We start from the raw sequence: 122,427 nt of genomic DNA on the forward strand, positions 1-122,427 counted from the left end.
TAGTTTTCATGATTTTCTCTTTGCCTTTTAGTGTAATTACGGTATTTTTGAACAGGGAGATTTTCAAGAACTTTGTTGTAACAGCCACACATGAGCAGATGAACACTCTGTTTCCATCCTGCGCATCGTCTCAATAGTCAGAGCAAATGAAATCTGATTATGAGCTTTGGGGTCCTAACACCCCATAGCTGTCCTTATCTTGTAGAATTTTTATTTACTTGTGTTTTTAATTGAGTCCTTGGATGCTCTGATCTGTATCTCTACAAACAGTGAAGAATAATAAACGAAACACATGAGGGAAAAAAAAACAAGTTTTAGTATTATTAAAGGAAAAAAGAGAACACCAGTTTAAGGAGACAGGAGAATGGATGTCCCTAAACAATGGCAAATGCGCTGAAATACAGATCATATTAAATTTCTCCAGGTCAATCTCGAAGGTTTTTTTTTCCCCTCACTCCTTAGCCTCTAGCATTCAAGTGTACTTGTTTTTCAGCTTCAAGGCACAAATTTCAAAGGCTTCTATTTGCTCACTCTGGATGACATCCGAGTATAAGTCCATTTCACTCTTTGTTGAGAAAGCAACTTTGTTATCCTCTGGTAATGCAAAAAAACAAGTTTGAAACTAAGACTTCTTTATCAAGATAGTTGTTAAACATGGAGATATTGTGGGATTTAAAGAGACTTGGGGTTTTTTTCATTTTTTACTTGATGTACTTTTATACCACTTGAATTTTTTTGTAAGTGTTTGTTGTTTTTACCAGAAATATTAGTTTGTGATGGGTACATAAATGAACTTAGGAAATATTGTTTTAATTGAAAATTTGATATTCTTAACTATTTTGTGTAAGGCAAAGCAATTTCTAGAGATAAATAAAAATGGCTTTAAAGGTATGATGGTGGTCTGGAGCAAAGTGGGGAAGATATTTTTATGTTACTCTAATTGATACAGTTAAAGAGGTATCAAAGTAAATAAAATCTTGATTTGAACATAATTCATACGACTTCTTTGAATTGCATGAGTTAGCATTACTTTGTTCTTGCTTTTTTCCCCTAGAAAACAAAACACTTGATTGATCCAGAAGATCTATTCAAGAGTTGCATTGTAGAATGTGATTTAAAAATTAATTTGATTTAGTGGCACCTGGGTGGCTCCGTCGGTTGAGCATCCGACTTCCGCTCAGGTTATGATCTCACGGTTTGTGGGTTCAAGCCCCACATCAGGCTCTGTGCTGACAGCTCACAGCCTGGAGCCTGCTTCAGATTCTGTGTTTCCCTCTCCTCTCTCTCTCCTCCCCTGCTCATGCTCTCTCTCTCTCTCCCTCTCTCTCTCTCAAAAATATTAAAAAACATGGGGCGCCTGGGTGGCGCAGTCGGTTAAGCGTCCGACTTCAGCCAGGTCACGATCTCGCGGTCCGTGAGTTCGAGCCCCGCGTCAGGCTCTGGGCTGATGGCTCGGAGCCTGGAGCCTGTTTCCGATTCTGTGTCTCCCTCTCTCTCTGCCCCTCCCCCGTTCATGCTCTGTCTCTCTCTGTCCCAAAAATAAATAAAAAACGTTGAAAAAAAAATTTAAAAAAAAAAAAAAATTAAAAAACAAAATTTTTTAAAAAAGTAAATTCAATTTAAAAGAAAAATTTCTCAGATGACTTAAGGAATAAAATAAAACCATTTGTTTCCTGTGGTTTGTACTATAGATATATTATTACCAAAGAAATTAGTTAGAAATTATACTCTGATAGAAAAAAAAAAGCCTCTAATTGGAAAAGCAAAAACACATTATGTGTTCGTCGCAAGATACAGGAGAGAAATATTCTATAGATGTCTTGGATGTTGTCCAACAGAAAACTTTCAGAATCATCCCATGATTAAGAAAGATCTATAAAAAAAAAGATATTGGGATAAAATAAGTCATCTCCTGAGAACTATTTCATTACAACATTCAACTTCTCCTGACCTTATGCTGATTATATGATAAAGTTTTATGAGGAGGTATAAAAATGTAGCTGCTGCCTCAGGTGGGGGTGTGACAGGCCAATAGCAAGTTGACTGCTTAAACTACTTTAGTTTAAATAGCAGCACAAAATTATGGCAAAAGATTTCCAAAGGATAAAAATCATAAATATTTTAGGACTCTGATTGATGGGCATTTTGCAGTGTTTTGAGATACTTTAAACTGGGTAGTTTACTTTTCTGTAGGTGAGAGCTATAACTTGAAGTTCAAATAACTGTAGTCTCGTCTCTGAACTAAGGTGCAGTAGTATTAGTCAAGGCATCTTGAGAAACTATTTCATGCTTGTGTGCTACCCCTAAAGAAAATGTAGTGTACCCATTCTTTTAATAAAGGCCCACTTTTTAAAATTTCTTTTAAAACTCACATTTTTACTTCAAAGTGATTTTTTTAGAGAGAGAGAGAGAGAGTGAGCAGGGGAGAGGTGCAGAGGGGTAGTGAGAGAATCTTAGGCAGGCTCCCTGCCCAGCACAGAGCCAACGCAGGGCTTGAACCATAAGAACATGACCTGAGCCATGATCAAGTGTTGGATGCTTAACCGACTGGGCCACCCAGGCGCCCTGAGACCCAGTTTTTTTTTACCTAGTTTAGCTTCACCTATCCTCATGAAGCCACTTGAGACAGAACTGACCTTGTATAATAGCAATACAGCAACTCACTGACACAGAAGCCATTTCTCTACTAACTTCAATTATCTAGGAAACAGTAAATATCGAAAAGTAACGAAGAGCTCAGGTCATGATCTCACGGTGCGTGAGTTCGAGTCCTGCATTGGGCTTTCTGCTGTCAGAGTCCCTGTCACCCTCTGTCCCCCTCTCTCTCTGCCCCTCCCCCCTCAAAAATGAATAAACATTTAAAAAAAAAAGCAATGAAGATAAGTGAATAGCCAAAACAGATAACATAGATGCCAAAATTTATGAGCTGCATGTTCATTGAAGAAATCTTTAGGCCTCTATTCTGTGCCTAGCGCTAACTTCAGACATAATCTCAATGTCTACGTTTATTTGCTTTCCCCGTCTATGGCAAATTGACAAAGGAAGAACTGATCACGTGTGGCCTGAGTGTGAGAAGTGAGGCAGAGCATAAATAGAGCATAAACTCCAGAAGTCACCCATGACAACGATAATAGTAACCGTAGTAACAGTGATCTGTTGTCATTTGGTATGCCTTGATTGGCTCCTTTGTCTACCAGGGTAGAGTTGAGAGAAAGGCTGAGTCTGGGGTGGGCACATATTCCTGTATGAGAGATATATAGCATCCTCTGTGGAGAAAGTCGATCTGTAAACTTTCACCACAAGATATAGCTGAAGGTTTGCACTAATCTGCGCTCACCAAGAAGATTTCTACTTAGCTTCCAAAGAATGGTGACATTGGGAGAAAGGATCACACATACACACACACACACACGCACACACACACACATATATATATACATGCATACATCCCTAGTAACCGTAACTCCCACATTAAATTAATAAATTGACTTTCTGATTTATATGTGTTGTATAATGTAAGTCCATTATGAATCATATCATCTTTATTTTACTAATAAAATCCAGTTGCTAGACCTGCAAGTGTAAAGAAACGAACCCTAGCTCCTAGTAAAATTACTAAGCCATGCCGTTGCCTGAGTTCTTCCCCCGTATCCTCCTACATATTGATAATTTTTCTTCAAGCAAAGTTTCAGCAGGAAGAAATCTGACATAAAAGCTTTTGCTATTATTTCCTTGAGGAACGGTTCATTTTCTTAAGGAAATCCTAAGAGTACTTCCCATTTGCATAAGGCAAAAACATTCTTTAGCAAGTCACAGGCTGTGATATTTTTACAAATGACCCAATTACTCCTCTTTTAGAGTCTTTAAACATTCACCATTAAAGAATGTCTGGTCACACATACAGACATTTTTTACAATTATGGGGAGAACTCAAAAAATGCTGCCAGAAGCAAAAATAAGACTTTTGGCTTGCAACCCCCCCCAAAAAAAGTTGTTTGGGATTTACACATATTTTTTGTGATTATAAATCAGCTTTTGGACAGGTAAAATTCTGAGGTAGCATTGCAAGCACTCAGACTGTAAGTCTAAAACCTGTATCTGTAAACAGATGCCACCCGAGGTGGCTGTTCTTGGAATCTGCTAGCATCATAAATATTAGTGGACTGCCTTCATGATTTCTCATTCAGAGGGCAGTGCTAGGCACCGTGCAAAGTATATTAATAGTCATGGTTCCTCCTTATACCTTAGACATGGTTTACAAACACAGTCATATATAAAAGCCACACCTGTAGGGGCGCCTGGGTGGCTCAGTCGGTTAAGCAACCGACTTTGCGTCAGGTCATGATCTCACAGTGAGTGAGTTTGAGCCCCACATTGGGTTCTGTGCTGACAGCTCAGATCCTGGAGCCTATTTTGGATTCTGTGTCTCCCTCTCTCTCTGCTCCTCCCCCGCTCACACTCTGTCTCTCTCTCAAAAATAAATAAACATTAAAAAAAATTTTTAAACCACACCTGTAGAGAAGCCAAGTGTGGACGCACTTGCTTTGTTTATCTCTAAGTACTTATGAGAACTGCATTTTTAGACAGGGTCAGGGCAGTGGGAGGTGGTCTTGTCTTTTCCAGTTTATCAGGGAAGACTTCACGGTGAAGTGAAAAGGAGAGGGGAGTAACTGTTGAGCAAATTGCTTGCCACTTGTTTATGTTTGAGTCTGTAAGTCATTCAGTAAACATGTGGTTGCACAGAGCCACAAGTGATCAGAAGCAAGGAGTGTTGGGGTGCCTGGGTGGCTCACTCGGTTGAGCGTCCAGCTTCAGCTCAGGTTGTGATCTCCCAGTTCATGAGTTCAAGCCCTGCATGGGGCCCGCTGATGTCCTCGCAGTGTCCGCTTCAGATCCTGTCCCCGTCTCTCTGCCTCTCCCCCACTCACACTCTCTGTCTTTCTCAAAAATAAACAAACATTAAAAAAAAGAAGAAGAAACAGGGACTTGGTACCCTTCCACAAAAGCAGGTGTGTACATTCACACCCGCAATATCAGAAAGCATGCCTATGTAGACAACCACATGAGATCAGGGCCCTGCACTCAAGATGAAGTAAAAATTAATGAGAGAGGACCAAGTATGTTTAACTGCGTCTTCCAACAAACCCTCCCCGCCAAAAAAGTTTTCCGTCATCAGAAGACATGTTTAGAAAATGATCTCACGCATAACAATCTAAATGGGTCTTGTAGACAGAGTGCTGAACTGCAGATCTAAAAACAGAAAGCCAATGGCCACCTTACAGAGAGCGTGGCAAAACGATGAAACCCCACGTGACTTTTCCTTTGGGTTCGTAGTAGTTTTGTTCTTTGTCAAGCCTCTGATTGTTAGTGTGAGAGTACAGTATGATTTGCGTGGATCATTTTTATAATGCATCTTTTGGCTTTTGGCTCTGTCCTCCACAGCTGGACACTTAACCTTCTCATATACACCACTTTTCTCTGTTAAGTGGGTGAAATAATGCATCTCTTCCCAGATTGCAGGGAGTCCTAGAGATAATGCACATAATACAGCCAGCATAGTGCCTGTCATAGTACGTGCTCAATAAATGGAAGCCTTTGCTAAGAGCATTTTAGTAAGACTTCATCCCCTGCCTGTTTCTGTTCTCTAAATATTATATTCTGATTTACCAGACACATAAAATGTTACTAACTTTTCTTTTTGATGCTGTATCCACTTGTAAAATGAGGCTAGCAGGCCAAAAAGCATATTTAATCAGAGATAAAAATTACATTTGTAAACTGGATCCACTTGAGAGAAAGACAGCATGAGCTGCATCCTTGGTACTTTAGTAGAAATAAAGTGTTGCCTTGGGAATAAAGTTTCTCCTCATTTATATAATATAAAATATTCTTCTCTAAGACTTAGTGTATTCACAAAGCCTTTCTTTATTACTAAGTGATTGTTAAAATAATAAAAACCTGTGGCAGAGAAATAAACCATGAGACTATGCATTTGTGGCTTCATAGAAAGATCCCCCGAAGAAAACCCAAAAGTCCAGAAATCAAAGAGCAAAAGAAATAAATAGCTCAAAAATAGATTTTTATGTATATTTCCTCTTCATTTGCTTCACTGTTCCTTAGGTAAGGACTCATTGATTAGAGAAATTTATTCAGAAATACCTTTTTTTTTTTTTTTTGGTAACTATGTGTTGCCAGATTGGTATCTGCATAAATATCCTTATGTGAGTAGTTTGTAGAAACTGATGGTTATAATAATGGAAAGAAACTCAGAACGAAATTATTTTGTAGTCAGGATTCTCATGATGTCAAAAAGATTCTCTTCTATATTTATGATTCATAAAAGCATTTGAACCCTTCAAAATACACCCAGTATTTTAATTTCATAAAAACCATTTCCAATACATTCAGAACTCTTTCTAAAAAAATAATTTTAAAATATGAAGAAATAAAATTGATATATTAAAAGATTGGGGGACTTGAAAATCAGAAGACAGAGTCTGTGTTTCATACTGTTTAAATGAAATTTACAGACAACTAAAGGGAATTTTCCACCTTATCTAGCTTAAATAAGAGGACAAAAGGGTGGATAGTCCAGACTACAAGCAGTGACCTATAAGATTAAAAAGAAGTCTCTTTGTCGCAATTTTATCATCACTTGTAAGTGATAAAGTGCCAAACGACAGGCTTGTGGCAGTTGCAATGCATTTTCTTCGAGGCAGTAAAATCATCAACAAGGTGTCTGTATATGTGCAGCCCTGCTTGAATATGAAAGCAATTTTCCAAAGCCCTGTAGCTTAATTCTATTGTTTTCGTCAAGAACGAATATTCTAGATCACATTTTCAGTGACTGATTGTAATAGACACAGCTTGAAAAATGGATGAGAAAGCTCCCCAAATGATTCCCAGACAAGAGTCCAATACAATCAGCAGCAATATTTGCATTTATCTAAAAAGAGATTAAATGCTAGCAGAACTGCTCTGCACTTGTCTGCATATCATCCTCATGTGCTTTTTCTATTAAAGTAAGGATAGGGCAAGATTGGAGTAGAGCAAAGGATTTAAATTAAATAAATCTAAAAGTTCAAGGGGATGTTATATAGTAATAAAAAATGGATACCCACATTAAACTAAAATATTTTTGAATATTTTATTTAAAAAAATAAAATATAAAAGTAAAAATGTCACTCAAAATATAAATGCCATTTAATTATATCACTTTTAACAACTTCATTTTAGGCTAACTTTTCAAGTGTAAGGCAAATCCAAAGTTGGAAAATATTAGCATGCCGTCTCTGAGCATGTAATCCAGTTATGACCAAAGGTGATTTTAATTATTTAGATTCTCAATAGCTTTTATGGATAATTTTATAGCCAATAATTACTTGTGTGGCAATGTTGCTTTTACGTGTGAAGAAATAAGCAGGTTGTCATGGGTCAAAAATGAATTGCTCTCTCTGCTCTTTGGTACCACTGAGTGTGATTGGGTAAGTTCATCCTTTGGAGGTTTTCTTATCCTTGGAAGGATCTTTCTGCTGGTTTTGCCACAGGGGGGGTGTACATAAATGATAATCTCATATCAGAACTTAATGATATTCATTTTACAACATGCATATGTGTGTATACTTAAGAAATTAGCAGGGGTACTTCAGTGGTTGTTTCTGAGACACCCAGGAGATAGCAAATGACAGGGAAATTTAAAAAGATAGTAGTACCCAGGGGGGAAAGGAATCAGAGATTGTGGATGGCCCAACAATTTGAATTCAAATACTTTGGAATAAAGTAGGAGGAAAATAGTAGTATAAAATTCTCAGAAAATAATGTTTCAGTTAATTGTGTTTTTAGACACACTGTAAGAAAGTCCTTACTTCATTCCTTAATTCTGAAGATGTTTCTAACACGAAAAGTTTTGTTTCATTAATTAGCATAGTAAGTGGGATAGTTCCATTATTCATTCGCTCTATGAAGATTTAAGGTATTGAAGAAGGCTCATTCCACACTTTAAATGGCATTGTAAAAATTCTATAAATGGAGAGGGAAAAAGGTACAGAAGATTGGGTTTAATGTGGATAGACCTAGACCACATTTAACACGTAGATTATGTCATAAATCCCCAGTGTTTTCTTATGTTTTGGAGATTTGCTTTCTAATTTTTAAAAGCAGCATTGTTCTTGTTCATTAGAAATTCCTATCTTTCAAGATTTCACTTAACTAGAAAAGCATGATATGGAGAGATAAGCATCTTAGATCTTAGGAAATGCTAGACTAATCACAGATTTGAAAATTCTGGCTCACATAAGTAATAGGAAATAATGATGAAGCTAAAACAATAGTCACGGTTTTTCAAGACACTATGTAAAAAAAAAAAAAAACATGAGATCTCTGTCTTTAAAAATTTTTATAAGCAGTTTGGGGCACCTGGGTGGCTCAGTCCATTAAGCATCTGACTTCACCTCAGGTCATGGCCTCGCAGTCTGTGAGTTCAAGCCCCGCATTGGGCTCTGTGCTGACAGCTCAGAGCCTGGAGCCTGCTTCGGATTCTGTGTCCCCTCTCTCTCTCTGCCCCTCCCTCACTTGCACTCTGTCTCTCTCTGTCTCTCAAATATAAATAAACATTAAATTTTTTTTTTAATTTTTATAAGTAATTAGGCAGTAGCCTGGCTAGAATAATTTAGCAAATTTTGGTCCTATAAAGAAAAGGTAAAGCAGAGGAACCTACTATAAGTACTTTTTACATTCAACTCTATGAGTCTATCCTTTATACAACAGAATTTAAATGCCTTTTGGGGGCAAGTTGGAAATACATCTAAATTCTCCATTATTTCCCCAATCCTATACTGATTCCTCATTCCCACTCTAATTCTGTTAAGAGAAATCCACATTAAAATGTACTGCACAAGTTGAAAAGAAGTCTGTAGGTCATTTTGTCTTTCATCTTTGTTTTACAGAAAATGAGGTGTACAGAAATCAAGTGATTTGTTCAAGACCACACAAGTAATTCCTTCTACAGCAAGTAGCAGAACCCAAATCTTTCTCTGCTTAGTGCATGAATCTTTCATATTTAACAAGGAAAGCAGTGGTGGTTCTGAGTTAGTCTGTGACCAAACTACAAATAATAGTTGAGGCAAAATCTATAAAAATATCCCTGTATTACTGTTGGTGGGAATGTAAATTGGTGCAGCCCCTCTGGAAAACAGTGTGGAGGTTCCTCAAAAAATTAAAAGTAGACCTACCCTATGACCCAGCAATAGCACTGCTAGGAATTTACCCAAGGGATACAGGAGTACTGATGCATAGGGGCACTTGTACCCCAATGTTTATAGCAGCACTCTCCACAATAGCCAAATGATGGAAAGAGCCTAAATGTCCATCAACTGATGAATGGATAAAGAAATTGTGGTTTATATACACAATGGAGTACTACGTGGCAATGAGAAAGAACAAAATATGGCCCTTTGTAGCAACATGGATGGAACTGGAGAGTGTGATGCTAAGTGAAATAAGCCATACAGAGAAAGACAGATACCATATGTTTTCACTCTTATGTGGATCCTGAGAAACTTAACAGAAACCCATGGGGGAGGGGAAGGGAAAATAAAAAAAAGGAGGTTAGAGTGGGAGAGAGCCAAAGCATAAGAGACTCTTAAAAACTGAAAACAAACTGAGGGTTGATGGGGGGATGGGAAGGTGGGGAGGGTGAGTGATGGGTATTGAGGAGGTCACCTTTTGGGATGAGCACTGGGTGTTGTATGGAAACCAATTTGACAATAAGCTTCATATATTAAAAAAAAGAACAATAATATAGTTTTAATAAGTGAAAAAAAAATCCCTGTATTATGGGATATAGACTCCCTTACATTATGACTTTTTTATCCGCCCCCCCCCATCCACATATCTCTCACCTCATGAATAAGGCCACATATCCCATTTTGTTCTAAATAGATAATTCTAGAGGATTTGTTTCTCTGAAACCATAAGTTAGACCACACCCTAGAAGATAAGTAAATGAATGTCATTCCTGGTGCGGGAAATGCATTAAAACTTTAAACTGGGGTGTGGAAGGGTTTATTTTTCTCTGGTTTAAATGTTCTAATGTAGAACTTGCTAGCCTGTATTTATTTTAGTTCATTAGAAGCCAAAAGTTATTTTAATTGATTTGATGTAATATATTAGTCCTTAGAGTTTAAGAAATAGTGTAAAAAGATAAACTAGATCAATTGTAAATTAATATGCCATGTCAACAAATATATGTGCATTTTTTTAATTTACCGGTTGGTAGACATAGGATTTCAAAAACTAAGATGTTGAGTGTAAGAGCAACTTCCCAGAATTTCACAACCTGAAATGAAATATTTCATTTAGTACTATTAATAAATCTGGAATTATAAGGAGGCAGAGACTTTCTGTATAACATTATGCCCTAGATAGGAGTTTGCATGTCTAACTGTTGAGCCATATGATAAACACACATTGTTAATCTCTATACATGAAAGGTGTTTTCAGAGAAAACATAATTTCTATGAAAAAGATCAGACTTATGGTGGGGTGAAATGAGTCAATAGAAAATAATTGTGAAGGAAAAGCATTTCTGGAATGCCAGCATAAGGACGTTAGGAAATCTACTTCTTCATTAAATTAATGAAAACCCTGAGGAAATGGTCAAAATCAACTATTTTAGGACTCTGAAAATTAACCAAAGTCTTTCAATGATCCAAGGAGTATTTATTAAAACAAACAAACAAACAAACAAACAAAAAATCTGAAGCTCGGTAAGTACAGTGAGCTTGTGGCATTTTAACTTCTTTTTTCCATATCTTCCTCCATAGTTCCAAAATCACCCTGAAGTCCAGCAGCTTTGCAACTATGCTGAGAATATAAGTAGCCCAGTGGCCACTAAAGGAAGCTAAACAAATTTGACTCTTTCCCCAAAAGCCCCATTTCCACATAATTAATACTAATCAGCAAGGACTGGAAAGTCCTTGGAAAGGGAACACGCATTTACAGAGCTCGTCTCTATTTGACCCGAATCAGGGATCACTCAGTGAGGAAAATCCCATCCCTAAATTGTTAGTCCAAAACAAAGACATTGTTTAATATACCAAGTAGCTACCTGAGGTGATGATACCTGTGGGGGTAACAGTAGTCTGGCCAAAAAACCTTAAAAGGAAAATATAGTTAATAAGATATGCATAAGGGGCAAGCTTCATTATATTTCTCAACTCAAACATTAGGATTTAGAGTGCTATAAGAATGGGCAAGGAACACATGAGAAAGCCTCGGCTTTCTCTCGGCTTTGGCTGACCTTGATGCTCTGCAAAAACAGTAGGTGAAGGCTAAGGCAGAGCTATAAAGTGCCTGCATGGTCAAGGCATGCCATGAAACAAGCACAGAGACCCTCATCAAAATATGGCAGACTTACTGGCTGAATAAATTTAAGTAAACCTCTGTCCAGCCATTACCTGACCATTCAGGCAAGAGATACTACAATAGCTGCACACCTTGCAAAATTAGTCCAGGAAAGTCACTAAACAAACAGTAGCAGCAACAGAACTCTAGAGAAAAAAAGTGAATCTGATTCCTCAGTATTTACATTATGTCCATAATTCAACAAAACTTAGGAGACGTACACAGACATACACAGACATACACATACACTTTCTTGTACCTACAAGAAAGTACAAAAGTAGATAGGAGGAAAAAAACAGTCAACAGAAACGGTGCCTGTGGGGCTCCTGGGTGGCTCAGTTGGTTAAGCGTCCAACTCTTGATTGTGACTCAGATCACGATCTCCCAGTTTGTGGGATCAAGCCCCACATCAGGTTCCATGCTGACATCATGGAGCCTGCTTGGGATTCTGTCTCTCCCTCTCTCTCCTCCCTTCCCCTGCTTGTGCTCTCTCACTCTCTGTCAAAAAATAAACTTAAAGAATAAATTAAAAAATAAATTGTGCCAGAGGAAATTCAGATATTGGGCTTATTAAGAGAAAGACACTAAATCAGCTGGTATAAACATTATCAAAGAATTAAAAGAAACAGTATCTAAATAAGTTATGAGGACAATGTTTCGCCAATAGATAAAATCAATTAAGAGAGAGAATCCAAACCAAAAAAGAAATAAATTCTAGAGTTAGAAATTATAATCACTAACCAAAAAATTTACCAGAGGGGCTCATCAGCAGATTTGAGCTGAAGGAAGAATCATCAAACCTAAAGATAAGTCAGTTCAGACTATCCAGTCTAAGGAACAGGGAAAAAAACCAAACAAACAAAAAAACAAAACCACAGCCTCAAAGACATGTGGGGATACTATCAAGTGTATCAGTGTACCCATTATGAGAGTCCCAGAAGGAGAAAAGAGAGAAAAATGAGCATAAAGGTGATTTGAAGAAATCATGGCTGAAAACTTCACAAACTCAAACATTCGCTAAAAATCTAGGAAGCTCAACAAACTGAAATAAACTCAGAGATCCATGCCTACACACATCATGGCCAATGTGTTGAGTGGCCAAGTAGAGACAGAATCTTGAGAGAATCAAGAGAAAAAAAAAGATTTACTATCAATAATATTTACAACTCAAATTTCATCAGAAACAATGGAGAGCAGAAGGCAGTGGGCTGCCAGAGAGTTCTGAAAGGCATAACTGTCAACCAGGAATCCCACATCTAGAAAACCATCCTTTAAAAAAAAAAAGTCAGAGAAAGACAAATATCCTATGACTTCACTCCTATGAGGACTTTAAGAGACAAAACAGATGCACAAAAGGGAAGGGAAACAAATTATAAAAACAGGGAGGGGGACATAAGAGACTAATAAATATGGAGAAGAAAACTGAGGGTTACTGGAGAGGTTGTGGAAGCGGGGATGGGCTAAATGGGTAAGGGGCACTAAGGAATCTACTCCTGAAATCATTGTTGCACTAGATGCTAACTAATTTGTATGTAAATTATTAAAAACAAATTTTTAAAGGCAAAATTGGAGAAATTAAGACATTTCCAAATACAAAGAAACTGGGAGAACTTGTCATTGTCGTACCTGCCCTACGACAGGTATTAAATTAAATATTAAAAGGAGTCCTTCAGAATGAAATGAAAAGATACTGAAGAGCAATGTTAATTTGTACAAAGAAATAAAAATCACTAATAAAGTAACTACATAGGTAAATATAAAAGAATGTAAATACATTTTGTTTGCAACTCTTTCCTGTATGATTTAAGAAACAGCTGTATAAAACTATTTGTAAAACTGTGTTGAGGGGCTCATAATGTATGGAGATCCAAGTTGTATAATAATAATAGCACAAAAGGTGTGGGGGAAAGCCATAGCTCTCTTAGAGCAAAGTTTTTCTACACTGAAGTTAAATTGGTATCAATATAAACTAGATTGTTTTAAATTTAAATGTTAATTTGAATCCTCAGGAAAAACACTAAGAAAATAACTCAAAAATACAGTCAAAGACATAATTAGAAAATTAAAATAGTAGTCTAGAAAATATTTAGTACAGATGAAAGAATGGGAAAACAGGAAAGAAAGACATAAGACATATAGAAAATAATTAGCAAAATAGCAGATGTAAATTCTACTTTATCAGTAATTATATTAAATTAAATGGGTTAGTTGCTCTAATTAAAAGGCAGAGGTTGGAGGGATTGATAAAGTATATATCTACAGGAAACAGTTTAGATTCAAAGACATAACTAGATTAACAGTAAAAGGCTATATATAGATATATAGATATATATATGAAGCAATAAACTAAAAAGGAATTAGAGTATATTAATATCACACAAAAAAGGCTTTCAGATAAATTATTACTAAACACAAAGTAGGCTGTTTTATAATGAAAAAAGTTCAATCTGTTAGGAAGGCATGACAATTGTAAATATATATGCACCTAACCATAGAGCCCCAGAATACACGAATCAAAAACTGATGTAATTAAAAAGGAAAATAGAAAATTTAACAACACTTGGAGGCTTCACTGCTCCACCTTCATTAACGGATAAGACAACAAAGCAGAAGATAAACAACAACAAGAAAAATTGAACAGCACCATGTGTCAGCTTGACCTCGCAGACATATGTACTCAATAACAGAATAGATATTTTTTCCAGTGTCCATAGAAGTTTCTCTCTAATTTACCATAAGTTATGCCTTAAAACTAGCCTCAATAAATTTAAAAAATTGAAATCATACAATACATGTTCTATAACAACAGTGGAATAAAATTAGAAAGCAGTAACATTTGGAAATTCACAAGTTAGTGGAACTTAATACACGCTTAAATAACCAATGAATCAAAGGAGAAATCACAATACAAATCTTAAAATACTTTTAAATAATGAACATTAATATACAACACCAGCACTTATGGATGAAGCTAAACAATTCTTAGAGAAAAACTGATAGCTGTAAATGCCATATTTTTTAAGAACTCAAATATATCTTATCTTACACCTTTAAAAACTAGAAAATCGGGGCGCCTGGGTGGCGCAGTCGGTTAAGCGTCCGACTTCAGCCAGGTCACGATCACGCGGTGCGTGAGTTCGAGCCCCGCGTCAGGCTCTGGGCTGATGGCTCGGAGCCTGGAGCCTGTTTCCGATTCTGTGTCTCCCTCTCTCTCTGCCCCTCCCCCGTTCATGCTCTGTCTCTCTCTGTCCCAAAAATAAATAAAAAACGTTGAAACAAGTAGAATAAATTAAATGATAAAAATTAGAACAGAAATAAATGAAATCAAGAAAAAAAACACAACAGAGAAAATTGATGAAACCAAAGCTGGTTCTTTGAAAAGATAAATAAAAATTACACATTTTAGTTGACCTTACAGAAATACAAAAGATTATAAACTAAAAATAATCTTAGGTAAATAAATAATCTAGATGAAATGCACAAATTTCTAGAAATAAATAAACTATTAAAACTGGCTCATGAAGAAATGGAAAAATTTTATAGACCTATAACAAGTAAAGAGACTGGATTAATAATTTTAAAACTTCCTGCAAAAAAAAAGCTCAGGCCCAGATGGCTTACTGATGAATTCTACAAAATATACGAAGAGTCAACACTAATTTTTCTTTTTTTTTAACACTAATTTTTCATAAACTCTTCAAAAATATAAAAGAATAGGGAACACTTCCCAACTAATTGTATAAAGCCAGTATTAACTAACTCTGAGACTGAACCAGAGAAAACATCACAAGAAAACTATAAACCAATGTCCCTTATGAATACAGATGAAAAACTGCTTAACAAAATATTAACAAACTGAATTCAGCATCCTATAACAAGGATTCTACACCATACCGGGTGGGATTTATCCCAGGAATGTAAGGTTGGTTTAATGTCAAAAATCCACTTAATGTACCACACTATATCAATAGCATAAAGGATTCAAAAAAATTATCTCAAAGAATACAAAAATAGAAAAATAAAACCATTTATTGAAAACTACCAACAAACTAGGAAATAGGCATTGATTAAAAAAAAAAAACACAACTAAAATCACACTTAATGGTGAAGGATTCAATGTTTACCCCCAACATCAGAAACAGGATGTCTACTCTCACTCTATCAGCTCAATGTTATAATGCAGTTTCTATCCAGGGAAATTAGGTAAGAAAAAGAAAAGATATCCATATTGGAAATGAAGAAGTAAAATTATTTCTATGCATAGAGCATATGATCTGATATATAGAAAATCCTAAGGAATCCACAGAGACACTGTTAGAAATAAAAAAAATTAACAAGTTTTCAGGATACGAGATCAATTGGCTATAATAGAAACAAATAATCCAAAAATGAATTAAGGAAACAATTCCATTTCAATAGCATCAAAAAGAATAAAATGAATAAATTTAACAAAAGAAGTGTAAGACTTGTACACTGAAAACCATAAAACAAAGAAAATTTAAAGACTTAAATAAATGCAAAGAAATCTCATGTTCACGGATAACAAGACAACATTCTTACTATGACAATATTCCCCAAACTGACCTACAGATTCAGTATATTTCATATTAAAATCCTAGCTGTCTCTTTTAAAGAAATTGACAAAGTGATCCTAAAATTCATTTGAAAATGCAAGAGATGTAGGAGTCCAAACGTTCTTGAAAAAGAACAAAGCTGGAGAAATTAAATTTCCTGATTTCAGAACTTACTACAAAACTACGGTAATCAAGACACTCTGGTACTGGCATGTAGATATTCATGTAGTTCAATGGAATGGTATTGAGAGTGTAGAGGTAAACTCTTAAATTTCTGGTCACTTGATTTTCAAAACTGGGTGTTAAGATAAATCAATAGGTAAAGAGTAATCTTCAGCAATGGTATTGGGACAACTGGCTATTCACATGCTAAAGAATGAAGCTTGATCCTACTTCACATCATACACAAAAATTAATTCAAAATTGATAAACTTAAATGTAAATTTTTAAGCACTAGGATGAGACTATGATTTCTTACATATGAAACCAAAACCATGAGGAAGAAAAGAAAAAATAGATAAATTGGACTGTGTCAAAATTTAAAGCATTTATGCTTCAAATGACGCTATCAAGAAACTAAAAAGACAACTCACAAAATGAGAAAATATCTGCAAATCATATACCCAATAAGGGATTTCTTTTCCTATTTTTAAAACTGGAAGTTTGTATCCTTTGGCCATCTTCACTCATTTTGCCCACCACTTACCCTCTGCCTCTGAAAACGACCAGTCTATTCTCTGTATCTATAAGCTCATTTTTGGTTTTGTTGTTGTTGTTGTTGTTTGTTGTTGTTGTTGTTGTTGTTGTTGTTGTTAGATTCCACATATAAGTGAGACCAAATGATATTTGTCTTTCTCTGACTTATTTCACTTAGCATAAGGCCCTCAAGGTTCATCCATGTTGTCACAAATGGCAAGATTTCCTTTTTCATAGCTGAACAATATGCCATTGTGTATCTAATACCACAATTTCTTTATTCATGCATTTATGAATGAACCCTGAAGTTGTTTCCTTCCCTATCTTGGCTGTTATAAATAATGCTGCAATAAACATGTAATGCGTATATCTCTTGGAATTACTATTTTCATTTTCTTCAGATAGATACCCAGAAATGGAATTGCTGGGTCACATTTTAATTTGTTGAAAAAATCTCTATACTGTTTTCCATAGTGGCTGCCCCAGTTTATTTACTCATCAACAGTGCACAAGTGTCCCCTTTTCTCCACATCCCCACCAACACTTGTAACTTCTCTCTTCTCTTTTTGATACTAGCCATCCTGACACGTATGAGGTGATAGTTTCCTGTGGTTTTGTTTTGCATTTCCTTGATGATAATATTGCACATCTTATCATGTGTCTGCTGGTCATCTATATGTCCTCTTTAGAAAAATGTCTATTCAAATCTTCTGCCCATCGTTTAGATTGTTTTTTTGCTGTTGAGTTCTGTGAGTTCTTTATATATTTTGGATATTAACCCCCTGTCAGATATATAATTTGCAAATATTTTCTCCCATTTAGTAGGTTGCCTTTTCATTTTGTTGATTATTTTCTTTGCTTCAAAGAGGCTTTTAATTTGATATAGTCCCACTTGTTTATTTTTGTTTGTGCTGCCTTTGCTTTTGGTGTCAAATCCAAAGAATCATCATCAAGACCAATGGAAAAGAGCATATCACCTATCTTTTCTTCTAAGAGTTTTATGGTTTTGGGTGAATGTTCAAGTCTTTAATCCATTTTGAGTTCATTTTTGATGTAGTGCAACTAAGCCAAGTTAGTGGTCCAGTTTCATTTTTTGCATGTAGCTGTCCAGTTTTCCCATTACCATTTACTGAAGAGACTGTCCTTTCCCTTTTATATATTCTTTGGTCTTTGTCATAAATTAATTGACCATATATGCATGGGTTTATTTCTGAGCTCTCTATTCTGTGCCATTGATCTATGTGTCTGCACTTCTGCCAGTGCTACCCAGTTGTGGTCACTATATCTCTGTAACATAGTTTGAAATCGGGGACCATGATGTCTCCAGCTTTGTTCTTCATGCTTAAGATTGTTTTGACTATTAAGGAATTTTGTGGTTCCATACAAATTTTAGGGCTGTTCTGTTTCTGTAAAAAAATGACATTGGAATGTCAATAGGGATTGCATTAATTCTATAGATTATTTTGGGTAGCATGGACCTTTTAGCAATATCAGTTCTTCTAACATGTGAGCATGAAATATCTTTAAATTTATTTGTGTCTTCAGTTTCTTTCATTAGTGTCATAATATTCAGTGTACAAGTCTTTCACCACCTTGACTAAATTTTGTCCTAGGTATCTTATTCTTTTTGATAAAACTGACAAATTTTACATAGCCACAATATGTAAAGAACCGCTAAAACTCAATAATAAAAAGGAGGGATAATCCAATTAAAAATTGGGCAAAGGGTTTGAGTAGGTTTTTCTCTAAAAAAGCCATACAGTGCAAAACAAACACATGAAAAGATGCTAACGATGTTAGTAATTAGGTAATAAAAATCAGAACAACAATGACATTGCTCTCCACACCTATTGGGATGGCTATAATCAAAAAGAGATAATAACAAGTGTTGGCCAGGATGTGGAGAAGTTGGAGCCCTCATAATTTGCTGGTGAAATTATAAAATTGGCCAGCCACTTTGGAAAATGGTTTGACAGTTTCTTAAAATGTTAAACATTGAGTTACTATTTGACCTAGGATTTCACGTCTAGGTGTATATCCAAGAGAAATAAAAATATAATACATCCACGCAAAAACTTGTGCCTGGGTGTTTATAGCAGCATCATTATTAGTAGCCAAAAGTGGAACAACCTAAATCAACTGATATATGTGTTATATGTGGTATAGTCATCCCATGAAATATAATACCCCATTAAAGTGGAATGAGACAGCAGGTACATGATACAACATGGATAAACTTTGAAAACAGTTTTCTAATTGATAGAGGTCTGTCACAAAAGACTGTACATTTATGATTCCATTTATTTGAAATGTCTAGAAAAAGCAAATCCATAAGTATAGAAAGTAGCTTAGTGGTGGCCAAAGGGAAGGGAGAAGGGGGAAAGGAGAGTGATTGCTAATGGTTGTGGGATTTCTTTTAGGGGTGATGTAAAGAAGTGATAGTCATACAACTATGTGAATGAACTGAAAACACTGAATTATGTACTTTAAAGTGGTTATGAATTGTATTTCAATAAAGCTGGTATTTAAAAAAAGACTTTTAAAAAATTCCACCTCATAGCTAAGACCTAAATGTAAACAAAAACAAAAAGTAAATCAGGAAGTGGGAAATTTTCAATGTCAATAAAAGACATGATCACCCCCAAAATGATAAGATATAAGAAAAATATAATACAACATAATATAGTACAATACAATATAAATAGGATATAATGATATGATATGAGAATACTAGAATGGAGTATGATGTGATGTGACATGTCTCTAGGTTAGATGTTGAAAACGTAGCTAGGAAAAGGTCACACCGACTGGCTTGGAAATTGATCTCATAACCAGTGTTCTGGGAATCAGAGAGGTGAGACAATTATCTCGTTTGTCTTCTGCCTTACTCCAATTCTTTTTCTTGGTGTTATCATGGGATGAACCTATCCAGAACTACCAATCATTCTTTGGTGAAAGCTAGGTCTTAAGAAGTGAACCATGTTGGGCTAGAAGCATAAGCCTTGGACTACCTCCATTGTAGGACATGCCTTCAAACTCAGTCAGCTAGCACTTATTTTTTTTTTCTTAAATATTCATTTATTTTTGAGAGAGAGAGAGAGAGAGACAAAGTGTGAATAGGGGAGGGACAGAGAAAGAGGGAGACACAGAATTTAAAACAGGCTCCAGGCTGTCAGCTGTCAGCATAGAGCCCGACCCGGGGCTTGAACTCACGAACCGTGAGATCATGACCTGAGCTGAAGTTGGACGCTTAACCGACTGAGCCAACCAGGTGCGCCATCTAGCACTTATTTTTTTTAATGACATGCAACAGTAATATTAGAGTCTACTTAAAATACTTCTTTTCTTTTTTTCATTTCTGTGACTTATTCATTTCATAGCTGGAACCCTGTATCTTCCAGTTCGTTCATCCATTTCACTCACCGCTCCATCCTCCTCCCCTTTGGCAACTATCCATTTGTTCTTTGTATTTATGGATCCGTTTCTGTTTGTTTGTTCATTTTAAAATGACTTTGGTATTTAATTTCTTTATACATATAAGCAAATATACATACACATAATTGAGAATACCTCATGCTCATGCATATGTTCCATATATACATAATTTTACATAAATGCACAAGCATGAGTATACACATGCCTGTTTCAAGTGTAATTCCTTGCTTGGTTCTTCCTTCCCTTATGCTTCCCTCTTCACTGACATCAAATGCCTTCCCCCACATAATCCATGTTAAAAGTCTAATATTATTCATATTTTTTCTGTTACTGTAATCCTATGTGGTTATGCTTAGTCACACACTGGGGATTATCTTGGTTTTTAAAAATGAAGTCATGGTGCACTGCTTTTCTACATCTTGATTTTCATTCTAAAATACCTTGTGAAAATTCTTCCAAGATATCTGATACAGCTTTAATTCATTCTTTCAAAGCTGCATAATAGTCGTGTCCATTCTGGGACTGGGCTGTAGCATATTCAGTCATTATCTCACTTTGGGGACGTTCATTTTGCTGCTGCTTTTTTCCTACTATGAAAAATGCTATGGTAAACAGCTCCTAGCTTTAGAAATATATGGCCTTTGTATGTTTTTGTTTCTAAAGCATAAATTCCCAGGAATAAAATGAATATATGTATCTGTATATACACATATATAATTTTATATACATGTAAAAGCCAATGGATGTTTCCAGAAAAACTAATACTTTATATCTCTATCTCAATGTATACATGTATACTTTTCCCACATCCCCACTGATAACAGGGACTGTAGTTCTTTTTTCATTTTTACTATGTCTTTGTTATCTATTAAATTAGTTAATCTTTCATCCTTTACAAATTTATAAAGAAAGTTACAGATTGCTTAACCAAAAAGGGAGAAGATTCGTTATTCAATTATACAAAATTATCAAGACATTTTTTTTCCTTTATCTCCCTCAGCATTCCCTCCTTCTTCTTAACTTTATTCTCAGGTTGGCTCTCCCCTTTCGCTCACAAGATGGGGGCCAGCAACTCCTGGAGCTACCTTCTTTCAGGTTGAGATCCCACAAGAAAGAAACAATTCAGTTTTAGCATTCCCAGCCTTGCGGTTTTATTTTTGTATTTGAGAGAGAGGGAGAACGTGAGTGGGGGAGAAACTCAGAGGGAGAGAAAGACAATCTCAAGTAGGCTCCATGCTCAGTGCAGAGGCCAACATGGGGCTGCATCCCATAACCCTGGCATCATGACCTGAGCCAAAATCAAGAGTTGGAAGCTCAACTGACCGGGCCACCCAGGTGCCCCACCCAGAATTAGTTTTGAGGTGTCCTTTCATTAAATCAACTGAAGACATCTTTGAACATAACACTGGGTGATTGGGAAAATGTGATGCTTTGATTGGCTTACATCTGGTCACATGTTCTACTTTAGGACTAGAGAGAGAGCCTCAGCCAGACTATCCGAGATGGGGGAAAGAACACTTCCTCCAAAAATATCATGGTTGTTGCCAAAAGAAGAGACAGTGGCAACACAAATATCCTCTATATCTTTCTTAATATGCAAAGTATGATTGCGTGCATCTTGCTCATATTGCAATCGCTACAAAAGGATTTGTTCATCATAAGTCAATGATGGTTCACCCCTTTACACAGCTGTAAATGTCAAAATTACAAATTAAACTTCTGTTGAAAAATTTGCTAAAGTATATTATATCTTAAATGATAATCATATCATCTTGTATGTTCTTATTACTTCAGAGAAATCATGAGGAGTGTCATTATAATATGCTATATTCCAAAATAATTAGAGTCTATGAGAAATATAGAGCTATTGGCTTTTAATGATCTTTTCTTAATTTCTTAATCTTATTTATATCTCTATTTCTTTTTCTTCATGATATTATGTACCCATTTCTAGCTTTTTCCATTTCACCTCTCCCAACGTGGAAACCTGCCATTTGTAACATGTAAGTTGTCAGAGAATAAGAGATAATATTCTCTGGATGAAAACCTAAGGTATTCCTCCATATCAAAGTCTACTAGCTTCAGAAAAAAAGGTCCTGGGTCATGCCAAGTCAGTCTATTTTTTTTTTTATGTTTATTTTATTTCTTAGAGAGAGCGTGAGTGGGAAAGGGGCAGAGAGAGCGTGAGACAGAATCTGAAGCAGACTCCAAGCTATCAGCCCAGAGCCCTATGCGAGGCTCAAACCCATAAACTATTAGATCATGACCTGAGCTGAAGTTGGACACTTAACCGACTGAGCCACCCAGGTGTCCCGCACCAAGTCAATCTGGGTCACAATTGTGTGTGAACAACTAGAGGCTCACTTGTTTATTGAATGGATAAATTTATTTAAGGTACTCAGAGGTCTTTTTTGCTTACTTTCTGGCCTTTAGCTCTATCAGAGGTAAGTGAGGTTATCAGGTAACTTAGGATAATTGAGGTGTGTGTGTGTGTGTGTGTGTGTGTGTGTGTGTGTGTGTACACATGTACATGTAATATATTGTGTATTATAAATATGCAGGTATAACAGGAGCACGGACTCTTGAATCTATGTCCAAACATGGCTTCTGTAGTTACCAGCTGTATGATCTGGAGGAATACACTAAACCTCTCTGTGTCTTAGGGCCCCTGCTAAAATGGCAATAATAATGGTATCTACTTCAGAGAGCCGTTGTGAAAATTGAGATCATCTTTGTGAAACTCAGCAGAGTGCCCCATATGTAATGTGCTCAATTAGTAATAGTTGATATTATTTGTTTACTTTTTCCTCTCCACTGGATTGTGAGCAACGATACTCCCAAACCCAGCACAGTGCCTTATTCATGCTAGGTGACACATAAATAGTGGATAAATTACTAGAAACTACAAGGTACTTCTCTTCTGTTCATAGATATTTACATGCATATTTACGCCATCTCGGACAGGAACTGCTAGTCTTAAATATTGCTGGAATAGGAATCAGTAGGAATAAAATGAAATGAAACCGTATATGCCTGGATTTATAATAAAGCCATCATAATTCCTGAAAATTGTGCCGAGAAATCCCTGAATTATGCTTTCCGGTTTCCTTTTAATAGGCTACTCATTTTCCCGGTCAAAAATTCTTCTTCTAGCAGTATTTTGCATAGAGAGACTATAATTTTCAGAAAGATAAGGCAATTAAGAGGGAAAAGAACGTTTAACAGTTTGAATGAAGAAATAGTGGAAGTTTTCTTTTTAGAGCTGTTCAGATTCTGATTTGAGAACTGTTCAGAGTTTAAATAACATTGACTCAGGTTACCTGGGGACTCCTTCCAGAGCGCACTGACCCTGTGATGTCTTTGGAATGTCTTCACTACATTTTATACTATCCTCTCTTCCCCCATAGGTATACTCCCCCGCCAGCCCTCAGAAGTATCAGGCTTTATCTTAAAAATCAAACAAAAAGAAAATCAAGATTATACAGAGATGTTAAGAACCAAAGCTTTGCCTTCAACTTTCAATCCTCTTATTAATACCCATGTCATGACTCTTGTTGAGAAAAAGGTTTAGTGTCACTGTCCTCAATCAGTGTTCTTTCATTCACTTTCATTAGGAGCCATGTTTTCCTGACAAAGGATAACAAATGGACACTGTTGGTCCCTAATGTGCTTTTGACTACAGATCCTGCACCACTTCTCTGGGAAGGAATTGCAATTATTTGTCATTTTAATATGACTTGGCAAGGAGGTCCAAAAAACATGGCTATTATTCATCAATATGTATATTTTGTACTTATATTAATATTAGAATATCATGATTACTCGTCTCACATTGTATGAGCAAGATAAAATTACACCATGTAAAAAATGCATGAAATTCTTAGGCTGCACTCGTATAGGAAAAGTAAAGGTAATTTAAGAGCTTGCACCATTTATATGCTAAAAGCTGCCATTTATTATTGTTAGTGGAGAAATACTTTTACCTTTGCACTAATGAGTAATATATCAATATGTTTCCACTGTTAATTGGAAATAATATAGCTAATACTAAAACTCCAATCTTTTAAAGTATATTTATTCATCCTTTTACATTCTGTAATGTTCTAGTGTCTGATATTTCTATCATGTTAGATAATGTAAATGTAATCTTGATACTAGAATATAACTCTTTAGTTCTGAGTTCTTTCAGAAGCTTTTGCATAGAAGATTAGTTTTGAAACCTTTCAATTCAAGAACTAGCTTTGGAAACTGTTAACTACTAATAGTTTATCTATCAGCCAACCTCTTCTCAATGAATAATAGTTCATCTTGTATCATATTTGTGATGAAACAAACCCATATCCAGTTCTGGTTAGCTTAAATTTTTCTGTAATTCTATCAGTTCTCTTTTTCTCATTGGAAGCAGGAGCTAAGTAAAATTCAAGTGCATCGCAAACTAGCACATAACCAATTTTTTTAAGTTGCTACCTGCTAACAGAATGGAAGTTAAGTTTACTAGAATTAAGGACAACACACACACACACACACACACACACACGCACGCACGCACACATTTGTACTATAATAAAAACCAGAGAAAGGCCAATCAAGTAGGCTCTCACCCTTCTTTTTTAATTTTTTTTAATGTTTGTTTATTTTTGAGAGAGACAGAGACAGAATGCAAGTGGGTTGGGGCAGAGAGAGAGGGAGGCACAGAATCTGAAGCAGGCTCCAGGCTCTGAGCTGTCAGCACACAGCCCAGCGCGGGGCTCAAACTCACAGGTCGTGAGAGCGTGACCTGAGCCCAAGTCAGATGCTCAACCCACTGAGCCACCCAGGCACCCCAAGGCTCTCACCCTTCTAACATGAATAAAACCTATATCATCATAGCTCGAAGTAAAATTAAACTTTTATTCATTCAACTATTATTTACTAAGTGTCTTGCAAAAAGACAGGTACATTCTTTTAATCATCTTCTATATACAAGAGACAATACTAAAGCCTGATTTGAGCTTATAAAGCTCAGATAGTTGAGGAGCAGACAACAGCCTCTTCCTTTAGAAAGAAAGCAATGGACAAAAATCACAGCAAATCATCTTGCTTGTTTGTGTTTGTGGGCAGGATGGGTAAGATAGAAGAAAGGAAAAGACTAGTATTTAAGAGCATTGCCAAAACCCACCTATAAGATAACTGGAATAAAATAAATTGAGAAATATGTACATTCAAGAATATTCATCCCATTATTTATAGAATAAGGAATTTGTTAAGCAAAATATAGGTTATCTATACAATGAATTACCTGAAATGATCTTTTAAAATAACTATAGTTATGAAAACACTTAAAGCCATGTCTTAAACGTGTATTTTTAAATGTGGAGATGTGAAAATACTTCGAGTGAAAATAGATTTTTTAAAAGAATGCACACACATATATAAGAACACAGATATATACACGTATAAAGCATAATGCTACAAGATATTTACCAAGTGACAAGATTATGGGTGATGTTAATTTTCTTCTTTATACTTTTTTATATTACCCAGATCTTCTGCAATGAATGTGTTACTTCATCAGAAAAAAAGTCACTTAAAAGGCATACTAAAATATTAATTAGAAGATTATTTTTTAATGTTTAGAATTTAAAACTTTTATTTTTACAACTCAATACCGGATTAAATTATAGATTTCTGTTGAATGTATTAGGAGGCTTAAAGCTGTGCTAAAAAAACTTTTGGCCCTTCTTAATGGTATTTTAAATACCGACACTTAAATTTTTAAACTATCTATATGAAAGGCTAAGCATTGTAGGAGGTATATTAAAAACCTGCTTTTATCCTGAAGAAATCACAGAACCTCTGGGAAATACAAAAACAATAGTTATTTTTTAGGGAAACATAAACAATGTAACCTAGATTTTTTTCTTTTAATTGGGACCCTCCAAGTGTCAAATCTGAAACATAGATGGAGTCAAAAAGTGTTGAAAATTAATGTTTCTACGGTTGTACTGAGTGACTCTGAAGGAGACCATGACTCATGAATTACACTACACATCACATGGCAACATTTCCTCCAACATGTTCTTTGAACATCTTTTCCTCCTCAAATTTCTACCTCCAGCTCTCTCTTCATGGCTTTCCACCTGTCTTCAAGATCTCTCTTTGCTCAAGCTTCTCCACCCTTCTCCTTCTTCTCAGATCATTCCCATCCTACCACCTCTAGAAAACTCTATTCCATTTCTCTAGGCAGATCTAGGCAGATTTTTAGTCTTTCTTGAATTCTTTTGGTTCCCTTCTCCACTATCCATCCCAGCCAGCACCTGTTTGTTCATCTGTATAAATGTGAATATTAATATCAACCTCAGAAAAGATAAGTAAACTAGCTTTTCGTGTAATCCACATTCGGTAAATATTACCTTCCCTAATGGTGACAGCTCTGTTTTAATCCTATGAGTCTCTTCTCAACCAAAATACAAGATGGTGCATTAAGAGCCTTTCTGTCCCCACCATCCTTTGTGAAATCAAGTGCAAACAAAAACCAACAAATAAAATTCTAATTTCAATAAAATAGGAAATAGTCACAACATTAAACAACAATTCTGAAGAGTAGCTACCAGACACAGTAAAATTTGTAGTCAAGTGAGCGAGATATCGGTTGGAGAAATAGATCTTCGATATCCCATGCGTCTTGTTTGACAGAATCTCCAAGTATAGGCGAAAATTTTCTGAAGGGCCCAGACAGGGCCTTTTTCGTAGAAGAGAAAGATTTCATCAATATCTATGAATTGCATTCAACACTGAAAATGGCAGAAAAGGTAAGACTAAGAGAAAAACCTCAGAGATCTTTCATATAGAAGAAAATGTGTGCAAAATCCCTTATTGTGCAAAAACCATAAGAAAATGGTTTCTTAGATATGTGACCAAAAGTACAGGCAACCAAAGGAAAATACAGATAAATAGGAGTAAATGATAATGCATGGGGCACCTGGATGGCTCAGTTGGTTAAGCATCTGACTTCGGCTCAGGTCATGATCTCAGAGTCTGGGGGTTCAAGGCCTGCATCACGCTCTGTGCTGGCAATTCAGAGCCTGGAGCCTGCTTTGGATTCTGTATCTCCCTCTCTTTCTGCCACCCATGGTTTGTCTCTCTCCCTCTCAAAAATGAATACATTAAATTTTTTTTTAATTAAAATGTAAACTTTTAGTACTTCAAAGGATACCATCAGGAACATGAAAAGACAATTCAAAGAATCAGAGGAAAGTTTTACAAATCTGATAAGGAACTTGTAAAATATTTAAACAATTTTATAGTGCAATAATAAAGAGGCAAATAACCCAATTAAGAAGTGAGCAAATGACCTGAACAGATGTTTGTTCAAAGAAAATATACAAATGGCCAACAAACACTTGAAAAGATGCTAAACATCATTATGTATCAGGGAAATTTAGGTCAAGCCGCAATGAGATCCCACTCCACAGCCACTAGGATGACCATAATCAAAACAAAGAAAAAAAGATAATAACAAGTGTATTGTCAAGGATATGGAGAAATCAGAACCCTTATGCATTATTAGTGAAAATGTGAAATGGTACAGCCACTTTGGAAAACAAGGTGGGAGTTCTTCAAGAGATTAACATAACTACCACATGATTCAGCAATTCCAGTCACGGGAATATACCCAAGAGATAGAAAAATGTGTGTCCACACAAAAACTCGTACACAAATGTTCATAGCAGCATTACTCATAGTAGCCAAAAGATTGAAATAACCCAAATGTCCATCAGCTAATGAATGGATAAATGAAATGTGGCACATCCATGCAATGGAATATTGTTAGGTAATAAAAAGAAATAAAACACTGATACCTGCTACAACATGGACAAACCCTTGAAGACATTATGCTAAGTGGAAGAAGCCAGTCACAAAGGACCACATGTATGATTCCATTTATATGAAATATCCAGAATAGGTAAATCTATAGAGACAGAAAGTATATTAGTGATTTCATAGAGCTGGGGTGATGGGAGAATTGAGGATGAAATTAAAAGTGTGGAGGACCTTTTGGGGATGACGAAAATGTTCCAAGATGGACTGTGGTCATGGTTCCACAATTCTGTGGATATATTTAAGCCCATCAATTTCACATTTTAAGTGGGTGAATTGTATGGCACTTAAATTACACCTCAGTAAGGCTATTAAGAAGAAGAAAACAGATAATTTCAGTCACTCAAGATATCTAGAATACAGTGTTTTATTAGTTATAGGTGTACACTATAATGACTCAAAAGTTCTGTACATTTTTGGGTGCTCATGAATGAAAGTATACCTTTAATCCCATTTATCTATTTCATCCATCCCTCCACCCACCTCCCCTCTGGCAGCTACCAGTTTGTCTCTGTATTTGTCTGATTTTTTCATCTCTTTTTTTGTTCTTTGTTTTTCTTAAATTCCACATAGAAGTGAAATCATCTGACTGACTCATTTCACTTAACATTATACCCTCTAAGCCTATCCATGTTGTTGCAAATGGCAAGATCTCATCCTTTTTATGGCTGAGTGATATTCCATTATGTATATATACCACGTCCTTTATATACATTCAGCTATGGATGGACACTTGGCTATTTACCCGAGGAAAACAAAGACACTAATTTGAAAAAATATATGCAGCATTATTTACAATAGTCAACATACGGAAGCAATCCAGAGGTCCATCCATAGATAAATGGATAAAGGGGTCTTCTTTTAAAGGGAGGAAAATGGACTTTGTAACAAAAATCCCCAAATCACTATTCCGTCCATGTCACTTCTATTTTGTCTGTCCATCCTCCCTACAGGACCCCTTCAGATCTAGATTTCTCTTTCAGTGCCCTCAGGCATCAGCATGTCATTTCTAAGTCAGGTTTGCGTGCAGGAAAATCCTGAAGTCACTTCCTCGAGGTCCCTCCAGCACAGAAATATCATTTTTGCGCTCTTATATTAGGCTTTTAAGTGCTTTCAAGTCTTCTGCCTAGACTAGTCATGTAAAGGCTTTCTCCTCTGAGTTATTTTGTTGTTTGTTTGGGGGTTTGTTTGTTTGTTTGTTTGCTTGTTTTACCTCCCAAGCCTCTACCCAGGAAGGAAAAGAACAAGTACTCTGTGCAATTAGATTTCCCCAAACGTCTCAAGAATATGTTACATGTACTCTCTCTCCTGGAGCCTAATCAGGTGACCCAAGAGAGACAGGGTTCAGGACCCCATCAGTCACTTAAGATGTTTTGCTTTCTCTTACACACTCCTCTTCTCATTGCCCAAGGAATCAAAATTATGTATCAGGAGAAGGAATATCTGATGTTTACATCTTTGTTTTGTTTTCCCAAACTTGGGAGCTTTCTCAAAGACTATCCTCCTTTCTCACAGGCTTATATCTCTGAAACTCAGTACCTGGGAAGATAAATTTATCTATTTATGGTCATTCTTCTGTGTCATCTCCATCATCCTTTCGACTACCATCCATTGCTTCTTGAATGAAGAAGCATCACAGTTTAAAAGAAATTTCACGGCAAGAAATAGTTGATTCATGTTTCCAAATTACATAATTCTCTAATCACATAATTCTTTATATAATCAATAGCTAATTAGAAAACACAATAAAAGAAGGATCTCGTTTATATTGGCAATGGTAGACATAAAATTTCTACTAATAAAATTAGCAAGAAATATATAGAATCTACACTAAAATTAAAAAAAAATGCTTCAGAGCTCTGCATGGGAACATAAAAGGGAGACTAGAATAAATAGCAGAATACACCTTGTTAATGAATAAGGTTCAATACTTTTAAAATGCCATTTTTCCAAAGAAAGTCTATGAAATTAACTAACCCCAAAGCAAACACCAATAGAGTTTTTCCATATGAAAAACTCATTCTAAAGTCCTGTGAAAGGACAGTTATGGGATTTAGCTAAGAAATTCTGGGGGAAGAAACAGTAATGATGGATGGATAACCCAGCTAGGTATTAAAAGTATTCATGGAACTATAATAATTAAAATAGTTCAGGACTTCCCAGTAATGACAAGAGATTAATGAGACAGAATAGTGAATTTAAAATACGTCTAAACACTCATGGTGTTTGATACATTATAAGGATGGCATTTCAAATAGGTGGAGAAGGTGGGTTTTTCAGTAAGTAGTTACGGGAAAATCCGTATCTGAAAAAGAAATTTAAACAGAATTCCTACATCTCTCTTTATTAAAAATACAAGTTGACTATATGTTCAAAGATAAAAATATGAAGCCATAATGTAGGAGGAAACTAAGATAAAATTTTTGTATACTCCTAAAGTAAGAAAAGTCTTTCTAAATAAGACACAGGACCTAAAATCCGTTTTTGAAAAGATTGAAATAATTACATAAACATTTGAAATTTAAGTATGGCAAATCTTAAAAGTCAAAGGCAAACCAAATAACAAACAAAACGCAGGTGTCCTATGTGTATAAATAGCTCTAAAACACAGGTGTCCTATGTATATAAAAATCTAATTTTAAAAACCTAATAGAAATATTGGCCAAAACAGGGAAGGACTATTTCATATAAAAAGAAATACAAAGTAAAGTTAAAAAAATAAAATAATCCTGAACAACTTGGAAGGGAACAGTGGCGGCCAAAATATCTAGTAAAAGAGTCATACAGCTGTTCATGGAGACTTAGGTTACTTCCATATCTTAGCTATTGTAAATGCTGCTATAAACACACGGTGCATATTTTTTAAATGGGTGTTTTTGTTTTCTTTGGGTAAACACCCAGTAGTAGAATTATTGGATCATATGGCATTTATATATTTAGCTTTGTGAGTCATCTCCACACTATTTTCCACAGTAACTGTACTGATTTACATTCCTCCCAACAGGGTACAGAGTTCCTTTTTTCCTCACATCAAAGTACAGCATAAGTAATATAATCAGTGATATGGTAATAGTTTTGTATGGTAACAGATGGTAGCTACTCTTGGGGTGACTAGAGCATAATGTGTAAATTTGTTGAAATACTGTGTTGTACACCTGAAACTAATATAACACCGCGCTAATGTAACTCACATAAACATTTTATTTTCTGACAAAAATTCTCAAAACATTTTTTTTAAGTCCTGCCGTATCAAACTCTGGATATAAACTGTGAATTCACCATTTCTCCATGGTTTTGCTGTAATTCCCTGAAGTACCAAAGATTTTATTGCAGTTACTACTAATTCCTGTGATCTTTCTCCTAACCAACGTGTTTAACATAGGTGTGTGTGTTTTATTATTTTTTTTTTAATTTTTTTTTCAACATTTTTAATTTATTTTTGGGACAGAGAGAGACAGAGCATGAATGGGGGAGGGGCAGAGAGAGAGGGAGACACAGAATCGGAAACAGGCTCCAGGCTCCGAGCCATCAGCCCAGAGCCTGACGCGGGGCTCGAACTCACAGACCCGCGAGATCGTGACCTGGCTGAAGTCGGACGCTTAACCGACTGCGCCACCCAGGCGCCCCAGTGTGTGTTTTAAATATCAGGGTAATATTAAGCTCATTCAACATTGGTGGCAACTGAAAATAAATCACTCAAACAAATCATCCTGTTTTTATTGAAGAATAAATGACAGACAATATCCCATTAGTTTTGGTGTGCGTCATAGTGACTTGATATCTTTGTGCCTCTGAAACGGTCCCCATGATAAATCTAGTTACCATCTGTCACCATACAAAGTTGTGACAATATTGTTGATTATATTCCCTATGCTGTACATTACATCACTGTGACTTACTTATTTTATAACTGAAGGCTTATACTGCATAATCCCATTCACCTATTTTGCCTTCCCCAAGTCCCACCCACCTCTGGTAACCAACAGCTCATTTCCTGTATCTATGAGTCTGTTTCTGTTTTGTTTCTTCCCTTGTTTTAGTTTTTTAGATTTCACATATCATGCTGTATTTGTCTTTTTTGTCTGACTTATTTCACTTAGCATAATACCCTCTAGTTCCGTTTACATTATTGCAAATGGCAAGATTTCATTTTTATGACTGAGTAATATTCCGTTACAAATATCTCCTACATCTTTTTGACCCATTCATCTTTTGATGGACACTTAGGTTGCTTCCATATCTTGGCTGTTGTAAATAAGGCTGCAATAAACATAGGAGTGCATATGTCTTTTCCTGTTGGCGTTTTTGTCTTCTGTGGATAAATAACCCAAAGTGGCATTGTTAGATCATATTTTATTTTTTATTTTTTGAGGAGCCTCCGTACTATTTTCATAGCGGCTCCACCAATTTACAGTCCCACCAGTAGTGCAGAAGGATTCCCTTTTCTCAACATGTCCACCAACACGTTATTTTTTTACTTTTGATAATAGCCCATCTGACCAGTGAGAGGTGATATCTCAATTGTGATTTGGATTTCCATTTCCCTGATTATTCGGGATATCGAGCATCTTTTCATGTGCCTGTTGGCCATCTATATGTCCTTTATTGGAAAAATGTCTATTCAAGTCTTCTGCCCATTTCCAAATTGTATTGTTTTTAGCAAATTGTGCAAGTTTTGTTATATTTTGGATATTAACACCTTATTGGATGTATGCTTTACAACTATCTTCCACCATTTAATAGATTGTCTTTTCATTTTGTTGATGATTTTCCTCACTGTGCAAAGGTTTGCGGTTTGATGTAGTTCATTGGTTCATTTTAGCTTTTGTTGCCTTTACCTAAGGAGACTGGTCCAAAAAAAATACTGCTAAGACACATGCCAAAGCTTACTCCTTTGTTTCCTTCTGATTTTTATGGTTTCAGGTTCTAAATTTAAGTCGTTAATCCATTTTGAATTGATTTTTGTATATAGTGTAAAACAGTGCTCCAGTTTTGTTCTTTTGTGAGTAGGTCTTCACTTTTCCTAGCACCATTTATTGAAAAGACTGTCTTTTCCTCATTGCATATTCTTGTTTCCTTTGTCATAGATTAATTGGCCAAATATGCATGGTTTTATTTCTGAGTTCTCTATTCTATTTCATTGATTTATGTGTCTCTCTTCATGCTAACACAATATTGTTTTGATTACTATACCTTTTTAATATAATTTGAAATCTGGGCATGTGATATCTCCAGCTTTATTCTTTCTCAAGATTGATTTGGCTCTGGGTCTTTTGTGGTTCCACACAAATTTTAGGATTTTTTATTCTAGTTCTATGAAAACGGCCATTGCAGTTTTGATGGAGGGCATTATTGAATCCGCAAAATGCTGTGTGTAGTATGGACATTTTCACAACGTTAACTCTTCCAATTCATAATCACATGATATTTTGCTATTTATTTGTGTCATCCTCACTCTCTTCCATCAGCGCCTTACAGTTTTCATAGTATAGGTCTTTCACCTCCTCAGTTAAATATATCCCTAGCTATTTTATTCTTTTGATTCAATTATAGTACATTCATTATTAGTGTACAGAAACACAACTGATATCTGTATGTTACCTTTGTATCCTGCCACTTTATTGAATTCATTAGGTTTAATAGTTCTTTGGTGGAATCTTTAGGGGTTTATATATATAAACCCATATATATACATCTGTATATATATATATATATATATATATATATATATACACATGTGTGTATATATAGATGTATATGTATATACATGTGTGTATATATACATGTATATATATATACGTATATATACATGTATATATATAAGTATATATATACTTATATATATACATATATTCACATATACATATATACATATATATACATATATATATATAGTATCATGTAATCTTCACATAGTGATAGTTTTACTTCTCCCTTAACAATTTGAATACATTTTATTTATTTTTCTTGACTAATTGCCATAGATAGGGCTTCTAATACTGTGTTGAATAGAAGTGATGAGAATGGGCATTCTTGTCTTGTTCCTTTCCTTAGACAAACTGAAGCTGAGTATGATATTAGCTTTGTATTTATCATATATGGCCTTTATTATGTTGAAGCGTGTTCCTTCTCTTCACACTTTATTGAGAGTTTTTATCATAAGTGGATGTTGAATTTTGGAAGATGCTTTTTCTGCATCATCAAGATGATCAAATGTATTTATTCTTCATTTTGTTACTGGGGTTGCATTGATTGATTTGTGGATATTGAACAATTGCAATCCTGAGTTAAATCCCACTGGATCCTGGTGTATGATCATTTTAATGTATTGTTAAGTTTGTTAATATTTTTTGAAGAATCTTGTTTCTATGTTCATCCAGGATATTGGCCTGTTATGTTACTTTTTTTGCGGTGTCTTTGGTTTTAGAATCAGAGTAATGCTGGCCTAATAAAACCAGTTTGGAATTATTCCTTCCTCTTCCGTTTTTTTGGAACAATTTGAGAAGGACGGGTACTAATTCTTTACATATTTGGTAGAATTCACCAGTGAAGCCATCTGGTTCCAGACTTGTGGTTCTGAGGAGTTTTACATTACTGATTCAATTCTATTATTTATAATCTGTCTATTCAGATTTTCTTTTTCCTCATGATTCACTCTTGGAAGGTTGTTTATTAAACAAATCATTCCTGGTATTTTGAATGAACTGGTATCATGTTTAAAGCATCCGGTTAATTGAAGGCTTTTGTTATTGTTTTTGTGCACATGGTCTAGATGAAGATGACTTTAAGATGAAAACATACACATAAAATAAAAACAGAACACATGCTGTAACCATCCCATGTCTATGAAGTTCAAGAACAGACAAAAGTTTGACTCATCATAGAAATTTTTAGATTCATGCTATTGTTGTATGTATTAGTAGTTCATTCATTTTTATTGCTACGTAGTCTTTCGTTGCGTGATTATGCCACAGTCTGTTTATCCATTCACCTGTTAGTGGACATTCGGCCCATTTTTCAGCTTTTTACAAAGCCCATTTATATTCGGCCCATTTATAGCTTTATTACAAGTAAACCTATAAACTTTTGTGTGAGTCTTCACTTGATCATATGTTTTTAATTCTCTTGCCTAAAAACCTAGCAGCAGAACGTTTGCATTCTATGATAGGTGAATGTATAAAACCTTAAGAAACTGTCAAACTGTTTTTTAAAATGATTGTACCATGCTGTATTCCCAACCATAGTAAAACAGAGTTCCATTGTTACTACACTCTCACTAACACTTGACTTCACATGGTTAGTTTTTAAAATTTTAGGCGTCCTGATGGGGTTGTATTTTATCTCACTGTGGTTTTAATTTGAATATCTTTGATACCTAGTGATGTTGAGCATGTTTTGAAATTATAGAATATCCAAAGTAATCTGTAGTGACAAAAATCAAATTATTTGTTGCCTGTGGAGTAGAGGGAAGGTTGGATTTCAAAGCGGCAGAAGTAACTTTTAGGAGTGACAGAAATGTTTATAATCATTATTGTGGCAATGATTTCACTGGTACAGTAGTTCCCCCTTATCCACAGGGACACATTCTAAGACCCCCAGTGGATGCCTGAAATGACAGACAATACTGAAACCTAGATATATTCTTTTGTTCCTAAATATACATACCTATGATAAAGTTTAATTTATAAATTAGGCACACTATAGATTAACAACTAATAAAGTAGAATTATAACAATACACTATAATAAAAGTTATGTGAATGTGGTTTCTCTCTCAAATATCTTATTGTACTGTGTTGAGCCTTCTTTTTATAATGATGATATGAGGTGATAAAAGGCTTACATGATGAGATAAAATGAGGTGAACATCTTAGATAGGCATTGTGCCCTATCATTGTGCCTTTAGACACATTGACGTTCTGATGATAGATCAGGAGAATCGTCTGCTTCCAGAACATGGTTGACCACTGGTAACTGAAACCTTGGAAAGTGAAACTACGGATAAGAGGGACTATTGTATAGACATATGGTGAAATTTCTCCAACTGAACACTTTCAATATGTGCCTATAGCGTAGTTCAGTTATATCTCAATAAACTTTTTAAAAATAAAAAAATATATAAAATAGTCTATGATGATACACACCAAAACAATAATTATCTATGAATGATAGGGATCACCTGGAATGGAACATAAGTGCTCGGGCAATAAAGTGTGCTATTTTTTGATTAGGGTGTCCATGAGGCAGCTGTGTACATTTGTCAGAACTCATTGAATTATACACTTAATATCCGTGTATTTCACTCTACATAAACTTTGCTTCAGTTTCTTTCTTTTTTTTTATTCATTATTTGAAATTTTACTTCACAATAGCCTTATATGTTTTTCCAAGGTTGAGATTTTTTTCCCTGATCAAACAGGATTAAGTTTTGGATCTCATATTTTATTTCTTACCAAAAGTAAATACCTATATCCAAGAAGATCAACAAACTGGCAAATTAGTAACAGAAAATGCAGCATGCAAGAAACATTCTAATTGTGTGACAGTCACTGTTACCACCTCACCAAAGAACTCATTCCTTGACCCTAGAAATCACTTGGAAAACATAAACATCAGTTTCACAAACATGAGCAAAGGGTAATTGAAATAATCATTGCAAATTGGTGACACTCATCATTTTCTTACATTCTTGCTTAATGCCTTTTTATTGAATGCTAAGTCTCTCCTTTGAGGAGTTCTTCCGCAAGGAAGGGAATGGTATTTGTGGCAACAGACTCAAGGATTTCTCCTCCCCCATGATCTTTGCCTCTTGGTGTTCCCACCTTTGCATAATCCTCCCTTTGACTTGTTTCTTACCAACAGAATCTAGTAAAGGTAATAGAATATCACTCTTATGGTTATATAAGCTTATAAGACTCCATATTTCTGCTAGCTCACTCTAAAAATCCTCTCTTCCTAGCTATATTTGAAAAAGTTAAGGAGCCATGTTGGAAATTCCAATCGGTTGAAGTTTTCCATTGTGGTTGGCATCTGGATAGTGAAGGCAGATTCTAGCTGTAGGCCAATAGGACCAGGAGCTTCAATCCTATATCTGTGAAAATAGAACAATCTACATCTATATATAGAAGAAAATGAATTCTTTTTTTTAATATGAAATTTATTACCAAATTAGTTTCCGTACAACACCCAGTGCTCATCCCAACAGGTGCCCTCCTCAATGTCCATCACCCACTTTCCCCTCCCTCCCACCCCCAATCAACCCTCAGTTTATTCTCAGTTTTTAAGAAAATGAATTCCGAAGAAGAAGAAAATGAATTATGCCAGTAACTTGAGTGGCCCCAAAGAAGGATTCTTCCTCATTCAAGTCTCCAGGTGAAAATGCAGTTCCTCCAAAATTTGTATTACAACCTCTGAGACCTTAGGCATTATACCCAGCTAAGCCATGCCCACACATCTCTCCCATAGAAACGGAGATGATAAACATTGTTTTAAGCTGCTAGGTTGCATTAATATGTTATGCAGCAATAAAAAGCTAGTACAGTATTTTCTCTGGCAATGTGCTATTTGAAGTTCTTCAGATACATTCTGTGTTCTCTTGACTTCCCAATTTATTGCTGAAGCTTCAGCTCAGGTCACAGTCTGGGGGCTCCAGAGTCAGTTCTTCTGCCAAGTATGTTGATGTTGGCACAGAATTCTGCTACAGCTCAAGCTACTAACGAGACCAGACACATTTCTTCAATGCCTCTGAAGAGAAAAAATTACAACTCCATTTGTTGCCAAGAAAATAATTTCCCACCTGTACATAATAAAGGCGGGGCTTGTACATTCAACTAAATGATGTTAGGAAGCAACCTCAGGCTAAATAAACTTAATAAAATAAATATATAACGTTGCAGGGAAATCAGGGAGTAATTTTAGCGGTTTGTAATTTTGAGTTAGGCATATTTGCCTTCTCCTCATTTAAGTGACTTAGAAAGCAGTTTCTTTAAAAGATCTCACTGCCAGAAATATCATCATCAAAAGAATTCTTAGCACTGTCATGTGACTTTCATTTCAGAGCTTCTCATTTTGAGAGGTCAAAGGAGAAGAGCTTCAAAAAATTTTTACTTTCAGCTTTATTTACTTTTCTCAATTTTTAAAAGTTCAATGCCATAAAAGAATTTTACCACCTGAATGTCCTTTTTTCCTCTTTAACACAATGCAAAATACCTTAGTGTTACTGAAATAACTCTCCATCCTTCTTGAAGTTCTTCAAATCCCATCTATCTTTAGTTTTTATTTTGTTTTTAAAGCACCTTATTTTATTAATTAATTAGCTAATTTTTTTTTTTTTTTTTACTTTGAGAGGGAGAGAGCGAGAGCAGGACAGGGGCAGAGAGAGAGTGAGAGAGAATCCCAGGCAGGCTCTGTACCATCAGTGCAGAGCCCATTGTGGGGTTTGAACTCATGAACCTCAAGATCATGACCTGAGCAGAAGTCAGTTGCTTACCTGACTGAACCATCTAGGCGCCCCTTTAAAGCACCTTATTTAAGACATAGCACTTTAGGGGCGCCTGGGTGGCGCAGTCGGTTAAGCGTCCGACTTCAGCCAGGTCACGATCTCGCGGTCCGTGGGTTCGAGCCCCGCGTCAGGCTCTGGGCCGATGGCTCGGAGCCTGGAGCCTGTTTCCGATTCTGTGTCTCCCTCTCTCTCTGCCCCTCCCCCGTTCATGCTCTGTCTCTCTCTGTCCCAAAAATAAATAAAAAATGTTGAAAAAAAAAAAAAAAAAAAAGACATAGCACTTTATTTTCACAAATATTTAATTTGGCTGCCTACAGCACTTCCATAATCAGTATTAAGTTTAAACTTATTAGTTAATGTATATAATAAAACAATATAGGGGCGCCTGGGTGGCTCAGTCGGTTAAGCATCCGACTTCAGCTCAGGTCACGATCTCACGGTCCGTGAGTTCGAGCCCGCGTTGGGCTCTGGGTTGATGGCTCAGAACCTGGAGCCTGTTTCCGATTCTGTGTCTCCCTCTCTCTCTGCCCCTCCCCTGTTCATGCTCTGTCTCTCTCTGTCTCAAAAATAAATAAACGTTAAAAATATATATATATACATACAAGTTACATACATGCAATATACATGCAACTCTAAAGATCACATTAGAATAACCAGAGCCAAACATTGAATTCTGCCATTTTAAGATAGTAGTGTAGTAAATCAATCAATGTATTTCAAGTTTTACGGCATACAACATTGTGGCACAAATCTATACCCATGTTTATAATTATGTGAAACAAAATTTTTAGTCTTAAATACTATATAGAGTTGACAAAGCAAACACAGGAGATTAGAGGGGATCGTGTAAATGAATAAAACAAAACAACTCATTGAGCTTATGCTTTGTTTGTATATTACATGGAGACTTTGAAAGTGAATCAAACTTTGTCATTAAATTGAATAATAATTTTAAAACAAAGGATGTTATCAGTAAGTTTAAAATGAGCTCAAGAGCTAAATGTTTTTAGGGGTGCCTGGGCAGCTCAGTCAGTTGAGCATCCGACTCTTGGTTTCAGTTAAGGTCATGCTCTCGTGGTTTGTGAGTTCAAGCCCCGCATCGGGCTCTACCCTGACAGCACAGAGCTTGCTTGGGATTCTGTCTCTTCCTCTCTCTTCCCCTCCCCTGTTCATGCTCTCTCTCTCTCTCTCTCTCTCTCCCTCAAAATAAATAAATAAATAACTTGAAAAAAATTTAAAACAGCTAAATGTTTTTCTTCATCAGTACAGATAATAGTAATCCAGAAGTCTGAATAAATTAAGTTTCCCCAAGAATTTTCCTCCTGACCAATGAGTAGTAAAGACTCTGGGGCATTTAAGTACAGAATAAACAGTGAGTCTACTGTTTCTCAAAATAGTGATCTGAAGAACACTGTTCGGGAATAATAGATTTCATGGTTAAATAAGTTAGGGATATACTTTTTGGTGATACCTCTTGGTGGTTCACAATATGTATCCATTGGCATGTTAAAGCTGTTGAGAGGTCCTATAATAGACAAACCTCCATAATTTGGCTTAACACAGTATTTTCTAAACCTAGTGAGCATAGAATACTTTCAAAGGCTCATTTACTAACATGCTTAAGAACAATTTTCTGGAGAATAGTATCCCGTGAGACATATCTGGTCAAAACTAGAGTGTAGCAAGAGCCCTGAACAAGTATCTAAAACTAGTTTCCCGTTAAATCATTAGAGGAATGGAAAAAAGAAGAGGCTTTAAAATGAAGATAAGAATTCAAACAATGAAAACAAAGGCTAAAGTCTAATTTCAGAGTCTAGGAGGGATTTGTGATGGTACAATCAAGTCAGAGCATATCCTGGCTTTGAATACTGAAAAAAAAGAACATCTTGAAAATGGTAATAATATGCTTCCTACCTTTTTGACCATAGTCGAATACAAAGGTTCAGAGACTCTTCCACAATGAAATCTAGCAGTTGTAACTTTCTCCCTGTAGGTTCTGTGCTGCATGGCAGATTCTGGGTTATTTTTGCACCCCAACCTTCACTCCCAAAGCCTCTCCATCCACTGACTTTTCCCATCCTTCAGAAAAATGTTATGGTTTAACAGGAAGCAAACGTCTTGGTAGCAAAACCCATATTCAATATGGCCAAAGCAACATTCTGGAGGCACCTGAGGGAAGAATTCTAGTATAACTTAATACTAGAAATTAGAGTCCCTATCAGAGTCCTTAAAAGCCAGGGAGCTGGATAATGCTACTTCCAGAAGAAAAAAATTGGGCTGGAAGCCAGAGAATTAGCCAGAACCTGTTAGTTTCAATGTGCTCTACAATTATAGATCTAAGGAGAAATTAAAGTCACCAAACAGTTGGGCAAAGATGGAAAGCATTTCACCTGTAACATTTTTCTGCAAATATTCACTCAGGAAAGATTCTTCAATTGAGAGTGAGTAGAAAGTGAAATCATATAGGAGAAAGTGAATACTATGAGTTAAATACTGCAGAACAAGGGGAAGGGAAGAACATCCATAAGACTTTGAGACTGACCAACTCTGTGATCCACAAGAAAATTCTGCATTTAAGTGTGAACCTGTTTGGTAGCCCCATAAAATGCAGGAAGATATATCCACCAAGAAACCAGAATAGGATACCAGTATATTTTGCAAATAAAATGCAGTAAGATGCTCCAAAAGAGACGTAAATAGAAAGAGAAATGAATGCAGGGATGCTCAAAAACAAAAACTCAAGTTTCAGAAAGTCAAAATAGTGACATAGAAAACCGTTTTTCCAAGGCATTTGGGGAATAGATGTATAATAAGGTGGAAAATGCAGTAGATTTGAAGGATAGATGTAAGCAAGCCAATAAATAAGGGCAAGAGAGAGAGCTGCTTCCCTCCTGCTATTGTCCCATGGAAAAGCATCACCCACAGAACACCCCCACCTCTTGTGCCTCACTCATTCCCTCCTTCCCAGATAAAAGGGACCCCCCTGCCCACAGAAAGTCAATGTTCTGTTGTTTGATCCAACCCTTTAGTTTGAGAGAATCGGGCTTTTCCCTTGATGGGAAAGTTTGGAAAAAGAGATGGTAAATTCATCTCCTGGTAGTATTAAAATCCAATTCCTTAAGCAAGGAACCCTTGGAAGTAAAGATTTGGATGCAGCAACTAAAATAACAATGTGGAATGGCCTCATTGGGCTAAGGAATGCAGCTTTATTTTTGGACTTTAGTTAAACACATGACATTGACAACTTGTGGAGACTTTCAGGGGCTATGTGTCTGGTATTTTACTGGAATATTTACTGGTAATATTCCAGTGTGTGTGTGTGTGTGTGTGTGTGTGTGTGTGTGTGTGTGTCTCCCATATCTTCTTTATCCATTCATCAGTCATTGGACATGGGCTGTTTCCATAGTTCGGCTATTGTAGATAATGCTGCTCTAAACATTGGGGTGCATGTATCACTTTGAATTAGTATTTTTATATTCTTTGGGTAAATACCTAGTAGTGCAATTTCTGGATCATAGGGTAGTCTATTTTTAAATTTTGAGGAAACTCCAAACTGTTTCCCATAGTGGCATTATTGATATTTTGATAGAGATTACATTGAAGCTATAAATTGTTTTGGGTATTATATGCATTTTAACAATGTCAATTCTTCCAGTCCATGAGCACACTATATCTTTTCATGTATTTGTGTCATCTTCAATTCTTGCATTCATGTCTTATAGTGTTCAGAGTACAAGTCTTTAACCTCCTTGGTTAAATATATTCCCACCTATTCTGATGCAGTTGTAACTGGGATTGTTTTCTTAATTTCTCTTTCTCCTACTTCATTATTACCGTATGGAGACACAACATATTTTTGTATGTTAATTTTGCGTTCTGCAACTTTACTGAAATTATTTATCAGTTCTAATAGTTTTTCGTGGAAGTCTTTAAGGTTTTCTATATATATTATGTCATCTGAAAATAGTGACAGTTTTACTTCTTTCTTACTAGTTGGGATGCTTTTATCTCTTTTAGCTGTCTGATTACTGTCGCCAGGACTTCTAGAACTATGTTGAATACAAGTGGTGAGCGTTAGACACCCTTGTCTTGTTCCTGATTTTAGAGAGAGAAAGCTTTACCACTGAGTACAATGTTAGCTGTGGGTTTTTTGTATGCGGGCTTTATTTTGTTGAGGTATGTTCCCTCTAAACTTATGTCGTTAAGAGCTTTTTAGTGAATGGATGTTGTATTTTGTCAAAGGCTTTTATGCATCTTTTGAGGTGATTTTATGTTTTTTATCCTTCCTCTTGTTAATGTGATGTATCACATTGATTTACAGATATGGAAGCAACACCCTTCGAATAAATCCATTTGACTGTGGTGATAATTTTTTAATGTGTTGTTGAATTCGGCTTGCTAATATTTTTTGAGGATTTTTGCATCTATGTTCATCAGAGATATTGGCCTATAATTTTCTTTTTTTGTAATGTCTTTGTCTGGTTTTGGTATCAGGGTAATGTTGGTCTCATAGAATGAATTTGGACGTTTCACTTTCTCTTCCTTTTTTTTTGGAATAGTTTGAGAAAAATAGGTATTAATTCTTCTTTAAATGTTTGGTAGAATTCACCTGTGAAGCCCTCTCATCCTAGATTATTGTTTGTTGGGAGTTTCTGGTTACTGATTCCATTTCTCTGCTGTTATCAGTCTGTTTAAATTTCCTATTTCTTCCTAATTCATTTTGGGAAAAGTATATGTTTCTAGGAATTTATCCATTTTCTCTAGTTTGTCCAATTTGTTGGCACCTAATTTTTCATAATTATCTGACAATTCTTTGTATTCTCTGGTGTTGGTTATTTCTCCTTTATTTCTCATTTGACTTGAGTCCCCTCTTTTTTTCTTGATCAGTATTATCAAAGCTTTATCAATTTTGTTTTTCTTTTCAAAGAACCAGCTTTAGTCTCTTTTTCATTTACTTCATTTATTTTCATATCTATTTTATTTATTTTTATTACTTCCTTCCTTCTACTAGCTTTGGGCTTTGTTCTTGTCTTTCAAGCTCCTTAAGGTGTAAGTTTAGGTTGTTTGTTATAGATTTTTCTTGCTTCCTGAGGTAGGTCTGTATTCCTATAAACTTTCCTCTTGGAACTGCTTTTGCTGTGTCCCAAAGATTTTGGACCATTGTGTTTTCATTTTCATTTGTTGCCATGTGTTTTTTTTTTTTAATTTTCTTTTTGATGGGTTGCCTGGGTGGCTCAGTCGGTTAAGTGTCAGACTTTGGCTCAGGTCATGATCTCGTGATTTATGGGTTCTAGCCCCACATCAAGCTCTGTGCTGACAGCTCAGAGCCTGGGCTTTTTTCAGATTCTGTGTCTCCCTCTCTCTCTTCCTCTCCCCACTTGCATTCTGTCTCTCCCTCTTTCTCAAAAATAAACCAAAAAAATTTTTTAAATTTCCTTTTTGATTTCTTCATAATCCATTGGTTGATTAGTAACATGTTATTTGGCCCCCATGTGTTTGTGTTTTTTCCAGTTTTTTTCTTATAATTAAGATCTAGTTTCATCATGTTGTGGTTTTGATGTTCTTAAGTTTATTGAGACTTGTTTTGTGACCTAATATATGATCTTCCCTGGAGAATGTCCTAAGTGCACTTGAAAATAATATGTTTTCTGTTCTTTTGGGATAGATGGTTCTGTATATCTCTGTTGAATAACCTCTGGTCTAATGTGTCATTCAAAGCTACTGTCTCCTTGTTGATTTTCTCTCTGAATGATCTGTTGATATTTGTGAGGTACTAAATTCCCCTATTATTGTACTGCTGTCAATTTTTCCCTTTATGTCTATTAATATTATCTTTATGTCCCAAGGTGCTTCTATGCATTAGTCATTATATAATACTCTTCTTATCTTTTACTACAGTCTTTGTTTTAAAGTCTTTTTTGTCTGGTGTGTGTTTGTGTGTGTGTGTGTGTGTATGTGTGTGTATATATATATATATATATATACACACATAATCCCTTAACTTTCAGTGTGTATGTACCTTTAGGTCTGAAATGAGTGTCTTGCAGACAGCGTATAGATAGGTCTTGGTTTTTTATCCACTCTCTCATTTTATGTCTTTATATTGGAGAATTTAGTCCATTTACCTTTAAAGTAATTAATTCAGATGTGTACTTTGCATTTCATTTGTTGTTTTCTAGTTGTTTTTAAAATTCTTCTCCGTTCCTTTCTTCTTCTCTTTCTTCCCTGTGTTTTAAAGGGTTTCTTTATATGTTTATGCTGAGATTGAGATTCCTCACTTTTTATTTTCTTATGTTTCTAATACAGATTTTTTCATATGTGGTTACCATGGTATTCATATATAGCATCTCATGTGTATAGCAGTCTGTATGAAGCTGATGGTTGCTTAAGTTCAAACACATTCTAAAAACACTAAATTTTTACTCCTCCTCCACATTTTATGTATATGATGTCATATACATTTCTTTATTTTTGTATATGTAATTGACTTGAGTATTTTAACCTCCATACTGGCTTCATAAGTGATTCACCTACTACTTTTACTATATATTTACTTTTACCTGTGACTTTTTTTTTTCTTTCATAATTTTCTCACTTCTAGTTATAACCTTTTCTTTCTTAATTCTAAAGAATTACCTTTAACATTTTCTAAGTATGTTTGTGTTGATGAAATCCTTTAACTCTTTTTTGTCTGGGAAACCCTTTATCTCTCTTTCGATTTTGAATGATAACCTTGCCAAGTAGGTATTCTCAGTTGTAGGGTTTTTTTTCCTTTCAGTTCTTTGAATATATCATGCCACTTCCTTCTGGTCTGCAAAGTTTCTGCTTAAAAAATCAACTGGTAGCCTTGTGGGGTTTCCTTTGTATGTAACTTTTTGCTTCTCCTCGCTGCTTTCACAATTCTCTATCTTTAATTTTTGACATTTTAATTATTATATGTCTTGACACAGACCTTCTTGGGCTCAACTTGTTTGGGAATCTCTGTGCTTTCTGGACCTGGATGTCTCTTTGCTTCCCCAGCTATGGATGTTTTCAGCTATTATTTCTTCAGATAAGTTTTCTGTCCCTTTCTATCTCTCTTATTCTGGGATCTCTATAATATGAATTTTTTATGCTTAATAATATCACAGAATTACCTTGACCTATTCTCATTTATTAGCCTTTTTCCTTTTACTGTTCAGCTTGGTTATTTTCCTCTACCCTGTCTTACAGATTGCTGATCTGTTTCTCTGCATCCTTTCATCTGGTATTGATTCCATCAATAACTGAAATAAAATATTTCAGTTATTGAATTTTTCAGCCCTGAATGAAGCTTTAATTTATATTTTATATCTCTTTGTTGAAGTTCTTATTGAGTTCATCTACTTTTTACTTAAGTTCTGGTGAGTATCTTTATGACCATTACTTTGAATTTTTTATGAAGCATATTCCTTATCTGCATTTCATTTAGCTTTTTCTACTGTCATCTTATTTTTTCATTTGGGACACATATCTCTGTCTTTCAGTTTATCCAACTCTCTGCATTTTTAGGTATTAAGTAGGTCATCTGTGTTTTCTCATCTTAAATTTAGTGGCTCTGTGTAGCAGAGATCTTGTGATACACTGTAGCACAGTCTTCCCTGTCACCAGAACCAGGCATTCTAACAGTGTCCTGTGGGTGAGCTGCGTATACCCTCCTGCCGGAGCCACTTGGGATTGATGTCTGGTCTGCCAAGGTGAGTGGGTTGGATGGGGCAGGTTTGCAAGGGAACTCTGGGACAGGGCACACAGTGCTAGCAAAGTAGATGAGGAGTGTTAGCACTGGTTCTTTCAAACGTCTGGCTATCTAGGCGGGAAAGAGGAAGAAAAATGGTGCCCATCAGCACTTTGTTTTTGGAGAAATCTCCTACAGATCCCTGCCCTTCTGGCCGAAGTTCTAAGATTAGTCAATAGATCTACCTTCACATATACTCCGAATCCTTTTCAAACTTGAGCTTCTGTGCTGTATCTTAGCTGAGCTGTTTAGTTGGTGGGCTTTCTGAGGGCAGAGGCTCAATTTCCTGTCACCTTCCAACTCTCCCAGAGTTAAGCCCTACTGATTTTTAAAGCTTCTAGGGTTAAGCCCCACTGGTTTTCAAAGCCAGATGTTAGGGAAACTTGTCTTTGTGGTCCAAGTCCCCAGTGCTAGGGGTGTCTGGTGTGGGGTCTGATCCTCCTGCTTCTCTGTGCTGAGTGTCCCTCTAGTTTGGGCTAGTTGCACAGGGAATTTGGCTCCCAAATGTGTCTCCGCCATTCCTACCCGTTTCTATGTGGCCTTCATTCTATGATTCGTTGTGGAAATTCTGTTTTGCCATTCTTCAGCTTATTGTCAGAGTTAGTTGCATAAATGCAGTTGTTATCTTGGTCTGTCCATGGGATGAGGTGAGCTCAGGATCCTCCTTCATCTGCCATCTTCCTAAAACTCCTGAAAGTGGATTTATCTGAACCAAGAACCAGATCATCAAACACTGAATCTGCAGGTGACTTGATCTTAGACTTCCCAGCCTGCATAATTATAAGTAATGAATTTCTGCTGCTTGTAAGCCACCCAGTCTGTGGTATTTAAAAAAAAATCAGGTAAGGGTAGAAACAAGAAATAAACATCATCTGTGAATAAATATACAAAAACTTAAGTAAAATGTTAGCAAATACAGGAAGACGTGTATGTGTACACACACACACACACACACACACACACACACACCATAGTCAGGCAGGACTAGTATCATAATGCAAGGAAATTTTAATACTATGAAATATATTAATATAATTAAGCATGTGGAGAAGAATAAGAAAATCAATCTAATAGATGTTCCAAACCAATAGATAAAAGGCAAAATCCATTCCTATTTTTTTTTGTTTGTCTCTCTTTCTTTTTTTTTTTCAATATATGAAGTTTATTGTCAAATTGGTTTCCATACAACACCCAGTGCTCATCCCAAAAGGTGCCCTCCTCAATACCCATCACCCACCCCCCCTCCCTCCCACCCCCCATCAGCCCTCCGTTTGTTCTCAATTTTTAACAGTCTCTTATGCTTTGGCTCTCTCCCACTCTAACCTCATCAGGGAAATACAAATCAAAACCACACTCAGATATCACCTCACGCCAGTCAGAGTGGCCAAAATGAACAAATCAGGAGACTATAGATGCTGGAGAGGATGTGGAGAAACAGGAACCCTCTTGCACTGTTGGTGGGAATGCAAATTGGTGCAGCCGCTCTGGAAAGCAGTGTGGAGGTTCCTCAGAAAATTAAAAATAGACCTACCCTATGACCCAGCAATAGCACTGCTAGGAATTTACCCAAGGGATGCAGGAGTACTGATGCATAGGGGCACTTGTACCCCAATGTTTATAGCAGCACTCTCAACAATAGCCAAATTATGGAAAGAGCCTAAATGTCCATCAACTGATGAATGGATAAAATCCATTCCTATTTTTAAAAACAGACATTTTTTGTAAACTGAAATTAGCAAGATAGTTTCTTTAAAAAGTATGTAATAATACATAAGAATGTATAATAATAATATATCAATATTGGTTCATTAGTTGTAAGAAGTGCACCATCTATAGAAATTATGGGGGGACCTTAATGTGGGGCATTTGGGAACTTTATACTATCTTGGCAATTTTTCTACAAAGCTAATTGTCTCCCACACTTTAGGACAATTGGAAGACCAAATTATAAAAAATTAAGAGGCACCCTACCTGGCATAAAGTACCGGCATTATTTCCAGGAAATCAAAGCATTAAATGTAAAAATTGAACTTATACTTTATTAGACTAAGATAACATGTAAATTTGTACATTGTGAGAAAACATTTTCGAAGTATAATACCAAAAATAACAATAAAAGATGAATTTATAAATACTAATTAATAAATCTGACCACATAAAGAACTAAACTGATGTATATATGAAATCATGATTTAAAAAACTACATATTTGCACTATAGATGACAAAGCGTTACTTTCTTTAACATACACTTCACTCCTATCAGTAAGACAAAAAGTATATCTAAATAGAAAAATGGGCAAATATCAGAGCACAAATATATAATTCACTGAAATAGAAATGCAAGTGAAATTACATGACTATACCAAGTTACAGAGCTAGTTCTGTACTGAATTATTCATACCAAAATATTTATAAAAATTTGTTAGAGAAAACTGCTACTGAGGTTTTAACCAGTTTTCTTTAAATAACAGTGCTAAATATCTCCGTATCTGGTTAAGAAGACAATTGCTTTCAAGTAGGTATGTTACTTACAAACATGAAATAAATTAACTAACGTGTGTACCATGTGTTTTCTTCCAAAGTGCTGTAGACTTCTGCTCCTGTTTCTGTCATCAAAGTCATTTGCCAGGAAAATATAAATGCTGAGATAACGAGGGCTGAAAATATTAGATGAATAGATAGAAGAATAGATAAATGGAAGACACAATAGATCAATGCTTGGATGACCCAAACAAATGTGTTTCTTAAAAACTGTGTTCATATTCTCACTCAAATTCATTATCTTCTAATTGTGGCATTATAATTATTATGCCATAGAGAATAAAAAAAGCAGTAAGAAAAGATAGAAGCAAAACATTAGAGTTAATTTTATCACAAAAATAATTTTAATAGTTCGTTTCTCGAACTAAATGAAAAACATTCTTAAAAGAGAAATTAATAATAGCTAAACTTTGCATTAAACACTAAAACATCTTTTGTGGTAAAAAGTAGTACAAATATTTGTTATAACGTAAAGTCTTTTAAATAATTTAAATAAGGCTTCCAAATAGATTTACACAAGCCACTTAATTGATTTACATCTCAGTTCATAATGTATCTAAGCATAATATGACAGATTTCAAATACTTTGAGGAATGATTCGTATATTAAAGGAATTTAAAGTTTACTTTAGAAAAAATAGTCAATACTTTCTAAAATAGACCATAAAAGTCACACAGGCATTCTTTTGATCCTCATGAGTATATTTTATTTGTCCTTGAAAAAAATACATCCAATGTACCTTTCAGAATGATTTATTAGGTGTTATTGTTATGGTGTTCAATATTGTTCAATACTGAGCTACTATACTGATTACCACTCTCCACTCTGCTTTCGTTCTATCATGTGCTTTTATTTACCTCCTGAGGCAAAAACATTTTAATTGGTTTAGAGAAGCTTGAACTCTCTTTTATCAATGACAGGTTTCATCAAAACGGAACTAACCCAGGAGCTGTAGTCCCAGGGCACAAAAACCCTGATCCATTTTGGTTTTCTAAGGTTCAAGACTTATAAACCAACATTTTAAAAAAGAAAAAGAGGCTCTTTGTAATCTAAGAACTTTTAGCATGATATGCATATATATGTAAACACACACACACACACACGTATACACATACATATATGTGAGTGCATAAAGATATGTGTAGCGCTCGGGTTTAATTTTACAGAAATGTTGAGAATTATAAAATATGTCAGAATGTCTACAAAATCTTTACTATGGCAAAAAAATGTTTTGTAATCCTGACTTAGGGAAAGTAGATGAAAATACTTAGTGCTTCTATTTTGTTTTGTTAATGGACTGCTTGCCACATTATCCACCATTAAATTTATAGAATACTGCAGTCAATCTTGAAGTAATTTACAGTTATAGTAAATTCTAACTGCATAAACTTGTGCAAATGGTGCATTATTTTCATAGGTCCATATTTCTTTAAGTATTCATTTCACAGTGCTCCATTATTTACGAACAATAGCATAAGAAATAATTTGCTTGTTGCACAGAAAATGTATTCATTTAATAGATTTTAGTCCTATAGAATTCTTATGCAGACTGTTTCAAAAATTGAATCTCAGCTGATTGGAACAGAGCCAAACATCAATGGTAATACGCATTTGAAACAAATACCAACACAGCGATAGACACCCACTTTTGGCCGTCACTTTATGTAATTTTGTTGTGATAAGAACACTTCACATGGGTCTCACCCTCTTAACAAATTTTAAGTATGCAATACAGAATAATCAAGAGAGCAAATGATAAGTATCTGCAAAGATGTGGGTAATTGGAATTCTTGCATATTCTTGGGAAGACTACAAAATGATACAGCCAGTATGGAAAACAGTATGATAATTCCTCAAAAAAAACAATAAAAATAGAGCTACTTACTAGATGATCCAGCAAGCCCACTTCTGAGCATGTATCCAAAACAATTGAATTCAAGATCTCAAAGAGTTATTAGTACTCCTCAGGTCATATGTCCATTGCAGCACTGTTGACAATAGGCAACATGTGGAAACAACCTCACCATCCATCCATCCATGGATGATGGGCTGCCAATCTGGCCAAACAAAACGACAAGAAATATAAGCCACTGGATATAGAAGAGCCCATACAGATAAGCCCAAGTTGTCCCAACATTATCACTGCAAAGAGGCACAGTCTTACATTGCATTGAATTTTTGCAAAATTAATTACATAAGTCCAGTGATCTTTCTACACACAAGTAAAATGGATTTTTTTTATGTTTATTTATTTTTGAGAGACAGAGAGAGAGACTGCGAGCAGGGGAGGGGCAGAGAGAGAGGGAGACACAGAATCGGAAGCAGGCTCCAGGCTCTGAGCTGTCAGCACAGAGCTGGACGCGGGGCTCCAACTCATGAACCACGAGATCATGACCTGAGCCAAAGTTGGCTGTTTGACTGACTGAGCCACCCAGGGGACCCAGTAAAAATAGATTTTTTAAAGTGAATCATAGCTGCTATACTTGCAGTAAATTCTTTCTGTTTATGCCCAGTGAAGGTCTTCTTTATTTTTTATTGAGCACTGATTTTTATTGCTTATTCCACTATGGATCTTTTTTCAATTTCTGTTAATGTCATCCTGAACAAAAGCCCTTGAAAACCACAGACTTTGAATCTCAGTGTTTCCCCCTGCCAATTTAGGGGCTTTTCTGGCACAGAGAGTTCATAGGAGACTAAAGCCATCTTATATTACCTAGCTGTGTTACGATTAACACTGAATAATTTCAGTGAGTTGGTGGAAGAAATTAGTTTCTTCTAAAAGACAAACTTGTGGAATGGGTAGAAATGTAGGGTCATCTCTGTAATGTAATAAGGGTACAGAAAATCTATTTCTCTCAGAACACCGAATCCCCGTGCATTCACACATTATTCCAGTGCACTGAATATACACATGTATCTAGACATTTTATTCCTTTGGATTAATATATATTCTTTGTGAAAAACAAAGAAAACAAAAACTTCTATCAGAGTACAATTTCAGTAGATTAACCAATCAAGTATTTACAGAGCACCTGCTGTATTCTCAACTATGTGCTTAGCCATTATATATATATTAAAAAAAAAAAATCCAGGGGCGCCTGGGGGGCTCAGTCCCTAAAGCAACCAACTTCAGCTCAGGTCATGATCTCACAGTTCGTGGGTTTGAGCCCGGCGTCAGGCTCTGTGCTGACAGCTCAGAGCCTGGAGCCTGCTTCAGATTCTGCGTCTCCCTCTCTCTCTGCCCCTCCCCCACTCATGCTCTGTCTCTCGAAAATAAATAAATGTTTAAAAAAAATTTTTTTTTAATGCAGATGAAATGTAAGACAGCATTCCTCCTGTTAAGCAGCAGGTAATAGTTTGGTTGAGAAAACAAGATGATCCCTTGGGACAACATCAAACAAAAAAGATCTTACAGCTTGAACTTTTAAATTTTAGGGTCTCAGTGAGGGGTCAGCAATTTTTTCTACAAAAATGCAGATAGTAAACATTTTAGGTTTGGGAAACATAAAATCTATGTCAAGCCTTACTCAACTCTACCATTGGAGCAGGAAAGCAACCAGAGACACTCCTAAATGGTGAGTTTATTGTGTTCTGTGTCCTAATAAAACTTTATTTATAAAAATACAGTACATCCACTTAATAAATGTATTTACATTTTGTTAATAAAGTCTTGGGAAGAGCAAGATTTTATTCTATCTCTCTTTTTTAGTATTTTTACTGAAATACATTAACATATAACACAATATCAATTTAAGCTATAGAGCTTGTTGAATTTGACACATTACATATTATAATGTGATTGCCATTGTAACAATAATTAGCTTCTCTATCACATTATATAATTATCCTTTCATTTTAGTCATTGAAACCATTTAGTTCTAGTCTCTTAGCAAGTTTGATTACAGTGTTGTTGTCTATATGCAGTATATTTTGCATTGGATCTCTAAGGCTTGCTTACTTCTTGTTGCAAGTTTGTGCCATTAAACATCTGTCCTATCTTCTACACTCTCAAACCCTGGTAACTATCATGTTATGTTCTATTTTTATAGTTTGGCTTTTTTCAATTCCATTTTTAAGTGATGTCATATAGTAATTCTCTTTCTCTGTCTGGCTTATCTCAGCCTAATATGTTCAAGGTTCATCCGTATTGTCCCAATGGCAGGATATCCTTCTTTCTAATGGTGGAATTATACATATACATATACATATACATATACATATACATATACATATACATATGCATATGCATATACATATACATATACATATGCATATGCATATACATATACATATACATATACATATACATATGCATATGCATATGCATATACATATACATATACACACATATACATACATACACATACTATATATAACAAAAATTATATATATTAATCATATATATAATTATATATAACAAAAATTATATATAATATGTTGTATGTATGTTGTGTGTGTGTATACATGTGTGTATATATATACATGTATGTGTATATATCAAAAATTGCAAGATTTTGAAGCAGGTGATGCCTGCTTCAAAATCTTGCAATTTTTGGGGCGCCTGGGTGGCGCAGTCGGTTAAGCGTCCGACTTCAGCCAGGTCACGATCTCGCGGTCCGTGAGTTCGAGCCCCGCGTCGGGCTCTGGGCTGATGGCTCGGAGCCTGGAGCCTGTTTCCGATTCTGTGTCTCCCTCTCTCTCTGCCCCTCCCCCGTTCATGCTCTGTCTCTCTCTGTCCCAAAAATAAATTAAAAAAAAAAAAAAGTTGAAAAAAAAAAAAAATCTTGCAATTTTTGTTGTACAAATCTTTTATTTCCTTCATTAAATTTATTCCTAGGTATTTTATTGGTTTGATGGTTTTGATGAAGATAGTTTTTATTTCTTTTTCAAATGCTTCATTGTTAGTTTATAGAAATGCAATGAGTTTCTGTGAGCTGATTTTATATCCTCCAACATTACTGAAATCGCCTATTAGTTCCAACAGTTTTTCAGTACAGTCTTTGGGATTTTCTATATATCAAATCATGTATCTGCAAATAGTGACAATTTTGCTTTTTCCTTTCTGATTTGGATACCTTTTATTTCTTTGTCTGAATAAATTGCTCTGGCTAGGACATCTTGGACAATGTTAATAAGTGTAGGCATCTTTGCCTTCTTCCTAATCTTAGAAAAAGGCTTCCATTTTCTTTCCTTTGACTATAATGTTAGCTGTGGGTTCATTATATATGGCCTTTATTATGTTGATTTATGTTCCTTCGGTACTCAATCTGCCAAAGGTTTTTATCATGAAAGGATGCTTTATCTTCATGAGCAAATATTTTTTTAATGAAACCTATTTTATCAGTTTTTATTTTAGGGGTGTGATTTCTGCACCCTCTTCATGAAAACTTTTCCTAACCAATGCCACAGTGGAGTTATACTGAAAGGGCTCAAGAGCTGGCTTTAATCGTCTACCGGCCAAAATTATGCCAGTTTTGAGCATTGAAAAGAGCAAGATATGACTGTTGAATGTTAAACAAAACATTGAATCAGTAAAAATCAATGAATCTGTAGCAATAACCAAAGAGGTGAAAAAAACCCAAAATATTGTCTTTTACTTTGCTATGAAATCAATTTTTCTTTGAAAATTAGAAGTCAAAGGGAAAATTAAATGCATGCATCTCTGTCTTCCCGCTGGAGTTGTATTTCAGAGTAACCATATGACCCCAATTCATGAGAGAAAGCTCTACTTTACATAAGGCTGTCAGTTAATAATCATGAAAGGAAGGATAAAATTAGGAAAACAGTCATCATCTTGCGATGTCCGAGAAAATTATGTATTCAGATAAGGACTATAAACTGATTTTAAAACCACTGCACAAATGGTTGATTGAGAAATGGGTGTATATATGGTGTCAAAGTACACCACAAAAGTTATTTCTTGGCTGCAGAGGGAAATTTTAATGAGCAATGAAGGAACAATACTGCCTTATCCCGAATTTGGTGGCCATTTTTTAGTTTCAGTAACGGTAGGACAACCAGATACCATGTGTTCCCAGATATAATAGAGTATGAAGTATACATCACTTACGATGCATGCTATCTGAAATTGTTTAAGTAGTATCTTACCAAAATTTTAGAACTAAGTTCTTGGTTATAGGAAATACGGGATAGAGAGTTATAAGGTTAAATGACACCATTAGGAAGGTATGGGGCAGTGGCCAAAAGGTCATGAAATTGTTCTGATCAAAAGAGACTTACAAGTTGTAACATTCAGATTCAATATATGGCCGTGGATTCGATATTCAATAATGTCCATACAAACAACTGTGAAGGACACTAGGGAAACAGTAAAGGAAATTTAAATATGGATTGGCTCTCAGATGCCACTAAGGAATTATTCCTAATTTTATCAAGGATGGTGATGCTGTTATTTTGTCTACATGGTAGAAGGTTTTTACTATTTAGAAATGCATATTCATCTTTCATGTGTGGAATGTCATAACATTAGTAAATTGCTCTTAAATGCTTTAGAGTAACAAGGGTTACTGGCCCACTCTGTAAGCATGGGTCTTTTCTCCATGACAGTTCTCCAAAAGCATGCTTTCTCCAAAAGCATGCTCTTTTCTCCATGACAGTTATCTCTCACTGGAAAGATTTGGTTGGTTAATTGGTTAGTTGGTTGGTTTCTTGGTTGCCCACCCCCATTCTCCAGAATGTAAGTTCTACGAGATATGAGATCTTGCCTGTCACATGCACAAATCTCCTCTTAGACCTTGAAGAGTACGTGGCACATAGTAGACGCTCAGTAAGCTTGGTTAAATGTAAAACAAACAAAACTTGCACTGAATCACAATTAACATTTTGTTTGTGAAATTTTTCTTTTGAAGATTTCCTTTGCTTAGTTTGACATGTGGTTTCTTGTGGAAATGTGTTGACAAAATTAGGACGGGATGCTTTTTTATTTAACATACGAATGGCGTTTACAGCCCATACTGCCAGTTAACAAACAAAGGGAGTAAAAAGATGGAAAGATGTTTTTTTGAAATCACATGTGAACAGTCTGCTGTGCACTGCTGGAAGGCATCCCTGTGAAGTTCAAAGAGCTGAGTGTTCTAGCACCTGTTTCTGAGCTATAACCTGTTTACACTTTTCATAATAAGATGAAACTCAATGTTTTCAAAAAGCCAGTACATGAGCGTTCTAAACATATCCTGTTGGAATTAAATCTTCAGTCCTAAAAATAAAGCTTGCAGTGTTCAGATGAAAGAAAATTAAAACATTTTATTTAAAAAAATATGACACTGAAAATCATAATCCAAAGTAACTGTACCAGTGTGAATAGGAACATCTTTTCTGTCTACAGGAGGCATATATTACATTCAAGATCAGATTTAAATTTATAGACTGCAGAGACTCTTTGGCTCAAAAAAATACTCGTAACAGATTTTTGTCATACAAAGAGACTCGATTCCAGAGAAAACTAATAATAAGACCATATGCTTATCATTTTATGACTTGACATTGAAAAATCTGCCTTCAATAATAAAGGTCACCCAAAGAAGTCCACTAGGTGACATGTCTAATGGCTCATTCTATATCTCGTACTCTAATCAAAACATGAAGAGTTAGAAATAGGAACCACTGATGATGCATTCACAACAGAAAAGGACTGTTGCATGGCTGTGTTCTCACCAATGGACAATATCTTGCAACCAGAATTTTGCTTCTCTTCTAGGTTTAGTTGTTATGGAAAGGAGTGTAGAAACACTCAGGGTAAGATCTAGACAATCATGAGCAGTAAAATCTGTCCTTTCCCCAGCCATGGAAACCACAGCTATTCAACAAATATTTAATGAGCTTTTGCCACTTGCTTCATACTATGGTAGGATCTGATGATACAAAGAACACAAGAAACATCGTCCTTATCCTCAAAGGACGTATATTGTGGTGGAAACTGCCCTGTTCTTACAGTATGCCCCAGCAAGAGCTACAATGGTGGTGAAAAGTATATCCTAAATCTATGCAGAAATAATCTGGGAGTCAAGGTTTTAATATTAGCATTTGTCTTAAAAGGCACGGGGTGGTCTGTTAAATAATCTGCTAATGCTATGATTTGCGTGTTTGTGTCCTCCCTAAATTCCTGGTAAAATCCTTACCGCTAAAAGTGATGATATTAGGAGGCAGGGACTTTGACAGATGATTATATCATGGGGGTAGAGGCCTGGTGAATGGGATTAGTGCCCTTATAACAAATCTCACAGAGCTAGCTAGCCCCTTTCACCAGGTGAGCATTCAAGAAGTCTGACACTCAGAAGAGGACCCTCGCTGAGACATAACCATGCTAGCGCCTTGGTCTTAGACTTCCCAGCTCCCAAATACAAGTCTGTGGTATTTTGCTACACAGCCAAATGGATGAAGACAGCTAATATGTTAAATGTGTGTATCATCTGGAGATTGATGAGGCATTGTAAAAGAAAATGTTTATCAAAGTTTAAGGCACCAAACAAAGATGATGAAATTTTCTGAAAGAGCCATCATCCAATTCATTCACTGATGTTGGTATAATTTGATTAAAAGTGGACAGCTTAAAAATACCATACACCTACCTAAAATATGCAAATGTATAAAGGTGAAATTAGGTATCTAACACATCAAGATCAAATATGGGCTATTCCAGGAATACAAAGAGACCTCTGTATATTATTTTGGTATATTAATACAATCATTCACATGGATGACGGAAGGTATTTTAAAGAATTCATCATTCATTCAGAAGGGAAAGAAATTTTCTTGACTTGATAGAATATCAGAAAGCAATAGCAAATTCTATACTATAACAGTGTCCCCTCCAGTATTTCCAACGTGAAGAACAAAACCTATCCTTTAGCTTTATTGTGGTGACTAAGGTCATGCCCTTAAGATGCTTGAAACATGCTTGATGCATGGCAAATAGTCTTTTTTACCTTTTACATGTAAAAGTGTTAAAATAATTCTTAGTTCACGAGTCATATCAAAAAGGCCAAGGACCTGATTTGGTCATGGGCCACAGTTTGCCAACCTTTAATCTGGAAGTCTAAAACCAGCAAAAAATACGTATCAAAAATTAAAGCCAAAAAAAATGCATTTGCAAACAAGAAACCCTCAATAATATTCAAGGATTGAAAACATACCAACTAATATTCAGATGCAAATTGTATTCAAGTAAATACCAAAAACAAAAATATATTCCCAAAACACAAACATTTGGGAATTAAGCAGTATCTTTTAAATAACCCTGGGTCAAAAAAGAAGTATGAAAATTAGAAAATATTTAAATGATAAGTAAAACAATCAGTAAAATTTATGGGCTATGTCAATCTCTATGTTAGAAAAGAATTATTAAATTATTTTTCATTTTTATAGAGGTATAAATGACATAACATCAATTTCAGATAGAAAACATAAGAATTTCATATTTGTATGCATTACAAAATGATCACCACAATAATTCTACTTAACATCCGTTACTTTATATAGTTACATATTTTTTCTTGTAATGAGAACTTTTAAAATCTATATACCTAGCAACTTTCAAATATGCAACACAGTATTATCAACTATAGTTGCCATACTGCATAATACACCCCCATGACTTATTTATTTTATAACTAGAAGTTGATTATCTTTTAGTCCTTTTTACCCATTTCTCCTACCCTACAACCTCTGCCTCTGGCAACCACCAGTCTGTTCCTGTATTTATAAGCTTGGTTCTATTTTCTTGTCTGTTTTGGTTTTTATTTAGATTACACATATACGTGAGTTCATACTATATTTATTTTTCTCTAAAATTATTTTGCTTAGCATAATGCCCTCAAGATCCATCTACATTATCATAAATGACAGGATTTCATTCTTTTTATGGCTAAATAATATTCTGTTGTGAGTTTGTGTGTGTGTGTGTGTGTGTGCATATATCTTTTCTAATTAGTGGTTTTGTTTTATGCGAATAACTACCCAAAAGTGGAATTGCTGGGTCATATAGTAATTCTATTTTTAATTTGTTGAGGAATCTCCACACTGTTTTCCACAGTGGCTGCACCAGTTTACATTCCTACCAACAACGCATGTTTTCCCTTTTCTCCACATTCTTGCCAACACTTGTCATTTCTTATCTTTTTCATTGTAGCCATTTCAATAGGTGTGAGGTGATATCTCACTATGGTTTTGGTTTGCATTTCCCTGATGATGAGTGATACGAGCATATTTTCATGCACCTGCTGGCCGTCTGTAAATCTTTAGAAAAATATCATTTGGATATTCTGCCCATTTTTAATTGGATTATTTGGTTATTTTCCTAATGAGTTGTATGAGTTCTTTACATATTTTGAATATTTACCCCTTAACAGATAAATGATATGCAAATATTTTCTCCCATTCAGTAGGTTGCCTTTTCATTTTGCTGATGGTTTCCTTTGCTGTGCAGAAGCTTTTTAGTTTGATGTGGTCCCTATCGTTTATTTTTGCTTTTCTTGCCTGTGCTTTTGGTGTCAGATCCAAAAACATCATTGCCAAGATGAGTGTTGAAGAGCCTACTACCTATGGTTTTTCTCTTTGGCTTTTATGATTTCAGGTTATACATCCAAGTCTTTAATCCATTTTGAGTTAATTTTTGTGAATGGTGTAAGATAGTCATCCATTTTCATTCTTTTACATGTGGCCCTCCAGTTTTTTCAACATTATTTATTGAATAGACTGTCCTTTCTCCATTGTATATTCTTGCCTCCTTTGTCATGAATTAATTGACCATATATGCATGGGTTTATTTCTGGGCTTTCATTTTGTTTCATTGATTTGTATGTTTGTTTTTGTGCCAATATCATACTGTTTTGATTACTGTAGTTTTTTAATATAGTTTGTAATCAGAGAGTGTAATGTCTTTAGTTTTTCCCCAGGTTGCTTTGGCTATTTGGGGTCTTTTGTGGTTTCTCACAAATTTTAGAATTCTTTGTTCTAATCCTCTGAAAAATGCCATTGAATTTTGAGAAGGAACACATTGAAACCAAAGATTTCTTTGAGCCATATGGATATTTTAACACTAAGAATTCTTCTAATCCATAAGCACAGGATATCTTTCCATTTATTTGTGTCCTCTTTAGTGTCTTTGTTTAGTATCTTCTGATTTTTTAAATATTTTATTTAGTTAGTTAGCATATAGTACAACAATGATTTCAGGAGTAGAATCCTTAATGCCCCTGATCCATTTAGACCATTCCCCCACCCACAACACCTCAAGAAACCCTGTTTTTCTCTATAGTAAGAGTCTCTTACGTTTTGTCTCATGCCCTAATTTTATATTCTTTTCTCTTCCCTACTCTTATGTTCATCTGTGTCTTAAAGTCCTCATATTAGTGAAGTCATATGATATTTGTCTTTCTCTGACTGACTAATTTCGCTTAGCATAATACCCTCTAGTTCCATCCATGTAGTTGTGATTGGCAAGATTTCATTCTCTCTGATTGCCAAGTAATACTCCATTGGATATATATATGCCACATCTTCTTTATCCATTCACCCATCAATGGACATTTGGGCTCTTTCCATACTTTGGCTATTGTAGATACCACTGCTGTAAACATTGGGGTGCATGTGCCCCTTTGAAACAGCATCCCTGTATCCGTTGGATAAATACCTAGTAGTGCAGTTGCTGGGTCGTAGGGTAGTTCTATTTTTAATTTTTTGAGAAACTGCCATACTGTTTTCCAGAGTAGCTGCATCAGTTTGCATCCCCACCATCTGTGAAAAGAGATAATCTTTCTTCACATCTTTGCCAACATCTGTCGTTGCCTGAGTTGTTAATGTTAGCCGTTCTGACAGGTGTAAGGTGGTATCTCATTGTGGTTTTGATTTGTATTTCCCTGATGATGAGTGATGTTGAGCATTTTTTCATGTGTCGGTTGGCCATCTGGATGTCTTCCTTGGAGAAGTGTCTATTCATGTCTTTTGCCCATTTCTTCACTGGATTATTTGTTTTTTGGGTGTTGAGTTTGAGAAGTTCTTTATAGATTTTGGCTACTAACCCTTAATCTGATATGTCATTTGTAAATATCTTCTCCCATTCTGTTTGTTGCCTTTTAGTCTTGCTGATTGTTTCCTTGGCTGTGCAGAAGCTTTGTATTTTCACAAGGTCCCAATAGTTCATTTTTGCTTTTGTTTCCCTTGCCTCCAGAGATGTGTTGAGTATCTTCTGATTTATAATGTACAGATATTTTACCTCCTTGGTTAAATTTATTCCTAGATATTTTATTCTTTTTGATATACTTATAAATGGCATTACTTTCTTAATTTCCCTTCCCGGTAGTTCATTATTACTGTATAGAAATGCAACAGATTTTTGTAAATTGATTTGGATCCTACAACTTTACTGAATTTATTTGTTTATGTTTATTCTGGGGGTTTTTTGCGAAGTTTTTTGGGTTTTCTATATAGAATATTGTGTCATCTCAAATAGTTGTAGTTTTACTACTTTTTCCAGTTTGGATAACTTTTATTTCTTGTCTATTTTTCCCAATTGCTGTGGCTAGACCTTCCAATACTATGTTGAATATAACAAGTGATGAGCGTGGGATCCTTTTCTTGTTGCTCATGTTAGACAGAAAGCTTTCAGCTTTTCACCATTGAGTATGATAATAGCTGTGGATTTGTTAAATATGGCCTTTGTTATGTTGAGGTATGTTTTTTCTATACCCAGCTTGTTGAGAATTGCTATCATAAATGGATGTTAAATTATGTCAAATGTTTTTTCTCCGTTATTGAGATAATTATATAATTTTTATCTTTTGTTAATGTGGTATGTCTCATTGATTTGCAGATATTGAACAATTCTTGAATCCCTGAAATAAATCCCATTGGGTCAGGTGTGTGATCCTTTCAATGTACTGCTCAATTTATTTGGTGAATATTTTATTCAGGAATTTTGCATATATGTTCATCAGAAACATAGGCCTATAATTTTCTTATGGCATCCTTGTCTGATTTTTGGGGGGGCAATGCTGGCCTCATATAATGAGTTTGGAAGTGCTTCTTCCTCTTCTGTCTTTTGGAAGAATCCAAGAAGTATTGGTGTTAATTCTTTAAGTGTCTGCTAGAATTTACCAGTGAAGCCATCTGGTTCTGAACTTTTTTTGCTGGGAGATTTTTGATTACTGATTCATTTTCCTCATTATTAATCTATCTGTCCGTATTTTTAATCTCTTCATGAATTAGTCTTGGGAGGCTGTTTCTAAGAATTCATCCCTTAGGAAGAATTATGTTAAATCATTGGTCTCAGTTTCCATAAGAAGCTGTAAAGAAGATAAAAATAACCATTAAGATAATGTTGACTTCTAATCAAAAAGAATGAATGTCAGAAGACAATGGATTAGCATAATTAAAAAGCTAAGAGAAAAAAAATAAAGTTTGTTGATCCAAAACAGAAATTAACAAATAAAATAGGACTCAGGAAATATTTTAAGATTTGCAGGCCAAGAGATAAAACCAAGCAACTGTTTTTTACCAAAACCTGAGACAAAATGAAGAGCAACTTAAGCCTAAGAAAGAAAACACAAATGTAAAAGTGAAAAACAATAGGGCAATAATGGACTAACCATAGAGAGTATCAACAAAGAGAAATACGGTTGTGATAAGGTTTGAAAAATTGATAAAACTCCAGGAAGATTTATCAAGGAAAAAAATAGAGAAAGCATAAATTATCAACATCAGGAATCAAAAGGGAAAATATACCAGATGATACAAATATTCAAAAGAATTTACAGATAAATCAATAAAGGAAAGTTATCTGCAACATTTTGTCAATTAACCTGAAAACTAAGATGAAATGGAGTAATTTCTTCTAAAATACAACTTAGCCAAATTGAGCCCAGATGAACTTTTAAAACGAAGTACCCCATATCTATGAAAGGCTGTTTATGTCATCGTAAACTGTCTCACATGTACAAAAAGATCTCCAGCCTGTGGTGGCTTCAATGCTGAATTCATTCATATATTCATGGAAGAAATGATAAAAATCCTACACAAACTTTCAAGGAAGGCAAAATGTTTCCCAACTCATTTTAAAAATCCAGGAAATTAAAAGACTGGCAATATCCTATGTTTGTGAGAATAGAAACAATTCCCAACATTGATGCGCTGCTGATAATTGTAGAATGGAATGACCACTTTAGTAATTTTCTACAAATTTACGTGTGGAGCTACACTGTATCCCAGCACTTTTACTCCCACGCATTTTTGCACAAAAATCACCATCACGATCATCATTATCATCATCATCAGAGCAGTCTTATTCATAGTAGCCAAAGTCTGGAAACAATCTATCAAAGGAAAATGGGGAAATACACTGTGGTATATTTATTCCATGGAATACTAGTTAGTAATGAAGACAAAAGAACTGTTGAAATACACAACATGGATGCATCTCACAAATTAATGATGAGTGAAAGAAGCCAGACACAAAAGAACAGATACTTTATTATATTAAGTTTTATTTATTTTTTTAATATGAAATTTATTGTCAAATTGGTTTCCATACAACACCCAGTGCTCATCCCAACAGGTGCCCTCCTCAATACCCATCTTCCACCCACCCCTCCCTCCCACCCCCCATCAACCCTCAGTTCTCAGTTTTTAAGAGTCTCTTATGTTTTGGCTCCCTCCCTCTCTAACCATTTTTTTTCCTTCCCCTCCCCCATGATCGTCTGTTAAGTTTCTCAGTATATTAAGTTTTAAAATGGTTATAATGAGCCTTTAATAGTAGAATTCAGAACAGTGGTTGGTTCAGAAGCACACAGGACCTTTTTAGGTAATTATAATACTCTAGATCTTGCTTTTGGTTTACATCATGTAACGTTATTGAACTAAATACTTAAGATCTGCCCATTTTACACTTTGTAAACCACACCCTGAAAAGTATCATAAAACAATAAAAACAAATATAAAACAAAATCAATATGTGCAATGTTATGTAGAAACATTGTGAATATATTTAATGCCACTGAACTGTAGGTACACTTGCAGATGGTTAAAATGACTGATATTGTGTTATGTATATTTGACTACAATTTTAAAATGTTGTATAGGAAATAATCGTGAATTATCCCGACACTGATGCCAGTGGTCATGATGGAAAGTAATTTAGGAGGACAGGAGCGCAGGAAATTTTACCTATAACCTGCCAGCTTCACCACTTACCTGTAAACATCCAATTTCCTCATTTGCAGTATTTTCTTTTCCATGGGAAAAATGCAAAAATAAGTATATGACAAGTTACTCTTAATCTCCTTACCTTTCAAACTCCTGTATTTATCTAGTGATTATAAAATATTCCAAAAATATTTTGGAAAATTATTTTTCCAAAAAAGTCTAAATCTGAGCAAAAATTACCTCTCAGGCTTTCCTCCTGCCCCATACCCGCCCTTCCTCCCCACCCTATTCACCCCAACCTATTCACCCCCTCATTGTAGTATCTACAAAGGAATCTTTAATTAACTCATGGTACCGCATCTTTAAGTTGGAGGAATGTTTTCTGTGACTTTTGGTCAGTGACTTTGCTGGAGAGGGGCAGGGATTTTAGCATCCCTTAATGAGCTTTAACTACAACTAAAGTACTTGGTTTTACTAATGACTCTGATGTTTCCCTGACTCAAGTTCCCTGGAACTATAAATTCTTCATTGGCCTATGTTCCTTCAAAGATAGAAATTTCTCTCATATATGGTTCTTTCTCCCTTTCTTCCCTTCCTTCCTTTCTTCCCTTTTCTCCCCCTCTCCCTTCTTTTTCTCCCCCTCTTTGTCATTGTCTTTCTCCTCCTCCCCCCTCCCTCTCCTTCACCTCCCCCTTATCCAAGAGAGGCTTGCTTTAGGTTGGGAACCCATAGTTCTGCATCCCTGATCTAAGAGTGAACTGGAGGTTCACAGGACCTCACTGGAAATGCAGTCCAGCTTTGGAACATCTCAGTCTCTTAAAGCCCTCTCTGGAGGAAGACAGCACTGTCTGAGGCCTCAGATTACTTCTATAACCAATTCTGCAATTGCAGTATCGGGCACAAACTAAACAATAGTTAAGCACCAAAGGAGGCATGAACACATCAAAAAAATGAGCAGAAATGTCACGTAACATAATCAGGCTCAAAGGAGTTCCAGAAATTAATGTCAACAAGACGCAGATTTTAAGATAAGAATGAATCAGTCAATCAAACAAATGGTACTTCTCTTTCTAAAAATCACCCTTAATAAATTATCCTAGGAAGGGAATCCTAAGAGAAATAAGAAGTGAGTCAAGCGTTCAGAGATGCTTAGTCTTCAAGTGGTGTTTCTGGGCACTGAAGGAACCACCTTACCAAGGCTCTGGTGTGGGATAGTCATTGGGATGGGAGGGGGAAGGACACCAGTGAGAATGCAAAGGGAGGATTAGGGAGTGGAATCTCACATTGCTCACACTCTGCTTTAGGTAATGGGTCTAAAAAGGGATCCCAGTGTCTTGTGCCTTTTTCTGGAGGCAATTCAGGAGTAGTGATCTAGACCTTCAAAGCTTGAAGGGCTCTCTGGGACTTGAAGAAAGAGAGAGGACATATTGACAATTGGAGAAATACAAGACTTACATGAAAATTCTGGAGTTACAACCATTCAGAAGATAATAGTTTGGGTACCCTCCAACATTCAGACTCAACCATAGCACTACAGCATTACTCATCACAGTATCGTTATTGCCTACTTGACTCTGAGCTTCATGGTACCCGGACCTATGTCTCTCTTACTGTGTTTTTCCCAGAGATCTAAAAAAGGGTTGATGCAGAAATTTATAGTCACAAAACATTCAGCATTAGGTTAGGCTCTCATTAGCATATGTTGAAGTTAGTTAAACTGAACTGTATTGAGATTAAGTAACCTATGCAGAACCACTCAAGTCAGTGAATAAAGTGGTACTCAATTGAATTCAACAATGAATAATATAGCTAATGTTTATACAACACCACGTATACCAAGCACTATTCTAAGAATTTTACATATACTAAGTTTTAAGTCCATTATCATTTCACTACTAGGTATTTTGAGATCTTCATTTTTACAAATAAGAACACTAGGGGTGCCTGGTTGGCTCAGTCGATTAAGCATCCGACCCTTGATTTGGGCTCAGGTCTTGATTTTGCAGTTAGTGAGTTCAAGCCTCACGTCGGGCTCTGCACTGACAGTGTGAATCCTGCTTTGGATTCTCTCTCTCTCTGCCACCCCCCCCCCCCCGCCCCATCTCTTTCTTTCTCAAAACAAATAAACTTTAAAAAAAAGAAAGAAAATAAGTATACTAAATCACAGAAAGGCCAAGTAATTTTCTCAGACTCATGTGACTAGGGAAGGGGTTATATTCGAAGGTAGGTGGTCAGGCCCCAGAGCTGAAGCTGTCAACTACCACATCCAATTCAATGGAAAAATAAATATTAAGGACTCAATCATAGATTTCTTCTTTCTAGGCGCGTTCATTATACAATGCTGCCCCCTTTCCAAATGCAATCAATTCAGTTGGAACTTTGTCCTGACTCTGAAAATTTTTCTCTTTGCAAAAGGCTCATATTAAATATTTTAATTTATTTTCATAACCATTTAGTAGGTTAAGCATTGTATTTCTTTTTTTATAATATATAATGTGCTAAATCAAAATGTGCTGTTACCTAAACGAGTTGGGTTTTAGTTGGTTTTTAGTCAGTTCCATCCTATCCAACTTCAACCAAACCAAGTAAATGGATAGTGCTTTCTCTCTGCATAAAGTTTTGCTTAAAACATGTTTGATTAACTTGCTAGACATACTAAATAAATCTTTTCCAAAGGGCTTCAGATTTTTCACACGTAAATATGGCCTATTTTGCAATTATGGCATACAATATTTACAATGGCATACAGGTTGGACTCTACCATTTTTGCAAATGGTCTGGTGGCTTTTAATTTTTTTTAAGTTCATTTATTTGTTTTGAGAAAGAGAAAGAGTGAGAGTTGGGGGAGGGGCAAGGAGAGAGGGAGAGAGAATCGCAAGCAGGATCTGCACTGTCAGTGCCCCCTACATGGGGTTTGAACTCACACATTGCAAGATCATTCGTGACCTGAGCTGAAATCAAGAGTTGGACACTTAACTGGGACACCCATGCGCCCCTGGTCTGGTGACTTTTAAACTACTGATTTCAGTTAAGAGTCCACTGCCAACATTGGGTACTTTTCCTGTTGAAGGCCATTGTGGTGTGTTTGTCAAAATACTAAATTATGTTTTCTGTTCTATTCATACATAGTTTTAAAGATATTAACTTGCCGTGTCAGAATGCCAATTTCAACTAAGTATCAAATATATGCTACATATCTGTAGTTTGATGGAATCAGCATGTATAAAGTCTTCTATTCTCAAATTTATTTAGACATCAATATTCTTTTTAGCCAGAAATGTGAAAATTGGTATCTGCTTAAGCCCAATATAGAGCATAAGGAGGATTTTCATAGAATGCAAACACCGTTTACTCAAATTTAAATTGAAGGAAGTAGACTAAGATAATATAGTATATGAAAAAAATTGCATATTGCTGGCAATACACAGTGAACCCAATTGGAGAAACCTCTTCATATTATTAAGCAGCCTGATGTGAGAGCAAAGCTTTTTAGCACAATGAGAAATGTATTCCCTTATGGGATGAAATATCCCATTAGTGCAAATGTGGCCCTGAACTCTGTATGAAGATGAACCTGAGGTCAAAAGCAATGCAATCTGTGGAACCCAATTCAACCACCTTCCAGCTAATATTGTACAATTGAAGGCTTTTGTGGGTTCATCATTTCTTATCCCCCATTGCAATTCCCGAAGGTCAGGACTGCTTTAATTGCACTTAAATAAAACTAAATACAAGGAGAGTACTAGTACAAAGGACTTGGTGGGGCTTTTTGTTTGTTTGGGGGTTTTTTTACTGATTTTATGGCTTTCTTTAAGTGACATGAATATTCCACTGAGAAAGAATCTACATTATCACAGACAGTGATCACCATGTCCTGTATCTCCCATCACCATTCTTCATCCTTTTCCATGGATGCAATAGAAAGTCAGCCTGTAAGGACCACAGCAACGTGGTTGCTTCCCCTATGGCTTGCAGTTGGGCTGGTCAATCTGGAGCCCGAAAGATCAAAAGGAAAGAAAAGAGTGCAGTTGGGTTGCCTTGGGATGGTCCTCTTCCTCGACAGCATTATGATTTCCTCAAAACACATGATTTTCTTTTTTCAAGTTCTAGTGCCCTTATCTCCACTCCTCCCTTTGCTCTTAGGGGTGACCACATCCCTATTGATATTAGCCCCAAACGTCTACCTCTTGAAATTTCTCTCCAACCTGATCACCACTTTTCCATACTCACTTTATGAAACATAGTCCCTTTCTCCCCCCTACCCCCCATCAGGTTCTACTTGGGGCCCTGATTTATAAAACTTCACAACATAAGAAAAAACATTTTACAATAGCATTTAGAAGTTGTATTAAAATTCCTCTGTGAGTCAGGACTAATGACATATCTTTAAAAAAAATAAAAGAAGTCCTTTAACAAGAGATACTTTCTGTTTTCTTGGATGATGCAGGGTATTCTAAATTTTTAAAACTTCCCTTTTCCTTATACAAGTGGTTTAAAACATTTTAACTGAAATAACCAAAGAACTTACTGAATCTTTTTCTTATTCCTTACTGGGAAATATAAATGGCATATCAACCTCTAACTTCAAAGACTATGCTTCATTTTATCGAGCACTTGTTATATACCAGGAACTCTGCTAAGGTATGGAGATGTAATGATTGATAAGAAAGTGATCCCTGCCTCTAAGGAGCTCAGATGTATAAGCTGATAAGTATAATGGTATGTGATAAGTATGCTGATGAATAAGAGAAAGAACATTATAGAAACTCAATTTGGGAATATAAGAGTTTCTTGCAGTAAGAGGGATTATTTTAAGAGATGTAAGAAATTGAACCTGTTTATGGCCTTTAGAGAAGGAGCAAAATCCTGGAAGAATGCCAGAGTATTGAATTAAGAGTAAGAAGGGGCGCCTGGGTGGCTCAGTCGGTTGGGCATCTGGCTTCAGCTCAGGTCATAATCTCGCAACTCGTGGGTCCATGTCCCGCGTCAGGCTCTGGGCTGGCAGCTCAGAGCCTGGAGTCTGCTTTGAATTCTGTGTCTCCCTCTCTCTCTGCCCCTCCCTGCTCTCTCTCTCTCTCTCTCTCTCTCTCTCTCAAAAATAAGAAATAAACATTGAAAAAAAGAGTAAGAAAAAAATTAAGGTGTCATAAGCTAATGACATACCTTAAAAAAAAAATGAAAGTACTTTAACAAGAGATACCTGCTGTTTACTTGGATGATGCTGGGTAGAGTATTCTAAATTATTAAAATCAATTTAAGTGCTACAATCCAGAAGGACACTATCTCAACCTGAGGATTTATTATCACTCAGCCATCTGTGACCAACAGTCCCTACAGAATTGTTCCAAATTTATTTTCCGAAGTTCAATCCATGATAGAAAAAAAAACCTGGCACCTTTTCAGTAGGGGAACATCTGGATTCATTTTGAACAGGTAAGAACCAGATACCTGATATTTTAAATTTTTAATGACCATAAGGAATAATGTGGAAATATTTTCTTCTGTTGTAATAGAGGAGAAAGAATTACCTAAGTAAACTGGAAGAATACTAAAAGTGCTTGGGGTGGGGTGGGGGGGGGTGTTTAATTTACGTTTGTAGTCCCCGACGTTGTTTAAAATGAAAGACTGGTAATTTAAAAGATTATCTTGAAAACGCATTTCAAATCTGCATATCCGCAAGCTAGGTAACATGCATCTAGTATGATTGACAAAGGGATGGAGAGCAAAATATTACAGAAAAATTGTGACCAGGGAACTAGGCACATGAGAGTTCACAGAACCATGAGGTTGAATCTATTGCCAGCAGTCTGGAAACATGGGGAAAATTTGCCCAAATGACCACTTTCCCATGGGCCCTTAACGCTTCCCCGAGTCCACTATCGGGGTTAGACCAGACAGGCGTGTAGCTTCTCATCTTTAAACCCCCTTTACAATAAGCAGTGAGTACCACACCCTGTGTTTTTCATTCACCCTCCAGAGCCACTGTCACTTGTTACCTGCAAAAGCGAGGGAGGGCAGCGTCCTCCCAGGCTACAAGACCAGAAGCAAAGCAGGCCTCCATGCTGCTCCCTCCCAGACTTGAGTGTCTGTGTCCCCCCACAGAGGCCATATGTTGAAACCTGATCCCCAATGTGATGGCATTTGGAGGTGAGGCCTCTGGGAGGTGATTAAGTCAGAAGATGCTTCCACGTGAATTAGATCAGGGCCCTTTTAAGAAGAGAACCCGGAGAACTCGCTCACCCCTTCACCAACGTGAGGACACAGTGAGGACAGAGATGTCTGTGAACCAGGAATCAGTGCCTCACTAGACACAGAATCTGCAGGTACCTTGATCTTGGACGTCCAGCCTCCAGAACTGTGAGAAATTAATTCCTGGGTTTTTTTGTTTGTTTGTTTTATAAACCACCCGACCTATAGTATTCTGTTATAGCAGCCGGAACTCTTACAGAGTGCTGTGACCTTTGTGACATCATCCACATAGGAGAGGTGGGGATTAACATGTCAGGAAGGTAGCTCTCAACAGGGTGACCACATCAGAGCCAGGGGTGCAGGGACCCTTGTGAAAAGGCAACCTCTGTGCCCATGGACGGCAAGAGGAGCTCCAAGGACTTGGCCTTACCACGAGGAACTGTGACCATCCCTCCCTTCCTCAAATGTAATGGGATTATCTGCAGCTAATAGGTGCAGAATTACATTATGTTGTTATTATAAACTGTATAAATCTAATGAGATTAAAATTTTTTTCAACTTTCAGTCACTTCCGAGTGTGTGTGTGTGTGTGTGTGTGTGTGAATCATTTGTTTTGGATTGTTCTTTTAAACTAGCCCTATCAGTATAATTTCATCTCTTTGCATACTAATGTCACATCATGCTAAGTATAATGGAATTTAGTCATAAGGTGACCCAACATACAACTTCCAAGTGTTTAAGAGAGGTTTCAGAGATTGTACAGTATTTGTGTTTTGATAGAGGAAAATTTAAATATTTGTTCTATTCTTTCCAGGTTAGTAAGTCAAAAAAGTTTAGGAAATTTATAGAGAAATGCTGTAGGTTTGGTTTAACACAGTGAGTCTTATAGCTTAGATTAAGTAGACAGAATTAATTTACTCAAACAGGGTAATACCCATGCAACAGTGCTTCCCCCCTGGTTTCAAAGGCAAGGTATGGGAATAAACTCATTGTTTTAAACAGTGAGTAGCATCAGTACCGTCTTTTTTTTTTTTTAATTTTTTTTTAACATTTATTTTTGAGACAGGGAGAGACAGAGCATGAACGGGGGAGGGTCAGAAAGAGAGGGAGACACAGAATCTGAAACAGGCTCCAGGCTCTGAGCGGTCAGCACAGAGCCCGACGCGGGACTTGAACTTGCAGACCGAGATCATGACCTGAGCCGAAGTCGGATGCTTAACCGACTGAGCCACCCAGGCGCCCCAGTACTGTCTTTTTTTATAACTCATGTCTTGATTCAACATACAGTGTCTCTTTACTCTTTTTTGGAGAGAGAGAGAACATGCGCAGGGGAGGAGCAGAGGGAGAGGGAAAGAGAGAATCCCAAGCAGGCTCCATGCCCAGTGCAGAGCCCCATGTGGGACTCGATCTCGAAACCGTGAGATCATGACCTGAGCAGAAATCAAGAGACAGATGCTCAACTGACTGAGCCACCCAGGCACCCCACATAATGCATCTTTAAAATAACTCTTTTTCCTTACAAAGGATCCATGCTCATTTCACAAAAGAATTTTCTTAACCACATAATGTTTCTTAACTACTTGAGATATTTTAAGACATTTAAATATATTTCAAATGTTTCCTCCAATTTTTATTGTTAAATCCTGAAGTTTCTAATTAACACAAAGTTCTTTCTTATAACTATTTTCTGTTTTAGACTGAATGAAAATTCACTGTCTACACATTAGTGTAATGCAAATGTAGGTAATTTAAAGCCATTATTGCTTTAAAAAATGATAGCCCTTTATACTGTAATAATTTAGCCACATATTACACTTTGATCCTTTTATTTATTGAGCAACCACTAAGAGCAGACATTGTGTTCTGTGGTTATGAATATGAACAATATAAAACTCTACAAAGTGCTTAGCAAAACACACACACACACACACACACACACACACACAAAATGCCCAGTTAAATATGAATTCCGGATAAATAATCTTTAGTACAAATGTATACCAATATTTCATAGGACATACTGACACTAAAAAAATCATTTGTTCATCATAAATTCAAATTTAACTGGGTATCCACTATGTTATCTGGCAAGCCAATTATGATATAATAGAAGAGTAACAAAAACCATTATTTCTTCTAGTAAACGTAAACAGTTGTATTAGCGCTGTAAAACAGGAACGTAACCGTTCTATACAAGTTCAGACTTGGGAGATCAGAGGATACATTAACGAGTTATTTCTGAACTGGGTCTCAAGCAAGACAGATTTAGAGAGGTGATCATCACCAGCCTTCCAGAAAAGGGGAAAGCATGAGTAAAGGTGGATGGGAAAGGAAGAGCCAAAAATATTCTGGTAATATAGTCCATTTGATCTGTCAAAGAAGTTCATCCTGAGAGATACGTAAAGAGGAGTATCATAGACAATGTATGTAGAAGTTTTAAGTGATAAATTATGAGGGATATTAAATGTAAACGATGGTCGTGTTATTTCTACCTGGAGAAAAAAAAGATTCTTTATATCAAGAGTCATGGCCCCCTCTGCTGGTCAAGAGTAAAAACACCCTCAACCGATCATTGTAATGGTTAGACAAAGACTGGACGTTTTATTAAACTATCTGGTAATATTAGCGATATCTTGGAAGATCTTCTTTCAGGCTAACCATGTATTCTTTTCTCTATACCGCATTTCAGAAACTTATTAGCGACGGAAAAGATTCGAGTGAGTTGAGGGATTCATTTAAAGTTATTAAACGGGAAATGTCAAATTGCTTAAATGAAATTCACCAGAGTTCGTTCTTCCTCATCATGGTTGTACTTTCTGTCTAATCTCACTGAAGTCAGGGCAAACACGAAATATGTTATTAAATGCATTTTCTGACTGCCTAGAAGAGAGCTATGTATAAGTAAGACTCATTCTGTGAGCTTGTGAAAACACCGTTTCTATCCCAAATCCACTGAAACATACATGCCAGAAGAGGAGCTTGCCAATCTGCACTTTTAAAAATGGCCCCCAACTGATTCTTTTCAGATCGCTTGAGGAAACACTTTCCCGACACACACCCCTTAATCACCTAAAACTCTTGAGCTAACTTGTTGCTCAACAGCTGACTGCTGATTATCCTCGGTTAATTAGCACCACCTGTTTAACAAAAGTGAATCACTCCCCATTGTCCATTAGATCAACTCTAAAACCTCTCTCTGGCAGGAATTCAGGCTCTCCACCAGCTGGTCTTGTCTCCTGCGCTCAGATCCCCGTCTGAAACCCCGACTGCAGCCTGGCGTCTCTTGCGCTGGCCCCCAGTCTGCCATGCATCTCCCAGAAGAACCATTACCCTGCGGGAAGATGTGACTTCTCCACTTCTCAAGTCTCACCATGTACAGCACCGACTTACGCAGCCTGCCATGGTCTTAACTCTGAATCCTACATGCTCTGCATGCTTTAGACCTGCTTCTAAGTGCTATGTAGTGTTTTTTGGCTTCTTAACAATTTGTGAGCCCATACATGTGTGGGCATCCCCAGCAGGTTTCTCATTCATTCTAGTTAAACATTAGTTTAACTTTTATGTGAAGGAGAGGCCGGGGTGGTATGGGGGAAGGACACAGGAGGACTGTAGAATTCAGCTACTACTCTCCTGTTCCCAAAACTTTCCTACCCTACCCGCCCCCCAAACACAAACCCTGCATTTCGGGATGCCCTCTGCGGATCTCATCATCCTCAAGAAGCTCCTCAAACATATTTGCTCCCACCAGCCCATGTGCATGCCCTTAGAAAATTGCCTGTAATACAATATCTTGGTCTTACCCTTTTTTTCATGTTTGATAAATCCTACAGACATGATAGTACAATTTTGGAGCCGGCCTACCCCATAGCCAGCTCTCTATATATCAGAGGTAGGTCTCAGCTACCTAGCAAAATTTTCTAGCCAGTTTTTTAAACTTCTGTATATACCATGGGGTGTATCGTGATTCAGGGCACACTGAAGCTCTTAAATCCATACTGGAGGAGTTTACCACAATGCGAGCACTTGTCACCATGGCTTGCTTAGCGTAACATCACTTTAGCAATTCCAAGCCTGTGAAATTCACCAATACTTCAGTTTCTAGCTACACAACTGACTAGTTAACCTGAAGACGCCAACCCTAAAACGTTACAAGTGCTCTATGGGGAGAAGCCGATACTCTTTTAGATAGATTAGACACGAATTTTTAAATTATTTTAATGTTTGTTTATATTTTTGACAGGGACAGAGTGCAAGCCGGGGTGGGGAAGAAGGAGAGGGAGACACAGAATCCGAAGTAGGCTCCAGGCTCTGAGCTGTCAAGCACAGAGCCCAATGCAGGGCTTGAGCTCATGAACCATGAGATCATGACCTGAGCTGAAGTTGGACACTTAACCCACTGAGCCACTCAGGCACCCCTTAAAGACAAATTTTTAAAATCACCTCCCGTATACCCATCACCCAGCCCAACAGCCGTCAACTACAGTCAACCCACTGCCCCACCCGAACTCCCATCTACTCCCTTCAGTCCACATACTATTTGAAAGCAAGTTCCTTTTATCCAGAAAAGAATGACTTTTTAAAAAAACAAAACCATGTACTTATATCTAAAGTATTCTCTACTATTATTAAATATCCAGTGTATAAATTTCTAATTGTCTCACACCTGGCATAAATGGATTTATTAAGCTTTACTAAAAATCAGGATCTATTTCTTAAAAACAAGAGAATCGGGATATTACCCAAAATTGTTTTACTTAAAATGTCAAAAAATATAAAAATGCCAGGCATATTGGACACAGAACCAAAGAGAACTGGTGATTAGGAAGTAAATGCACTTGCCCCAGCAGAAGCCCCCTGAATATTCAGACTTGAAGGCTATTTTGTTGACATCTTTGATGTAACATTTTTGTCTGCAGTTAGGCCTGTGCTATCATGAGTCAGAATATCAATCCATTCTGACCGTATATATTATATTCAGGGCTGAATTTCAGCCAGAGCCCTGCAGAGTCCCAGAAATGTGGAATATATTCCATAACAGTTTGTTACTTGATTTGAAATGAGCAAACCACCTTGGGCTAAGTATTTTTGCCTACTTAACAAGCACCTATTTGATGTGGGCATACCCATTCAAAGAAATGGCCCAAAACAGAGCACGACGTAGGCATCCAGTTTATCTGATGAGGTTGCACAGTAGTGGTACTAGTTTCCTATCGCTGCAAAGCAAATGACTACAGACTTAGTGGGTTTCAGCAATACCCATGTGTTACCTCACAGTTGGGTAGGTCCAAAGTGTGGGATAACATGACTGGGTTCTCTGCTGAGGGTCCCATGGGCTTAAATGAAGGTATCAGCAGGCTGCTCTGTTACCCGAAGGATGTAGCAAATCCACTTCCAAATTCACGAGTATTATTGACTGAAGTTAGTTCTTTTGCAGTTGGTGGACTGAGGTCCCCATTTCCTTGCTGGCCGTCAGCTGGGAGCTGCTCCTAGATCCTGGGAGTCACCTGCAATCCATGGTACATGGTCCCCTCCACTTCCAAATCCAGGAACACTGCATCACATGTCCCTCAAACTTTGGATCTCTGGCCTCCTTTTCTTCCACCGCTTGTTACAACTCTGCTTTGAAAGGGCTTGTGCGATTATATTATGCCCACCAAGATCTCCTCCCTTTTGCCATATAACATAATCATGGGAGTTGTCTCTTATTTCACCACCCCCAAAGGGGAGGAGAGGCTACAAAGGCAAGGGTCATCGGGCTCGTTGTCATACTCTGCCTACTGCATATGTGACCTTAGCAGTAGTAATTATGATTTATTTTTAAAAAGGGGGCACCTGGGTGGCTCACTTGGTTAAGCATCTGCCTTTAGCTCAGGTCGTGATCTCACGGTTCCTGAGTTCAAGCTCCGCATCAGGGTCTATGCTGACAGCCTCAGAGCCTGGATCCTGCTTCAGATTCTGTGTCCCCCTCTCTCTGCCCCTCCCCTGCTTGCACGCACTCTCTCAAAAAAAAACAAAGAACCATTAAAAAATTTTTAAAACAAAAAGATTAAGGGCATATTTACAAATTCAACAAACATATATGGCCCTCCAACGCTATACCAGGTGCTGTTCGTACAAAGTTTAATAACCCGTGGTCCTCAAGGAGAGTGACTTATGGATCCATCTTTGCTGTGATGAATGCAGCAATGGAGCCCCTGAAAGGTACAGTGGTGGCATAAAGGAGGGAGGGGAGGATCTGAGTCTTAACGTAGGATTGTATGTGGGTAGTAGCTTAGGATGAGGAATACTGAATCACCAGAGCAGATCACGGAGGGCCTTGCCTATCACACCAAAGAATTTTAGAGGATGACTCTATTCTGTAGATAAGATAGAGTCATTGGCGGTTACCAAGCAGGGGAATGATGTGACATTTGCTCCAAACACCAGACACCGAGCTGCTAGCACAATACCGGCTACACCACATGCAGACTGACTCACTAGTATTGTTAACTGCGTTTGGGAGAAATGAGTTCCGATGACCTAGTGGCCAACGATGTCCGTGCAGTTTTCAAAGGAACCTAATTTATAACCACTTGGTCACCTAGGCACTGAGAACCTCTGACTCAGCCTGGCATCTCCTCCATCACTGTCCTGTGACAAATTTCTAATTTACCAAAATCTACGTCACACTTCCAAAATTCCACGACTTTCCCACCCACCCTCTTCCAGGCTTTTCAGCTACCTACAAAAAGGTTTTCTTTTACACACTGGAGTCAAAGCTTTGCACATATTTAAAAAAAAAAAAAAAAAAAACCCTGCACATTTTATACCTGCTGTTGCTTCCTGAGAAAAGGTTACAGGAATCTCAAGTAAATTTTAATGAGTTAGATTCCTTAGGTCTCAGAACTGATTTATGTGGAGAAGCATTTGAGATTTTGTAGTAAGTGTATGGGTGACATGAATTATCATGTAGGTGCACCCCCTTCCCATACATTGTCCTTTTATTTTAAAAAGTTACCAAGCTACAGGAACGGAATAATTCTTAAATGTCACTGTTGGATCCCTGCTATGTATTTAGAAAATCAAATGTCTGCTTCCTAGAAGTGACTCATCATTAAGTCTCCCGTCGGTGAAATACATTGTTTAAAAAAAAAAATAATAAAAGTGGGGGAGGAAAGACTATTTCCTGATGAAGATGGAGAGGGGGGGAAATTAAGTAGCTGTCTTGCCATCATCTTCTGTACTTGTACACCCGTCCTCGTCTCTCTCATGTTACCAGACGTGTGTGACTCAGATTCTATTTGAAGTTTCAACTCAACTAGCCTCCCCTGAGAATGGAGTTTTCTGCCAAAATCTGTGAAGTAGAGAAAGAGAGGAGCATGAACATTCAAGATTCCTGACATACAAGAAGACAGGTCAACAGTTTTAAATAAGAAAGATCAAAAGTCACAATATTCGTAGAAACTCAAAAGAAGATGTCATCTTTCCTATAAATATTATTTCAGAAATTCATATTGCTATAAGGTAATGGGAGATGGGGGGGGGGGGCTTCTAAAAATTACCTTCTGAAACACCGAAATTTCTCAAAAACCATTTTATTTTATTCAACCAAAAAAATTTTTTTTTCTGAGCACCTACTATGTGCTAGCATTATACTAGGCATAGGATACACAATAAATAGTGAACAAGCTACCTCAACAGATTGTATTTTAACCAGGGAGTATTGGGAGTCTTGTCTAACTTTCAAGTGCCAACCAGCTATAGGAGGTGGAGTTTTGTTGCTTCATTTTTTATTCAGTTTTATTGAGATTTAATTGACATACAACACAAGGAAAGTGTAGGTGTGCAATGTGTTCGATACACTTACACATTGCAAAGGAATTACAAGTCTAGTGTTGCTGGTACGTGCATCCTGTCACAGTTTTTTGGTGGTGAGAACATTTAAGATCTACTCTTAGCAACTTGCAAGTATATAATTCAGTATTTTTGACTGTAGTCACCATGCTGTACGTTAGAGGCCCAGAACTTATCATTGGAAGTCTGTACTCTTGGACCAACATCTCGTCCTTTCCCCCATTCCCCCAGCGCCTCGCAATTACCATTCTACTCCTCTATGAGTATGGCTTTTTTAGATTCTATTTATAAGTGAGATCATACAGTATTTGTCTTTCTCTGACTTATTTCACCTTCAAGCTCCCTCCGTGTCATCCCAAATGGCAGGATCTCCTCCGTTCTCATGGCTGGATATTCTGTCACAAGAATCCGCTATGTGTTCTTGACCCATTCCCCTGTTGACCCTTGAGTTGTTTCCCTATCTTGGCTATGAAGTAAAATGATCTCTCCAACCAGATGTTAGGTCTTCTTTCTCTGAAGAATCCACTTTATTTTTGCCTTAGCCCACTCTTCCTCGTATTCAAATTATTTATGTAACTGTCCCTTTATCGCCACTGTCACACAATCACTGCCCTGCCCCAATATACCTTTAGAATGAAATCTCCTGAAACCAGGACCCTCTTTTTGCCTCTTCTGCAGCCCTCAGCACAAGTGTTAAGGAAATACTTGTCAAATTAAAATGTATTCCTTAAATACATGTAATTGTCTATAACTTCAGTGACTCTGAAAATTCCAAGTGCATCATATGATGATTTAGTAGAGCTATGAAGGAGTTTCACGATGCCTTACCACACCCATTCCTGTGGTCTGTCAAGTTTATGGAAGAATCTACTATTTTGCCTTTCCCTGGGTTAGCAAAATTGCCAAAATACGTAAAGCCCATGGAATAGTACTGAGGAATGAAACATTATTTTCTGACATAGTATTAGAAAATGGATTGTCTAAAGGACGTGTTGTCCAGATTCCAGAGTTATCTGATATCCACAACACAGATCAGCCAAATTTCTGTGAGATGGGCCCCTGTGCAGCTTTATGGGTTAAAGAATTAACCTTTCCTTGCCTTAAAAAATTACAATAAGTGGGTCATTTTTACAAATACATATAAGGGCATTTAAATCTTTGTCCCAATATCAGCCAAGATATTAGATATATTAAAGAATTTGGAGAGTTAAAAAATATTTCTGGGAGTTTGGATAAGTATCAAATAATAGTCTTCAAGAATCAAATCAGTTCACTTCATCTACTAACAGGCTCCAAATTCACGAACTTCTGGTGCAAACTAGAACACCTAACTTTTGGCTCAAGATCTCCTGAGTGACAGCTTCCACTTATGCTACCAAGAGCTATAGAAGATGGCTTTTGAGTGATTTTCTTGGTGTTAAGTACCGTATGTTTTTCATGAGATACAGACATACTGAAAATAGCGATATAATTCCCACTCTGAACCAAATGCTACTCTTCCATTGCCCACTCCCTGAAATCAAGTAAAATCCTTACTGCATCAGCAAACATTTTAACAATGTCCCCTTTAACCTAATTCTCCTAGTATTAACAATTGTTAATATTTTGGAAGAAACTTTACCAGCGCACTGTTACCCTAAGTCTTTATGTGGCAGGGAGCCAGGGGAGTCCTCTTTTGGAGAGGAGGATCGGATGTTCTGTAAGGCAAGAGAGCATCACCAAAGTCAGCCAGTGCATCAGGTGCCAGGAATAGAGGGATTGTTCTTGAAGGCTAACAGCTATTGTTTGGGTGACTAGATTTTATCAAGGGAGGTGGAGAGGAACAATTACTGTATCAAGTCAAAAGAAAGAAAAGTCGGGAAGGGACAAGTGTCCGAGACAAGGACATGTGAATGCCAGAGTGGGAAACACTCAACTCTGAAGTCCTTCAGGGCTCTCACAGCATTAATAAGTATGCTGAAAGTAAAGTCTAAAACAACATAAGAAAATCAAACTTTAACAACATACAACAAAACTCCGTATCAAGTGGATAGCTTTGAGCCCAGTACATTGCATCATTTCTAACAGTGACTTTTGTTAAACTCTTATCCAGCTCCAGCCGAGTAGAGGATATTAGTTTTTGTCACTATTTTGCAAAATGATGGAGTTTTTTGTTGGTAGAAATCAATTTCAAATAATGGTTACATGAAGACTCTTTGTGATTTAAAACAATGTTAGCCTTTGTTACATGGTTTTTACAAGTATTTCCATTTTGGTTGCCATGTAAACTACAAAATTAACTTTTATTTTATGTATTTTGTATTTACTGGTTCATTTTTAAAATAGATATTTATTAAACCACTATTGTAAGTAAAATGGTTTGCCAGGATATTATAGAAAATAAAGTATTTGATTTGGAGGCTTTGATCTGCATGGGATAAGGTAGAGATAAAAATATTAATAAGAATCAAGGGCACGAGAGAAGCATCTATATGTTTATTTTCCATATTGTAAATTTTAATTCGTTTTCCAACGATTGCATTTTTATCATTTTTTAAAAGTTAGAAAAACAGATAAAAATAAGATATGTTTTAAAATTAGCCATCATCTCTCCTTCTGACGGTAAACAGTATTACGATTTTATCTTTTATGTTTCAATCCTTTCCTCATACCTATTGGTGAATCATATGTAGCAGGGAAAAACTGAAGCAGCCATAGTTCTATGGTGGCTGAGAAGGATGCTGTGTCTGTCGTCAGAGTTCCTTGCTGTTTACAGTGCAGAATACATTTGTAAGAGATAGATACTTTAAAAAGTCAAGACTGTAGTCCTACCATCTGTTAAGTCTATAGTTAAGAGTCTTCGTCTTGGTTTGTCTCTCTGTCTCTGTCTCGTGCTTTTTCCTTTGCCCATTTGTTTTTGTTTCTTAAATTCTACATACAAGTGAGATGGTTACCAGAAGGGAAGCATTGGGGTGCGGCGATGGGGGAAATAGGCGAAGATGAGAGTACACTTATGATGAGCCCGGAGTAATGTGGAGAATTGTTGAATCACTCTGTGTTGTACATCTGAAACTAATATAACATTTGGGGCACCTGGCTGGTTCAGCCGGTAAAGTGTCGGACTTCCGCTCAGGTCATGATCTCACAGCTCTCGAGTTCCAGCCCCTCATTGGGCTCTGTGCTGGCAGCTCGGAGTCTAGAACCTGCTTCAGACTCTGGGTCTCCCTCATCTCTCTGCCCCTTCCCCACTCGTGCTCTGTACTCTCTCCCCCCAAAATAAAATAAACATTAAAATAATAATAATAGAAACACTGTATGCTAACTACACTAGAATTAAAATTAAAAACTTGATTTCAAAAAAAAAGAAAAGAAAACACCATGGAAAGAAAACTGGAAGGAAATATGCCATTCCTTGGATGATTAAAAAAAAAAAAAAGACAGTAATCCTACTTGCCTACTTTTACTTTTGGCATCCTATCCAAAATATCACTCCCTTAACCAATGTTATGAAGCTTTTCACCTAAGTTTCCTTCTAGGGGTTTTATAGGTTTAGATTTATAGATTTAAATCATTAACTCCTTTTGACTTGTTTTTTGTGTGTGGTGTAAGCTGAGGGTCCCATGTCATTCTTTTGCATGTAGATATCTAGTTTTCCTGACACTATTTGTTGAGACTGTCATTTCCCCTTTGTGTAGTCTTGGCACCCTTGTAGAAGATTAGTTGGCAGTATATGCATTCTGTTCTATTGGTGTGTATGTCTCTTTTTATTTCAGTACCATACTGTTTTAGTTACTATAGCTTTGTAATATATTTTGATATCAGGAAACCTGATGCCTCCAGGTTTACTTTTCTTTATCAGGAGTGTTGTGACTATCTGGGGTCTTTTGTGATTCCACATTAACTTTACTATTATTTTTTTCTGTTTCTTTAAAGAAGGTCATTGGGCTTTTGATAGAGATTGCATCAAATCTGTAGATCTCTTTGGATAGTATGAACATTTTAATAACATTAAGTCTTCCAATCCATAAACATAAAATGTCTTTCCGCTTATTATCCAGTTACAGAAGGACAAATACTGTGTGATTTCACTTATATGAGATATTCAAAATAGACTCAGAAATAGAGTATAGAATAATGGTTTCCAGGGACAAAGAGAAGAGGAAAATGAGGAGTTGTTGTTCAATGTGTATAAAGTTTCAGTTATACAAGTTGAGTAAGGCCTTACAACATTGTGTCTATAGTTAACAATACTGTATTGTACATTCAAAAATTTGTTAAGAGGCTAGAGCTCATGTTAAGTGTCCACCCCACAATTTTTTTAAAAAGAAGAAAGAAATACTAACTTGAATGATTTACCTACAAAAGGTCATTGAAAGAGAATAAAATTCTTCAGCAAGTGGTGCTGGGAAAACAGGACAGTGACATGCAGAAGAATGAACCTGGACCACTTTCTTACACCATACACAAAAATAAACTCAAAATGGATGAAAAACCTCAATGTAAGACAGGAAGCCATCAGAATCCTTGAGGAGAAAGCAGGCAAAAACCTCTTTGACCTTGGCTGCAGCAACTTCTTACTCAACACATCTCTGGAAGCAAGGGAAACAAAAGAAAAAAGAATTATTGGGACCTCATCAAAATAAAAAGCTTCTGCACGGTGAAGGAAACAATCAGCAAAATTAAAAGGCAACCTACACAATGGGAGAAGATATTTGCAAATGACATCTCAGATAAACGGTTAGTATCCAAAATCTATCAAGAACTTACCAAACTCAACACCCAAAACCCAAATATTCCAGTGAAGAAATGGGCAAAAGACATGAATAGATACTTCTCCAAAGAAGACATCCAGATGGCCAACCGACACATGAAAAAATGCTCAACCTCACTCATTATCCAGGAAATACAAATCAAAACCACAATGAGATACCACCTCACACTTGTCAGAATGGCTAATATTAACAATTCAGGCAACAACAGATGTTGGCAAGGATGCAGAGAAAGAGGATGTCTTCTGCACTGCTGATGGGAATGCAAGCTGATGCAGCCCACTCTGGAAAACAATATTGAGGTTCCTCAAAAAACTAAAAATAGAACTACCCTACAGCCCAGCAATGGCACTACTAGGCATTTATCCACGGGATACAGGTGTGCTGTTTCAAAGGGACACATGCACCGCCATGTTTATAGCAGCACTATCAACAATAGCCAAAGAATGGAAAGAGCCCAAATGTCCATCGATGGATGAATGGATAAAGAAGATGTGGTATATATACACAATGGAGTATTACTCTGCAATCAAAAAGAAGGAAATCTTGCCATTTGCGACTACGTGGATGGAACTGGAGGGTATTATGCTAAGTGAAACTAGTCAGAGAAAGACAAAAATCATATGACTTCACTCATAGGAGGACTTTAAGAGACAAAACAGATGAACATAAGGGAAGGGAAACAGAAATAATATAAAAACAGGGAGGTGGACAAAACAGAAGAGACTCATAAATATGGAGAATAAAAAGAGGGTTAAAGAAGGGGGTGTGGGAGGGGGGATGAGCTAAATGAGTAAGAGGCGCTAAGGAATCTACTCCTGAAATCGTTGTTGCACTATATGCTAACTAATTTGGATGTAAATTATAAATAAATAAATAAATAAATAAATAATAAATAAATAAAAATTTTAAAAAAGAGAAGAAAATAGATGTGGAGTATGGAAGGAAAAGAGAAAAGAAGATTGTAATGAAAGTGAATAGTAAAGCTTTGACTATGAAATGTGGTGTCTGTGTGTGTGTGTGTGTGTGTGTGTGAAAGAGAAAGAAGGGGAGGGAGGGAGGAAGGGAGGCAGAGACAGAGAGAGAACAGAAGAAACTTTAAGAAATGTGTGCCAACTATGCCACTATAAAGATTTAAATTGCTTTTCAAATTTTTGGAAGATGTTGAACTGTTACTTATTTGAATGAAGAGCAATAAATGGTTCAGCTTTATATGTATCATGTATTTACATATTTTATATAGTGCCTGTGGCACTTTCACCCATCCAAAATCATTCCCCTTTTGGGGAACTAAAATTTCAGTGGAGTAGAAGGACCCCAGACTTGCCTCATCCCTTTAACACAGTTAGCTAACAATCAAGTCATTCTGAATACCCAGGAAATCGACCTGAGGACTGACTGAACAAACTGCACAACTAGAGGGAGAGAGTAGGTCACATCGAGAAAGGAAGGAGGTTCAGAGACATGGTTTGGGGGAGAAACAGATTGCAGGTGCTGTGGAGGGAAGGGAGCCCTGGTCACAGAGAAAGACGAGAGAATGGAGTGCACAGAGATACACAGAAGGATAACACTTCCCCAAAGCCATTGGCTGGGAAACAGGAGAGGCTGATTTTCATGAGTTTTTACAACTAGCAGGGCTCATTGTATCACATTGATTAATTTGTGAATATTGAACCAACCCTGCAGCCCAGGAATGAATCCCACTTGATCATGGTGAATAATTCTTTTTATATACTGTTGAATTCAATTTTCTAGTATCTTGTTGAGAGTTTTTGCATCCATATTGATCATGGATATTGGCCTGTAGTTCTCTTTTTTTGCTGGGTCTCTGTCTGGTTTGGGAATCAAAGTAATGCTGGCTTCATAGAATGAGTCCAGAAGTTTTCCTTCCATTTCTATTTTATGAAACAGCTTGAGAAAGATAGGTATTAACTCTGCTTTAAATGTCTAGTAGAATTCCACAGGGAAGCCATCTGGTCCAGGACTCTTACTTGTTGGGAGATTTTTGATGACTGATTCAATTTTTTCACTAGTTATGGGTCTGTTCAAATTTTCTATTTCTTCCTGTTTGAGTTTTGGTAACGTGTGGGTGTTTAAGAATTTGTACATTTCTTCCAGGTTGTCCAGTTTGTTGGCATATAATTTTTCATAGTATTCCCTGATAAATGCTTATATTTCTGAGGGATTGGTTGTAATAAATCCATTTTCATTCATGGTTTTATCTATTTGGGTCCTCTCTCTTTTCTTTTGAAAAAGTTGGCTAGAGGTTTCTCAATTTTGTTTTTGTTTTTGTTTTTGTTTTTGTTTTCAAAAAACCAATTCTTGGTTTCATTGATCTGTTCTACTGTTTTCTTGGACTCTATATTGTTTATTTCTGCTCTGATCTTTATTATTTCTCTTCTTCTGCTGAGTTTTGGGTGTCTTCACTCTTCTGCTTCTAGTTCCTTTGGGTGTGCTGTTAGATTTTGTATTTGGGAATTTTCTTGTTGCTTGAGATAGACCTGGACTGCAATGTATTTTCCTCTTAGGACTGCCTTCACTGCATCCCAAAGCATTTGAATTGTTGTGTTTTCATTTTCATTTGTTTCCATATATTTTTAAATTTCTTCTCTAATTGCCTGGTTGACCCATTCCTTCTTTATTAGGGTGTTCTTTAACCTCCATGCTTTGGGAGGTTTTCTAGACTTTTTCCTGTGGTTGATTTCAGGTTTCATAGCATTGTGGTCTGAAAGTGTGCATGGTATGATCTCAATTCTTTTATAATTGTTGAGGGCTGTTTTGTGATCCAGTATGTGATCTATCTTGGAGAATGTTCCATGTGTACTCGAGAAGAAAGTATGTTCTGCTGCTTTGAGATGTAGAGTTCTAAATATATCTGTCAAGTCCGTCTTGTCCAATATATCATTCAGGGCCATTATTTCTTTACTGACTCTATGTCTAGATGATCTGTCCATTGTTGTAAATGGAGTATTAAAATCCCCTGAAATTACCACATTCTTATCAATAAGATTGCTTATGTGTGTGATTAATTGTTTTAAATATTTGGGTGCTTCCGAATTCAGTGCAGAGACATTTATAATTGTTAGCTTTTCCTGCATTATAGACCCTATAATTATTATATAATGCCCTTCTTCATCTCTTGTTACAGCCTTTAATTTAAAGCCTAGTTTGTCTGATATAAGTATGGCTACTCCAGATTTCTTTTGACTTCCAGTAGCATGATATAGTTCTCCATCTCCTCACTTTCAATCTGAAGGTGTCCTCAGGTCTAAAATGCGTCTCTTGTGGACAGAAAATAGATGGGTCTTGTTTTTTAATCCATTCTGATATCCTGTGTCTTTTGATTGGAGCATTTAGTCCATTTACATTCAGTGTTATTATTGAAAGATATGGTTTTAGAGTCATTGTGTTATCTGTAGATTTCATGCCTGTAGTGGTATCTCTGGTACTTTGTGGTCCTTGCAACATTTCACTCACAGAGTCTCCCTGAGGATCTCTTGTAGAGCTGGTTTAGTGGTGATGAATTCCTTCAGTTTTTGTTTGTTTAGGAAAACCTTTATCTCTCCTTCTATTCTGTATGACAGGCTTGCTGGGTAAAGGATTCTCGGCTGCATATTTTTTTTTTCTGTCCATCACATTGAAGATTTCCTACCATTCCTTTCTGGCCTGCCAAGTTTCAGTGGATAGGTCTGCTACTACCCTTATGCTTATACCTTTGTATGTTAAGGCCCATTTATCCCTAGCTACTTTCAGAATTCTCTCTATATCCTTGTATTTTTCCAGTTTCACTATGATATGTCATGCAGAAGATCGATTCAAGTTATGTCTGAAGGGAGTTCTCTGTGCCTCTTGGATTTCAATGTCTGTTTCCTTCCCCAGATTGGGGAAGTTGTCAGCTATCATTTATTCAAGTATACCTTCAGTCCCTTTCTCTCTCTCTTCTTCTGGAATTCCTATGATACAGATATTGTTCCCTTTAATTACATACTTAGTTCTCTAATTCTCCCCTCTTGATCCCAGATTTTTTTAGCTCTGTTTTTTTCAGCTTCCTCTTTTTCCATAATTTTATCTTCTAATTCACCTATTCTCTCCTCTGCCTCTTCAATCTTCACCGTGGCCACCTCCATTTTATTTTGCATCTCATTTATAGCAATTTTTTTTTTTCAACGTTTTTTTATTTTTATTTTTGGGACAGAGAGAGAAGAGCATGAACGGGGGAGGGGCAGAGAGAGAGGGAGACACAGAATCGGAAACAGGCTCCAGGCTCCGAGCCATCAGCCCAGAGCCTGACGCGGGGCTCGAACTCACGGACCGCGAGATCGTGACCTGGCTGAAGTCGGACGCTTAACCGACTGCGCCACCCAGGCGCCCCATATAGCAATTTTTAAGTCATCATGACTATTTTTTAGTTCCTTGATCTCTGCAGTAATAGAGTCTCTGCTGTCTTCTATGCCTTTTTCAAGCTGAGCAATTAATCTTCTATTATTCTAAATTCTTGTTCAGTTATACTGTTTATATCTGTTTTGATCAATTCTTTAGCTGTCACTTCTTTCTGGAATTTCTTTCGAGGAGAATTCCATTTCATCATTTTGGCTAGTTTTCTGTCCCTTATGAGTTTTAAAAGCTTGTTAATGTGCTCTGCACCTGCGAGCACTGTCCAGGGCCTGGTCCTTCAGGAGGTGTTTTTTTGGAGAGTGTTACTTGCTCTTTGTTGTGACTTCGGTTATTTTATTTCTCTCCTTGTAGTGTGTTTTGGACCCTCCACGAGGTGTGCTTTGATTTGTTCCTTGAAGTAGCCCTGGAAAGGAAAACAAAACAGACAAACAAAAGGAAACAAAGAGACGCAAACACATAGACAAATAAAACAAACAGGCAAACACACACACACACACACACACACACACAAACACACACATAGCAGTCCAAAAGCAAAAACACCAGGAACACCAGCTACAAGTAAAGAACAGGGTGGAGGTGATGCTGATGGAAGAGAGGAATGACAGGGGTGGGGAAAGTGAGAAAATAAACATTGACTGGGTAGAGAAACTAAATGGCTTAATCCAGAGAGAGAGAAAGGAAAATAAAGGAGGAGGTTGGGGGGCGGAGGGGGAGAAGATAAAGTTACCCAGACAGAGAAACTATACAGCTTGATTATTCCAGAGAGAGTGAAAGCAAAGTGCAGAAGATGTAGAGCATGTATCAAGGGAATGGATTAAACATGTCTGCTTAAACAAACCAACAACCAGAGTAACCCAGCTAGAGGAGGGAAGAGATAAGAAGGGAGAATATATCTAAATATCAAGAATTGTCCTGGAATTAATCCAGGCAATGCAGCAGCACTGATCTGGCTCCACAGCATCTATCCGGCTCCAGCAGACAGGGGCGAGGCATGGTGTAGGCTGGCCCCACCTCCACTGTGGGCCCCGGGATGGATCCGTGAAGCCCCACCTTGGTGGTGGTGGGGTGTGGGTGGTGGGGAATGGCCGTCCCCCCGTCTCTTCTCCATGGACCCGGTGGACTCCATTCGGGTCGTACTCACTGTGCCCTGGGAGTAGATGGGGCGGTCCTTCTCGCTCCACCAACTCCCCTGACCCAGCTCTTGGCTAGTATTCAAAGTTCAGCTCTGTGCACTCTGGCCCTGGGGAAGCACCCCTCTGTGCGGCTGGATATGTGGTCCCGGCTGGCTCTGTCTGTGCCGCCACACTTCAGGGAAGACTGCCTGCTCCTACTGTGGACTGCTCCGCCAACCTCGCTGCTGAGCCCCAGGGGTGGCAAACGCAGGCAGGCTTTGTCTTTTCCCACAGCATTCCAGGGAGGGGGCCGCTTTCTCCTGCAGACTGCACCCCTAACTTCCCACCGAACCCAGGGCTGGCTCCCCTCCTCCCCAGGTGCATGAATGGGCAGCTGGCCACAGTCCAAAGAAAGCCCCGCAGCTAGAGATGGGATCCCTCTTAGTCCCAGTCCGAAGTTTATTTCTTGTCTAGATACAGTCCCATGCTTCCCGCTTCCCCAGCTACTCTTTCTCTTCCCTTTGTCTCTCTGCAAAAGGGGATCCCTCCCCTCAGTGCCCACGTGGCCCATTTTATCTCCCCCAGTTCGCAATCACCCACCTAAAGCCCATCAAGGGTGTCCCGGTGTCTCCCTTTTAGACTCAGTCTCTTTTCCTCCCAGACTCTTGGGGTTCAGAGTCCTTTGGCTTCAGCTCTTCTTTGTTTGAGACACACAGGAAGTATGGATCCCCCTACTTCTCCTACTTCTTTCTGTGTAGTTCCCTACACAGAAATTTGGTAGGACAGAAGGGAGTGGCATGATATATACAATATGCTAAATGGGAAAAATATGCGGCCAAAATACTCTACCCAGCAAGGTTATTATTCAGACTAGATGGAGAGATAAAGAGTTGCCCAGACAAACCAAAACTGACAGAGTTTGTGAATACTAAACTAGCCCTGCAAGAAATATTAAAGGGGGATCTTTGAGTGGGAAGGGAAGATCAAAAGTGACAAACACAAGAAAGAAACAGAGAAAATCTCCAGAAACAACAAAACAAGTAATAAAATGGCATTAAATACATATCTATCAATAAATACTCTGAATAGAAATAATCTAAACACTCCAATCAAAAGACATAGAGTATCAGAATGGATTAAAATAAACAAGACCCATCTATATGCTGCCTACAAGAGACGAATTTGAGACCTAAAGACACCTGCAGATTGAAAGTGAGGGGATGGAGAAACATTTATCATGGAATGGATGTCAAAAAAAAGCCAGAGGAGCAATACGTGTATCAGACCGACTAGATCTTAAACCTAAGATTGTAACGAGATGAAGAAGGGCACTATAGAATAAAAAGAAGACTATCCGACAAGGAAATCTAACAGTTTTAAATATTTATGCTCCCAATATGAAGCACCCAAATATACAAAACAATTAATAACAAACATAAAAGAACTAATTAATAATAATACAATAATAGTAAGGGGCTTTAATATTCCACTTACATCAATGGACAGATCATCTAAGTAGAAAATCAATGAGGAAATAATGGCTCTGAATTACACACTGGGCCAGATGGACTTCACAGATATATTCAGAATGTTTCATCCTAAAACAGCAGAATAGACATTCTTTCCAAGTGCACATGGAACATTCTACAGAACAGATCACGTAGTATGTCATAAATCAGACCTCAAAAAGTACAAAAAGAATGAGATCATACCATGCATCTTTTTCTGACCACAGTGCTATAAAACTTGAGGTCAACCACAAGAAAAAATTTGAAAAGACCTCATATCTCTGGAGGTTAAACATGTTAAACATACTACATGAATGGGCCAATCAAGAAATCAAAGAATAAATTTTAAAATAGACGGAAATAAATTAAAATGAAAACACAATGGCCCAAAACCTTTGGGATACAGCAAAAGTGGTCCTAAGAGGGAAGTATATAGCTCTATAGGCCTATCTCAAGAAGAAAAATCTCTAACGACATAAACTTACACCTAAAGGAACTAGAAAAATAACAACAAAAGAACCCTAAAGCCAGCAGAAGAATGGACATAATAAAGATTAAAACAGAAATAAATGATATAGAAACTTAAACAAACAAACACCAGTAGAACAGACCAATGAAACCAGAGCTGGTTTTCTGAAAAAATTAATAAAATTGATAAGCTTCTAGCCAGACTTATCAAAAGGAAAAAAGAGAAGACCCAAATAAATAAAATCACTAATGAGAGAAGAGAAATCATAAGCAACACCACATAATACAATTATAAAAGAATATTAGGAAAATTGCATGCCAACAATGTGGGCACTCTGGAAGAAATGGATAAGTTCCTAGAAGCATAAACTACCAAAACTGAAACAGGAAGAAATAGAAAACTTGAACAGACTGATAACCAGCAAAGACCTTGAATCAGTAATTAAAAATCTCCCAAAAAGCAAAAGTCCAGGGCCAGATGGCTTCACAGGCAAATTCTACCAAACATTTAAAGAATAATTATTAAAAAAAAAAAAAAAAAGAATAATTATTACCTATTATTCTCAAACTATTCCAAAAATTAGAAATGAAAGGAAAACTTCCAAACTCATTCTATGAGGCCAGCATTGCCCTGATTTCAAAACCAGACAGGCACCACTAAAAAAGAGTACTACAGGCCAATATCCCTGTTGAACACGGATGCAAAAATTATCAACAAAATATTAGCAAATCAAAGCCAACAGTACGTTGAAAGAATCATTCACCATAATCAAGTGAGATTTATTCCTAGGTTGCCAAGGTGGTTCAATATTCGCAAATCAATCAACATGGTACACCACATTTATAAAAGAACTGTATGATCCTCTCAACAGATGCAGAAAAAGCCCTTGATAAAGTACAATGGCTGTTCATGATAAGAAACCTCAACTAAGTAGGGATAGAGGAGACATATCTCAACTTAATAAAGGCCATAGATGAGAAACCCACGGCCAATATCTTCCTCAATGGGGAAAAACTGAAAGCTTTTCCTCTACAGTCAGGACCAAGATGGGGATGTTCACTCTCACCACTGTTATTCAACATAATACTGGAAGATCTAACTTTATTAAATAAATAAATATTTATTTATTTAAATTATTTATTTATTTAATTTATTGTTTATTATTAATTTATTTAAATTATTTATTTATTAAATATTTATTTATTTAAAGAAATAAAAGGCAACCAAATCAGCAAGGAAGAAGTCAAACTTTCACTATTTGCAGATAACGTGATACCCTGTATAGACAACCTAAAAGATTCCACCAAAAAAAAAATGCTAAAACTGATACACAAATTCAGGAAAGCTGCAGGATACAAAATCAACATTAAAAAATCTGATTCATGGGGCGCCTGGGTGGCGCAGTCGGTTAAGCGTCCGACTTCAGCCGGGTCACGATCTCGCGGTCCGTGAGTTCGAGCCCCGCGTCAGGCTTTGGGCTGATGGCTTGGAGCCTGGAGCCTGTTTCCGATTCTGTGTCTCCCTCTCTCTCTGCCTCTCCCCCGTTCATGCTCTGTCTCTCTCTGTCCCAAAAATAAATAAAAAACGTTGAAAAAAAATTTTTTTTAATCTGATTCATTTCTATGCAGTAATAACGAAGCAGCAGGAAGAGAAATCAAGGAATCAATCCTATTTACAATTACACCAAAAACCATAAGATAGCTAGGAATAAGCCTAGCTAAAGAGGTAAAAGAACTATACTCTGAAAACTATAAACTGTTGATGAAAGAAATTGAAGAAACAAAGAAATAGGAAAACATTCCATGCCCATGGGCTGGAAGAACAAATATTGTTAAAATGTCTCTACCACCCAAAGCAATCTACGTGTTTAATGCAATCCCTATTAAAATACCACCGGTATTTTTCATAGAGCTAGAACAAACAGTCCTAAAATTTGCATGGAATCACAAAAGACTCTGAGTAGCCAGAGGCTTCTGGAAAAAGCAAAGCATGCTGGAGACCTCACAATTCTGGGCTTCAAGTTATATTACAAAGCTGTAGCGATCAAGACAGTATGGTACTGGCACAAAAATGGACACATAGATCAATGGAGCAGAATAGAAACCCAGAAATGAACCCACAACTGTATTGTCAATTAATCATTGACAAAGCAGGAAAGAATATCTACTGGGAAAAAGATAGTCTCTTCAACAAATGGTACTGGGAAAACTAGACAGCGACATGCAAAAGAATGAAACTAGACCACTTTCTTACACCACACACAAAAATAAATTCAAAATGGATTTTAAAAAAACCTAAATGTCAAACAGGAAACCATCAAAATCCTAGAGGAGAACAAAGGGAGTAACCTCTTTAACCTTGGCTATAGCAAATTCTTACTAGATATGTCTCCTGAGGCAGGGGAAACAAAAGCAAAAATGAACTACTGGAACTTCATCAAAATGAAAACCTTCTGCACAATGAAGGAAATAATCAACAAAACTAAAATGCAACCTATATAATGGGAGAAGATATTTCCAAAGATATATCTCATAAAGGGTTAGTACCCAAGTTCTATAAAGAACTTATGAAACTGAACACCCTCCAAAAATAATAATAATAATCCAATTAAAAAACTGGCAGAAGACATGAATAGACATTCTCCCAAAGGACACATACACAAGGCCAACAGACACATGAAAAGATGCTCAACATCACTCATCATCAGGGAAATACATATCAAAACTACAATGAGATATCACCTCGCCCCTTTCAGAATGGCTATAATTAACAACACAGAAAATGACAAGTGTTGATGAGAATGCAGAGAAGAATACTCTTACACTGTTGGTGAGAATGCAAATTGGTCCAGCCACTCTGGAAAACGGTAGGAAGTTTCTTCAAAAAGTTAAATTTAGAACTACCCTATGATCCATCAATGGCACTACTAGATATTTAACCAAAGGTACAAAAATACTGATATGAAGGGATACATGCACCTCGATGTTTATAGCAGCATTATCTACAATAGCCAAATTATGGAAAGAGCCCAAATGATGTCCATAGACTAATGAATGAATAAAGAAGATGTGATATATATTATATATGACATATATATATATACATATATATATATATATACTACATACATATATATATATGGAATACTACTCAGCCATAAAAGAGAATAAAATCTGCCATTGGCAATAACCCAGCTATAGCTAGAAAGTATTATGTTAAGTGAGGTAAGTCAATCAAACACAAATACCATATGATTTCACTCATATGTAGAATTTAAGAAACAAAACAGATGAACATATGGGGAAGAGAAGAGAGACAAAGCAGGAAACAGACTCTAACAAACTGAGGGTTACTGGATGGGAGGTGGGTAGGAGGAATAGGTTAAATGGGTGACAGGCATTAAGGAAGGCACTTGCTGTGATAATACTGGGTATTGTATGTAAGTGAGGAGTCACTAAATTCTACATCTAAAGCTAATATTAAACTATATGTTAACTGACTGGAATTTAAATAAAAAATGTTAAAAATAAAAAGTATTTAGAGCCCCCCCCCGAAGAAAACCTAAAATTATTCCTAGTATCTCCTGAAGCCAGTATTTTCAACATGACCCAGAAGTTATATTAAAAAGTATTTTATATATTTCTAGGTATATTTTTTATTATTTTTTCATTTTATTGCTTTGAGACAAAAATGTGTCCTGTATGATTTATACATTTACTAAGAAATGTATTTGTGACCTAAAATACCGTTGATTCTTCTAAATGTCCAAAGGTTCTGTTAAAGAGAGTAGATAAAAACTCTTTTTGGGTTGCAGTTTAATTTTTTTTAATGTTTTTATTTATTTTTGAGACAGATAGAGACAGAGCATGAGCAAGAGAGGGGCAGAGAGAGAGGGAGACACAGAATCTGAAGCAGGCTCCAGGCTCTGAGCCGTCAGCCCAGAGCCCAACGCGGGGCTCGAACTCACGGACCACGAGATTGTGACCTGAGCCGAAGTCGGACGCTTAACTGACTGAGCCACCCAGGCGCCCAGATAAAAACTCTTTTTAAGAAGCAAAGCTTATCGTATCCATACATACAAGTATGTATTTAATTGTAAAATTGATGTGGTTTATTGTATTAATCATATATGCATTTTCAGAAATATGATATACGGAATGTCCTGAAATATTTTCCCCATTCAGACCAACTAGAAATGATACATAAAACCAAGCACACCCCTTTATATTAATAGCCTAGCCTTCCAGAAAGTAAGGAAAATTCTTCATAAGAGCAACAGAGGTAGAATGTAGGCTGCAAGAATCAGAGTGGTAGCCAAAGCTGAAGCTTCTTGACTGTGTTTTTTAAGAGACTTTTAGGGGACAGGAAATAGGCCTTCTGCCTGCCCAAGGGAGTTGGAACTGAGAATTCACCCCCCACGCTTGTTAATAGTTGTAACATTCCCACTGCACATAGAAGTTAAAGATATGGCGGTAATAATACCAAGCACAGGAAAAAGGAAGTGAAAGCAGTGTTGCGAGATTGGTACATTCCATATGAAGAGGTGAAGGCAGGCTCTGATAACTTAAAGATACATGGTAAGCCTAGATCAGCCACTAAAAGATAAAGCTAAGCAGGGAGACAAATGGAATTCTAAAAAGTACTCACCTGTTCCAAAAATAACGCAGGAAAAAATAGGCCAAATAGAAAACAAAGAGCAAGATGATAGATTTGAAGTTCACCAAACTGATAATGACACTATATGTGATGTAGGTGGATCTAGAAGACTGAGGGAAACAGACCCAGGCCACGATTTCGTTTATTACTTTGCCCCATATGCCTGCACTTGAATGGGGAGATGGGGAGGCTGGGGCAGGGATGACATTATTTTGGGTCCCTGGATATCAGCGTCAACTTGGATCTTATATCCAACAGTTTACAAATGATCTGGGGATTTCCCCTTCCCCAATCTACATTTATCAAAATAAATGGTCATAGTTCTCTTTTTTAAAGGACTAGAGGAATCACGATTTTTTACATGCGTGGAGTTGCAGAGTCCTTCCCCAGGGGAACCAGGCTTCTTTCTCAATTATTGAGTTCAGGGTCTGAAAACTAGCTCTGGTCTAGCCACTAGACAAAGGTTCGTGATTTTCCATTGGGGCACCAGCCTTATCCTCTACTCACGCATTCTTTCTTTCTTTCTTTTTTTTCTTTACTCCATTCATTAGTTCTAACAGCTTTTGGTGGAGTCTTTAGGATTTTCTTTTTCTTTTTCTTTTTCTTTTTCTTTTTCTTTTTTTTTTTTGGTTTAAGTATAATTGATAATGTTAGATTAGTTTCCAGTATACAACACCGTGATTGAGCAATTCTATATATTTTGCAGTGCTCACCGTGCTATATGTAGTTACCATTGGTCACCATACAAAGTTTTACAATATTATTGATAGTCTTCTCTATGCTGTACTTTTTCATTCCTATGACTTGTAAGTTTGTACCTCTTAATCCTCTTCATCTATTTTGTCCAACCCCCATTTCCATCGCCCCTGGTAATCACCGGTTTGTTCTCTGTATTTCTGAGTCTGTTTCTGTTTTCTGTTTTCTCCTTTGTTTTGGAAATGAGTGAAATGATATGGCATTTGTCTTTCTCTGTCTGACTTATTTCACTTAGCATAATACCCTCAGGTACACCCATGTTGGTGTGAATGGCAAGATTTCATTCGTTTTTATGGCTGAGTGATAGTTCATAGATTTTTATTATACAATACCATGTCATCTGCAGAGTCAATTTTACTTCTTCCTTTCTGATTAGGATGGCTTTTTATTTTTCTTGCTTTGGTAAGGACCTCTGCTACTGTGTTGAACAAAAGCGGCAAGAATGGACATTCTTGTCCTGTTCCTGATCTTGGAAGAAACCGTTTTAGCTTTTCACCACTGAGTATATTAGCTGTGGTCTTGTCTTACATGGCTTTTATTATGTTGAGGTCCATTCCCTCTATACTCACTTTAAGAGTTTTAGTCATAAATGAATGTTGAATTTTGCCAAATGCTTTTTCTGCATCTATCAAGATGATCACTCAATTTCTATCCTTCATTTTGTTTATGTGGCATATCATGTTGATAGATTTGTGGGTGTTGAACTATCCCCACACTGAAGGGATAAATCCCACTTTATCATGGTGTGTGATTCTTTCGATGTATTGTTACATTTGGTTTGCTAATATTTTGTTGAGGAATTTTGCATCTATGTTCATCAGGGATATTGGCAGGTAATTTTTTTTTCTTATAGTGTCCTTGTCTGGTTTTGGTATCAGGATAAGGCTGGCCTCATAAAATGAGTTTGGAAGTATTCCATCCTCTTCAATTTTTTGAAATAGTTTGAGAAAGATTGGTGTTAATTCTTTTTTTAATGTTTGGTGCAATTCACCAGTGAATCTACCTGGTCTTAGACTTTTGTCTGTTGGGAGATTTTTATTACTGATGTAATCTCTTTCCTAGTAATTAATCTGTTCAGATTTTCTTTTCTTCATTATTCAGTCTTCATTCTTTATTTCTTTTGAATATCTATATTGCAAAATACCTTTCCTGACTACTGTTATGGGCACTGTGATGCGTCACTCAGATCCCCTTCAATGAAGGACTAGATGTCCCTGATGCTGATGCCAGTCACAGTGGAAAATAGTCTTCAGCTGCCTACACTCTCAGGCATCATCTCAGCTACAGAGACACCCTCAACTAAGGTCAGACACCCTTCTCAGAATGGTCCACATCCAATGACTGCTTAATGCAGGAATATAAAATGCTAACATTTCAACTCAGCTCAGTACAACTCTGTAGGACCATTTGGGTTCTAGAGGTCTCAAGTGATCAGCCCAGATTGGTGTTGGGTCTGCAACACAGCTAGGTCTTCCTGTAGCAGCCCAGTGCTCCTTCCTTGCCCTCCCTTCCACAGGTGATGATTCCAAATACAGTTCTAATTAACAGCTGGAACCCTAAGCTCTGTCTCAGAGCCTGCTTCCCAAAGAAGCCAACCTGCAATGATTGGTACCAGGAATAGTCTGTGAAGGCAGGGTATTAGATGGAGTTTTGGAGTTAGGTGTTGCACCTGCCAGCAATGAAGACCACATCACTGGTAGTAACTAGAGTGTAGGTATTCCCTGGAACAATTGTTAAAACTTTCACTGATGATGAACTGGAATGATGTCAGTAGAAGTGAATGCACTAGCTGGTGTTGTGAATCACGCATTTGAGAAATATGGTGGAGAGAATAACTACAAAGGTAATGAAAGTGGATGGGGTTAAACTATTAAATGCTAGAAAAGATAACAAAAAACTAAGAGTGATTAGTAGCCAAATTGAAAGTGAAGTCTGAAATCCAGATGGCTTCCATTATAGTTTCTCAAGTATTGAGAGGGCAGTAAAAGCTGAGGATCATGCCCAGGAATAAATTTTCAGTGTAAATGAACTCTAAAGAAAGTTGAACACTTAGATCAATGGAACAGAATAGAAAACCCAGAAATGGGCCCACAAACATGTGGCCACCTAATCCTTGACAAAGCAGGAAAGAATATTCAATGGAATAAAGACAGTCTCTTCAGCAAGTGGTGTTAGGAAAACTGGACAGTGACATGCAGAAAAATGAACCTGAACCACTTTCTTACACCATACACAAAAATAAACTCAAAATGGATGAAAGACCTAAACGTAAGACCGGAAGCCATCAAAATCCTCAAGAAGAAAGCAGCCAAAATCTCTTTGATCTTGGCCACAGCAACTTCTTACTCAACACATCTCTGGAGGCAAGGGAAACAAAAGCAAAAATGAACTATTGGGACCTCATCAAAATAAAAAGCTTCTGCACAACAAAGGAACAATCAGCAAAACTAAAAAGCAACTGATGGAATGGGAGAAGATATTTGCAAATGACATATCAGATAAAGGGTTAGTATGCAAAATCTATAAAGAACTTCTCAAACTCAACACCCAGAACACAAATAATCCAGTGAAGAAATGGGCAAAAGGCATGAATAGACACTTCTCCAAAGAAGACATCCAAATGGCCAAGCGACACATGAAAAAATGCTCTGCATCACTCATCATCAGGGAAATACAAATCAAAACCACAGTGAGATACCACCTTACTCCAGTCAGGATGGCTAACATTAACAACTCAGGCAACAGCAGTTGTTCACGAGGGTGCAGAGAAAGAGGATCTCTTTTGCACTGCTGGTGGGAAGGCAAACTGGTGCAGCCACTCTGGAAAACAGTATGGAGGTTCCTCAAAAAATTAAAAATAGAACTACCCTATGACCCAGCAATTGCACTACTTGGTATCTATCCAAGGGATACAGGGATGCTGTTTCAGAGGGGCACATGCACCCCAGTGTTTACAGCAGCACTATCAACAATAGCCAAAGTATGGAAAGAGCCCAAATGTCCATTGATGGTTGAATGGATAAAGAAGATGCAGTACATATATACAATGGAGTATTACTCAGCAACCAAAAAGAATGAAATCTTGCCAATCACAACTATGTGGATGGAACTAAAGGGTATTATGCTAAGTGAAATTAGTCAGAGAAAGACAAATATCATATGACTTCACTCATATGAGGACTTTAAGAGACAAAACAGATGAACATAAGGGAAGGGAAGCAAAAATAATAAAAAAAAATGGGGGGACAAAAACATAAGATACTCTTAAGTATAGAGAAAAAACAGAGGGTTGCTTGAGGGATGGGGGGGGATGGGCTAATTGGGTAAGGGGAATTAAGGAATCTACTCCTGAAATCATTGTTGCACTATATGCCAACTAATTTGGATGTAAATTTAAAAAATAAATAAAATCTTTAAAAAAAATTGAACTCAAAACTGAGGTAGGTTAAGGTCAGGGTCTGATTGAGAAAGAATGTGTCCTGACACATGAGAAGGATACATCTGGCTTAATGGTCCCAAAATCTTGAATCCCAAGATTCCCCTAAACCTTCCGAATCTGCACAAGTATTCAATCCTGATTAAAAGCTAGAATGCTCCATAATATTTAAAGAGAATGCAAAGACCTCTCCTTTCCAAGGCAACATGTGCCCTTCTCAAGATCCGCCCCATCTCTTCTCTCGGTGTCTAGGCCTGTAACTAGAATTATGTCACAGTACAACTCAGTCAGGAACATGCTGGGCCTGATAAGAGAAGAAAAAGACTATACTTCGAAAGACCTTCAAGATCAGCCTCTATATTCTAGAAAGAACCAGAAGATTCTCATGGGATTGGATTCTAAGGGAGTATGATGAAAGGGGATAAATGGCATATTCCAAAGATGCAGGATTTACTGTCCTGACAAGGTCCCCAGAAGATGGTACAACTTACTCCCAGAAGCATGGAAAAAGCAATAGACCACACAAAAGAAAATTGAAATGCCAGAATTGCCGTAGAAGATGGTAGAAAAGGTATCCAAAAGCTCACAGAAGTGTTCATGCTAGAGTGAATATATCACATAAGGCCAGAAAACCTATCAAATTATAATGTTCAATTGGAAATCCTTGAAGAGACACCCTTTCCAGGCCATCAGAAATACACTGGTGAGAAATCACCAGTGTCAAGAAAAGCTTCAGTAGTACATCTCCTATGTAGTCTGAGACTGACAGTAAGAGAGTCCTTTAAAGAACTAGTGTCCCTGATAACTATGGTGTTGATAGACACCCATACACTGTAGAGTCTAGGTGAATGCACATAATCGTAGGAAACCAGGTGAATGGAATTATAATGGGTAGCAAAGTTGGAAGGACATATAGGTGGGCTTGATCCAGAGAGAGTTATGGGGATGGTTTAACAGAACATGCTCCCTAAGGAGCAAAATAGATGGACAGCTAACAGGGTTACTACTCAATTTGTACCATCGAAAAGAAAGAAAGGATTGATATTGAAGACAGTTGCCCCAATTTTTTAAGTGATACTGTTACACCAGCTTTCAGACCTGAATCAGGTGTTAGACATGGAATTCATTGCCTTAAGAAGAGACTGGGTTCCCAGGGAAAAGGATCTTGTAACAATAAAGCAAGTGTACAAAGTCATGATTTTCCTTAGTGCTTCCCCAACAGAACCTACAGGTATTTACTCATGTAACTGTGCACTGGGGAAAGGGAACTATCCAAACATTTCTAGAACTCTGTTAAACATGGAGTCCAAGTTGACAGTGACACCCAGAGGCCCAAATCAATATCATGGCCCCCTATTATTTCAGGGGCATATGGGAACAAGACAATAAAGAAGTCCTGGACAATATGTGACCCACAATGGGTTCACTGATGGTCACTTCCTTGAATTCTGAAGGTAAAATTGCAATTGAGATTACTTACAGATTAGCACAAGCCCCACATTAGATTCTTGGCCTATGGAGTGAGATTTATCATAGTGATAAAGACCAAGTGAAATTCTCTGAATCTGCCCCCATTCAAGTTAAGCTAGCAAAATTTTTTTTAAGTCATATCAGTCATGGGTGTAGGGCAGAAATGTGTGCCACTTCGAAAGATTCAGGATGAGGGAGTGATGGATGCCATTATTTAATTCACCAGTCTGGCCCCTGAAAAAAAATAGATAGACCTTATAGAATAACAGAAGACTACCACAGACTCAAACAAGTACTAGATTTAATTGCAGCTATGTTGCTGGGTGTGGGCGTCATTGCTAGAGAAGATTAAGTTTTTCCTATTCCTATGGAGGATCAGAATCTGTTCACATTCCCGTGAAACAGACTACAGTATGTACTACAAATTTTCCCAAGTCCTCTAAGTCTCCCACCTTCTTTTAAAATATTGTCTGTTGGGGCGCCTGGGTGGCGCAGTCGGTTAAGCGTCCGACTTCAGCCAGGTCACGATCTCGCGGTCCGTGAGTTCGAGCCCCGCGTCAGGCTCTGGGCTGATGGCTCGGAGCCTGGAGCCTGTTTCTGATTCTGTGTCTCCCTCTCTCTCTGCCCCTCCCTGTTCATGCTCTGTCTCTCTCTGTCCCAAAAATAAATAAAAAACGTTGAAAAAAAATTTTAAAAAAAAAATAAAATATTGTCTGAAAAATATGTGGACATCCTTCTGAACATCACATCGATTCACTATATTGAATGTTGTCATGCAAAACACCAAGTGGCTGGCAGGCTGGAGACCTCTGTAAGACACATATACTCCAGGGATGAGAGATAAATCCTCAGGGCCCTGCCACATAAATGATTAGGGGTTCAGTTGTCAGGGGCACCCCAGAATATCCCATCCATAATAAAGGACAATTTATTACACCTTGTAGCTTTTACCAAGTAGAAGGAAGCACATGCCTAATAGAAATCTTTGCACACTAAAAGCAGCATATTCCATACTGGTATATGCTCCAACCCATCCATTGGGCAGCAAAAAGCTATCAATCAGGAAAGAGCTCTATAGCAGATCCAGAGTGTGGTATAAATATCCTTGCTCTTTGGTTTGGACAACCCATTAGACTCTATGGTATTAAAAGCATCAGTATTGGGGAAAATTGCCACATGAGAATCACAATGCAGAGTCTTAGAGTTCTGGAGAAAGACCATTCCACCTTCAGATATGCTACTGGGACTTGGTAAAGACAGAACATCCAACTGATAAGGCAACAAGATCATTTGGCCACAACTGCCCATCTTGAGATTTTTGTTAGGTGCAACACATTTTAGTGTTAGTCCCAACAATAATCCATCATAGGTAGCAATAGTACATCTGGGATCAAACCAGAGCAGGACCAGAGAGTACAAATAAGCTCCATGAGCAGATAACCCAGATCTCCAGTTCATCACCATAGTTATACTAGTACCTGTGTCTAAGTCACACTAAAAAATTCCTTATGTCTAGGTGACAGGGGAGGAAAAAGCTCAAGCTTGACTCATGGATTGGTCTTCTTGGAATGTGTGTGTGCAGGCCAAAAATGGATGGCAGTATAATTCCACTCAAGTACAGCCTTGAAAAATAGGAGAGAAGAAAATATCCTTTGTGGCCAAAGATTTGACCTTGTGCATGCTTAGCCATTTTATGTAGGAAGAGATATTGCTTACGGTTAAAGTATACACAGACAGATTCTTGAGAAATGAAAATGGCTTGGTCAGCTGATCAGGGACGTGTAAGAGGAAGAAAGACTAGAAGATTAAATACATTGAGGTCTGTCATAAAGGCATGAGAATGGGCATGTGAAAATGAGCATGAAGTATGAAGACACTCATGTTACTGTCCATCAGAGAGCATCCACTAAACAATCAAGTAAACAAAATGATTCAACCAGATGACATCAGCCTGTCCCACTGCTGGCACAACGGACACATGGCCATAATGACAGGAATTGAGGACTTTTGTGGAGTAAACACAGACCCCACTTACCAAATGTACCACATGCCAGCAAAAAACAAAAAAAACCAAAAACTGAATCTGAGTCCCTGATATGGTACCATTTCTTGGCCATTCACTGGCAAGATGACCACAATAGACCTTTTCAACCCTGGAAGAGATAGGAATTTATTTTAGTAGAAATAGATACGGCCAGTACCAAGCTTTATGCTATCCAAGTTCTGCAGCCCCTTTGATGAATAGCCCTCTGTTTTTCCTTAAGCAAACCCAGAAATTCCTCAACTGGGTTGTGTAAAAACCATCAGGAAGAGGCACCCACGGACAAAATTGGAGGCATTTGAGGCAATGGAATAAATAATGGGAGTAATATAATTCCATTTTGATTTAAATAATTATAAAAGTAAACAAAAGGGAGTGTTTTGGGTGGCTCAGTCAGTTAAGCACCTGACTCTTGATTTCAGTTCAGACCACGATCTCATGGTTTGTGGGATTGAGCCCTGTGTTGTCAGCACAGAGCCTGCTTGGGATTCTCTCTCTCTTACTCTCTGCCCCTTCCACACCCTCAAAATAAATCAATAAACTTTAAAATTAAATAAAATAAATACTGCATAACAAGTTAACTAGAAAATTAATTGATTAAAATAGTACTTGATAAGATATGAGACATTTACATAGTTTCAAGGTATTCCTCTAAAAAACACTTATGAATGACAAAAGAGGAAAAAATAACTTTATGGTAGAGAAGGCTGGATGTCACTCTTTTGATCACTTGAGTGACCAAAGTGAACATCATGAGTAATGAGACAAATTGAAATCACATGCCACTTGACAGGATACAATGAAGAGAACATCACTACCAAAGATGTATAAGCTGAATCCCATCATGAGGAAATATTAAACACACTCAAATTGACTGCTATTTCACAAAATAAGTATCCCATAATTCTGAAAGTGTCAAAGCCATTGTTATGAACTGAGTTGTGTCCCTCACGATTCATATGGATTTTGAATTGAAGCCCTAACCTGAGATGTGACTATACTTAGAGATAGAGTCTTTAAGGAGGTAATTAGGGTTTATGAGGTCATAAGAGTGGTATCCTAATCTGATAGTACTGTTGTCTTTATAAGAAAAGGAAGAGAGAGAGGGAGAGAGAAGGAGTGAAATAGAGAGAGACAGAAAGAGAGAGAACAAGAGATTTCTTGGTGTCCATGCAAAGAGGAAAAGCCATACAAGGACATAATGAGAAAATGGCTGTCTATAACCCTAGAAGAGAAGTCTTATCAAAAACCAACACTGACATCACCTTGATCTTGAACTTCCAGTCTCCAGAGCTGTGAGAAAATAAATGGCTGCCATTTAAGCCACTCTATGGTATTTTGTATGGCAACCCTAATAGACTAATACAGCACTAAAGTCAAGAAAATTAAGGAACAGGCTTTGATTTTCTAATCTGTACACATGAATCTTTCTTAAGCAAAAGAAGTTTTAAAATTATACCTGCTATATAATTGTCTCAAATGTCTTTATGAATTTTGTAAAGAACATGTAGTTGACTCTTCAAATCCAATTCTACCCTTCTGCCATTATGTAGCAACAATTGAGTGCCTGAGCTCCACAAATGATTTCTGATTAGTATTAAACAATCATTGCAATCACAAAACACTTCTTACAGAGTGGTTTATAACTTCAAGCTTAAACCAATCACAGCATAGCAATCCCCGGCAACAGAGCTGGATTTCTAGACTATTGGCCAAATTGAGGAAGAACATTCTTTCAAAGGTTGATGAAGAGACGTTCTTTTTATCCCACTAAACATGAATGAGGAAGTAGCCATCATTCTAAAACTCCAAGAGGAATCAGTCTGAAAAGGAAGCTTCTACTCTGTATACCAGATCGGAGCAATAGTAAGAATACAAATCCTTGAAGACATTCAATTGCTGGATCAACCAACCTTGACCTTCATTCTACTTCTGGACTTCCTTATGTGAACCGTTTTCATTAATGACTTCAGTCAATTTGACTTGAGTCTTCTATGTCGCAGATGAAAGCATCCTAATTGAAGCAGTAAGCAAGTAATTATTTTTTTCAGTAAGTACGTAATTAATAGCTACTATGACCCAGGCACCCTCTCATAAGCAGTGAACAAAGCAGAAACAATTGCTTTTTCCTCACAGAGCTTATTCTAGCCAGTTATGTTTATTTTGATTCTCCATCCTCTCTGTCTACTTTATCTATCATCACTTTACACATTGCTCTAATCTTCCATATGCATGCTGGAAGACTTATTTCAGTTTGTCTGCTTGAGTACTTAACTGATTTTGTACACCACGAATTATGCTCTTTATCACTCTATGAAAGAACTTTCCTTTTCTACGGTTTTTAGTTTCTTCACAATTTTCTCGCCATGTGAATCAATTTTGTGCCGTCAATCTCCGCTTTCTTCCTCATCCATCAAAATTTTATCTCCTATTTTCTATCTTTATGGTTTTTTTTAATAAAGGGAATTTCTTTTTTATACTACTGATGATGTAAACAATATCTTAACAATGTCTTAAGTTGACTTCCTACAGTGTTTTTCACTGGAAGCATATTGTCTTCCTTGTAACTTCAACTGTTCTCCCTAACTTTCAATAGCAACAAAAAATTAAACTCTCCATTTAACAAAAAATTGAATTCTTTATATAAACTTCATTTGTTATATATATGTTGTATACAATATGAATATATTTTTCCACTTTGCATAAAATTTCTGCAAAAAAAAGATAAGCACCAATTTTTTTTCAATGACTAAAAGTATGCTTTCTATTATCAAGGAAAACAGTCTCAAAGAAGATTAAAAAGTCCAGCCTGGTTAAAAAATCATTATGTACTTCCCTGGCATACAGAAAAAAGGACAAATGTAAACTCTTGTAATCTTTTGAAAAATGGATAAGTACCTGCAAACAAACTCTGAAAGAGCATAATGGCAGATAGGAATAGAATATCAACAAAATACACCCAGAATATGCCTCTATTTGGTTTTGTTCCAAGAAAAATGATATTCCCTACTCCTCACCACTCTAGCTAGAAGAGGAACCAGATCTGAAAATCAGATAATCTGACTTCCTAATTTAATCCCTATTGAAGACAGAATTATAATATGGTAAGATAATTCATGGAGAGCAGAGGATACCTATCATCTATTAATACAATTTAATTGAAATAACATTTGTACTATTCTGTACATGCCTTTGCCTCTAAACTTCTTCACTTGCTATACTACAGAGTGACTATAGTCATGGTTAAAATTTAATCTTCTCAATCCCCATTTTGTAATGAAAAAGGACATATAATTTAGAGGGCCCTCGCTTAGTCTGGGATTTAACACTTACTTTCAGTGTAACTTTTTAAAATGTATCTGAATTGCAAATTGTGAAATAAAATGGATTGTTACAGAGTTATATAATAAAAATCAATGAGAATAAATTTGAAAATATGTATTGAAACCATAGAAATATGTTCATAAATAAGAAATACATAAACTTCCACTAAAGGAAAATAATTTTAAGAACACCTGTTAGCTTATTAATAAAACTAATTGTGTTAACTGTTTGATAATTGCGTCATCTCACATATAGCCCCCAACTTGGGTTTTCCCTCCCGAATGGATTATATTTTATCTACTTTGAACTGAGTTTTCTGTCTGCTGACCTACTCATCTAGTGGATAGAAACGACCGTAAATATGTTTGCTTCCTTTGTTGATATTTATATTGCCTACATTTTTAGTATTGCAAAGGAACTATCATTTTCAATTGCTTCTTCTCAGATCATCTCTATCAACAACTGCGGGACTAATTATTTTAGAAGCACCAGCCGTTTCTGAAATCACCGAGGAGAATTACAGAAGCTCTGTTAGTGAGTTCCCACTTCTTACGCCCACCTTCTGTGATCATGCCGTGACTTTGACAATCCCCCTTGAGGGAATAGTTTTGTCAGCCTACAGAGTTAATCGAAACGCAGAACTAGGAAAGGGGTAGAGCCTGGTGTCTTCCACTATTTGTCATCTTTATTCCGGTACATACTGGGTTACTCATTCCCAAGTGACCCTGCACAACTTGTTGCAACCTGAGAGGACCCCCACAGTGGTGTTATTTCTGGGAACACTTGAGTTAAAAGCGATCTCTTCACAGAGCTGTGACCAAGGGAATATTTAATAGCATCCATAAAAGAAAAAACACAAATAGGTATTGTCTTGCTCTTCTCGGTATTAAAACAACACGCGGGGCGCCTGGGTGGCTCAGTCGGTTGAGCGACCGACTTCTGCTCCGGGCATGATCTCGCAGTTCGCGGGTTCGAGCCCCGCATCAAGCTCTGTGCGGACAGCTCAGAGCCTGGAGCCTGCTTCTGATTCTGTGTCTCCCTCTCTCTCTGCCTCTCCCCCACTCAGGCTCTGTCTCTCTCTGTCTCAGAAAGAAATAAACATTTAAAAAAATTTTTTTAAATATAAAAAATTTTTAAAAATGCAACATTTTTATAAATACAAAGGAGTGTTTTGAAAATCATAAAATGAAAATGAGAATTTGTGATGATTTAAAATATTAAAGCATATACTTGTCCTGTAGATATCAGAATATATCGCTAACTGCCACAAATATTATTTTTGATTATGAATTGCTTTGTAAACAAAACAGCACACAAGTGCTCCCACAATTTCTGAAAGCATAATACACATTAGAAGAATACGGGCAATTTTATTCCACATGATCCTAATATAAAACCTTTTTAAAAAGAAAACCTTAAACCTAAGTTTCTTGGTGCCAAAGCAATGACAGAATCATCTACAAAAGATGAGATGCTGGCTGATAGGTGCAACTATTCCAAAATGTTCTGTTTTGGTTTTTTTCCTTTTGCAATTTTCAAACTATAATACAATGGCACCACCTATTGATGGAATGGCAGAATTGAAATCCTAAATTTCCAAACAACACAGGATCAGATATTCATGGGAATTATAAACCAAGGTATAGAACATAGGTCATTAACCACTGATAAGATGACATATATCAGTAATATCACTTGCTTTTTTTTTTTTTACTTTCTGGCATTCTTTGGAATGGCACAGCAGTTTTTGAAGCGCTAATCATCGCTGAAACATAAGAAAATATATCATTAATGTTAGTTTTCTTACCTATATTTAAAAGTAAATCTTAGAAGAAAAATATTGTAAGAATGATTTATTTCATCTAACACATCATCACATTGAGTTGAATATTAGGAATCTTCGGAATACATTTTGGGGAATCTAGACTTTGTTTTCTGGAAAGATGTTGGATTGAATAATATCTAGTAAACACATTCAAAAATAAACTTTGTAATATGGGAAACATACTCTCAGGTGCATACCGATACTTGCAAGAGAGTAAGAGATATCCCCAAAGACTGAACCTGAAGAAGACCCCCAAAAGAAAAGCCATAAGCCAGTGAACTAAATATCCCCCAGCTGTCCTAGAGGAATGTGTATCTGTTTTGGAGGAGTGGGGATTGCTTTCGAAGTTCTTGGTTTTGGAGCGCCTGAGTGGCTCAGTCGGTTGAGTGTCTGACTTTGGCCCAGGTCATGATCTTAGTTCATGAGTTCGAGCCCCACATCGGGCTCTCTGCTGACAGCTCAGAGCCTGGAGCCTGCTTCAGATTCTGTGTCTCCCTCTCTCCTCTCTCTCAAAAATAAACATTGAAAGAAAATTAAGAAAAAACTTTCAAAGTTCTTGGGTTTTAAGACATCAAATCAAAAGACAATAACTTAAACTTCTGTGATAATGTTAGATGAAACTGAATCTTTCAAATGTCACTGTAAGTAAAAGGGCAGAATAGGGAAAAAAAATACACCCACCAACTCAGGAAAAAACTAAGTTTGTGTTGACATGAAATCTAGATGGATCAATAAAAAGTTTGACTTGAGAATTTCTGATATTGGAGTTTTCCTCTGACAGGATGAAGTTCTTATTTCTACTATCTATACGATCGAGGAAAGTTTCAGCTGAGAAAGCAAGATAAAATTTGTCTATGGCTGCATTACTGTACAATATCACTGGAATATCTGTATGAATCAAATTCAAACCCTCTTTGAAGGACAAATACTCTAGACTATACAGCCGCATAAGGTTCTCACAAATAAAGCTTCACGGAAATATGCTTACAATCCAAAATCATAAAAGAACAAGGAAACATGTCATCATAAGTGAGTCAGAAAACATGATTCTAAAAGTTCTAGCAAGTTAGCCAGTCTGAAAAATAATCAGACATCTTGATTTGTATAAATCGAAAACAGACCTTTATATTTAAAAGTAAATAAGTTGGTTAAAAGCAGGTAAGACAAAGCTAAACAGAGTTAATAGAAGACTGTATTTCACATATAAAATGTTGCAGAGAATGACAAATGAAAAATATGGAAGACAAGTTGAGACATAGAACCATAGAAATGGTTAAACCTAATGTGTACTTCTTCGGATTTCCAGAGATGGACAATAAATAAGCAGAATGACTGAGAGAAAATACTAAAAGTTAAATAGCTGCCATATTTTCCAGGTTGATGAAAAACATAAATCTCCAGTTTGAAAATGCACAACAAACACCAAGAACGGTAGATAGAAAAGAACCATGCCTACGGAACGCAATGCAGCACAGAAAGCCAAAGGTGAAGTACCCTCATGTGCAAACAGAGAGACAAGACAGGTTTTCTGAAAGAAATGACAATTACATCAACTATGGACATCCCCAAAGAAACAATAAGCACAGACAATGGTAGAATGTTATCTTTAAGGAATGGGAGAAAATAGCTCTCACATTTTTCATGTATTTTAGTTTTGTATTTTTTATGGAAGTAGGGCTGGCACACCATGTTACATTAGTTTCGGTTGTACAACAGAGTGATTCAACAAGTCGATATATTATGCTGTGCTCACCACCACTGTAGCTACCAACACAATTACAATATCATTGACTATATTCCCTATGCTGTACCTTTTATCCCCTCCATTTATTCATTCCATAACTAGAACTCTGTATCTCCCACTCCCCTTCACCCATTCTACCCATCCCTTTACCCCTCTTCATCTCTGGCAACCTTGAAATTATTCACCATATTTATGAGTCTATTGCTACTTTCTGTTTGTTTGTTTTGTTTTTTGGATTCCCCATATAAATAAATTCATATGGTATTTGTCTTTCTCTGTCTGGCTTATTTCACTTAACCTAACATCCTCTAGATCCCCCATGTTATTTCAAATGGCAAGATCTCATCCTTTTTTATGGCTGAGTAATATTCCATTGTATGTATACACCATTTCTTTTTTATCCATTCATCTGTAGATGGACACTTGGGTTGCTTTTATATCTTGGCTATTGTAAATAATGCTGCAATAAACAAAAAGGCGCATATATCTTTTCAATTTAGTGTATTCATTTTCCTCAGGTGAACATCCAGTAGTGGAATGACTGGATCATATAGTAATTCTAGTTTTAATTTTTTGAGGAAGCTCTATATTGTTTTCCACAGTGGCTGTTCCAATTTACATTCCCACCGACAGTGCACAAGAGTTCCTTTTTTCCCACATCCTCACCAACGCTTGTTTTTTCTTGTCTTTTTCATTCTAGCCATTCTGACACGCATAAGGTGATAGCTCATTATGGTTTTGATCTGCATTTCCCCGATCATTTGTGATGTTCAGCATCTTTTCATGTGTCTGCTTGTCATTCGTATGTCTCCTTTGGGAAAATATCTCTCAGGTCCTCTGTCTGTTTTTTAATTGGATTATTTGTTTCTCAGGTGTTGGATTGTATGAGGTCTTTACATATTTTGGATGTTAATCCCTTCCCAAATATATAATATGCAAATATCTTCTCCCATGTGGTAAGTTGCCTTTCTGTCTTGTTGGTGGTTTCCTTTACTGTGCAAAAGGTTTTGTTTGGTGTCCTCCCAATAATTTACTTTTGCTCTTGCTTTCTTGCCTGAGGAGTTATCTCTGGGAAAATGTTGCCATAGCTCATGTCAAAGATGTGACTAGCCATGTTTTCTTTTAGAAGCTTTTTTTTAATTATTATTTTTAGTTAACATACAGTGCAATATTGGTTTTGGGAGCAGAATTCAGTGATTCATCTCTTGCATACAACACCCAGTGCTCATCACAACAAGTGCTGTCCTTAATATCTATCACCTACTTCACCCATCCCCCCACCTCCCTTCTGTAAACCATCAGTTTGTTCTCTATAGTTAAGAGTCTTTCTTGATTGTCTCTCTTTTTTCCCTTTGTTCATTTGTTTTGTTTCTTAAATTCCACATATGAGTGAAATCATATGGTATTTATCTTTCTCTTACTGACTGATAATAATACTCTCTAGCTCCACGTCGCTGCAAAAGGCAAGATTTCATTCTCTTTTATGGCTGAATAATATTTCATTGTATATATGTCTATGTGCATACATACATACATACATATATGCATATACGTACAGACATATATACATATACATACATATATATATGAGTGTCTTTATCATTCATCAGTCAATGGACATTTGGGATCTTTCCATTTTGTTTATTTTTTCAAAGAGCCACTCTTGATTTTATTGATTTTTTTTATTGTTGTTTTAGTCTCTGTGTCATTTATTTCTGCTCTGATCTTCATTATTTCCTTCCTTCTTCTAACCTTGGGTTTTGTTTGCTCTTCTTTTTCTAATTCTAATTCTAATTCTGTTCAGGTTAAAGTATTTATTTGATATTTTTCTTCTTTTTTGAAGTAGACCTATTTACCCCTCTAGATTTCTCCCTTAGAATGGCTTTCTCTGTGTACTAAAGATTATGGACTGTTGTGTTTTCATTTCCATTTGTCTCCATGTATTTTTTTAAATTTTGTCTTTGTTCATTGCCCTCTTGAATGTTTAGTAGCATGTTGTTGAGCCTCTACATGTTTGTGCTTTCTCCAGTTTTTTCTTGGGATTGTTTTCTCAGGTTATACTGTTGTGATGGAAAAGATGCATGACATGATTTCAATTTTTTTAATTTATTGTGACTTTTTTTTTGAACTAATATGGAGATATCCTGGAGAATATTCCATGTGTGCATGAAAGGAATGTCTTTCTGTTTTTGACTAGAATGTTCTGTATATATTTGTTAAGTCCATCTGATGTAATATGTCATTCAAAGACACTATTTCCTTGTTAATTTTTGTACCTGGATGTAATTTGTACGGTCCATTGATGTAAGTGGGGTGTTAAAGTCACCTACTATTATTGTACTGCAGTCAATTTCTTCCTTTATGCCCGTTGGTATTTGCCTTATATATTTAGAGACTCCAATATTGGGTACACACATATTTTCAATTGTTAAAAACTCTGTTCAACTAACCCCTTTATCATCATGAAATATCCTTTTTTGTCTCTTGTTACAGTCTGTTTTAAAGTCTCTTTTATCTGATATAAGTATTGCTATCCTGGCTTTTTTTTTTTTTTTCACTTCTAGCTGCATGGTACATCTTTTTCCATCCCTTTACTTTCAGTCTGTATGTGTCTTTTGGTCTGAACTGAGTCTTTTGTAGGCAACTATAGCTAGTCTTATTTTTGTCTGTTGCATTTCGGTTTTTTATATGTTCTGCTACTCTATGTCTTTTGATTGTAGCATTTCAAACATTTACATTTAAGGTAATTATTGACAGATATGTACTTATTACTATGGAGACAAAGTATGAGCCAGGAAGTTCCTGAGCACCCCACACCAGGGGTGACCTAACAAGCAGTCTGGATTTGAAGTGATACAGACCTGGAGCCTTCCCAGGGCAATGGCTAGAGTTGTAGAACCAGGGGTGTTCTAGTGTGTGCCATGTTGGGACCGTATAGGTAGAATGGTGTGGTCGAAGTGCCTGGAAATCACTGAGGCAGTGGGCTGGCTATAGTGTCTAGAACCCTGCTCTTGTCCAGTCTACCAAGGTGTAGGGGGAACATAAACTGTGACGTTCACCAGCTCCTCCAACCCAGAGAGAGTTCCAGCAGCTCCCCCAACACTTGGCATAATTCTAGCCCTAGTTCCTTTATATTGCTCTTTTAAGATACATATTTTTTTTTTCTGTGCTCCAAGGCATCCAGGGCTAGTGTGGGCTAGGGACCAAGTGCTCACCAAGGCAGCAGGTACAGCTATGGCATCCAGAACCCTGCTTCAGTTTGCACTCTGAAGGTGGGAAGGGGAGGAGCATACACCATGGTGTTTGCCAGCCCCTCCAACCTGGAGAGAGTACCAGCAGCTCTCCCACCACTGGGTGGAGTTCTAAGAATGACTCTTTTAAATACTAGTTCCTCTTTTAAACTATGCTTTTTTTTTTTTTTTTTTTTTTTTTTTTTCTGGGCAGAGACAGGGCCAGGGTGGGTGAATCTGCACAAAGTCCCTCAGTACTGTCCCTCCCCACTGCAAATCCAAGTGTTAGAGGTAGGGATTCCCTTCATTACCATGTCTTTGTCCCTCTCCATGTTCTCTATGTGATCTATCTTATGTTGTGCAGAAGCTGTTTGGTCAGCCCTCAGTTCTTCTTTAAGAGGAACTACTCTATAAATAGTGTGAATTTGGTGTGTCTGTAGAGAAGGTGAGTTCAGGGTCTTTCTATGTTGCCATCTTGGACTGGAAACACACCCTCACGCCATGTATTTTATTTTTATTTAGCAACATTTACATGGCACTTACCATGAGCCACCATTATTTAGGTGCTTACAAATGTTCACCCATTTACAGTTGTGTTCACAATTTTAAACAACTTTAAACTCTCATTTTACTGATGAGAAAATTGAGAGACAGTGAGGTAAAGTAACATTCTCAAAGTCACATGGCAAGGGCGAACCTAAAACTTGGCATTTTATACCTAGCTAAATTAGCACTTACAATTAATGACAAAATAAAGACATTTTTGCAAATATTTAGTGTCCACAAAAATCCTCTCTTTGGAAGAATTCAGAAAAGATATGTGGTAGGAAGTAAGAAGTTAAATCCAAAAAGAAATGGTAAACAAATAAAGTGGTAACCATGCAAGTAAATCTAAATAAACTTTAACTAAATAAACTTAAACTTTAATTTATAAGTTTTACTTTAACTTATTTAAAGAAATAAACATAATTTAGAGATTACATAAACAAGTGAGAACTAAATATCAGATACTACCACTACTTATATTAACTCAGATCATTACTTATAGCTAAAAGTATAATTTTCCAGATACATATAGCAATTCCAAATGTGTGAACACCTAATATATAATAATACATAAAGCATTATCTGTCACAAGAAAATATTGACAAATCCTCCTGAACAGTGGGAAATTTAACATTTTCTCTAAATGTTTGAACAACTAGATTTTTTAAAAAGTTGTTTAGACTATGGATGGATACAACAATGAATTAGTCCCTTAATCTATTACTAACACATAGTATGATATACTAAAAAATCAGGGAGCAGATACTCCTCTCATTCATGGATGAAACTTTTTTAAAAGTTGACCATGGACTGAGCCTAAAAGCAAGTGTTACCAAATGCTACAGTATCAGGATCACAATATGTTGTTCACTAAGAAAAAATATAATTAAACTTGAAATTAATAACAAATAGATTAAGCAATACTTGAAGATTTAAAATTTACTTAGAAATAATAAATTGAGGGAGAGAAATGAGAATATTAACATATTTGAATTGAATGATGATTATGAAAATACCAAATATCAAAGCTTGTTTAATTCTTAGGAATTTTGTAGTACTATATACTGTATTAGAATGCATCAGATAGATTAAAAATAATGAAACTAACCATGTAACTCAAAAAAATTAGAGGGGCACCTGGGTGGCTCAGTCAGTTAAGAGTCTGACTTTGACTCATGTCATGATCTCACAGTTCGTGGGTTTGAGCCCTGCATCAGGCTCTGTGCTGAAAGCTCAGAGCCTGGAGCCTGCTTCAGATTCTGTCTCCTTCTCTCTCTGCCCCTCCCCCACTCCTCCCTCTCTCCCTCTCTCTCTCTCTCTTTCTCTCTCTCTCTCTCTCTCTTTCTCTCTCTCTCAAAAATAAATAAAACATTTAAAAAGTTTAAAATAGAAAAAAAAAAGAACAAAAAATAAACAGAAGATAATCATTTTGCAAGTCCTAATGAAGTAATTGATTCAGGCAAAGATTTTTAGTGGATGCCAAACCATTAGGTAAAAAGTTGACAGAAAATGGAATTGATACAGAGCAAAAGTCGAGCCCACAGATTCCTTGCTGGTGACACCTTCCACCATTAGTCAATGTTAGCAAAATTCAAAATTAGACAGCCTTAGACAGCCTTTTGATGTGATGTAATAAGCAGCACATAGTATTATTCTTAAAATATACTTGCAAAAAAGCATCTTGCCATCTAAATAATGTATTCAGATTAAATCAAATAAAATCTTTACACCAAAACTTCCAAGTAATAGGCAATACCAAAACCTACAGTGATACCAAATACCAAATGCCAAAACTATAAGTCAAACAATCCCTGAAGGAATCATGACATACATTTTAAAAATCAAATGTTCTAAAGGAAAATTGATCCATTCTCTTCAAAAAGCTAGTGTCACGAAAAAGAAAAGAGGGGAATGTTCTATATTAAATTCTCCTTTAGAGAAATACCTTATATTACCACTGATTGAATCATGGTCTGAAGAATCTAGGTTTCAAAGGCATTGTATGAACTACTGGAGACATACGGATAACATTAAATAATATTAAATTATTTTATGGAATCATTAACTATGTTAGGTGTGATAATACTGTCGTGTTTATGTAGAAAAGTATCTTCATTTTAGAGATGCATACTGAAATAATTCGGAGTATATTGTTATGATATCTTTAATTTATATTCAAAATGTACCAAAACAGATGAAACCAGTGATTTAATTGTTAAATCTAGGAGATTGGTGCTTATAATTCCTTCTTTTTGTGTGTGTTTGAAATTTTTTATCATAACAGATTTCAAAAATAAAAACCAAAGAAAACAGAAGCAGCCTCAGGGATCTGCTTTTCTTTGCTAATGTGAACCAGACCTCCATTCTTCTAGGTCCCAGCCTCACCTAAAGCTGCCTCCCAATGTTTCACAATGTGTGGCACCAAAAGATTTAGGGGCAGAGGTCATTCATCCTTCAGCAAGCATGACATCCTGCTGAACAGAAGCCCCACGAGTGATCACGACACTAATTCAATCTGATCATACACCTCTTCCTGCTCTGGTCTTATAATCAGCATTTCAATATGAACTTTGAGTCGGGCAAATTTGGACAGCTCCTACTTGAGACAACCAAGAAAGATGGGGAGGCATTCTGAGATTAAAAGCAGATGGAACCAATTTTCCTATCCAGTTTTACCATTGCTGACTTGGTTTAAAACCTGCAGAACATTTCTTTTCTGGCTGTCTCATTCTATCCAGTTTATGAGCTTTACCCAACAGAAATTGCCATTCTTCTTCCAGAATAGAGAAAAAGAATTAGATTATTATGTTGGTAAAAATTAAGCAGCTCAATTTCATATTCATTTATTTGGCCTCAGTCTATCCAAAAGATATTCAGGAAATGCTGTGAGGGACTCATAGGTAGGTGAGACTTAGATGGTAAGTGTAAGTGACTGTAGGAGGGAGAGGTCTTGAGCATTAAAGGCAAACCTTGCTACAGAAATCCAGAAAAAAAAATGGCTATCTATAGAATGAAACATGGGACAGGCTATGAATAACAACAGCTTTGTTTCTATCTTACTCGCCCTCTGATTTATTTTTCTTGCCTTGCTGACTATGACCTCCTTTACTATGTTGAATAAAAGTGATGATAGAAGGCATCTTTTTCTTGTTGCCAATCTAAAAGGGAAGCTTTTCTAGTTTCTCCACTAAGTAAGATGTTGCCAAAGGCTTTATTATATTTGGTTCCTATGATGGATGCTATCAGTTTCAACCAAGATTCTTTTCATGGAGCCAGTCAATACAACCATCCTCTCGCTATTGGAAATTACTGACAGTTAAAGTTTGCAGCTGCCTTTTTCCACAAAGAATTATCCTTGATCAAATTGGAGCCACTGGGGCAACCAGTGTCTACTGACTGACGTCAGATTACAAAGACTGACCACTTTGTAAGTATCATTGAGACATTGAAGAAACAAAATGACAGGCTCATACTTATTAATTGGCAGTCTAAGACAAAGTATGAGACTCAAAATTCTCCTTGGCAGCATTAAAAATAGTTTTGGGAGTAAGAGAGTAAATAAACCTAAAAGCCAAATATAAAATTTATTTGTGAAAGTATCAGAAATTCAGAGGAGGCCAAATTCTCCTTGCCTAGGTTGGGGATCTCATAATAAAGTGGGATCCCAAGACTTGGAATGGGGATATCCAGCCTCACATCCTCTCTATACATGCCTATTCACAGACAGCTTGGATATCTTCCCATTATGGCAGTTGGCTTTCCACAAAGTGGAAGAAGAGATCATGCAAAAACTGTAATACCTTTCATGACCTAGTTTTGGAAAATAGATACCATCACTTCCACAATACTGTGTGGGTCACACAGTTCAGTTCCATTTAGTGTGGGAGGAAACTATTTAAGGGTATGAATATCAAGAGGCATGAATCATGGTTGCCATAATGTAGGCTGAGTCCCAAGGACTACCTTTTGGCTTTAATAATTCAAGTCTCTCCCACACAGGAATTCTCATAAAGTCTCATACCCTTGTAGCATCAGCTTGAATCCTATGGGTCTCATCATCTAAATTAGGTAAAGTATGTATGAGTTTCCTTGAATGTAATTTACAAAGACTGGTGAACTAAGAGACAGTTTATCTGGCCTGACACCCATCAGAATTGTGAGGCAGGGATAGGATAACCAGAGTAGACTCTTCCATCAGAAACTGGTAAAGGAGGTCCACAGGAGTTGTGGGTCCATAGCATTTCTAAAATCTAGAATGACACATCAGACACACGTTGATATTTCCTCAATTAGGATTTAAGTCTTGGGAAAGACTCATTGTAGTTCTGAATCTGTTCTCTGACCTTTTGGTTCTACCCTTCCTTGACCATAAAAGATATCTCATGTTTGCAACCCCAGCTGGGTTGTGTTCTCAGCCTTCTTCCTATATAAATTTGAGGAGTCAAAGATCAATTTGTATTTTTTATCGTCTCTTTTCCTTTTAGTTCAAATTGGCACTGTTTCCATAAGTATATTATCTCTTAAATTAGACGTTAGTGTTTTGTGGGTTTTTTTAGTTTTTTACTTAAATTCCAGTTAGCTAACACACAGTGTAGTATTAGTTTCAGACGTACACTATAGTCACTCAACACTTCCATACCAGAGATGAGTCCACAACTATATGGTCAATTAATTCTCAACAAAGCAGGAATTAATATCTAATGGGAAAAAGCCTCTTCAATAAATGGTGTCAGAAAACCTGGATAGCAACATGCAAAAGAATGAAAGTAAACCCCTTCTTTACACCATCCACAAAAACTCTTCTGCTGTGGTTGGCTCACGTTGCCCCTGGTTTTCTGGATCCAGCGTGTGAAAGGCCACCATTTTGTTGGCTCTGATTTCTTCAGGCTGAACAGTATTGGGATGGGGCAGGGGGGTGGGGTGGGGGAGGGAAGTCAGGTGAATAAAAGAACAGACATATCTGGTCAGCAGGGCATAGGTACAATGGCATCATCCATCCGAGCTCTGTGACTGGGAGTCAGTTTGTCCCCCACTGCCTCTCAAATTTCTCTAAAATAAAAGAATGTGCATGAAGTACTCAGCACAATGCCTGGCATGTACTAAGTGCTAAATTAAACTGGGGCTATCTCAGTATCAATGTCCCAACTGAAGTTCTCCTTCCATGGTGGACTGCTGTTGTTTATGCATTTCCAGAGCACATTCTCCTTTAAGCTGACATTAATGCATACATTTTCCTTTGGAGACAGAGTCTCCTCCATGGTGTGCTGGTAAATATTTGACATCCTGGTCTCTAGGAATAAAAGATCCTAATTTGTAGCACTGGCAATTTCCATCCTGCGAATATCCCTGCTATGGTAGATTTCAAGCTACCAGCTTGAAAGTGCAGACAGTGCAGAATTGGAAGTTGCGGACACACCGGCTCTGGGGAGCTGCGCCATGCATTCTCCAGGACCCTACGGGGGCTTCTTCCCATTGGTGCCACACTGACCCTGGTCCTGACTGGTGGTAGAGGTCACACTGGCTCACCCATATGGCCCGGAAGTGGGTGCTGACTATTGAGAAGAAACCTTAGATCCACATGGATCTCTCTGTAGGGCTACTTGGGTATCCTCATAACACAGCAGGTAACATCCCCTAAGAAAGCAAGGAAGAACTTTCATGACCTTGCCTTGGAAAGATTTCTCTCCTCAATGTGATGGAAGTACAGAAATGCAGGAATAGCAGGGGGGAGAGAATCACGGGGGACAGTCTTGGAATCTGGCTACTACACATGACGTCATGTTAATTGGACCTGATAACTAAGAAATGGCAAGGATAGTTGACCCTTGAACAACACAGGGTTTCAGAGGTGCCGACCTCTCATACAGTTGAAAATTTTCATATAACTTTCAACTCTTCAAAACCCCAACCACTAAGAGCCTACTGTGGGCTGGAAGACTTGCCAATAACATAAGCAGTCAATTACCACATGTTTTGTATGTTCTATGTATTATATACTATATTCTTATGATAAAGCCAGCTAGAGAAAAGAAAACGTTATTAAGAAAACCATAAGGGAAAATGTAGAGTACTGTAGTATATCTTAAAAATCCACATATTTAAGTAGACCTGTGTGGTTCAAACCTATGTTGTTCAAGGACCAACTGTACTCTAGATGCCTGGTAAGACACGTGCTCCAGAGGGTAAGAGAGAAACGCTACAAAGATTCAGGGGCCCAGCAAATCAGTGATACATTTCTGGGTTCAGTGTTTTGAGCATTTCTGGACTTGCCTCCAAAATAAAGGACAAGTTATGTACCTTGTACCTCTAACCACTAAGAAAGAAGAATGATGCTTAGTAGCCTTCTTTATGCTTCAGAGGCGGTACATTCCACACTCGAGCACAATATTCTATCTCGCTTATCACGTGCCACATGAATTCTTGAGTGGGGCTGAATGCAAAAAGATACCTGACTGCAAGGTCAGGCTGCAAGGAAAGCAACTCTTTCCCTTCCTCTATACAATCCTACAGACCTGGGGGCTCCCAAGATACCCTTTGGAGAGAAAGAAGCTGGACAAACCCCTAACAATCCTCAATAGGAAAGTTGCAGCACAGAACAAAGGCTATTTCCTCATTTGTCCTCAATCTCAGTGTGCTCCCTGCGGTCTTACCAACTTCCTGGTTAACTCTCAGTTTGTCTTTGCGGTTGATATTTCCTCTGCCTGAAATATTTTTGCATTGTATATGTTGGCTCACTCTCTCATTTCTCTGCTTACAGGCCACTTTATCATGACTTAGGGAAGGACTGTATAAAACTGCAACCCCTACTCTTCACCCAGCCCTCTATCTCCCTTCTCTGCTTTATTTTCTCGGGAGGATTTAATGTATCGTACTATATACTTCCCTTATCTGGCTTTTTTTGCATGTGATCCACATTAGAATGTGAATTTGATGAGGGTAAGAATATTTGTCAATTTTTTAACTGCTGGATCCCCAATATATAGAGAAAAGAGCCGGTATAGTAGACAGTAAGTAAATACTTATTAGACGGATAAATGGTAGACCCCCAGTTTTAGTGAACATCTAACGAACAACTTCATTTTAATGCTCGAGAGACACCAAGCATTATCTGTCATTCACTACGATAGGCAGGAGACTACCTCCATCCGAAGATATTCATGTCTTAATCCCTGGAACTTGTGCAGATTACATGGAAATGGGGAATTGGGTTGCAGATGAAATTGAAGTTGCTAAGTAACTGACCTTAAACTAAGGAAATCGTTCCAGAGCAGCCGAGTGGGCTCAGTGTAATCACAAGAGTCCTTAACACTGGAAGAGGGACAAGAGGAGGAGCTTAGAGTGGTGTGATGTTAGAAGAACTCAACTAGCTTTTGCTGGCTTGAAAGATAGAAGGGGGTAACAAGCCATGGGATGTAGGCAGCTTCTAGAACCTGGAAGAGGCAAGGAAAGGAACCCTTCCCAAAGCCTACAGAAAGAACATCCCTGTTAATGCCTTGGCTTTATCCTGGTGAGACTCTTGTTAGACTTAGGATCTTCAGAAGTAAGATGACACATTTGTGTTGTTTAAGCCAGTAAATTCTCTGGTAACTTGTTATGACTGCAGTGGAAAACTTATACACTTTCTTCCTCTTCTCTTTTGATCTGCTTATTCTCTGACACTCTATTACCAAAAAACACAGTTTAATACAGTGGTCATAGCTTCCTTTCAGGAGCAGAGTCAGCATCCTCAACTCCAGTGTCTATACAGCGGCTTCAGGAAACTTCAGCATTCAGAAGACAAACTCTTCCTTCTTTATTCCTGTTTCCATATCTGGAAACAAGCACACCTATAGGTCTGACCCCCCTTTGTGTTTCTGTTCTGTTTCTGATCCCAACAGAGATGCTAATCTTGTATTTAAGCGTAGTTAAGTTTCATTAAATTTTGAATGTCACCTACCTTCCTTAGTAAATTGCCAAGTTTCACCCATTCTATTTCTAAAACGGCCATGGGATTTACTGCTCAGTGAAATTGCCAATGGCACCATTCCACTTTATGCCCTAAGCATCTCATCATGGATTATTGCAGTAACTCCCTAACTGGTTCAGCCATTTCTCATTTGTAATCATTGTCCTCACTGCATACTGCCAGTTATAATCATAAGATATAAAGATGATGTTAGCACCACACTGTTGAAAAATCTTAACTAGCTCTTGTTATATTTAAAGTTCATAGCATTGAGGACTGAGTAGTATTAAGGCCACAGATCTAGAATCAAATCACCTGTGCTCTGAAATGAGTTTGTGCACAGGTTCTGGGTCAGAAAAATCTGGGTGTCCATCCTAGTTTCTCCATTCACTGCATGATTCAGGGCAAGATTTTTATCCTCCTAAGAGATCATAGTTCTTATTCCAGAGTCATGAGGGTTCTGTACTGTAACACATGTAAATTGCTTAGTATAGGGACTGCCATAAAATGTGATCAATAAATATTAGCTGCTTAACTATGTAAGACAGTATGTTAAGATTCTGGCCCTTTATATTAGTCTTCTCAGGCTGCCATAACAAAATTCCAGAGATTGGCTGACTTAAATAACAGAAACTAATTTTCTCGCAATTTTTGGAGGCTGCGAGTACAAAGATCATAGTTCCATCAGGGTTGGTTAATGGTGACACCTCTCTTTCTGGCTTACAGACAGCCACTTTCTTACTGTGTCATCACATAGCCTCTTGCCGGATGCATGTGGGATCTCTGGTGTCTTTCTGCTTTTATTAGGACACCAGTTCCATTGGGTTAGGGCCCCATCTTTATGACCTCATTTACCTTAATTATGTCTCCAACATATGGATTTGAAGGGGACGCAATTCAGTCTATGGCACCCTCCTTTATCTGACATTCCTGACTCATCTCTCTCTAGGGATACAAATGCCAGGCTCCTGCCATAATAGCATTTCATGCCAAAAAGGCACATCCTCCCTTTTTTCTCTGGTCAAAATTTTACCCAGCTCAAATGCGTAAGTAACTCATCTTCCATGTTTGCTCCTATGGTCTTTTGGTCAAACCATTAACATAGCTAACATAAGAATGGTATTTTTCAATTACATATTTCTTTCACATACAATGTTTTCTGTTAAATCTCATAATCATTGTATGATGTAATTATTATTAATGACCTTCTTTTATGAATGTGGCAACTTAGCCTCAAGGACGTTGTTTATTCATCCTATAAAATTGAGAACATTAAAA

At 36.9% G+C, this 122,427-nt stretch overlaps 2 long non-coding RNA genes across 2 annotated transcripts; both read right to left on the reverse strand.

The window, feature by feature from the left end:
- Positions 1–61,763: 61,763 nt before the first annotated feature.
- Positions 61,764–70,348, reverse strand: LOC131484086 (uncharacterized). Its single transcript, XR_009248012.1, has 2 exons — positions 70,247–70,348; positions 61,764–62,064 (listed from the first exon to the last, which is right to left on the reverse strand). It is a non-coding gene; the product is annotated as an uncharacterized LOC131484086 (long non-coding RNA).
- A 6,865-nt stretch (positions 70,349–77,213) lies between these two features.
- LOC131483552 (uncharacterized) lies at positions 77,214–120,582 on the reverse strand. The gene is made up of 2 exons (XR_009247764.1): positions 120,447–120,582; positions 77,214–77,441 (listed from the first exon to the last, which is right to left on the reverse strand). It is a non-coding gene; the product is annotated as an uncharacterized LOC131483552 (long non-coding RNA).
- Positions 120,583–122,427: the final 1,845 nt, after the last annotated feature.

Source organism: Neofelis nebulosa, chromosome 8 (assembly GCF_028018385.1).
Source record: "Neofelis nebulosa isolate mNeoNeb1 chromosome 8, mNeoNeb1.pri, whole genome shotgun sequence".
NCBI classification, from domain to species: domain Eukaryota; kingdom Metazoa; phylum Chordata; class Mammalia; order Carnivora; family Felidae; genus Neofelis; species Neofelis nebulosa.